The sequence below is a fragment of the Embiotoca jacksoni genome, unplaced genomic scaffold (assembly GCF_022577435.1).
Source record: "Embiotoca jacksoni isolate LCO1_2020_lvr unplaced genomic scaffold, fEmbJac1.0.p SCAF_8, whole genome shotgun sequence".
Taxonomy (NCBI): domain Eukaryota; kingdom Metazoa; phylum Chordata; class Actinopteri; family Embiotocidae; genus Embiotoca; species Embiotoca jacksoni.
In genome coordinates this window covers 9499510-9643688 of record NW_027185436.1, presented here as the reverse complement: position 1 = coordinate 9643688, position 144179 = coordinate 9499510, and the positions used below count along the sequence as shown (strand labels likewise).

At 40.7% G+C, this 144179-nt stretch overlaps 9 protein-coding genes across 14 annotated transcripts in view; 6 read left to right on the top strand and 3 right to left on the bottom strand.

Moving 5' to 3' along the window:
• Positions 1-15189, top strand: part of grid2 (glutamate receptor, ionotropic, delta 2) — a 473172-nt gene extending 457983 nt beyond the window's left edge. The window contains exons 15-17 of one of the 3 annotated variants that reach the window (XM_069178068.1): positions 2948-3188; positions 11519-11784; positions 14415-14618. In XM_069178068.1, coding sequence (XP_069034169.1) covers positions 2948-3188; positions 11519-11784; positions 14415-14520 — 613 coding nt within the window. In that variant the 3' untranslated portion in view covers positions 14521-14618. Of the gene's footprint in view, positions 1-2947; positions 3189-11518; positions 11822-14414 lie in introns of all 3 variants that reach the window. The other 2 variants (XM_069178069.1, XM_069178067.1) reach the window with 2 other exon arrangements.
• Positions 15190-21758: 6569 nt separating this feature from the next.
• Positions 21759-24154, top strand: atoh1a (atonal bHLH transcription factor 1a). The gene is made up of 2 exons (XM_069138539.1): positions 21759-22032; positions 22417-24154. The coding sequence occupies exons 1-2, from the start codon at positions 21759-21761 to the stop codon at positions 23301-23303; spliced, it is 1161 nt and encodes a 386-aa protein (XP_068994640.1). The 3' UTR covers positions 23304-24154.
• Positions 24155-54861: 30707 nt separating this feature from the next.
• On the top strand, positions 54862-70838 carry smarcad1a (SNF2 related chromatin remodeling ATPase with DExD box 1a). Its single transcript, XM_069138863.1, has 23 exons — positions 54862-55327; positions 56128-56272; positions 56362-56479; positions 56733-56802; positions 57073-57167; positions 57573-57674; positions 59001-59079; positions 59209-59945; positions 60683-60879; positions 61354-61444; positions 62916-63015; positions 64329-64388; positions 64743-64818; positions 64976-65111; positions 65199-65330; positions 65730-65825; positions 66182-66299; positions 66418-66533; positions 66754-66942; positions 67055-67173; positions 67625-67807; positions 68038-68147; positions 69545-70838. Exons 1-23 carry the CDS (start codon positions 55222-55224, stop codon positions 69604-69606), a joined length of 3237 nt encoding a protein of 1078 aa, XP_068994964.1. The 5' UTR covers positions 54862-55221; the 3' UTR covers positions 69607-70838.
• Positions 70839-71332: 494 nt separating this feature from the next.
• Positions 71333-86950, bottom strand: prf1.5 (perforin 1.5). 4 transcript variants are annotated; one of them, XM_069138861.1, is made up of 6 exons: positions 86931-86950; positions 74414-74455; positions 73819-74094; positions 73397-73668; positions 72772-72913; positions 71333-72574 (listed from the first exon to the last, which is right to left on the bottom strand). In XM_069138861.1, the coding sequence occupies exons 3-6, from the start codon at positions 74086-74088 to the stop codon at positions 71687-71689; spliced, it is 1572 nt and encodes a 523-aa protein (XP_068994962.1). In that variant the 5' UTR covers positions 74089-74094; positions 74414-74455; positions 86931-86950; the 3' UTR covers positions 71333-71686. The 4 variants fall into 4 exon arrangements, with proteins under 4 accessions (XP_068994962.1, XP_068994960.1, XP_068994961.1 ...); XM_069138859.1 differs by lacking the exon at positions 86931-86950 and having other exon boundaries at positions 73819-74193; positions 74414-74970; XM_069138860.1 differs by lacking the exon at positions 86931-86950 and having other exon boundaries at positions 74414-74970.
• On the bottom strand, positions 75586-78667 carry mpeg1.1 (macrophage expressed 1, tandem duplicate 1). Its single transcript, XM_069138857.1, has 2 exons — positions 78218-78667; positions 75586-77833 (listed from the first exon to the last, which is right to left on the bottom strand). The coding sequence occupies exons 1-2, from the start codon at positions 78665-78667 to the stop codon at positions 76142-76144; spliced, it is 2142 nt and encodes a 713-aa protein (XP_068994958.1). The 3' UTR covers positions 75586-76141.
• On the bottom strand, positions 81752-82632 carry LOC138191862 (histone H1). Its single transcript, XM_069138918.1, is given in 1 exon segment — positions 81752-82632. A coding segment is annotated over 1 exon segment (558 nt). The 5' UTR covers positions 82551-82632; the 3' UTR covers positions 81752-81992.
• On the top strand, positions 86659-119521 carry mapk4 (mitogen-activated protein kinase 4). The gene is given in 18 exon segments (XM_069138536.1): positions 86659-86874; positions 90544-90735; positions 90868-90942; positions 91064-91159; positions 91676-91828; positions 92044-92127; positions 92750-92824; positions 101894-102109; positions 102112-102173; positions 103674-103699; positions 104802-105173; positions 105929-106104; positions 111145-111289; positions 113062-113144; positions 113340-113418; positions 113716-113935; positions 115003-115168; positions 115773-119521. Coding segments are annotated over 18 exon segments (3231 nt in total). The 5' UTR covers positions 86659-86814; the 3' UTR covers positions 116724-119521.
• Positions 119522-120482: 961 nt separating this feature from the next.
• Positions 120483-134919, top strand: me2 (malic enzyme 2, NAD(+)-dependent, mitochondrial). Its single transcript, XM_069178546.1, has 15 exons — positions 120483-120687; positions 123700-123856; positions 127295-127428; positions 127588-127737; positions 127991-128066; positions 128278-128439; positions 128566-128779; positions 129320-129417; positions 129580-129693; positions 129871-129982; positions 130292-130434; positions 130531-130633; positions 130835-130905; positions 131482-131580; positions 132169-134919. Exons 2-15 carry the CDS (start codon positions 123743-123745, stop codon positions 132328-132330), a joined length of 1752 nt encoding a protein of 583 aa, XP_069034647.1. The 5' UTR covers positions 120483-120687; positions 123700-123742; the 3' UTR covers positions 132331-134919.
• Positions 134920-135264: 345 nt separating this feature from the next.
• Positions 135265-143783, top strand: elac1 (elaC ribonuclease Z 1). The gene is made up of 5 exons (XM_069178360.1): positions 135265-135495; positions 139075-139281; positions 139646-139704; positions 141203-141413; positions 143094-143783. The coding sequence occupies exons 1-5, from the start codon at positions 135339-135341 to the stop codon at positions 143570-143572; spliced, it is 1113 nt and encodes a 370-aa protein (XP_069034461.1). The 5' UTR covers positions 135265-135338; the 3' UTR covers positions 143573-143783.
• Positions 143784-144179: the final 396 nt, after the last annotated feature.

Genomic DNA, 144179 nt, shown 5'->3' with positions numbered 1-144179 from the left:
GGACCTGTGTGAAACAGAATTTGCCCCCTCAGTATTGACTCTGAAAAACTACCATTGTTAACTGGTTGCAGCAGAACTAGACACACCCAGGCCTGATTACTACCAGCTCTGTTCAATCAAATCATCACTTGTATAGACCATTTTCAAAGGCACAAATTTGGCTGAAAGGTCTCACCAACAACACAAAAGAAATTCCAAAAGTGATGATGATGAAGGTGATTGAAAAGGTGATTGAATGGTTTCCAGTCTGAGTGACAGACTAATGGAGACTTGGAACAATAGTGAGCCTTCCCACAAGTGTCCGATCTTCCAAAGTCAGCATGGTAACGACTCAGCCGGGAAGTCATCAAAGACCTCGAGGGAACTGCAGGACTCTTTCACCTCAATAAGTTTGAGTGTTTATGGCTCCACTATCCGAAAGACAGTGGGGGAAAAAGTCCCTTTAGATCAGACATAAACCCAACACAGAATGCTTGGGGTTTCTGTACGAGGGAAACTTTGCATATAGTTGATGGAAACATGAATTCTTCTCCAAGAAAATCCTCAAGGAGAACATAAGATCATTAGTCTATTGGTACGTCTCAGGCACGACTGGATTATGCAGCAAAACAGTGATCCCAACCATAAGAGCAAGTCCACCTCTGAATGGCTCAAAAGGAATAAAACTAAAGTTTTGGAGCGGCCTGGTTAAAGCCCTGACATGAACCGCATTAAGATGCTGTGGCAGGACCTGTAAAAAGCAGTTCATACTCTCAAACCTTTTAATTTAGCTGCGTTAAAACAGTTTGCAAAGAAGAGAAGGACTAAAGTCACCACAGCGATGTCAGATACTGATCTCCAGTTATCCGAAGTGTATGGCTGCAGTTGTTGCTGCTAAAGGAGGCACAACAAGCGATGAAGTTGAGGGTGACTTTTCACATTGGGGATTTCCGTAGTGGATGACCTTTTTGTTTCAAAACACATTGTTTAATACCACTATTTTGTGTTTACTCAGGTTTGCTGTCCTTTTTTTTAGGTTTAGTTTGAATATCTGACACAGTTTAGAATGAGATAAACACAAAAATAGCACAAATTAGGAGGGGGTCAAATACTTTGTATTTGTAAGTCCAGCGGCATTACTGAAACACAAAAAGAACAAATGCAGGGTTGATATGTGATGGGGGATTTCCACAATGACTACCTGGCCAGTACTGCCAGTTCACTGCTACTGCCATCAATGCACATCAGTTTGAATTAATTTGTTTTGAGTCAATATTGTGTATCATCGATCTGAAAGTGTCATCTCATCATGGTACTAATCTGCTCTGATCTGAGCCAAACAGTCCCAGAATCAAGCTGGCAGACATGATCTCTTATTAACATGACTATTGGTGATTTGCTGTTCAGATTAGTTGTTTTGTCCCCATCTTCTCCTTCTCCTTCTCCTTCTCCTTCTCCTTCTTCTTCTCCTTCTCCTCCTCCTCCTTCTTCTTCTTCTTCTTCTTCTTCTTCTTCTTCTTCTTCTTCTTCTTCTTCTTCTTCTTCTTCTTCTCCTCTTCTCTCCTCTCCTCTCCTCTCCTCTCCTCTCCTCTCCTCTCCTCTCCTCTCCTCTACTCTCCTCTCCTCTCCTCTCCTCTCCTTTCCTCTCCTCGTGATGTGGTTATAGAGTGATGAGCTGAGCCTGTTTGGCTGATTTACATTAAAATGTTTTTTTTCAAGTTATTGTGGATGAAATTATTTATGTAAACTATATGCAGGGTGCATTTGCATTTCTTGATTGATTTCAGTCTGGTCTGTGTGTTCCATATGAGGAAAACTGAAGATGAGAGATGGGCACTGTCATTCATGTTGTCATTCAAATAGCAGGAGGCGTTTGGCCCCAGGAAGTTTTGCACATTTAATTGCACACATCTGTCTCTATGGGCACATGTATAAATGCTGGTTAAATTTGTTTGGACATACATGCTGTCAAATTGGCATCTTTTTGCATGTGTGAATTTGTATCTACTTTGTTGGTATCAATCAGTGTGTGGCTTAGTTTATCTATGGAGGATTATTTGCATCTATTTGTTTTTTGTGTCAGTATTTAAGAGTCTCTGAGGGAGATACGGTACATATATGCATATTCCCAGATTGCTTTCTTCCTCTTTGTCTTTCTTTCTCTTTTCATGTTCCTCTCTCCAATCCATTCCAGATCGCCTGTTAAATATCTATACGCCTGTCTGTCTGTGTGTGTCTGCAGCTTTCCTCCAAACCAAAACGAACGACCCAGTTAAATAATAAGCTGAAGGCTAACAGAGGGACCCCATCAACCTCTGAGCTGTATCCTCTCTGAAGCCATCAATCGTGGGACTAAAGCTAGGCTGCATAATGACATTGTGGCAGTGTACTCACACTGTGCTGCAAAACATATTAATGTTGGCCATAATGAGTTTGACAGCCCAATATGGTTGTGGATCAGGGAGAATTTTGACTGTCAAACACTGCCCTCAAATGGAAGAGGGGAGTTACAGCAACTGCAGTAAAAGCTGCAGTGTTGTTGACTTGTGCGAATATTTCATTTTCCATCATTGTTTTTGAATGAACAGAAATCATTATGACTCTGTTATCATCAAAATGGTACTCAGACATCATCAATTACTTGATTACCCTTTCCCTCTAGTGTGCTGTTGGCTTACAGCTCACTCGTATGTCTGCCTTTTGATATGTACTAACTTATGTATGTGTTAATGCTTTTCAATTACCAGAGCTCTGGAGTTACACAAACAAAGCTTTTTAGGTTGTTTAAACTCAAAACAGAGATGGTATTTTAATTGACACAAACAAAGCTTTTTAGGTTGTTTAAACTCAAAACAGAGATGGTATTTTAATTTACTGATATGGCTTCTGTCATTTTGTAGCTTGTATTAGTGGGTGTTTAAGTATGAATGTTTACCATACTTGCCTGTGTCTCTTGCCTGTATCGTAGAATCTTGGAGCTCCAGCAGAACGGTGACATGGACATACTAAAACTCAAGTGGTGGCCCAAAGACAGCCCCTGTGACCTCTACAGCTCCATCCAGACACGACAGCGTGGCAATGCTCTTGATATCCACAGCTTCGCCGGAGTGTTCTGCGTCCTCGCGGCCGGCGTGGTGCTCTCTTGCCTCATCGCCATGGTGGAAAGCTGGTGGTCACGAAGGAAGGGATCCAGGGTCCCCTCCAAGGAGGTAGGGGGATGGATGGGTGATTGAAAGGAGGAGCGATGGTTCAGAAGTTGAGGGCCTAAAATAGATCCTAGCCTAAAGGGCCTAAAACTAGAGCCTAAAAGAGATCCTAGCTCCTCTTTATGTCATGAGAGGGGAAAAAAATATGTCATAGAAAGGACAAAGAGGGATGGAGGGATCAAGGTAAGAAAAATAGTGGTAAAGCAAGAGTGAACAGATATTGACAGGATGGATGATGAGCTTAGTTTCAGGTCTGGCTGCGGGGCGGAGGATATAACACAAAGTTAGGATGCCTTAATAACAGACATACGAGCAGAACCTTTGTTGTGAAGGAGGTGTGACACTGACAACATCTGGAACCAGTGAAGGCCTCACATGTTCACAGTGTCACGTCTTCTGGACTAAATTTGCACACAAGCAGCATCAGCAGTAGGACTGTATGTGTTGCTAGGGTTTTGTACAGTGTGTCAAAAATAATTTTGGAGGTCCTTTACTAGCTCTTCAGTCACATATCTGGCATTGATCTTTTGCATAGTCTTATCTACATAAAAGCTCTGGGTGTGTCGGAAGAGAACGAACGGTCAAACAGGACTTGAATATTTCCACAAGCCCTGAGAACATTGTATTTATTGCACCTTCACCCGCAATCTTAATGGGAGCATCAACTATTAAAGCATCCTGTCATGTTATTAATTCTAATTGTGTGATTAAATTCGCCATCAAATTATCAAAACGATTAACCAAAGAGACATTCTATGCCAAGAGCAAATTGAATGTGAGTGTAAACTGAATTAAGCAGCAAATTGAATTTCACTTAATTGAAGAGTGTTAGTAGAGTGTAAGAGAGTGTTGTTTTTGCTGATGTGTTAATGCCTTTTAATCCTCATCACACTATTGCCACTTTATAGTGATGCCAAGTAAGATAACTAAGTATGATATGATAATTGATGGCCTGGGTGGCATATCCACCACACATACATATCACATAACACACAGGGAGAGGTTATGGTTTGGGCATTATGAATGGTTGAAGTCGCCGCATGTCTTGCCAGGTAAATATGCAGTTCTCTAATACCATCTTTACATTACATACACAAAATCTCTGCATCTTTTTACACAGTGACAATACCCAGCCACAGACCATTCCCTCCATATAATGTAGCAGTTATTATTCTACATTTACTCTCTTTCCCCTGTACTGCGTTTCAGTATCCTCATACTGTTGGTGTCCTGCAAAATCTCACCTTTTTTTTTAAATGTCTTATTAATGCTATTTTGATGGTGTTGATTAATTTGAAATGATGCAGATACATCAGTGTCAACCACTTATTTTTCTCCAAAGTTTATGTTTTTGAGAATATGGGACGCTGGCAAAGTTAAAAGCAGAATACAAAAACAGCCTGAGGGCCTGTTGGATAGCTGGAGACCAAGGCAGAGTCAGAAACACTGACTCACAGTATTAAACGGATATTTATATCGCCGTTCTCTCCAAAACAGTGGCAACACTCCACCTTGTAAATTAGCAGCAACACCCTGTGAAATATCCAATCAGGCTCTATGCGCTTGATCACCTCAGCAGGGATATCATTTGAGGCAATCGAAATGACTCTGGCAACATTTTCCTCTGGTAGGAACCCTGCAGTCTGCTGTGATGTGGTAGCTTTGTTTGCTCCACCATAGATAAAACAGGTAACATCTTCAAAGAAAAAAACAATTGGAAGCATGTTCAGTTGCCTTTCTATTAATCAATTGTGCTTCCACGAGCTCAGGCCCTTTTCACCAGTGATAGCCATGTTGCCACCTCTCGGTTTCAGTTGCTGTTTTACCCACAAACGGTTTTGTCAAGAACCAGCTGCCAGTTCAACTTCCAACCCACCTCATAACCTCCCATGCCTACTGCTATGTTTACCAAAACACAGAGGGAGAAAGTGTTCATGTCACTTTAATCAAAACTGTGAAATTGCAGCAAAGTGTAGCAGATTTGATATGCAAAACATGCTACTGATGAACTGAAGGAAATGTAATTATGTGTGAAATAATATTTTCACTTTTGGTTTAGAGTTAATTATTTATGTGTCTGTAATAAATTAGACTGAGGCATGAGGCTGCACAGATTAGTTTTTAGCAGAAAATGTTTTTGCCATCAGGTAAATTACTTCAGCTTCAAACAGTTACTTTTCCCCTTTTTAGGACGCTGTTTTATGAAGAAAGTTTAGGTTAACTTGAGGATTATGACTGAAGAGAATTTATTCGAAATGGTTTTCTAACCTATCACAAAACACCCAGTCCTCAAAGAAATAAATTCAAAAAATCTTCTCACCTACATCTTCTCTCTTAAGCTTCTTTCTAGGGTCTACCAAAAACCAGGCTGCTTTGTGTCTGTGTCTTTAAGGCACATTGATGTCAATGACCCTCTCTTCTGATTGGCTGACTCTTTTCTGTGTGACTCACACCCAGACCAATCTCTTCAGTCTTGCAGCATGTTTGCTCTGTGATAGAACAGCTGCTCTGTGTTTTCTTCCACATCATAAAAGGTTGGACAGGGCAGACTTGACATGAGCTTGAGTTTGTGACATCACAAATTCATGGTAGTCCAAACAGCTCATTCAAATGACACAGTTGCTGAATATGGTTTGTGTGTATTTCTCTGTGGACTGAGCATTTTGACACTTTTATATTATTTATATAGCACATAGATCTGTTTAATAATAGAAAAAGGAACCTGCATATATACAATATCGGGCATTCAAAAGAGGAACAATATCAATCATTTCACTAGTTTGACTTTCTTTTTGAACATCTCTGCATGATTCTGAGTTAAGAGAAGTCTTTCCCATCTCCTTAATCTTTGATGTCATGCTAATGTAATGTTCCACCAAGAATGAATTAGAAAAGATGACAAAAAGATGGGGAATGGAAGTTGTGACTATAACTAGGATGATTTAGTGACAGATCAGGTAACTTTTCATTATAAAAAGACAAATAAGAGCAGTCATCTGAAAAGTAATTTAGAGAGAGGTTTCTGCATGAAAACTCTATCAGCCACTACTTCCAAATAATTAAATGAGCGAGCATTGGTACATCATCAAAAATGACTGTGTTTCTACATCAATACAATTTGTAAATTGTAGCAAACTCCTCATGATCATAATGATGTGACTTGAGTGGGGATGCCCGTTGACATTAAGGGCCGAAATATACGACAAGCAAAAATATCCACATATATTACTGCAGGCAAATGGGTGGGGTGATTACTGTAGTGTGCTCTGGCCTGTTGGACAAACTTCTCAAAAATGTCCACACAGCTTTGCCAAATGCAGACCAATACTGGAGTATCAACAGCAGCAAATGATTAGTTATATTTATTACATCTCCTCTGGGCTGTTTGTTCATTGATCTATTTAATTGTGTTAATCATTTGCACTCCATGATGACTCTGTCCTCTAGAAACGGAATCAGTTTAAGACAAGATTTGCTGATGATATGAGGAGCTATAAACAGGAGCTATAAGGTCATATGCACACTCCTCCCAGGTTTCTTGTCATGTGCAAGTTCCCCATGCAGTGAGAATAGAGCAACGTGTTCAACAGCAGGTTGACTGTTATCCAATCTGCTTAAGCTTAATAAAGTTTCTCCTACACTTCTGCCATAATTTAATTATCTACCATCCAATTTCGATAGTAATTCAAGTTAAACATATTGGATATCTAACCAGCATGCTAACCCTCATCATGCAGAGATCCTACGGGATGTAACTGAAACAGATAATTTATGTCTCTTAGTTGATTTAGTGCCTAAGTATTGTGCTTGAATAAGAAACACAGCTATTAATTTTGCTTCGACAACACTTGTTGGATGACAATCTATCGTTTGTAATATTTTTTCAATATGAGGTTCTAGATTATACTTTCCAACACTCGCAACAGTGTCATCTAACTGACTGCCTGTTTGTCCTTGTTTATTACGAGGCAGCATTTTTTTTCCAGTACACGCACACACAGTGACACACACAAACACACACCATATACCCCCCACCTCCAACTCCCTGCTCAGTTAGCAGCTTTAATCTGTCATTCAGACCAGTAGTCATGTCTACCACTGAGCAGCCACAAAGACACCAAACCTTAAGTTGAACCCTAAGTCATGTTAAGCACAGTGTGGTTCAGCTTCAACACAAACAAACACATCCGCCCCCTGCTATCTTCATTAGCCTCGAAGAGCAGCCAGTGGAATCAGCCCCAGACTGAGCGCAGGAGTGGAGTCATGGGAGTGAATAAGAGGGACCACAGGGATTTAAATGGTCCTAGTCTTTGATTCGCCTTGTAGATCTTGTTCAAGGTTTTGCATATCAATGCATCAAGTAGTCAGAGACACAGGAAAATCAGTATTATTGATTGAGAAGTCGCATATGGATGCACTTCATATAATGCAATTCCATTTAGTGATCTTACAATCGTTCATGTTCAGACACACAGCCTATTATATGGATGAAATAGAGCTTAAGTCCAATAGCTCAGTCAGAGTCATTAGTAGAAATATGTAATTTCCAAGTTATTTAGATTTGTATGAGGTTTGTGAGGTTTTATTTGATATAGCAATGGGAACAAAACAAATGTGATATCTAAGTGAAGTCTAAACTAATAGAGCATCACTAGAACAGCCCTTCCACTGCTTCCATGGTGAAAATGAGCTGGGCTCAGTCAGCCGTGATTGTTTTTGATTGTTGACCTCTGACATTTATTCTTCACCCTGTCACAGCATTGACCTATTGATTTGATGTTGGTATAGCTCAAGGTTTGCTCAGAGCAACCACTGAACCTAAAGGGGTCAATAAGCTTCAAACAAAATGCTTGTCGGATCATCAAACAGCATCTGAAACCGTCCACTCCACCATTTTTCCCACATTAGAGTTTGAGCTTTTCTCTCAAGCTTCCTGATTTCAGTCTACAACAACTACTGTCATCACTTTTCCCAAAGGAGTGGAGCAATATGAAATCCTTTTTGGAGAAACTGATCCCAAGTGTGCACCCCTATCTTACAATCATATGTCTCCTGTTCCTAAGACTACAAGCTTTTCATCTCACATTTGAGTGTGATAAACATTCAAATGCAGTCATCTATATTATACAAACTTGTTCATTCATACTCACCCTTAAGATTAGCCTCTTCCCTGTAGAAGCAACTACAAGATAGAGCTCGCCTTATCAAACATTTTCAGCTGAGATATATTTCTTATTTCCTATTAAAATGGCGCTGTCATTATATATGTAAAAACAGTGGGAATGCCATACCCTGAACTCAAGTCACCATCTGTGCAGAATGTTTTCAAACGGGCAACCAGCTGCAAAGATGGTTGCTGCGAACAGAACAGGAGAGAGTCAAGCTGGGATCACTGCAGCATGTCCCGACTCAGTGGAGGAAGGAAGACAAATTTAAGTCAACTTCAAAGCAGCTAATTAGATAAATTGCATATGTTGCAATTTATCGACTGGGGAAATCTCTGCCTCTGCATGCAATTTGGCCTTAGTCATGGCCAATGGAGTACGTCTAGTGTGTTTAAAGTCATCTAACTTCCTAAAGTTAAATTAATAAAGTGAGGCAAACCATAAAGCTTGTAATTAAGTCCACCAGACACTTAGCTGTCTGTCAGTTTAAATGAAGAACTCGTTGGCCTCCATCTAAACTGTCACGGTGAATATTGAAACCACTTGAGACCGTCACACTGGGCCAAGAGTATGTGGCTCTCTATCTATTTTTGCAAGCTTACATAAAATAGGAAAGCCTGGTGACCCAGTCTTTATGCGTGGGCCTCGAAAACTTGGCTTAATAAAATGCTTTGGCACCAGGAAGATGCATTGAGACTGCAGACTTGGCATGAAGACTGTATCCAATGCCCCACTCCAACACAGTGAGTTACTCTGTCCAGCAAGTCACATAAAGATATTCTGTGCAGAGAATTCAGTCTAATATCAAACATATAGTGATTCATATGGTTTTCAAGTGTACCCTTGTAAAAACAAGCATTGATGTACATCGAGTGCGATATGCGATTGGAATTTTAAATTTGGTGCCCCCTCCCACAGATGTTTGCCGGACAAGGATTATGTGAAAAAACAAGTACACTTACAGTGCTAATGATTTCTAATTAGAAAATCAAATCCAATCCTCATTTGTCTTCCTTGAAGATGACAAAACAGCTCATAGAATAATACACACTCGTGAGTTGGCCCTCACAACTGCATGCATACACATCATTACTGCCTCACATTTAGCTCGCCTCTTCCATCCTGTCAGGCTTGCATCAAAATAACGAATGCTCAAACGTTGGGTCAGATATGCCATGTCATGAAACCCATTAATGCAAGCGCCACATTTATTCACTTTGTTTTGAACATGCTTCATAAGCCCAGGCAGTTTTCCGTTCATTTTCGTTCCTCCTCTCACCAACAGCAATCAAGTATCGGGTGATCTTCCTCTCAGTGACACCTTAAGATGGATGTAATTCACTTATAATCAGCAATCACTGGCACAAACCACTACCACATTCATCCATCACATTGTGTGGCCAAAGCAATCCTGCCTTTTGCCACCTACATGCACCTATACACGCTTTCTGCGTACATGACTACCTACAATTCACTGTTTAAACTCTCATACGACTAAACTGTGTTTGTCTCTGTCTTTCTTATATATATTACAACATGCATAACTACATGTCCGTACGTGCCTTTACATTCATACTGTATGCTGCAAAGCTGTGTTTATTGCTTTTGACTGTGGCCTATCTGTTGATGTTTGTGTTTGTGCTGTGGTTCTATGTTGCGGAATGGCTGACATTGGTATCTATGAGCCCACTTCTTGCTTGTGAGTGTTTTGATCGGGCTTATATACTCACAAACAGAAATCACACTCAAACATACACACACGTGCTTCTACAGAGTTGGCTAATCGCGTAACCAATGATTAGAGCTGTATCATGAAGGACCACACCTAACAAGGATATTATGTAGGCTACACAAAATAAAGGGGAGTTGTATAACTGTGTATTAACAGTCTCCCGGCAAGTCATTCCTACTATCTTGGGATTTCTGACCATCTTTAATTTTAATCAGTAGAGCATATATTGTACAGTTGTTGCATCCAGAATTTATTTTCATTTGGTAATACATAAATATGCATTTTACCTCCAATTTTTCTTTTTAAATCAGTAATTGTCCTCTGTATTACTACATTTTTACCATCCTCAGGTGGTTGATATTGGTGGGTATGTTTGTAATAATAATACTGTACAGCTGATAAGAAATTTATCAAGGTGCCCTTAACACTACTTTGGAAGTTGGTCTTACGAATTTCGACAAGCTATTTCCAGATGAGTGTCTGAGGCCCATTTCATTCACAACAGGGCAGCTGTACTGCTTTACCCCTTTTGGCCTTTATATAAATATATATATATATATACATATATATACATATGTTCAACCAGAGGTTTATATGAAGGAGTTCTGTCAGGGACATGAATCGCATCTACAAATTCAAAACTGAGCGTAACGATGGAAATATTTCTCATTGCCAGAACTCCTCCATAATGGTAACATCTGTGGTTTTACCATGTCTGATATTTCATATGATCTATGTAGATTTAGCATGAGAAGAGCTGGCACTTCCTTGTGTATCAGGTTGTTTGGTACACGCAAAACAGTTGACCTCTTATTTTCTGAACTTTGGATGGAAGTTGCCAGTCTACTCGTTCTAACTCTACACAGTCATCTGTGTCACTGTGGCTCAAAGCTCTCATACTGCCTCTTTGTTTTGTTTTTGTAGATAAGTACTCTGTGTTGAGGGGTGTAGCGAGCGAGGGTGAGAGAGAGAGAGGGGGAGAGAGCAATACAAAATGGCATTTAAACATCTCCCCTTTCCAGGTATATAACGACTGTGTGAATGTCTCTGAGGACAACACACAGCGACCTGCTTAACTGTGTGTGCTGACTGACTGCCATGTCTTTCTTCTCGCTCACCCCCCACCCATCTGTCTCTCCAATTTACTTCTCTCTCTCTCTCCTCCACCTTACCATCCTTCCATCTGCCTGATCTTGTCTGTCACTCATACCTTCTCTTTATTCGCCTGTCTGCCGTTTGTCGTCCGTGCGTCTTTTTGGCTTCCTTTTTTTCGGGGGCTTGTTTCAATTTTCTGACTCAACTTGCATGTACACAAACACACAAAAACATACATGAATTACTCCACATCTCTCTCATCACCTCTCTCTCTCTCTCTCTCTGCCTCTGTCCTCTCAACCCTTTGGCTCACACACACGCACGTCACACACTCGCACCAGACACAGGCAGATGGTCCATCTGTCAGACAAGCTGCCGAGCCGTGCCCTCACAACCCCAACGAGCACCCTCTTGCCCTGGGCAGTCAGAACCAGAACCCTAACACCGCCAACACCAGTGCCCCCACCGTCACCCATTACCAGCCCCCAGCATGCTGCGATATTCCCTGCGCCCTGATCGTGCAGCACTCCTACGAACCCACCAACCCCTCTGAGCTCACCCCCAAAATGAGAATGACCACCTTCACCACCTCACCTCCTACCCCAAGGTTATACATACAATAGAAGATCAAAATTAAACCATTGGTTAGTAGTGCTTGAAGACAGATGCTTTTTGAAATGAATGATATTTTATGAAAAGAAATGATGGACATCAGGGGGTAGGGTTCAAACTTCGGTGTTCACATGACAGCAAAGCTCTCTGCTGGAAGCAGAAGTACCTCTTTTTTAAACATTTGTTTACCTGGCATGTTGCCAGTCGACTATATGTGCAATAATGCCTTTTTGCCATTAGAGGGTGCTGTCTCTCTATCTGTAGAAATAGAGCATCCTCTGTTCCTGACATTTAAAGTGACATGGTTTTTAATGCTATACACGCAGGCAACAGAAGCCTGCAATGAAGTATATATTTTATAAATAATATTATAAATGAAGTAATATTCCAAATGAAGCCAAAAACCATCCTGTGGTCTAAATGTGGCTTTGATTTCCAATTAATGCCTTTGCATTACAAATTAGAGATGTATATTTCAGATATTATTATTCCATTTATGTCATTATAGGTTATGATGCTTTGGGTGAATCAGTGTTGGCTTGTTTCCTCTAGTGTTACAGCAGGCACTGTAATGGAAGAAAACATTACAACTTTTACAGGAATATACTGAATAAACAGTCAGGTCCTGACACTTTCTCCAAAAGAAATCCGCCCACTTTCCCTTGCCTCAGTCCCTTTTGCTCACTCCTTCTAGCTACCCACTAGTCTCCTTTCACAGACAACAGACTGACCATATGTGATTCACTTTTCTCTTTCACCTCCCTTCATGTCCTCTGACACCAACTCTACCCTTTCAATATCCCCTCCGTGAAACATTTAGCGTGTGTATGATAGTGTCGCAACAAACATTAGCGCCCCCTCGTCCTTTCCTTCCTCCCACTGTCCCTCCTTTAGATGGTAACCAGGGGGCACCACTGCAGGTCCCCTCTGCCCGTGAGCTCCATACAGTAGGGCCAGAGCCCCCTTCAGAAACCCCAGACCCAAAGGACATGGTCAGTACATATGTCTTTACCCCCAATAATGTGACAACCATCATCATAGAACCCTGATTAACTTTCCTCAAACAAAACACTGAGGTCTGAACCACCTGTAATACCCCACACTATCCATCTTACCTCCTACAAGACCGAGAGAAGCACATTGCCAATGTAAATTGCCAATGTAAAAATGTAAAACTCTCTGCAGCACCTTCTACTGTTCCTACTGTTCCCTTGAGCTGACTCTTCTCTATCTGCTCACCTCATCCATTGCAAACTGAGCTCCCCTGCACACTCTCCACCCAACCCTACGCAGTGAAAGCATGAAACACCTCACTGAGTGTTACCATCCTTTAGACTATGTAAATAAGTTATTTATATGTGAATATAGTCATATAATGTTTGCTTTGTAATTTTTTATAAGTTTCATTTAACTTATATTGTAAGTTAGATTAAAGTTGAAGTTGAATTATGTGCTGTGTTTGTTAGGTGGAATTGCTAAGATTGTTAAAACTGTTAAATAATCTGCATTGATAGATAAGATATTCAATGAATTATGGCCTGGTACCAATTCACTTTACATGAGATGTTAATGAGGGTTTTTTTTTTTCACAATTGGCCATAATGCAATGTAGGTGACAAGAATCAGGAGAAATAGTTAAGATAAGTAAGATGTTATTGAACAAATGTCTTGCATTTAAAGTTTAGTATTAGATAATGTATGGTAATGCTTGCTGGACAATAGACCTCACACCTTGGAATCACAGAGCACACAGCATGACGGCAGTGTGTTTTCTGTGTGTATTCCAGATTATCTGCACTCCCTTAAAGACCTTGTAGAAGTGTATGTTTCTATTTCAATATCCTGACCACAGCTCAGAGTGTGCTTCTCTATCCTTCCCTCCATCTTTCCCCTCCTCTCTTATTGCTCTCCCCGCTTCCTCTCACATCCACGTTTCCCTGTGGCCATCAAACATTTATTAATTACTTTAATTTTGTGTCACTCATTTTCACACTAACTACTGCAATTACCTCAACTTTAATCTCATTTTGAATTGTGCCAAAACCTTTGTTCCACCATCTTTGCATGTTGTCCTCCCCTCATCGTTTCACCTTTTGCCTTGTCCAACATCATTCTCCTGCTTTCACTATTATTTTTACTGGTCGTTTTTACTGGTCGGATGGATGACATCCTTATTGCTGAATATGAATACACCCCATTCTCGTAAACTTTTCTCTTTTTCAAACTATACACACTCTGCACATACTTTCCTTTGTTGTTCTTCCCACCTCCTTTCTCCTCTGTTTGCATTACCTTCACACCTTTTCATTTACTCCCGTTATCTTCCTTCCTCTATTCAACTTTTCCTCATTTATCCCTTATTCATCTTCCTTCTCGTCATCTTCCCACTCCTACATTCTCATCTATCTTATCCTGTCCTACTGCCACCTTCTCCATTTCTTCTCATCCCCATCTCCCATTCTCAAACACTGTCCCGGGATCTTTCGCCAATCCTATCCCTTCTCATCCTTCCCACTACATATTCTTTCCATTTTCTTTCCCATTAACGTCTCTTCCCTTCTTCCATTTACCATCGCGGCCGCATCCTCTCTGTTATACTCCCACCCTGCCCCTCCCCACCTACAGGACGATAAGGAGATCGACCTGGAGCACCTACACCGCCGGGTTAACAGCTTGTGCACCGAGGATGAAAGCCCCCATAAGCAGTTCTCCACCTCTTCCGTCGATTTAACACCCCTTGACATGGATGCGCTGCCTGCTGCTCGCCAGGCACTTGAGCAGATCAGCGATTTCCGCAACACCCACATCACCACCACTACCTTCATCCCCGAGCAGATCCAGACCCTAAGCCGTAGCCTCTCTGCCAAAGCCGTTGCTGGATTTTCTGCTGGTTTCGGTACCGGTGGCGGCCTCCAGGACCACCGGACTGGCGGAGTTGGCCCTTTCAGGCAGAGGGCCCCCAATGGTGGCTTCTTCCGCAGCCCCATTAAAACAATGTCCTCCATTCCATACCAGCCCACAGGTCCAGGACCCAACTTTGGATATGGCAATGATCCAGACAGGGGCACCTCCATATAAGAAGTTGTTGTGGATATGGTTGGTTCGGGAGGAAGAGTAGAGGGAGGAGGAGGAGGAGGAGAAGGAGGAGGTGAGGTGGTTAGTGTCAGTCATAGGGTGGTGGAACAAATATGTTGTGGCCAAGCTAAAAAAAAAAATCATAAGATAGGGATCTGTGTAAATAGGAATCTTTGTTTTCAGTTTCTGCTTGGGTGTTTCCAAGGGTGTCCATTTTGTATGTGGAGAAGACGAATGAGGTGGAGGTCTAGTGGGGCGTTCCTTATCCTCCTGCAAACCATGCTGGTGAGGTGCAAGAAGGGAAAGGGGTGGGGGGGTGGGAAGGGAGGTAGGGTGGGTTGAATCTTTGCTTTATTGTTGTTGTTCTTGTGATTGTTTGGGGGATTACTTTGGGAGATATGTGTGAACGGGGATCTTTTTTTTATAGTTTATGTTTTATGAAATGAGGACTGTCTCATTTAATGGAAATTTGCTGAAATGACTCTGAAACCTGCTGAAACCCCTTCGGTGGGTTTAGGATATACTAAGTTGAACACCAGGAAATACTTCCATATTCTTGTCAGCTCCAGGGCCGTCATTGGTGGATGATGGGTGTTCTCTTTAGCCATGAAACAACTCCAAGGGGCTCCAACTAATAAGCAATCTTGGGGCAGTTATTATGTGAAAGCATATATAACATATAGTTTTGTCTGTAACCCTGGGAATACAGCAGCCACTTGTAGTGTTCTGAAAAGGCCCCATCTCAGTGAATACTGGAAGATTCTTCTCCTCCAGTTTTACTCTGCCTTTTCACTATGTGGGAGTCCTCGCTCAGTTTTCTCTTCTCTGGTGTTGTCTCACCGATACCTGGGGTTCGAAATCTGTAATCATCTCCGAGATGGTGTCCATGCGGTGGCCTGACTACAACTAAGACTTTACAGCTGAACACACACCGACACCTTCATGGTGCATCGGTCTGAAAACTGCTGAAATGCCATGACAGTGCAACAGTATGACACTGTAGAATCACCAGTTTGGTGCATCGATCTTAAACTACTTCTGCCATTTTGGTGCATCAGCTTGAAACTGTTTTCACCATTTTGATGCACATTAAACTCTTTGTCAATCCCACTGCACTGTACCAGTGCCCACAGACCTGTAAGTGATTGTATGTAGAAATGACCTTTTCTTTTCTCACCTGTACTGCGCTATCTGCTTTTCAAGTCGAGGTGAGATCAGACTCAAAGAGGTATAGTAAAAAGGGATGATATAAAAAGCAGCTTAAAGACTTAAAAAAAAAAACATAAAAGACAAGCTGAAAGACTTCAAAAAGCTTATGCTTATTATATGTCTTTTATTGAATTATGTTTTTGGAAAAAAAAAAATAGATTTTAATGCGTGGAATGTGTTTTGGTCAGGAAGTACAAAAAATAACATTGTTCTGAGCTGTCTACTTGTTTTATTTCTCTCAGCAAACTTTGAAAACCTGGTAAATGAGTGCTGTAGTCTCTGATTTTGCATCATTAAGTCATTCAAACTTCTGCTTTTCTGATTTTTGTTTTTCTTTGTTTGCTTAATTTTAGTGCTCCCATGGCCCGACTCTTTAAACGATAAAAGCTCATTCTGTAACATCGTCATATTCAAATTCATGAATCACTTCTTATCAGGTTCAAGTGGTGAAATGAAGATTATTTTGTGTTGAGAAGAAGCCATTGCAGCAGCATCTTCAATACAGGCCTTATATGACAACTAGCTAGCTGTACCCTCCCAACTTCCAGTATCAACAAAATATCAACAGTGTACTGGAAACATCTAAGAGCAGCAAATCAGTGGTTGTGCTGTACGTCATGGGAATGTCTTGAAGAGTCAACGGCCATCGAAACCCAATGGCTGCCTTTTATGAGACGAGTCCAAAATATAGGTCTATTTCATATCTCTCATGTTAAGGGTACTGTTTATATAACTTGTTTTTTTTTTTAAAGTGCCAATTAATTAAAATGAGACCATTAAGGTGCATTTCAGGGTGGGTAACAGGAATGGTACATTGAGAGGATTAAAGGGATATTTTGTGGATTCGGGGATGGGTTGGTAAAATGGAACCAAACGTTTTTCACTAACACTGTATTAATAATTGATAATGTTAGTTGTTTAGAACAAGTTTTCTGTTTGTTATCTTTAAGAATTAAAACTGCGAACTGTTGTGTGTAGAGAACTCAGTCAAGCCACAGTGTTTTGAAGCAAGCATTCTTAGGCATTCTTTTCTTATATTAGGCTACAGTATGGCTATTGAATGACAAATAGGACAGACATTTAAAAAAAATTATTTAGTATAAATGAAAGAGACATTATAAAAATGTATATTTTACATGTTGATGCTATTTTTGTTTAACAAAAGGAAAAGAGTATATCATGTCGAGCTTTAGTGTTGAGTTGAGCAGTCACATTGCTGCAGTTGGTTTTTCCCTTGTCCTGCCCATGATAAACATAAACACGTGTACACAAACTTTTTGCTTTTTCTCATGTCATCCTGAGTTCATTTTATTATTTGCTGGCTAAATAACAAAAAGTGGCAAGTTCACTAAAAAGAAAGCATGCACAAACTTGCTGTTAACATTTTTAATTTCATACATAGAACTACAGGATTTACTTGATAATTTTCAAAAATTTATGATGTACAGTATTTAATATAGGCCTATTTTGTTGTATGTGTTGCATATTATTCAAAAACCGAACAAACTGGGGCCTCTGTTACAAGTGGCAAAGCTTTCTGTGTATAATTTGTCTAATAAACAGGTTTTCTACAGTGGGATGCTATCTGTTGTCTTTGCTAATCTAGACAACTATGATAAGGGGGGGAAATTTCATGCAAAGTTTGATTTAACTGCAAACTTTGAAGAGTTACGGTTAGACTTTATTATTCTGTGATAAAAAAAAAAAAAAAAAAAAGGTTCACCTTTGATATGCCTGATGTCACTCCAAACATCAATGCCAATTTCCCGGAGGTTCAGTCTCTACAGAAAACACCCTAAAATATCATTGTCTGTTGATTTGGGTAAACCGAGGCACGACAACCGAATTAATACTTTGTAAATCACCAGCAGACTTCAATTCACTGTGTTCAGTTCAAGTAGATATGGCTCATCTTTATTCTTTTCCAGGATTATTACCAATTCAATACAAGTCGGGGCTTACTGGTAAGTTGATCCAGATGCTGGTAAGTAATAATGTATGTGTTATGTTGCTGTAACTACAGACTTTTTTGTGTGCAATTCTCTGTCTTATCTTTGGTTGTGATTATTTATCAACATTTATAATAAGACTACAACTGATATGCTTTTGTGATTTCAGAGAATCAACTGATATTATAAAAAATTAAAAAAAAATTTAAAAAAAAAAATCCAATGTAAAGGTTTAAACCTCTGTAAGGGACCAGCCTTTAGGGGCTTGTTAACTTACATTTTATTGTGTCATTATTGACCTTTTTAAATTTCAAAGAGTCACTTGATCCAGAACAGACAAGTAAGTAAAATTGATTGATGCAGGCAGGGAGTGATTTAATTATGGATGAAAAGTAGTTTTACCCGTTGCAGCTGCATATTATTAAACCACAATAGATATAAGGACTGGGTTGAAGTTCGGGGAGAATTCAAACACAGGCCATCCTATTTTAAATAGGTTTGGGTGATGTGGGATGATTTTATGTGTGGAGTAGATTTTAAGTTCAAGCCTGAGCTAAGCTTTTGTGTTTTTCACTTCAAATAGGCTGTCACTTCAAAGGCTCGTATACTGCTGTTAACAGCTGGATAGACGCACTGCTGCTGAGGACGACCGCTGTCAAGTTCATTGGAGCATTACACTGTAGTATCCTCTTTTTTCCAGGGAGTGGCACTATTTAGCTCTGCCAACATCTCCCAAAATCTCCCTGTCTCTGTAAGCGTGCACTTAGTTTTACTCGGTGGCCAAGATGAATCGATGAATGTCAGTAACACATTGCCACAACTACTGAAAATTAATGGATAATTAAATAATGAATTTATCAGATGGTGATGGTGCTTCAATTTCTACTGGTCAAAACTAAATGACAGTAAACTTGATGTGAAGCTGAAGTCACATGCAGGAACTGAGTGTCTTACTGTCATGATTTTCAATAGCCTGATTTTCATATCTATGGATAGAAAACCTACTCTATGAGTTTACAGAAAATGGTTTTAGATATAGCTAAACCCTGTCTGCCCTCCTTTTTTGTTGAAAAGGTTGGCCTACCTGCATTTAATATATTTGGACTGATGTGTATGACCCACAGATATGCTGTCAACTGTTACGTCCTAAGGACCATAACAAAAATAACAATAAAATAATGAAGAAATACTCCGATAGGTAATAGCCCTGCATTAAAAGGTAATTTTACCAAGGTAAAACTATTATGAGCAAAAACATAACAAACATTAAAAAAATGTAAAAAAAATTTTGGATATTGACTGCATTATTGAGGCATTAGCAATGTAGGTGGCTCAGCAGCCGACTAAAGATATAGCCTAGAATCAAAACTGATGCAGTTATATTTCCCTCTGAAGTTTAGTAGCATACTTGAGTAAACTACTTTGTTTTCCACCACTTTGCCTATGTAGTCTAATAAAATGATGATCTTGATATTTCCGGGATATGGAGGAAGGAAGCTTCCTGTTGACGCTTATCTTAGTCACAAAACACAGCAGCACCCCATCAGGAGGGGGAGGTGGGGGGGGGGACGGGGGGACAGATCTGGTTTTGGTGAATTTAGGAAAGGCTACAGTTACGTTTTTGAAATCCCTGTCCGGCTCCCCTCTCTCCAGTCTCGTGCCCGTCGCGCCCCTGTCTCCTGGGAGATGGGGATGAGAAGGGGCAGCACGCAGACTCCTCTCGCCGCATTGGAATGGGAGCCCGCCCCTCTCCCTCGAGGAGCCCCCCAGGCGTGACCAATGGAACATAGAGTCTCCATTGTGGTCGCGACACTTTAATAATCGCCAGCTACAATATCCAACCTGTCGGTAGCTTCAGGAGCCCAGCCCGGCCCGTTGGATGGGGGCCTTGTAGGTGGAGAGAGGGGGCGAACGCTCGGCGCCAGACCTCTAGCCCGCAAGACGTCCCCGTGATGAATACATGAATAAAAAATAGAAAAGATTGATGTCGGGTTATCTCTGAAATTATGGGATTTCTTTTCACGAATTGCTTTTTCCCCGCAATTTCGAGTTACCCTACATGCCTCGTCACCACAGAATATGGACAAAAAAAAAACTCATATTGCTAATCATGAGGTCAAATTTAATTCATATATTGCCTATCGTTTCTGGTTGTTTGTTTTCTTCCTATAATTTCGTGATTGGATATTGATAGAAGGCTGCTGGTTTACTGTATTTTACATATAGGCTAGTTGACAGTATGTCCTTGTAGTCCTAAATCGACAATGCCAATTACGCTAAATGGTCCATTTCCACCCAGCAATTAACCCATTGTTTCTTTGCCAGGTTAGGCCTGAAGTTTACATCTCAGTAAGCAGGGTTGCTTTGATCAGCAGACTGCACGTGGCTCCCCAAATAGCTATAATTTGTTCTATATAAGTTTATTTGTTTCCTTTCCTCTCACCTTGTGTTCAAAGAGCCTATCTGACAGTAAATTGTTAAGTAAGGTTTGGACAAAGAAGATCAATTGTAGGCTATCAAAAAGCAGTGTGTGTGTGTGTGTGCGTGCGTGCGTGCGTGCGTGCAACGTGCACATTCTCGTCCCTGCCTTTAGTTGCAACCACGCACCACTTGCAGCTCGTGTCAGTACGGAAACGGCGTTGAGCGCGAGACCCCTGCTCATGTTTCTCTTCCCTGCGAAGCCCTTTTTTTTTTTTTTTTTTTTTTTTTTTTACCGACAGGGCGTTCCGAGAGCTGGATCAAAAGGTTTTAGGCTTGCTACAAAAGAAAAATGGAAACTGGAGATGATCTTAGAATGAATGAATTGACAATGAGCGCGCGAGCTCCAGGAACCGCAAACTTTTTTTTGGGCATCTTTTTTTTTTTCAGCTGGCTTTTGGTCAAGCTTTACTCAGCCCAAAGACTTCTTAAACTTTGTTCATTTACAAACGTTTTCATGTTTTATTGCCACTGATGCCAGATGAAATGCAGTACATTTAAATAAATAAAATAAAATCGGGTATTGGGCTATTGTGAAGTCCCAGACTTATGTAGGCTACTTGTTTTCATTCAGTCTTAGTGACTGTGATGGGTCAACGCGTAAGGCACCTTCTTGTGTGTGTGTGTGTGTGTGTGTGTGTGTGTGTGTGTGTGTGTGTGTGTGTGTGTGTGTGTGTGTGTGTGTGTGTTAACCTGAATTTCGGAGTCTTGGTGTTCCTTGGTGCAACACAGATGTAGACAGGTATTCTGTCCCACACGCACCTCTTGCGCTGTCCACGCTCCTTGCCTAAAACCGTCATCGCTTGCACGTGCGTCCTGTGGGAGGTTCCCCCCCCACACACACTCAGCCCCCTCCACACATACACACACACACACACACACACACACACACACACACACACACACACTCCCCCTCCCTGCGTTAAACACTCCTTAAATCGTAACGTTATCATAAACAGTCCGGCTTCAGGGGGCCATAATCACCTCTCTCGGGCTTTTCGGAGACTTCTCATTGGACGTCAACACGCGACCAGCGCGAGGAGGGGGGCTTCCTGACGCGTGCCGCTTTTTAAACCGACGCCGCGCCTCGAGACACCAGAGAAGGAGTCCCGCACGCGACAGTCATATTCACACAGTGCGGCAGCATAGCAGCGTGTGCCTCCCGAGAACTTTTTTTTTCTAATATTTTTTTTTTTTTTTTTTTTTTTTTTTTTTTTAGAAAATAGTTGTTTGTGTTTTTGTTTGTTTTTTTTTAAACATGGATGTCCTAATTTTGGAAGACTGGAGCAAAGGCGCACGAGAGGCGGTAGCCCTCGACTCGCGGCAGCAGAGCGGCGGCAGCCCGAGAGCGGTGGAAAGGGGGGGGGGGCAGCAGTTTGAAGAGTCCCGCTACGAACCAGGACTGTCGCTCGTGGACAGCGGCAGTGACCCACGCGCCTGGCTGGCTCCGGCTTCTGGCACCTGCGCGGCACACGCCACTTCACCCGACTACCTGCGGCACTCGCCGTGCTCGAGCACCGGCTCCTACCGAGGTGAGAAACGCCACTCATAAAATCATCTCTGGACAACTTTTCAATTAACTATCACCTGCGGTGAAACTTCACATGCAGCAGGCAGCACGTGAAGTTGTTTTTTTTTAGTTTTTTTTTTTTTTTTTAGTACTGCCATGCACAAGTAATGTAACGCACTGAAAGGGAAATAGCAAGAAGGAACATTACGTTTCTTTACAGAAAGTAGTTTTTGTTTATAGTTTTAATATGAAGTTAAAAAAAAAAAAGTACAACTAAAACATTGTTGTAGACTTGATTATCAATTAAAGATAGCCATAGAAAATATGCAGTTGTTATCGGTTGTTGTTAAACCAGACCTGTAGCCCAACTAAGTTTTTGCTTTTTATTTATTTTATTTTTTTTCAGAGAGTGGCTCCCCGGAGTCCTCGGGTCATCCCAGCCCTCCCAGCTACAGAAAATCTGCCAAGAGCCCCACCTCCTCCTCCTCCTCCTCTTCGCTCAAAGTCAGGGACCTGTGCCGTCTTAAAGGCGCGATCGCGGGGCCCGAAGAGGAGGCCTCCGCGAGACAGAGAGCCCCGTCCAGCAAACCCGTGAACGGGGTCCAGAAGCAGAGGCGGGTGGCCGCCAACGCGCGCGAGAGGAGACGGATGCACGGGCTCAACCACGCGTTTGACGAGCTGCGCAGCGTCATCCCGGCGTTCGACAACGACAAGAAGCTCTCCAAATATGAAACTTTACAGATGGCGCAGATTTACATCAACGCCCTGGCCGATCTGCTCCAAGGTCCGGTCCCCTCCAAAAACAGCGATAACGATGTCACCACCACCACCAACAACAACAACAACAACAACAACAACAACAACAATTCGCCAAATCGTGACATTCTGCTTTCATCCGTCGTTGCTTTTGACGGGGCGAAGGACCGGGCTCCCCAGTCCCCCGCGAGCAGCAGGACAGCGGCGGCTGCGCCCGTCTCAGGCGGCGGCGGCGGCAGCAGCAGCAGCAGCAGCTTACCTGTTCACGTCAGCGGGATGCCTTTCTCCTCCTTCGACGAGAGTTCGTTTTCCAAAAGGGTTGAAGAAGCGATGCGTTCGCCCTCTCCTTCGTCCTCCACCCGGCCAGAAAGTTCGCAGTTCGGGAGGAAAGAGTCTCCCCGGAGCGACGGGGAGTTTTCCCCGCACTCCCACTTCAGTGACTCGGATGAAATAGCGATGGAGCTTCACTCAAGCGAAGAAGATGATCTTTCAGAACTCAAGCTATCCGCCCACCGTCACCACACTGTTACTTTCTAAATAATTAAAAAAAAAAAAAAAAAGAATATAACAAGACTACATTAAAAGTTCATTATAGCCTAACAAAATCATGTCCTTAAACCGTGTCAATCATATCTCCAGTCTATATGTTGTTGACAAAATGCATTTTTAAGAACAAAGGAATGTTTGCTTTAAAAAAAAATAAAAATAAAAAAAAAAAAATCTATTTTATCAACTTGTTACAGCGTCCAAACATTATTTTTTATGTGAGATAGGCCTAATTCGGTTCTGCCAATAAATGTGTATCCTATAATTTCCAGTCTCCATGGATACGTGGCTGGAAGACCCCTCTGCCATGTCGCGCGCAGCACTGCCATGGGTATTTCCCACGTCACTCCAACCAAAAAGCTGTCTTCCACAAAATCATACCTTTAAGGATAATTGCTTTTATTTGATAATGTAAAGACATGGGGTTTTTTTTGTAGCTGTGATATACGTTTTGTTGTGATTTATGATTTTAATTGATTTTGTTTGTATAATGTATTTTGTTTTGCAACTTCAAAAGTTCATGATGTGCACTTTAAAATATACGAGCCAGAGGCTTCAGAAAATACGACTTTTGCTTTCAAACCATAAACAACGTAGTTTTTCTTTTTTTTTTCTCGTGTAGTACTGCCAACTCCATACAAATGGCCTATTTAATGTAGCCACCATTGCTGCCTCTTTTATACTTTCTTTTGTATCTTCAGATAAGCTTGTGTGTCTTTTTTTTCTTTCTCTGGATGAGATTAATTGTTGTAAGCCTATATGTGTAATGTATTTATTACTGATGTTTTATTTGATTTGCCTTTTATAACTCCATAGTTAAAGTTGCTGAAAAAAGCAATCATTTTGCCATTCTTTGTCATTTTCATTTGATTTTGGGAATAAAAAAAAATTCAACGAAAATGTCGTGTTTATTTTTCTCTGTTAACTCACAACTTTAAACCTTAAATAACTCCAGTGAAATCTTTGATCAGTTTGTATTCTCTGACTATTGCTCTCCTAATAGTAGTACAAATAACAATAAAAATGATAGGTTATTTATGATATTGAGCAAATGAAAAAGGCTAATTTAGGAGCGGGCCTTGTCAACAAGTGAGCAGTATCACAATTTCTAACTTATTAGGTTATAGCACAATAATAATAGTCAAAGTAAAATGGTAGCAACGTTTTTAAATACCTAATTTTGGAAATGTAGTAGCGTACAACCAAACGAAATTTACATCGATAGAATCATAACCTTCATGAATACATATGTTTCCATGAATGAACGCGACCTAACTGATAAGGTTGTATGGAGTAATCATGTGCAAAAAAAAAAAGGCCTGTCAGTTTATTTTTTGACGATCAAAGTGATGTGGGGGGGGGGAACTCCTTTGGTTACCTAAAACACATAAGCAGCATCTCAATTGAATTAAAAGAGCTTTCAACACTTGATCACCTCTTATGTAAGTTATAATAAAGTAGCAGCGACGTGAAACGTGTCCAACACGTGCTCGTTCGCCATATGCCGCGGGGGCATGCGCCCCCTGGCTTACTGTCCCGTGATTGAATGTTCCGAACAACAATTTGCAGTTCGCAGCTACTTTGAGAAACGGTAGCTATTAAATCATGTTGTTTACACTTGTAACAAACTTCTCTGCACTGGCGAATTGTAAACATGTCCCCCCCCACCCACCCACCCACCCTCCTTTAACTGTTGCCATTTCGTCCATTTGGTGAATACCAGATTTGTTAATGGGGAGTGTGCATTAATTTCAGGCTATTGTTGGCAGGCTCGTGGGCCGAGGTGTTGGATGGCCTCAATGAAGCACGCGCTGTCAGCTGGTGAGCGCTCGCGGGTCCCCACCGTGTCCCCGAGGACCTGACTCGAGAGGGAACACACTTTCTCAACTAAAGAAAGGCCTCTGCACACACACACACACACACACGCGCGCGCGCGCGCACACACGCGCGCGCACACACACGCTGGTACACCTCATCCTCTCCACTTCTTTCTTTCTCTTTTATTCCTCTCTCCATCGACTCAAACAAACACACGTGGACGTGGACGCACGCACCACGCTTCACACAGGCTCTGGCTACCTGCCCCGCTGCGTGACTCAGGCTGAAATGACTTTTTTTTTTTTTTTTTTTTTTTCTACATTGTTTAAAGTCTAGGGAACAACGGTGCAACAATACTTAGAAATTATTTATGAAAGTGAACAACCTGTTTGCTACCTGTCACTGCTCTGTCTCCCACCCACTGTTTTTCCGCCAATCACAATCCGTGCCCCTTCGCTCGCCTCTTGGAAGGCATGGAATAAAGGGGAATATAATAAGGACGCCGTGTTAAATTATTAACAGAATTTGTGCAGGTAGGGCTGTATCTGAGTATGATCACACAGCCATCTGCAGCGAGTTCGTTTTGCGGTGATGGGAGATCAAGTTTCCGTAAACATGTTTAAATGGATGCGGTAGAGTCACAACCATGGGTTCTGTTGGAAATGCAATAATAATTAGCTATTTAGTAAATAACGGTTTAAGAATAGGCCATATTAAATGCGATGAGGCCACAATAAGTACCGTTTGCACTTTTTTTTTATGAGGAGTTCCAATTAACCATTTAAACTTGCCCTAATTGTCTTTGATATAAACGGAAGGCTACAATTAGGTCAAATTAACGAGATTCTGGAAACGATTTTCGTGCCTTCTGCACAAAGCGACTGCACTTTTATGAAAGTTATAGATTTCACCGAAAACTTTTTTGGTTTGTTTTTAGTCGATATATTTTAAGCATGTGTGCTATGAAAAAAAAAAGTAAACCGCCATTACAACGAGGAAATCCAGCTTTGACACGAGTTAGCCTAACAATTGCGTTTGAATTTAGCTATAGTTTCCTGCAAAAAAACAACAACATTAAACTGAATTCTATAGTACTGTGTCCTTATTTTCATATTATTATATTAATATAGCTGACACCTATCACGTTTTAAAGGACCATTTTGTATTCTGATTTAGGCCTAAGCTGCCGTTATATTTGGTCTATTTGATTGTTCTAATGGCCACTTTTCTTTTCTTTTTTTTTTTTTTTTTTTAGCCCGTGATGATATCTATAGAAACACAGCCTATCTTCAACAGGTGGGATGCTGGGCAGGTTGAGGTTTCACTGTTTCTTTCACATTAATTATTTACGCACGGACGTTATGAAAAATAACAAGAGTAGTGGAGTTAGAAAGAACCCGAGAGGCACTGACGCGTGTGGATGCTGTTGTGAGCCGAAGAAGAAAACAAAAAGGAAAAAATTCCGGCATCACGTAACTTAACTGGCCTCTGGCTACAGTTTTAACTCAAATGAAGTGTTTGCACGCTATCTTTTTTTTTTTTTTTTTTTTTTTTTTTCCTTACTGGTTGGCTATCTGTCTTTTGTTGTCTTTGTTTTTTGTACATCTGACTCTTCCTGCTCTATCCGTTCATTTAACACATTTTTTTTTATGGGAATAAATGTTCCTACTCATCAAGTGCCCGATGCTTGAGTGTCAGACACTTTATCTAGTCGTGGCATGGCTTTATTGTGTCAAACAAAATATAACATGAATAAAACAAACAAAAAATACATTACCATAAACTGCACTGACACCATGTGTTGGCTGTTCAAAGCCGGCAGGCAGCTCCAAAAGAACAATAATATAGCTAACATTAAGGTTAGTAAAATATTTTTGTCACATTAAAAACTCACAAAAAAAAACAAAGGTCAAGTGAAGTCAAGGGTTGAGTCAAGACCTTTAGTCAAGAGGTGCATTCAACACGTTTTAAGCCTGCGTGCTCATTTCAATAAATATATTCAGAAAAATGTGCATTCCCCAGCTTCCTTTTTTAATGAAAAGAAAGGCACTTGCATTTTGTATGAGATACGGGGAGCCGAGCGGTGTGCTGTCCAAAAAAGCCACTGGTCTCTCTGGGGACCCAGAACAAAAGGCAGAACTGGGCCATAGTTTCCATCTGCTGTCCCAGAGAGAGAGAGAGGGGGAGAGAGGGAGAGAGAGGGAGAGAGAGAGAGAGAGAGAGAGAGACAGGGTGAGGGTGGTGAGTGAGGACACCACGGCAGATATAGAGACAGAATAATAAGTGAGAGGGAGGGAAAGAGAGAAACAACAGCAACATGAAGAGCTATTACAGGGAATAAGAGTGAGTAGGAGATACTTGTAGACGATGTCGAGATCAGTTGATTTCCATTCACTTCAATCAACTATAAAGCAGTAACACTAACAATAACTACCCGTTTGTTTCGTCTTACCCTTAAATTAGCCGAAAGCCCTTGCCTCTCATTAGCCACACAGCCCCGTATTATCGTGTCCTGTAGCGTAACCTATAGTGATCGCACGACGCAGCTGTGACGCAAAGAGCACCTGTTGCACTGCACGTTCCAACTCAGCGATGCCTTTAATTGTTAATGAGTTTCATTGAAAGTGCTGCTACAATTACACAAACTGAAGCATTTATAACTGCAAAGTTATCTTTTGCGGGACGATACAGTCGACGAACCGGAGAAAAACGGAAACCTCATCACAAAAGCAACATATACATTGGGTAGTGGTGAGCACAGATCTCAGTGTTTGTTGTAGAGCAATCTGCAAAAGGTGATAAACTACCCTTTTTTTTGGGAAACATTTTAGGGGTGTTTGCCATAAATGTGCACAACTCAATATTTGGCCTGTAAAATCAGTGTCTTTGTAAGTCTGAGGAGCCTGTATAAATATGTTTTTAAGTCACCAATAAATCATCATTTTAAAATGTTATTGTCATTTAAAAGACGCGCGGTTTGCGGAGAGAGTGCGCAGCCTTTGCTTAGCAGACTTTGTGAGGAGTTATGCACAATAACCCATCCAGGGTTCTTTTCAAGGAGGAGTAGAGGAATGACAAAAAAGGTCTCACACTCACAAGAGAACTTAAAACAAACAGCCAGCATTTATTTAAGCGTAAACAATTAACATATCGACTCATTTTCTTAACCTGTTCTCAAAATAACCTGCACAAATTCCCTTTCGGTTCACACAGTTTGTAATAAGTTCGTTTTTTTTTTTTCATCATTTTCTTTTTTGTTTCTCCTCAATTTATTCTTTGAGTGGGGGGGAAACTACGTCCTTTGCACTTTACAACCAACTCAGGTGGAGGAGAAAATAAATAAAATCACAACAAAATCAGAGCTCTGCTCTGACAAAATAATAGTAAAGCGAAACAACCAATAGAGTGTTCATCTACCAGGGTAGATGAGTTTTATTTTTATTTTTTTCCTTTTAAATGAAAGGCGAAAGGTTGACTGAAGAGACGGACGTGAGCTGATCCACTCTGCAAACCGCAGCTCGGTGACGTAATGCTCCTCTGCTGTACGTCCACTGCTGGTCTGACGTTCACCTGCAGCAACTTGTTCAGCGAAACTGTCTCTCAGATCATCAGATGCAAAATAAATAAATACCTGCTTAAATCATTCTCTTTTCAGAAGTAATTATTACCAAATATTGGACTAAACAACATCAAACTTAAATTGAATGGACTTAAGCACCCTTCAAAAAAGCTGCACGTTCAAAACTCGTAATTGTTTTTTTGTTGTTGTTTTTTTTCCCACGAGGTTATTGCCACCTCACAAAACGTACACAAACTCAGTAAACAGCAGACCTGCATGGCATTAATGCTGAAGAAGACAATTTCTCACAGTCTGCAAGAAAATACAAAAAAAAAAAACAGTCACATTAGCGAGCCATGTGAGTTGAGCTGAGTTAGCTTGTACGGCGTGGCAAATTAAACTGGACACCCGCAGGAGAGTGAATCAAACAATCAACACGTCGCCTGCAGAGCTCCGGTACTCCCCGTGACCCACTTCGGGACAATATTTGTTCAGAAACGAACCTCTTAACTAACTATTTTTTTTTCTCCTACGTCATCACGTTTCCTTTCTGCCTTCCGCTAAAATTCCTCCGTCTCACTCTAATCTCCCTCTCTCTCTTGCTGTCGTGTTTTTTTTTTTTTTTTTTTCTGTGTGCGTCTCCGCCACTGCCCTCTGCTGGACTAAAATGGCAACAGCAAATGGGGAAAAGACAGTAAACCCACAGGGACCTTGGTTTAATTTGAGTCGGTTACACTTGTAAAACACATAATTCAAGAAAAAAAAAAACATGAACATTACCAGAAGACAAATTAGTATACATGAGGGAAAAAAAAGACATACTCAAATTACTGCCTTGTGATTGTCTGTCTCCGCCACCCAGTCAAGTTGCAGTTTACATCCATAGCTGTCCAGACTCATATAATGTAGTGAAGACTTTAAAGGAAATTGGTTAAAAAAAAAAAGGTGATTCTGATAGTACACAAAGTTGTTGCCTGAACAGTAGACAATTGGTCAAATATGGATGTTGCTGTGAAGAAGCTAAAAATTCGAAAACGTAGATGTTTTACAAAAATAACAGCACAGTTTGAAGGTGGACACCCAAGATCAGTGCCACCAATTCTTTATCCCACCAAATCTGAAATATGGTTCCAAGCTCACTTTCTGTTCTTGATTTATCATAATTAGCAAATAAAATCTTGAGTTATGATGACAAATGTGCTTCGTGAGACCACAGTGACCTTTGGCCTTTGACTTACAAGATCTGCAGTTCATCTTTGAGTCCAAGCAAACGTTTGTGCCAAATTTTAAGAAATTCCCGAAGGCGTCCATGAGGTATTGTGTCTATGAGAATGGGACCAACCGGCAACCAACCTTGACTAACTGCCGTTTTGAAGCCTCCAGTTTGGCATTTGGGCCGTGGCCACCTTGGTCTTTTGGAGTCAGAAGTGACTATATTAGGACAAGCTGGGGAGGAGAGAGTAGTGGGTCTGACTCAATATGACTGGAAGCCCAAGGACATAACATACGTCCAGCTAAACCAGAGAGGCCCCCAAATACACCACTTTTTGAAGCCTAATGTCTAAATAATTATAGAATTATTTTGAGATGGACCACCAGAACACTGATTGTAAATAAATCTAGCAAGTGACACCTGTGGAACAAATTTGTTGACTGTACGTCATGAGAGAATTTGAATGGGAGCCCACAAGCTTTTTGGAGCCAGCCCCTAGTGGCCCTCAGTGGTGTTGCATTTTAAAGCAACTTTGGCATTGGTGTCATTTTTCAAACCCAGAAGTTACATCCACTTTTGTATGCAGTCTCTGAATAGGACCGACAGATGGGATGGACATGAAGTCACAGTGACCTTTACCTTTGACCTTTGACCACTAAATCCCAATTGCTTCCCTCTTAAATTCAGATAAAAATTTGTGCCAAATTTGAAGAAAATTCTCCAGGCATTCCTGTGATAAGGCGTTCAGAAGAATGGGACAAATAAAGGGACAGACGTGAGGTCACAGTGACATTAACATTTGACTTTTGACCACCAAAACCTAATCCCATAATCTTTGACTCCAAGTGAACATTTGTGACACATTTGAAGAAATTTCCTCAAGGCATTCCCAAGATATTGCATACAAAAGCATGGGACATACTAATGGATGGATGGACGGACGGACAACCCGAAAAAAGAATGGCCTTGTTTAGACTGCCAGCCCAAAATTTTTTCATATCCAGATTGTTATCCAGTTTGATTTTTGAAAGTCTAGACTGCAAAAAAAAAACATGACTTTTGCAAAACAGATCCAAACCATATTATGAGGTGGTTTAAAATGTGATGCCAATCAAATTTCTACAGATGCCTCTCAGTCCAGAACCTTTGGTGGCTCATATCAGATGGCAACGCGACACACAATGACAACGTCATTTTCAGAGTGACAGAGTGAGCAGAATCTATGCAACCACCAGCAGAGTGCTACCAGAGTGGAGATTGTGGTGCTATGAAGGACAATTAGAACAACAGTCTGTGGACAAACACTGAAATACATTTTTGCTGCTGCGTTTGAAAGCCCGCGTCATTAGTATAGCTAAACGCAAGTTGTTACCACCACAACCTATGCAGCGAGGTTGGTGATGTCTGTACACACCAAATCTGATCCGCTCCCGTGAAAATAACAGTGTGGACAGTTTGTCCTAAAGATTGGATTTTAGGAACAAATCAAACATTCTGCAGTCTGAAAAAAGCCCATGCCACCGGCCACAGCTGTCCTCAAGCATAGGGGCATAAAAATAACAATACATTTGATAACATTTTTAATACTCTTCTGCTGCACCTTACACATACACATTGTTTTCCTGCATATTGCTGCTCACCAAATTATGTTTTATCTTTTACCACAGTTGACATGAAAATGTATAAGTTCTACATTTCTATTGAAGATCCCAGAATGCAGCACAAGTAAAAATCTTTGCAATAACACAAAGGGGCCAAGACTATTGCTGTGTAATTTTTCTTTGCGGGATAAAATGTGGAAATAAGTTAGATGCTGCAAGTGAGCCACCGAAAATAAATTATTATTGAAGAATCGGGTAAAAATAGATTATGCAACAAACAACAAGTACATTAGTATTTGTTGGAGAGTATTCCCAAATTATTACAAACCAGATATTCTCATGGTGTCACTTTTGACCATTTGTCAACAAAAAGCAAGTAAAACGCCATCAAACCAGTAGCTAAAGATATGGTTGATGCAGCAGCCAGCTGTATAGCTTTAGGTTAGGTAATGTCCTTTGAAAACTGCATTGTATAAAAAAACAATCATATTGTATTGACACAATAAAATAGATAACAAAATTATTGCAGCACAGGCTTGTTCTCTTATTTTGAAAGGGTTCCACGGCTGAGGGCTTTACATCCTCTAAAGAAGAGGTGCTAAACTATTTTGACAAAATACATCCTGTGGTTTGCACAATGACAAGTAGCCCATCCCTCAGAGCATGTCCACCTGCACATAAACACATTGACACAGTCACACACACGGTGTATACACACTGTAACAAGGAAGAAGATCATTTATCTCTGCAGTTCTCTCCATGAAAGACGTCTATGGGTGAAGCAGGGTCTCCCAGGGCTTTGTTCTGGGCAGGGTTCAGCTCTTTGTGTCCACCACCTTCAAAGCAAATGTACATGAACACGAACATGAGGCTTCTTGGGTAACCAGCCTATTGAAGAACAGCACAATGGTGCTACCAATTATCCACAGTGCTCAATGCTCGTGCGGAATCAGTTACATGGCTTTGTGTGTGTGTGTGTGTGTGTGTGTGTGTGTGTGTGTGTGTGTGTGTGTGTGTGTGTGTGTGTGTGTGTGTGTGTGTGTGTGTGTGTGTGTGATAGATTTGCATGTTTGACGATGTAACCCTTTGATGTGTGTGCATGTATCTTTCCATGCATGTTATTCTGCATGAATTTGTGCATTCACTTTATTGTATGTGTAAGAGTTCATTTGTGGATAAGAGTGTGCGGGTGGGTGTGTCTTTGGTACCATCTTTTAAATCACTTCCTAAAACTTCTTGCCGTTTTGTTACTTTTGATTCTGACTACTATTTTGCACTACTATTATGTACACACTTCTGTTCTACTTCTTATAGTGTGACGTTCTTGTCTTTTTTTTTTTATATAACAAATTTTCTTTGCCTTATTTTTAATTATTGAGTTAGATTTTTTTTAAACACTTAATTGCCCTGATGTGAAAATGCTTTGGAAAAAACAGAGCTTCAGTGTGTGTGTGTGTGTGTGTGTGTGTGTGTGTGTGTGTGTGTGTGTGTGTGCGCACGCACGTGCGTGCCCTGCTTGTGTTTCTGCGCAAGTGTCTGTAGTGTAGTTATACTTCCCAATAGGAAACACATAAACTGCAAGGCTTTTTACTCCCCTTGACACAGAATGACTTCCAGCAGGGTTGGGTTACAGAGAGTGTGAAGCCGGCCCTCCTCAGAGTCAGTCAGAGTGAAGAGGCCTTCACTCTGACTGACTCTGCACACATGAAAAGAAACCTCTCGCAGCTTCGGAAGACATTTGGCTGCAAGCACCTGCAGTCAAATGACTTCCAAAGCTCCGAGAGGTTTCTATCGTTTTCACACCTCGGAACATGAAAGGTGTGTGAGAGATTGAGAACGGAGAGAGTGAGCTTGTTCCTATACGTGTAAATGTGCGTGTGTATCCTCAGACAGATGTGAGTGTTCGTTAGTGTGTCTTCCCCATCACACCGGTCATTTTTGCCACACATAACCACCACTGGCAATCTGCCAGATTCACATGTACAGTGCAAACGTGTACGTACAAGAACATGGAGCCATACACACTGATTGTCAATTGACCAGTGTCAGGTTCATTTAACTTCACCAGGTGACCAAACTCATTTCAATCATCTTCAGTATGTATTGAAAAGGCTAATTTAAGGATGGAAAACATCGAACATGTTAAAAAAATTTTAATGTAAAATCAAACCCACTTTCTTGGGGGCTTTGGCTTTCAGAATTGGAATAGAATAGCCCAGCTCATGCAAAATTACAAGGGTAGATAAAAAAAAAAAACTTCCCAAACTCCTCCTGTTTTCTGATATACACAGATTTCCTGATTTATAAGTTGATCTCTCACAACAGATTTCCACCTGGTATTAACATACGTCCTGTATCCAGATAACTAATAAGGGAAACACATGTTATTGCCTGGCATAAATACACATAGAACACACTGGGATCAGAAGACGATACGATCGGCCAGCATGAATTGTGATTGGATCTCAGCCAGGTGTAAATGCAATCCATAGGTGTGACCACATTCTTGAGAAAAATATCAACCCAACAAGTTGAAAGCTTAACTAACTCCATCTCGTCCTGCTAACTCAAGCAAGCCCAACAAAAGCTACAGGTATTGGCCTGGCAATAGCTTTAGCTCCACAATGGAAGTAAATGGAAGCCCATACAACAGCAATCCTTTGACCTGGAATGCACCATGTTTGTTGATAAGTCAACAAGCCTCTCCTAACTGATTTGCATATTGAGATCAGATCAAATTGCAGCCACAATCAAGGTCAACAGGAATGGATTTTAACACCAGATGTAAAGACCCATGAATTGCATGTCAGAAATCCCATTTATACCTGTTGTAAATTGGCATGGGCTTCCAAGGTAAAACATAGTGGTGATGTTTCCCTGTCACGTACCATCTAATCAGCTTTGCTCCTATAAAACAGGTCCAACTTTTCTGGAAATTATAAGGGCATAAATGCAGCTGCATGCTGAACTGCAACTAATTACAGTGTCAAATAAGTACAGATTTAGCTGAACTGCAGGTAAACTGAAGCTAAACCAGGTGTCTGAGGCACTTAACGCACGTTTGTCAGAGTGCCTCATCACTGAGGCTATGTCTAAAATCCCTCCCTTGTTCACTCATTCACTCCTCACTGCTGTATAATAGACATTAAATAGTTTACTCAATAGTGGGAACAAATCAAGATTTCGGACATTAAATAATCATTGTCATTTTGCACCATCAACTGTGGTCGTTGGATGGTGATTTTCACATCTTTAAAAGGTGAAGCATTGTATTTTGGGGTTCTTAGCATGAAGTAGTGCACAAGCCACAACCACTGGTATATTTTTTTTAAATCTTTTTCAAATGTATACCTCTGTTAAATTAGGTTTATGCTCAAAAACAGTTTGACTAGGTTTAAGGACAAATTAGGGTTTTGGTTGAAATAGAGGATCTTGGTAACCATGACAACAACAAAATGATTCAAGAAAATATTTGCTTTGAAATGAAAAACAAACAGCAGCCCATCAATGTCATAGTCAAATAATAAAAAAGTGTTTAAGGTTATGGAATGGTCATGGTTAACTATAGCTCTCCTCTCCTCTCCTCTCTGATCTCCTCTCTTGTCCTTCCTGGGCCCATTGTACAGTTGCCCTTGCAGCTCTCCTTTCAGCTAGTTGCCCTACTCAGGTGAGGGATACAGTATATTGAAGGAGAGTTTTCTTGTATTTGATTCCGCTCCTTTTCAGAGAGGCTGAAAGCCTGGCCTCCGTGCTGCCCCCCCACCTCCCCCTGTCCTGTCCTGTCCAGTTCCCAGGGGACCCCCACTCTCTCCCGGGCTGGCCTGGGTGGAGCGGCCTCAGAGTGGGGCAAGTAGGGAACAGACAAGGGTATCGCTTACAGCCTCCCTCCTGCGCTCACACAGCTCTGAGAGACCAGACAGCACCAGCACACCCTCTCACCTCGCCTGTCTCCCTCTCCCAGGTGCACATAGACACACGATGGTTTTAGTGCATGCACACATGTACATGCGCATCTTTCCTCCCATCTTTCCAATTAGAGATACATGTCCTATCGTTTACACCCCCATCTTTTCAATCTGTCCATTCAGCCACCGATCCAGGAAGGAGGCAGACCACAATGGAGCTGTGGAAAGCCATATCTTTGCTCTGAAAAGCAAGCAATTGAGATTTGGTGACTAAGAATGACACATGAGTTCATATGGAGAATGGCACAAGTGCATTTACAGGGACAAAAACTTGAGTCAAAGGCGCTCTCACAAGAAGAAACACGCACACATGCACGTGCACACAATTGCATAGAAAATGAACTGCATCTGGGCTCCATTTTTGTTAACACACCATGTACTCACACACCTTTGGCCCACTGAATAAACAAGTCAGGTATATCAGATAACATTCTTGTTCAATGCTACAGAATTCAACTTTAAACAACAAATAGTATCATATTAAACTGTCTTATTTCAAATCTAGAACCAAGAAACCGAATATATATGGTTCACTGTAAGATGCTATCACAGAAGACACAGGACTTTCACTTACATTGTTCCAAAGTTTAGGTATTAACTGTTGTTTTACATTAAATAAAACCTGCCGTATAAATATTTTGACATTAATTGGATGAATCACTATAATGTGAAAAAAATTGATGGAATAATGCTTTGGGCTGACTTTTAGTTTTTAGTCAGCTTTAGTTCTGTTGGACTCATGTTTTTGTTTTGTTTTTTGCACCATTGACAATGTAAATGCTGTTTTTCTTTACAGCCGGGGTCTTTATGAAATATGTCATATTATGATATTGAATGTTAAAGGCACACAACTATATATATTAATGCTAATTCAATCCAGTTTTACTTAATTTCTGATCGAATTGGCATGTTTTAGCAATACGTACAGGTGTATTTAAATACATGAGAATGAATTAAGCACAACAAACTTTGTTGAAATATTATAGTCACCACTTTGATTTCACACTTCAATGGGTTTTATTAGCTTCCCAAACTTGGAATTATTTGAGAAAAGCTAACTACAATGTTCATTTCAAAGTATTGACTTTTGTTTTTGTTATGAAGTGTTGCTTGTGTAGCTGTGCCCTCAGCTTGTGAGATAAAGCCCACCCAACTTCGCACATCACCCACTTAATCAGAGGAGAGGTGCTATCATGTATTACTACTCGAGTGGTCTTTTTAAACACACAACAATAGATGTAGGGCATATTCAGAAACACCAAGCCCCCTGCTAGACAAAACAGCAGCACACTACTTCCCACAGTCCAGGAATTGGATTAACATTTGTCTTTTCAACTGGACAGGAAGTGTAACAGTGGGTCTGTGACCCTCAACCCTCACAAAAAAGACCTTAAATACCAACATTCAAGTTGGTTTTAGTTAAACGCTACTTTAAATCATGACTGTTAAAAATTGTATCACAAACATCTTCAAGTCATCACATCACTATTCATTATGGAGCTCTTTTGAAATGTGAATGTATACCATAAAGCATACATAGAGTTAGATGTGAACACTTCTCATACATGGTCTTACCTCCTTCCATTGCTAAGTATATTTGTTGTCTGTTGGTTGATAATGCCTCCAGGGCATCTTTAAGCGTAATAGACCCCTGCCAAGACACAAGATCCCAGCAGGATAACACAGCTAATATACCAAGACATTTCCTACCACTGTAACGGATTAGCCTGCCTCACTGCAGGGTAACATAAACACATAAACAAAGGTCATTTGACTGACTGTGAGATGAGGCTCATATTCCACCTGTTAAACTCACGGTTCCCTTTAGTGAGACAGAAATCTCCTCCTCTTGGAGCTTATGCCCAATACATGTTTCAGTGTCATTAAAAATGCAAAAATACAGTTGTTGGTTTTTTTTCTGTGAAAATACATTTTTGTTGTTGCGGGGGGAGTTTTTTGAGGGAGGGGAGAACTCCCCCTTCTAAATTCAGGCTTGAACTTTGAAATCTTTAAAGAGAATAAATTACCTCAAGGTTAAAGGTACTCGGGAAATGGGAATACATTTTTCTTGCAAACGTGAGAAATTTCTCAGTTGATTGACTTTGTTTGTTTGTAGCTGCCTTATCTTCCTCCTCCCAGATTAGTGCTCCAGTCTGCCTGTTTTCTCAGTATTAATACCAATCCACATCCTCTTCATTGGGGTGGGGTGGGGTGGGGGGGTGGGGGGGGGCGGAGGGGGAGGGGGGGCTCGAAGGGGGTGGGGGGGGCTCCCGTGGAGATCAGTGACGCCTCACTGACCACATCAATCAATCATTCTCCCTCCGACTACCTCTCTCCCGCTTCCTTTTGTCTCTCTCTGTATGTATCTGTCTCCATATCTCTCTGTCTCGCCTACACAACTTTAATATCTGTCTCATCCCTCTTTCCCACACATGACATGGGAACTGCTTATCATAAAAACAGATACATTTTGTTGTTGTTGAGGAATTCATTGATGGGGCCCATTAGAAGCATCTTTGGGTGGTGAATTATAACTATCCATAAGTATCTCATTAATGCATTTTATTATATACGATCCCTTTTCAAAAAATGACACATGAATTGTTTTTTTTTTCTAAGAAGGGTTCTTATATGTATTAGATGCAGTTTCTTTTCTCACTCTGGTAATTATCTGACATTTTTGGATATTTCTCAGGTGACTCTTCCTAAAGCAGCCATACATCTTGCAGTCTTCCAGAAAAACTCTATACTTGTCTTCATAATGAGGTCAACTACTTGAAATTTGTAGAAGTGAGGCAACAATAGAGATCAGTTGAACATGCATTCCCTGTATAGCAAAGGGTTTTTGTTCCTGCATTGCCCTCATGGGAGGTCACGTACTGTGACACAAAATGCAGGCAACATATGTGCATCCCATGTATTGTGATAATAATATAGGTATTTTCAGTGCTTTTACGCAAACTTGGTTCAGGCAAAAATCACTCTGGACGCCCACGCAATGCACGGATTACATATGTTGTTGAGAAGTTATTAAGGTTGCTATACGGGGATGAGGAATAACAAACCTTCTGTCTATTTTTTTCCCCCACTTTCCTATCTGCCTGCACAGAGAATTGTGTTCATTGATAATTCTGGTGATAACCTGTATTTTTCTGATTACCTGTCAACTAATTTAATGTAAAGACTCAAACCCACAATAAATACTATTAACAAGTATTGTGCTGCCAAATACTGATATGATTCCTATGCCATAAGCTCCATTAGAGTCCAAAAACTGAAAACACACATAAAATGTAAACATGGACGCTGTAGTTTATTTTGAGCCCATACAGCTGTTTAAGGACATTATTTTGGCTTCTCTAAATTAAAATTGTTAAAGATTTACTCCCTGAACAGAAAAAAAATTTGCTTGGGTTTGAGAGTCAGACAGAGTGGGAAAATAAGACTGTCGCATTGTTGGCTTGGGTCTTCTGGTGGATTTTGTTTGAGAAGAACAGTGCAAAATATCTCCAGCCAACCTACCTACCAATCAACACACCCTTTCCATCTTCCCTGCCATTTTGCGTACTGTTTTTGTTGTCCTGCCCTCTTCTTATCTCAGCTGTCTGTCTGCATACCAACCTGTCTGCTACTTAGTGTGCCTTTTTACCTCTCAGTCTGTATGTCTGCCAGCGAGGAAAGGTCAGTACTAAATGGGCTGAGCATAAACAATGCCCTCGGTACCCAGGGCAGGGACAGCCAGCGTCCCACAGCCGACGTCCTGCCACTGCCGCCTGTGGTGTGTGGCCAGCCCTTCCTATTCATCTTTACTATTCTCTCTCTTCATCCTCTCTGCACTTTGCTGCATTTGTCTCAGTGTTTGCCACCCTTCTCTTCTCCTCCTTTCTTGTTCTGCTTTTGGCCACTTGTCACTTCTTTCCACCGCTTTCTTTTCTCTCTCCCGCCCTCCATCTCTATGTCTGTCCTTCCCTGCACCCCCCCCCCACACACACACACACACACACACACTCCTCTCCCCATCAGTCCCCACCAGGAGGAACCTAATAGGAAATCAAAGTTTCTGGTGGAAGAATGGAGTGGGGCTTAGCATTTCTGTCCCCTGGGTCCTCCCCGCTGAAAGAGGAGTGCAGAAAAGACTCTATTGGCACTGTGGAGGGGAAGGTTAATGCAGCAGATAGTCTTTCCCTTGCTCTTTTTCCATGTCTCTTTATTTATTGTTTTTCTCTCAGACAAACACTCTTTTTTTCTATCTTTTTTTTACCTCTTTTCCCTTCTTGCTGCCTTTCATTCGCTAAAAGACACTCACATACTCTTCTTTTCCTCTCTAAGAGTGAATAGCAAAGCAGGTGTATTTATCGGCCCCTGGTTGGATAGCGTTTTGTGAGCTTGAATTTGCAACCCGCCACTGATCCAGCCGTCCTTTGGGATGCGGTGTGTTTGGTTGTGGAATGGATCGTGTGTGTGTGTGTGTGTGTGTGTGTGTGTGTGTGTGTGTGTGTGTGTGTGTGTGTGTGTGTGTGTGTGTGTGTGTGTGTGTGAGTGAGTGAGTGAGTGAGTCCCCCGGCCCGGCACAGAACGCACCCCTGCCCTTCAAAGCCCTGCCTATGTGTAGCAATTGACTCCATTGCCCCTATGAGCTCAGGTATTGCTGCCTTGTCAAGCATGTCAACAAGCATTTACAATGGCTGTCCCTGTGTCTCACTACATATGGAATGATGTTTCTTATCAGCAGCTTTAATAATCAGCTGATTATCTAATATGAATATATGAAGTAAAAGTTGTTTCAAAGCTAATGCAACCGGTGTTGAACCAAATGATAGATATTTATTTCAAGGTCAAAGCAGAATAGAATAAAGACATTATGAAATGCAACATAACTTTTTGAAAACCACATTTTGAAAATACCTTAGCATCAAAAGAGGACCCAAAAAACTGTTAAACAGCAACTCTGCTTGTTAACCTAATTGCAGGAACATTAGTAACAGTCCCTAGCCATCATTTCTTGTTAAGGATAAGGGTGTAGAATGGCTTGTGTTAGTATGTTCATAAGCCATTGTACACGCTTGTGTATGTAGGGTGTCAGACACATTAACAGACTGGCAGAAAGTGCCATGTAAAAGTGAGGGCTAAGCCAAGAATTAGTCCTGTATTAGCTGTTGAGCATCAACCGATTCTGGGCTGAGCAGTCCAGGTCCTGCTGTGTTAAGCTTCTTAAACACTAAGAGGTGGAAGAGGTGGAAGAGGTGGAAGAGCTTAAACAGCGTGAATGCTTCGAGGTACAAGGAAGCACAGGGAGCTCTGGAGGAGAGGCCAGGGGAGATAGCAGTATAGAACAGGGTGGGGCACAGCAGCCAGAGAGCAGGAGAGGGTAGAAAAAGATAAAACACACGTCATTTAGGAAGGAGTCAGGACATGAAGCCACAAAGAGAGAGGAATACTCAGACGCATGTGGGAGAAGGGAGAGAGGATGCTGTAGCTGAATTCAGATTCCTTTAAAACATGTTCCAACTCCCAAAATTTCCTCCTCTTTTCCTCTTCAACTTTCCTCCCCCTCACGCCTGCACACCACCCACCTGCCCTCTGTACTCCCCCACAGAAGAGTTCGGATTCTTGGAAGGTGTTGGGTGTCTACAGTGTCACAACTAAACAAAACCATTTGAAAACAAAGTGGGCTCGTGAATGTGCCGGCGCAATCCGACCCCTCTCCCTTTGTGGCCGTAGAGAAAAACGGCCTCTCAGAATCAAGGGGATGGAGGGCGGGCAAGGGGAGGCACACCATTTCAATCTACAGGTTACCCCTTATCCACCCACCCAGACCCGCTTTTACCGCCTCCTCTCCACCCCGCATACACCCCAGTTTTAAGTGCACCCTTCAAAGGTGAACATGCTATCTGAAACAGAGCTGTCTGTGTTACAGTACCTTCAAGAAGGAGATACTCCCTTTCTTCTGTTCTCTCTGATTTCTTTCTCTTTTAAGCCACTTTCATTTGCTCTTTTCCCACTTTAGATTTTAAATAATGTCATTTTCTTGTAAGAATCTCAATGCAGTTAGCAAGGGTCACATGAAATGTTGAATGACAACTACCAAAAATTATATCAAAATTTTGTAACCTTTTTCGATGTGGATAACACAGAGTTTAGCTGGCATCTAACAGATAATAAAGGTGACAGTTGGACAGGAAAATAAGTGTGACATTTGTACAAAAGGGTGATGACAGGGTTGTGACTCATTGTATTGCTTTCTGTCATATGAGAGCTTTGGAGATCCACACACAGAAGACAAACATAAAAGTGATGACACATATCCATATGCCTTAATAATGCATGTATTTCTGATTTGTTGTTTGGTTTGTTTGTTGAATGCCAATGACGTTCTGTTGTAGGAAAGATTGTGCATAACATGTGGGCTACTGCAGACTACATACGGAGTAAAATCATTTACCTTGTTGTATGTAGATCATTTATTCTACTTTCTTTTATTTCTTTCATTAAGACATGTTCTTTTTTATTTATCTTTATTTTGGAACACAAAGAAGCACACAGGTCATCTGTCTTGTCTGTGCTGCTGATTATGGGAAAGTGATGCCCCCAGTTTGTGTGTGTGGGTGTGTGTGTATGTATCAGTGTGATGAACTGTCTGTCAATCATAGTCTGAGTTAATTATTTTGTCACCCCGCTGGGTGTGAGTGTGTGTCAGGAACTCTGACCTGGACCTGGAGACCCAGAGTTGTGTCGCGCGCGCACACACACACACACACACACACACACACACACACACACACACACACACACACACCGCACACACACACACACACACACACACACACACACACACACACACACACACACACACACACACACACACACACACAGACAGACATTCTTTCCCCATAGAGAGTGAAGAGGTCCACCCAGGATGGTCCATCAGCCACCTGACTAACCACTTTGCTGATCAGGATGAGGAGGTACATATATATGTGTGTGTTCGTGCTTGTGTGCACAGTCTTTGCTGATTTAAACTTTAAACTTACTTCTTTTTTTTTTTTTTTCCTTTCTTGGCAGATGAATACCTGTGTATACCTTCACTGTATGTTTTAATATTTAGCACTGACTACATGAGCAGGCATTTTTAGTAATTCATAATAAACATGAGGAAAGAGTCATCCATGCAAGTCGAGCGATGTCTGATGTTTCTAGAGAGTTGTGTGTGTTTTATTGCTAAAATGTGCATGTGGCAAGTGTGATGAGTGGAGACAGAAAAGGGCAGGACCCCTGTTAGAGTAACCCAGCACAATGAACACCCCTTGTCACGATCCTTTATGTCAGACCAATGGAGGCAGGGAGCAGAAAATAACACGCCGTAACTCACTGCCATTTTTCGCTGGCTGGTTAAGTCAGCCTGTGTGCTTGTCTCCTGTCAGTCTGAGTGTCTTTCTTACTTCAACAGCAAGAGCGTTAATGAAATTATTAAATTTGACTTAGAGTGGAGATGAGACATTCCTGAATATATGTGGATATCAAATTCAATAATTATAAAAGGCTTCTGAACCGTGCAAAACACTTGCGAATTCACAGTTCATGAAACATAGGTTTTTATGCATCATCCTCACAGCTGAAGTTGTATCAGTTTAGATCAAGTTCTGGGGCCCTGTATATCTACTATAATCCAGTGTAATTACATTACATAACAATATAGGTAGGCAGGGCTTTTTGGTCCTAATCTGGTACTTCATGTTATTTTACGTCTAAAATTCTTCTGCCATTTTGTATAAATATAAATTGAAGACAACACGTGCAGAATATCATAAATTAAATGATCTTTCACCTCCAGTGACCATATGTTTTCACCGTCCAGGTAGCATTGTGCCAACAGAGTCTACAGAGTTTCTTACAATTATCTGTTTTGTCCCCAATTTTCTACAGCTTCATTCAAAATGATTTTAAAATCCTACACTGTGTTTATTGCCGTTTCTTTTCCCAGAGTGCAATGATCACAGTAGAATAGCCTGACCTTTGCCCTCTAAAAACGTCTATGCACTGACCCCACTGACAAACATCAGTTATCAAAACCAAATAATCAGCACCAAACCACTGGGCTCAGACAAATAGTCCCAGTATGATCCAATAGACACATCGTCTGTGAATAAACAATAACAGAAAGCTCCTTTTTTAATGACATCTGAACCAAAAACCCTGCACTTCATCTTCCCACAGGGGAGGAATAAAAGCCTGTACAATAACCAGCACCTACATGTGTCTCGCTCCATAAACTCCATCACCCACTGTGAACTAAATTGATGGAGAGTAACCCAAGAATTAAAATTAAAACACTGTCACCTTGTTTTTGAAGATGAAAGATGCCGAGTAAAAGAAAAGTGGGCGAGGACTTATTGGATTAGCAACCGACACAATCACATCTGTGCAGATTTGCCTCTGTGCTGTAAATGTGATTGTGGGCAATAACATGTCGATTAAGGGTCCGTGGCTGGAGTATTGGAGGCTTTATGTGAGACTGCGGAGGATGTGATTAGATTAGTGAGGGCTGGACTGAGAAGCCCATCGGGAGAGGGAGTGAATACTGATAAGAGGGTCCAGAAGTAACTGCACAACAAGTAATACTTTTTTACCACATGCAGTATTTGCTTTGTTTCATCTTCAAAACAAAAGAAAAAATAACAAAATCATGTGAGATTATTTTATATTCTAAAGTGTGCCTGTTTTCTCTGATCTTAACAATGTGAATATTCCAAGCCTTCTAGTAAGTAGGGTACTTGAGATATAGTTAGCCAGGCATGATAATTATTGTAGCTTACGTTCCACTTGTGTTTTTGGTTTCAAAAAGACAAACACAACACAACACACTCACACTTACAACCTCTTTACTGTTGCAACATGTGAAAAAAATCTGAAGCTTGACAGACCTAGCAGGCCGAAATACAGTTGCTGAGATATGACACTACAGTTACTGCAGTCCAAAAACCTTGCTTCAACTGTAGACACCAGTTTTTCTGGTTGGTCATGTTAAAATGATTTAACCCCTCTAATACATCTGCCATTTTAAATACTACTGCATATTTGCTTCATATTGCTTGTAAACTGTTCAGAGCATAGTGTCAACAACAAAAACCGCACAAAGCTATATCTTTTTTTCATTTTTCAAATGATTACTATCATTTATAGATGTCGGATAAATGTTGCATTTTTTTAGATGAATTAGTATTTCTGTTGTCAGACTCCTTCCTCCATCTGTTTTTTTCCTGATGACCAAAAAATAAAAAGGCCTCTCTGATTTCCACCTTACAAATTGACTTATCGGTCAGCGAGCCGATTGGGGCGAATGAAAACATGACCTTCTCAGACGGGGTCTCGAGCAGAGAACTCCAGCTACACTGATCAAGGCTGATAAAAGCTCAAGGAAGAGGATACTGCAAAGTCACACAGAGACTTATCTCCAGGTACACTGATCAGCAATGATAAAGTCATATGAGGATATGGGAGAGCAGTGGAGTGGCAAACAAGCACCATTAGGGTTATTCTATTCATACTTCGAGAGAGAAGGAGAGCGAGCAGCGAAGGCAGTGAAGTGGCTAACAAGACCCATTAGTACTACTCAGACTTTTAGAGTGATGGTTGGCAGACAGACCAAATGACTGACTAGCTTGCTGATTGACAGGAGTGGACGGGGGATGAAAGGGAGGGGGAGAAAAAGAAAGAAAGATGTCACATGTACGCAACTAACTCGACCAATGTGAACTCCTGGTTTACTTGATAAACTTGTATTAATGTGACTAAATGAAACAATTCTAGTTTGTTTGTTTTTTTAAACAGATACAGGAATAGTTTGCTACAGAGTTGAGAAAGTAACTCTCTTTCAGTGGGGTGAATTTTGGAGGTTGATTTTGACTTGCACTGAAAAAAATGAAGTGGCTTTTATGACTTCATCTGATTTAGTGTTGCTGTAAAGAATATTATAATGCACTGGTGAGAAAATGATTTCAGAGCAAAATAAATCCAGCTTCTTCAGTTACTTCCTCTGACACACAGATCAGTAAAATGAGGTGAAATTTGTATGATTGATGATGAAAAACAACAAGAGTGTGGAGCCGTGTCCAAAAGTCAAAGATCGCTGTTAAGTTAAGGTACATTTTCATTAGCTGTAGATACTTGCAGGTTCATTGGTCTCCCTGTTGTGAAAAGGCTGTTTGTTATATGATTTGGGTGGGACTGAAGATGGTCCATTTAATATATTTGATGATTTAAGAGCTACCCTATGTCATAAAATGTTGTTAATTTTGGATGAATGATTTCAAGAAACTTCGGCTGTGTTTCAGAAAGTTAATCATTTGTGTGGCTGATTTTATTCACAGATTAATTCAGAACATGGTACAGGACAAAGTTCTTTCTTTGTAGTGTACTGTAAGAAGTTTCATTCTCGTTTATGTTTGAGAAAAGTCTCACCAACGCTGCTGTTTTGGTTTCCTGTATGTCCATGTGGGCTGGACACTTGTATGTGTGTGACACAACTAACATTGTAACTTTCTGTAACTGTTAACCCAACATTCATCAATATTAGAACTGCTATCATTTCCTCTTTGCAACTGTGAATTGTACAACTTTACTGTTATCATATTTATGTGTTTATGTAAAGTAGGAATGGACCCCCACATATACATATTTCACTAATGCAACTCACTGCCAGATTAAATCAAACAGCATTGTGACAAAAGACGAACTTTGTCCAAAGCTACCCTTTTTTTAAAGAGTCATTTGGGTCGGCTCTGAAATGAAGACAATCATACAATTTTTGGATCAGGTGCTTTTACTGATTTTTTTTTGTTGAAGTCTAAGTATGCTTCTGTTTTTTGATAGATGTCTGTCAAAAGAAAATTGTGTTCTTATTTGTGTCTCTCTTGCGAGCTCATGTTGGCTGCATCCCTCTCGAGAGCATGATCCAGAAACTTATTAAATTAATCATAGCATTAAATGAGGAGGAATACCATAAATAAAATAATTGCAAGAATAAGAGGTTAGAGGAGTCGGGTAGTGACGAAAAGCAGGTGTAGGTGGTAGTGGGAAGAAAAAGAAGGATCAGTGGAGGGAGGAGAGTGCATGGGGATACAGTGCAAAGGGCTGGCTAAACTTTCAGATCTGTCCCATTGTCCTACATTAAAAGCACCAGCGTCCATTGTGAGGGCAGGGAGGGCAAGATTTCCCTGCAAGCTGAGGGAAGTTAGAGGATAGAGGACATTGGCAGAGAGTGACAGAAACGTAAAGTTAGAGGTCGTGTCTGGAGCACATCAAAACAAAAAGTATGATGGGGAGCAAGAGAGGGAAAAAAGAGGGGGTAAAGGTAAAACAAGTTGGGGTGTGCGCACAAAATAAATGTCCCCTCCTCTTTACAGCACGCTTGGCTGCTCCAGGATGGAGAGCGAAGGAGAGAGGGGATGAGGGAAGAATAGAGGGTCACACTAGACAGTGGGAGCTTTGTTGGCACTTATCAGACTGATGGCAAAGCACTAGACCCAGAGAGGAGAGACAGTGAATAGAGAGGGACGTAGGTGTGTGTGTTTCTGTGTGTGCGTGTTGGACTGGGGACGTGGAAGAGAATGAGGAGTGAAAGAATAGAAGGATGATGCAAATAGAGATGAGACAAGAAACCGTGAAGAGCAAAGAGGGGTAAAAGAGAATGGGGAATAATGGCGAGCCCAATGAGCAGAGGCATAGCACCCTGTAGATCACTTTACCAGCCTGAATGCACCTTCAGCAGAGACTGAGCAAGGCAGAGAGAGAGAGGGAAGAAGGGAGCACAGCACTCCAACAAAGAGCGAGAAGGTCAAGGAGAGGTATACGATATGGAGGTAGAGAAAATGGAAGGAAAGGACCGGAGACGATTGGGTTACACAGCGGGAGAGCAGAGACGTCCAGTGCGACATCCATCAAGGTGGTGTTTCACACAGAGGGTGACTCTGCCGTGAGTGTAACTATGTACCAGGACAGTGAAAGAAAACTTCTTTTTGTTGTTGTTTTTGTTGCTCACTTTCTAACTCCATCGTTCACTTCCCCACTCACACACAGAGACACACAGTCACACACAGCCACCGGCAGTTCCCAGCTCCCAGCTCCCCGCGGTGCGCCTGCTGAGAGGGGTCATGTCAGACATCAACTCCCGTCGCGTCAGCTCTTTTTCTCCCACAATTCAACACAGCTGAGGCTGTCACCACACTAACCTCCCTTCCCCCCAAAAAGGCCCAGACACTGGCCCCTAACATTCATGCAAACACAAACATATTTATGATGTACACACATAAGTCAGTGTGCGCTCACACACTCAGCCACGAGCCTTATCAAACACACACACACATCCAGATGCAGTGGCGTCCCAGAGGAGACCGACCCCCAACTGGCGTCCACCAGCAGGGGAGCTGATCTTGTGCTGACATTCCCATCTCAGTTGTTTCAACTTCCCTGCCAGTTTACAGAATAGAAAGGCCAGGACACACACACACACACACACACACACACACACACACACACACACAGAAACTCACACAGTCACAGTTGTCAAAGCGAGTCTGCCAGCAAAAAGAACAACTTAACGAGTTTTTCATTCTCTTCCTGTCCCAGCTCTCTTCTCTTTGGATAACTTTGTAAAGGAGTTTAAAAGTTTTGCTGTGCCATGAAGTGCTCATTACGTAATTCAGGTGAAGCAGTGTGAATATACCATTGTGCATTCGGCTGAATGTAAGGTTTATGTTACCTGATAAAGCCACTGAAGTTGCTGTAAAATACGTAGTGCAAGCAAATGTCAGTACAATCACTGTGACTGCAGCCAAACACAATCAAAACCCCAAAAGTAAATCTATGACAAATAGCAATCACTTGACTTTAGCAAACCAACTAAAGACAACAATGTACTTGTATTATAAGTGGCTGGTCAGCCTGCACACACTGTAGTGATTAAAGGCAATCTTGCAGGATTTCCGTTTGCTTCGATTTGATTTCAAAACACAATACAAATTTTGTAATACAGTCCACCAGTAAAATGTATGGACTTCATTTTTGTCAGAGAAGACACAAATGTTTTAGCTAAACTGTAAAAAAAAAAACACAGAAAAATGGAAAAGCAAGTAAAGTCAAAATAGGTGTCATTTTGTCTTGATTTTCCATATTTTGGGCATGATTACACTGAACAGTTCAGATAGAACACTCACTGTTGGCAAAGTAGAAAAAGTAAATAATACAGCTCACAATATTTTATGTCTAAATGACAAAGACATAACAAGCATCGTTTGATACAAACAATTGCAGACAGGACAATGCGAAGGCATGCAGCGCCAACAAAGCTCTGTCTGAACAATGTTCTGTAAGGCAGCCTGGGGATCAGTCATTGTCCCCCTGTCTTCCTGCATGTCTCCTTCTGTTTAATTAAAACACTGTGATAATGTGACAGACCTGACAAAGTTGACTGCAGCCACTGATTTCTGCTGCCATTGAAAAGAATAAGAAACAATGGAACCTTTTAGTTATACCACACTTTTTCTTTTCAGTTGTGATGGTAAATAATGATAATTATCAACAATCACAGGTAACGATTCTGCCACGACAAGACAAATTTACAGCTGTAAAATACATTTGCATGAAAGTAAGTCAAGGTGTCCCATTTATGATATAGATGCAATTAACATTGTTTGATTCAGGAGTGCAAGCAGGATGACAATACAGAGGAATGCATCGCTAACAAAGCTCGTTTGACTGATGTTCTGTAAGGCAGCCTGGAGGATCAGTCATTGTCTCTCTGTGATTGGTGTGTTGTCTCGGCTGCTCTGTGGCATTACCTCCAACAACATGGGAATTCTCCCCTGCTGCTGTTTCTCTTTCCCTGCAGAGAGAGAGAGAGAGAGAGAGAGAGAGAGAGAGAGAGAGAGAGAGAGAGAGTGGTTACATGAGTGATGACAAAACAAAAGCAGCACAAAACTTCTTTTGAAGCGATTGAGTGTCTGATACGTTTTCTGACAGCAGATCTTGAAGGGGATTTGAGTGTTTTAATGATATCAACACGGAGGTGTACAAAATATGCTGCTTCTATTAACTATTGGCCTACACACATGTTGCTGCATTCATTATACACTGTGTACACCGTCTTTGGTCTCGGTGGATACTTGCACTGTAACTTTTATGAGCATATCAAAATCCCTTTGGCCAACTCTCTTTTGTAAAAAAAAAACAAGCAACATCATGCACTTGTCAAGTTTTGTCCAATTAGCGTGTGTACTGCACAGACAATAACATAAATAATATTACAAATCATAATCATTAAAAGCAGGTATACGTTAAATCAGTACTTGTCTTCAATGCTAAAACTAAGATTATGTTCCATTATGATATTGTTTGGCCAAAGTAAAAGTACTGAAGTGAGTTAGATCAGTTAAAGTCATGCTCATATCTCAGGTCTATTATTATCAAACCCTCACCCGTGTATGTGCGAAAGTGTTGTTTCCCTCTTAGGAGAGTTGCAGTTTTGGTCAGTTACAGTCGATGACAAGTTTTCACAGAAGAAATAACAAAGTGAAATAACAGTCACCACATCAAACACCAGCAGCACTCACCTGTATGCTCAATATGTTACATGTGTTTATATTAATGTATACCCCACATCTCAGAATAGAAATTATGTTTGAACAAATGATGTTATGAGCATTGTTTTTGGCTATCACTCCCTCCTTCAATCTATTGAATCAAAATATAAACAAAACCTTTGGTGGGGCACCAGTAGGTGAACACGACACTCCTGTAGAACAGCTGGCTCTGGTACAGTATTGATGATCATACATCCTGAAAGCTGATCATCGTAGCTGATAAACAAACCAATAGAAATCAATCTAAAGTAATGATACTGTGCACAAACCATACAAATATGTCATTATACTATATGGCCTACTTTGTATAAGTTATGTGCAATAATATCTGTTTCTGCATGTGAAAATATCCTGTTTACAATTCTATAGATAAAAGGTGTATTTTGTGTGTGTGTGTGTGTGTGTGTGTGTGTGTGTGTGTGTGTGTGTGTGTGTGTGTGTGTGTGTGTGTGTACATACATAGGTCTTTTTTTTTAACCTATTTTTATTATCTTTGTATTTTTTGTATCTATCTTCTCTACCTGTACTATCTCTCTCTCTCTCTCTCTCTCCATCTATCTATCTATCTATCTATCTATCTATCTATCTATCTATCTATCTATCTATCTATCTATCTATCTATCTATCTATCTATCTATCTATCTATCTATCTATCTATCTATCTATCTATCTATCTATCTATCTGTCTGTTTTTGTCCTCATCAGTCAATTATTTTTACCATGAAATGTGTTCTCCAATCAGAATGAGCCTTTCTTTTGGGTGGTGTGTGTGTGTATGTCTCTGTGCATTTCTTGGAGCGGGGGGGGGGGGGGGGGGGGGGATTTACATCCCAGACGTGTTACCACGGTGACAAGGTGCTCACTGCCGCCGTCGGGTCTCGGCCAAGTTGGGCGCCGTGGTGACTGGGTGGTGACAGACTTTGTGACGAGACCACTGGGACACCATGGATGGGTCAGCCTTAAAAACGCACACATACGCAGACACGCACGCAATGCAGGCACTTGCACATGCACTTGACACAGGCACTAAATATTCAAAAGTCAAGCACGCATGTGGACAACTTGGGTATGCAGATGCATGCTTTTCACATTTCAAATGCATACATGGACTGTATGTACATGTACACTATGAAATGTAAACATGCATGCAGTATGGACACTGAGCTCAAACCCGTGAGGCCTGGTTTTGTGTGTGCATACTTATGTGTGTGCATGCGTGTGACTTAAATAATGCGACACCGATCATTTGTTTTCTAAAGCAACCGGACATCATATCATCTGTTTCACTTTTGCACTGGGAATGATTCCGTACTTTTATGTCAGATCTTGCAGTCAAAACATCTGTTAAGACATCAAGTACCTATTTCATTTTGTTAATGCTATCACTACGTGCGTGTGTGTGCATGTTAATGACTTGTACCAGCACTAGGACGGCGTCGTGATTTATATATCCGTGTTGTTGCATACTCGCCAGCTAGTCTGTGTGTGGATCTGTGCATTTTTACTCAAAGACGCCAATATAGTGGACAAACTCATTCAAAACAAGCCTGACAAAGCAAATCAAACAAAGAAAAAAAAACATCTATCCTAATTCAGATGTAACACACACACACACACACACACACACACACACACACACACACACACACACACACTCACACACTCACACACACACACACACAAACCTTGACCAGGAGACAGGAGAAGCAAGGAGCCACAGTTTCAGCTTCCTGCAGTGAGGGGTCATGACCCCTATCAGACTCCGTGTCAGTCTGCCTATTGTGCCATGGGTAGAGCACAAACACACACACACACACATACACACACGTTAACGCTATAACTTACATGGTCTCCATGACGATGGTGAGGCGACTGTAAGGCGGCAGGATGGCGCTGTATTGGCTGCTGAGGTATTCTGATGAAGGGACCCAACCTAATCATCATAAAACTGTATATTCACTGTACATGAGCAGGTGTAGTCTACAAGTGTAGGCACATTATATGATTAAGTGTATGTACATTTGTAAAAAGTGGGTTTGAACACCATTAGTAGATCATGCAATGAAAGTGAAATATGCAGTACGTTGATATTATATTTGGTGTTTTAAAGGACTTGTTTGACATATATTCATTAGCGGAACATTTACTGTACAGTTTAGACGGAACAAAATATGTTCTTGACATGATCCAGATCAGACATACCAGATAAAATAAAGACAGCTTCCAAAACTCAAAAAACAAATAAGGTTTATTTCACGTTTTTTTTTTTTTTTTTTTAAATCACCTCGGGTGTTTGAAGCAGCTGTGGGTGAATGTAAGTGTGTATGTATTTGAGTAAGGCTGGGAGGGGGTGGTGTTGTCTGCCACTGACTTTGACCATCAAGACCAAATGAAGATGGCTATAAGTAACACAACAACTCTCTTAAAATTGAAGTAAACTGCACAATTTGGTACAATCTTGAGTAACAGAGTGACATTAAATTTAACATATTAATATATATTTTTGTGAATATGTACACCTTTCCTCAAGCTAGACAATCTTGAGGTTTGACATATGAAATTATTTCTCAACAAACTGCTCTTTGTGTAACAAATTATGTCTGTCAAGAATTTCACTGACTGTTTCTTGTCATGTTATCCATTGAGTCAAGTCTTCATCTTAAAAGTAACTTAAGCTGTCAAATAAACGTTCAAATAAATACATGTCTCACTTCAATCAAGGTTCAAATGATCCAATATCTCATCAAAAATAAAATATTGGATGTATATGAAGTGCTTCAAACCAGCTCCACCTGCAGCAGCTTTAACGGCAACATGCTGCTTCCACACTGATGCTTCAGTGTGAATGATCTAGTTATGTCATATCAATCAGAGACAAAATAAGCACTTTTACTTCAAAACTGTAACAACAGTTGGCTGCTCTGTTTACTACAGTCCGGTTTTTTTGTGCTGCACTTTTACTTCTTGAATACTTTTACATTGCTCTATTTGTAGATTTACTTAAGTTCAGGATCCAAATATTTCTTCCACCACTGACATGTGAAAAGCTCTCGAGATCTTTTCCACATTCAGAGAGGCCAGCTTTAATTTTATATCTAATTCTGCATCTCCTTTTTTAATCGTAATCAATCACTGAAGCGCCACCAAATCTTACTCTTTGTCTTACTTCTTTTTCCATCCTGTTGGACTCTCATCCACACTAATTGTAACTTGTAATACCTCTGCGAGTTAATAGGGCTGCACCTTGTGATGGGACACTCACAAAGGGACTTAGCACGGTTAAGTTATCAGTTGAATAACGTACTATAGGGCCTTAGACACATAGTGGTAGTTGTTGTTCAGATTAATGTTTAAAACCTGCTGTGCTCCATTATTTCCCTCAGCAAAAGCAAACAAAACACACCTCACAGCTATGAAGACGCTAAAAAAGAGGAAGTTCAACAGTCCAGCAGGTAAACCTGTCACGGTCCTGTATTTTAGCTCAGAGAATGTGTATATGCTGCCCCCTTTTGATCAGTGAATGTAGGAGTGTCTTTTACACAAAAAATATGGATTCTCCTGAGTGTGGCATCTAGTGGACAGCATGCATTAACAGGTGAACTGCACTGAAAGGAGGATTAAAGCTTTGTTGCATATTAAATAACGTTATGATGAGTTTTTGAGACTTAAAACAATATTCCACTTGATTATTAAGCATTGTCATGGTGGATATTATGACTTCTAAAACACAATGTAACCTAAAAATGATGATTATTCCATTCCAGTCTTGAGCAACATGATTTTCTGACACACCGAAATGGAATCGAGCTATTGTGGTTACAGTAATTAGGCTTTTTCTTTCTCAGCTTGAACTGAACATGTAGACTACTGTGTGGCAGATACAAAAGAGATCAGTGACATCAGGGATAGTTGAAAATGTGATAGGCTACAGAGGATGTCCCATAGCCTGTTGGGTGACAAAGTTATTAAGAAATCAATGATTCAAAAAAAAAGAAAAAATGGCACTACTGTTTGATTTTCTGTCAACTTGTTTTTCTCTGCGTCCCCAGACAAACTTTGGAGGCAATTGACCTTTGTTCCAAGTTAAAACCTGCCTCTCTATCCAAAGTTGCCTTCAGATTAGTTTTTTTTCATAATACATCCATAAATTGAGATGTTGAGTTGCCCTTCAGCAATTCCCGTCCTGTTTACCCAATTTCTTCACATGGTGTATGCAGTTAAGAAATCACAATGTATTGAAGGTTGCCAGAGGCCTTTGCACCCCTGCTTACAGTTTCTAAACACATATCACTCACATAGTCTGCAGTGCGTATACATTATCTACATAATTCACAATAACCTTTAATTAGACCTTTTAACGCCCCCCCAATAGAAACAGTGACAGCATTTAAATCCTGTGGTCACTTGAACGTCACTTCTTCCATTCATACAACACACCAGACTTTTAGGAAAACAAGCTAAACGTACAAATAACGAGCCAATCAAATAATGTGGTTAGATCAGGGGGCTACCCTCAGACAATTGGGGTTTTTAAATCTGATATCACCAAATCACCGGTTTCGTAAGCGATGTTCCGATAACTGCAAGATAGTTTACCTCTTGCCCTTTTCCTGCCGGTAGAACACACCATGTACGGCAGCGGAGCGCCAGAACCGGAAGTACGCTACAGTTTACTATCTTGACTTCCTATCGAGTTCCCGCCCACGTCTTCCTCGACCAATGAGAACGCACCGGCTTCGACACCACACCGCCGACAACAAACAGCTTCCTCCAGGGCCGCCGGAGTTCGCGGGAAACCGGCTGTAGACGTAAATACAGCGAACATAATTGCGTTGGGGATTTAGTTGCCGTCCTTTGCTGGTTAAACCTGCGAGTCATGAAACGAACCGTTTTAAAAGCAACGCGGTTAAACACGGAAGCGGTGTCACCGCCTTAAACCGCCGTCTGGACGGGACCGCTTTGCCCTGACACCCCCACCCCTCCACCACCCCTCCTCCCGTGTGTGCTAACATCTGACGCTAGTTAGCTGGTTTGTCACGTTGGCGAACAGGAACGCTGCGCTTCATGCAACTGGACAAAGAGCTGCCGCTGTCAAGTCTCGGAAGAGACTCGTTGAAATGAGTCTGTTCAATTTGGACCGTTTTCGTTTCGAGAAGAAAGCGGCGAACAAAGAGCAGGGTAGCGGGTCCAACAGTCCGGAGTCGGAGAAGGAGAACAAGCCAGGTAACTCGGAGCTACATGTCAGGCTAACTTGCATTGGTGATTAGCCGGACATGTCAGACGTGCGATCTGCTCTGCCAAGAGGTGTCGAGCTATTGTTGTCGATACACATCAATATTGTTCTTAGTGAGAGCGTGACGCTGTCGTAGCTTGGTAATACCAACTCGGATAACACGACACAGTGAAGCACAGAAGTCTCAGTACCAAAACACTGTGAAGGTATTTTAGAAATAGTCATTGTAGCTTTGAGATCATTTCACTCTGCTCTTCATCCTTCAAGTCCAGACAAAGCATACAGTCAGTATTATGACGAGATCTGACATGCCAGCACTTCCCATACATATAGTCCAAATAAGTAAATATTGCATAATTGATACAGAAGCCAACCACAGTCTCTGGTCTGATTCCTGATTAAATGAGTTGTTTAATTACACTGAAATTAGTATGTAAATGTTCTGGTGTTTTTTTGTTTTTGTTTTTTTTTACTGACTTGTAAAGGTGTGACTATTGTTCTCAGGTGTCCCACTCCTTGCAGTTATCACCCCAAGCTCAGTATATACAGTTGCATTTAATTTGTAGAATAGCTGGGCCTTAAATCTGTATATCATGATGGAGGTACGATCTATTTGCCAAGCAGCAGAATATTGATAAGTACCGAGAAAGTAGCTTCAAACTTTGCGTACAAACCAGAAAGCATACGTTTACCCTCGGTTTTTGAATTGCATCCCATTTATCCTGCCTTGTGTTAAGTATTACTGACAGGAATGCATGTGACCACGTGTTTCTACCATTATGCTTTCCAGCTCAGATGAAACCTGTCAAAGCCCCACCAAAGTCTCAGTCCCATGCACGGGGAGTGGTTTTTGAGGAAGTCCTTTCCATTGATTTAGAGGATGATGATGTCATCTCTGAACCAAAGACCAAAATATCATTAACCAGGAAATCCAAGTATGTGCTCACTGAAAGGACAACGCCATTCAAGTTCATATTCATACTGATTAACACTGTTTTCAAGACCTGTTGGTTTTCTTCAATAGGAATGCATCCAAATATGTGGCATCGGATCACACCGATGATGAGGACATCGAATTGGGCGAGAAAATGACCAAACTGCTGGAGATGTTTCCTCAGATGACGAGAGAGGAGCTCCTGGACGTAAGTCTAGATTATGTTTTTGTAACGTTTCGGCATGAACTCATTATTTTGACTCCAGGGGTGCCATAAGCCAATTTGTAAGATTTGTTGTGCAGTGTCACCCACAGTTAAAACCTATCTAGATTTGTTTCACAGGTTTTGACTGCACACAAAATGTATTATGGGAAAATTATATTTTATTTGTATATTAGGCACATTGTCTAAGCTTTGGATTTTACCCTGTTCAGAGCAGCATCTTCTGTTCTCTTTTCAGGCCATTGAAAGTACGAGCACATTGGATGGAGCTGTAGCTGCCTGCCTTTTAAAGTCTGGATATAAAGAAGGTAAATAAAAAAATAAAAACACCAAGGGCACTTTAAAAAGAGAAAATAAATTTGATTTGCCTTTTTGGTGTTGATGACATATTAAACAATGTCTGGTTTATTCCCTGTACAACGAAGCAAAATCAAGATGTTATTGCTGAACGTTATGTTCAGATGTAGAAAGAAATAATACAAAAATTGTGGAAAATGTCACAGTGTTTGTTTCCACTTGGCTACTTTTGTCAGTCAGTTGGCCTCTTTTGAGATCAGTTGTTGCTTTTGTCCTCTCAGCTCCGCAGCCAAGCAGGAAGAGAAAGCATGATGGATCCAGCAGTTCTCAGGACAGTGATGAGAATCAGCTGAGAAAGAAGAGGAGACCATCAGTGGTAAGATTATTGAGTGTACCTTCATGGTTTTAAATGCTGTAACGTGGACACGTTATTCAGATCTTATCATTTTTGTGTACCTAAAGCCATTTTACATGTTCTGCTGCAGAATTTACATTCTGTACAAACTGCATAAAAACAGGTCTGTTACGGTGTCCAAAAAAATTGTCTGAAAAATACCTCTTTCTCTTTTACTCGTATAGAAATTACAATTAAATGTTTGCGACTGTTGATGTAAAAAAAAAAAAAAAAGCATATTCGCGATTGTTATTTAATGAGCACTGATGCACACAAGAAGAACTGAGACTATTTTGGGTTTCTCTTCACTGCCAAATGCTTATCTTAGCAGTGCTTTTGTGATTTGATGTGGTAAGGCATTTACCCGTCTTGTATTTTAACTTAAAGGCCTCTGATGGAGAAGAAAATGATGGGAAAGAACCGAGCTGGGAGAAGCAGGAAGCCATGGTCAGAAGACTGCAAAAAAAGTTTCCTGACCAGGACAAGGAGGTGAAAACACACACTGTAACACTTTATATTTTTTATTGACATTCATTTTATTCCACTCTGACTCTTTCCTCTCAAACTGTATGGAAGTTTTTAGGTTTATTCGTTCATTTATCTGTATGTTAATCATACATTCATAATAATTTGTCTCGATTAATTTATCATTAAATAATTAGAAGCTTATGCACTGCCATTTAAAGGCTAATGTGTATGATAAACACAAGTGTCACTTGAAACTTTGAACAAGCACTTGCATAAGAGGTTAAAGGACATAAGGAATGGTTAAAGTTCAGTTAATTTACAAACACTTATGACCACATGTATCACTACTTATCAGTCCCATCTGTATTTTGCGCCGTCTCTTTGTGAGCTTCATTGAAAACGACTTGATTTTTCCAGCAGCTTTTCTCAAAAATTGCAATGCAGTTTGGAAATCCTTTTAAATGGACCACGAGCTCAAAGTTTCAAAAAAGTCGTAAAAAGGACGTAGCTTTACGAATCAGTCTGCGACTGCAATATAGAACACATTGGCTGCATTTCAAAGTAAGGGCTTTTTAAACAAATGTAAAAAAAATCATGTAATGTAACACACTGTGTGATTAAAAGTGTGTCAGTTGGTTGCGAAATTGTCATGATAACATTTCCCGTAAACGAGGTATGGGGTTTGTTTTGATGACGTGTTTAAAGAGTTACTGACTGTAAAGTTATTTTTACAGTTATTTTAGTTGATAAAGCAAGTTTTGTTTGGAAAGGCTTATTCGATGTTGTAAGACAGCAGAGCCTCTATTGAGTCCATTTATTGCATAAAATAACAAAAGATACTTAAACAGAGTAAACAAACTTAATGAAAACTCCACAAAATGTCCCATAACTGCTCACTTTCCTGACACTGGACAAACAGCATAAAGAAGAATTTTGAAGTTGGTTTTTTTTTAGTTTTTTTTTAAGTGTGTCATCTGCAGACCCTTCCATCACAGTCTTAACTGTAAGTGACTGAATTATTGCAGGAATGAATGAATATGTGGGGAGTATTTAGTTCATGTGATTTGCTGCAAACCAAAACCAAAAAATATCACGATCATTTGTTAAATCCAGGCTTCGAGGATGAAGTCATTCATTTTAACAAGCATTGCCGATTTATCGGAATATCTGCCTCAACCTTTATAAAACCCAATGATGGTGAATTGATTGTGTGTTTATCCGATGATGACGAAGCAAAACGGTGAGAAAGGGGGGGGAAAAAATGCTGGCAGATTTTTTTTTTTATTCTGTAAATAATTGATCTTGTGTTTCAGTTCTGACGAAAGATCTGCTTTGTGTTTGGTGTAGGAGCTGCGGATGGTGCTGCAAGAGCACGACTGGAACGTTGAAGATGCTCTCCAGGTTCTACAGATGTTCTCAGACACAGGTGCAAACATAACGGCTGCCACCTGAATCTGGCTCATGCCATGTATATGTGTACTTGGAACTTTTGCATTGAATTGCTTAAGTGATTGTAATCCAGGCTGCTGTTGTTGTTGTTGTTTTCTGTTATCAGATAATACCAGTTTCAGCTCACCGGATTCAGACGGGAAAAAAAATAGCAAATCAAAGAGCAAAGACAAGTCGAGCAGGAAGCACACGGAGGTGAAGTGCCACAAAGACCGTGCAGATAGAAAAAATGGGAGAGATCAAAAGAACTCTAAAGACCCCAGAGAAATCAGTGAATCAGAGGAGGACAGTACAGATGATTCAGATGCTACAAAGGACAGTGAGGACGATTCAGACTCGGAAGACAGGAAGGATTCCAAACTCAAGGGTAGCGCTTCCACTCTGTCTTCATGGATTATGAAAAAATCAGAGTCGGCGTCATCATCATCATCATCATCATCCTCATCCTCTTCATCCTCCTCCTCCTCTGTCAAGAAGACAACTACCTTTTCTTCCCTAAAGCCATCCTCCTCTTCCTCCGTGGCCCAAACGCTGTCCAAATTTGCCAGTGTGACCAGCATAGCTAAGAAGCAGGCAGAGGAGAGAAAGAGGAAGGCGCGTGCCTCAGATGAACGTGTCAGTTCCGAAGGGGAGAATGACGATGAAGAGGAGGCAGTAAGCAGCGAGTTTGAGGACTCGGACCACGAGATGCACTCGAAAGGTACCATGACACAACTGAAGAAGGAGGTACTCGCATTCTTCCAGCAGTCGTCGATAGACGAGCTGTCGCTGATCGCCGGGTGCTCCGTTAAAAAGGCCCAGAAGATTGTGGAACTGAGACCCTTCAACCACTGGCAGAGCCTGGTGAGAACACATCTGTAAACCGCAAACAGACATCATGCAGAGGACTTATTCACGTTAAATTCAACAGTTTGCACGAGTTTTCGATGGGGAAAGTTGTGGAAACAAAAAGCTACACTGTTATCATCTTGCTGAACACCTGGCGAGGGACATTGTGACGGTTGTAATTTCAATCACACCACATTTACTTAGCGTGCACACTACATCAAGGTCCTCAGTGTAGAGACAAGACATTCCTGACAATCTATTGAACAGCAGAACTCTTCACCTCCTGACACCTTGTTCTCTCTTTCATCTGATTTTCAACAGTTTCTTTTCCCAAACATCTACCTGTCATCAGACAGTAAATATTAACACTATTAGTAATAAGTGTGACAGGATGTCATGTTGCAACAATAGGGCTGTGAAATATTTCATCTCTTTGTATAGCGGTGATAATGTAGTGTTGTTAACACCCTTTGTTAGTAGTGTTTGGGTTATATGGTGTTCTTGAAGATGACCTTGTGACCATGTGGATGTATAAAAGCTGTCGTGGCAGCATGGTTCTGTTTTTCAGTGTAGTGACAGCAGCTAGGGTGAACTCTTCAGAGAATTCAGTGACTCAAACATTTAGTCTTTATCCACTCTCGGGCCATCGACTGATTTGGCAGAATATTTACTGACAGATTGTGCAGTAATGGCCACCGTCTATATACTTGCCAAACTGTGTTAACTATAACATTTTGTTTGTTCCTCTTCAGATTGAAGTCTTTCATAAAGAAAATGGACTTTCAGAAGACTTGCTGCCGGGCTGCAGAGTCGTCCTCAGAGAGCGTAAAGTCGTCCACGGGCTCATGTCCAAATGTGAGACCATTTCTTCAAAAATGGTCAAACAGGTTACTGAGGTGATGGAGAAAGGCACGGGGGCCATGGAGCAGCCCAGTATACTTAACAGCCAGTGAGTAAAATTCACAAAAACACACACTGGCATTAATGAACGCTTCATAGAATGAAAAAAAACTTCTTCAGCAGCATCTTTGTGTTAAATCGTGGCTTGTGTTGGTGCCAACTTGCTACCAAACATGTATAGACACATGTATGCACTGATATGACCATGAAATGAGATCGAGCCTCCACTGAAACGTCTCATTTTTTGCTTGCTTTGGATGTTTGGCAGACTGTGCAGAAAGATGTCTTTATAGTTTGACTTTTCGGTTTCCAAATTGCCCTGCTTGAGGTGCGTATTTTCTTTGAGCACATTTAGTTTAAGTTGTTTACGTGCAAGCAGGATTTGTGACGTCCTAACTTAAGTTTGGAAGACGGTCCCGGCCCGGTGTACAAACTTCTAAAAGTGTGCTGTTGAAACCGGAAGCATGCATGGCACACGCATTGAGAATAGACTTTCATTGCACTCCCTGTGTCTGTCTTTCAGATTACAGCTGAAAACCTATCAGCTGATTGGTCTAAAGTGGCTGTTGCTTTTGCATGAACATGAACTGAGTGGTATCCTCGCTGATGAAATGGTAAGACAACCAGGAAAGGATCTATGGGGTTTGACGTCGGGGGAAAGGAGCAATATATGTGAGGTGTTGGATCATCAACCCAGAGTCCAAAACAAATGAAGTACTGTAAATGTTAACATGTAACCCAGGCGGCACAGCAGGCTCCTACAGCTCCATGAGTGTTACTGCGTCAGTATCAAAGAGGGTTTTGTGTAGATATGAAGCCGTCCTGCAGGTGAGTAAATAATCAGAAGGTAGGGACGAAAGTTATAAAGAGTCACATTTATCGTTTTAGCCCCAAGATGGTGAGAGAAGCGAACTTTGATTTGTGTACTTTGTTTAAGCTGCATATTTGTTGAAGTCTGTCAGCCTTTTTTGTTTGTTTTGGTCACACTGGTGGCATTTGATCTGCAACGCAGATGTTCAAATATTGTTTTGCTTTTCTTTCTTTTTTTCGTCTCAATCACTTGATCATTATGTTTCATGTCTGACTGTTGTGAATTCCTCTCATCAGAGACTGTATATGTATATAGTTCATTTTTACATGAACTGCATAACATGGTTACGTGAGCTCTGTCTCTGGTGTCCTGTCGGCCGTCTCTTTAATCCCTTAATTGATTCATTACGGGACAGTTGCCTGTGCGGAAATCGGTGATGATGCAAGTTGTCTCTGCTGTATTGAAGTTATTTTTCTGGTTAACACGGAGAGCTGCACCATTCAAAATGAGAACCCCAGTTTTCTTGTTTCGACAACAAAAAGGGAATACTTTTGTTTTGACCTTTTAAATGGAACAGCTCCACGAACCTGACACTGAACATGATAATCAACTTCAGTCAGTATTTTTTCTGTGGGTGTCTCTCGCTCGCTGCAAGTGTTTTTGTTTTTTTTCCTGACTGCTGGGTTTTGCTGCTCTGCATCTTGTGGCGTAACGCTGCGTTGTCATTTGTTTAAGGAGAATATTAGGAGGGCTTGTTTTTCTTACTGCTTATGTCCCAGATAATAAAATGCAGCAGAAATGTTGTCATTTAGAAATGAGATAACATAGAGGTGCGAGTCAAGATGCCGTTTTTATTACAGTTAATCATGCAGCCCTACTTCATGGTGTTCTGTTGTCTTCACTTTGTATAGCGTTGACGAATTTAGCTTGATGTAAAGGGCTTTTTATTCCCTTATTTTCTCTAAACGCTGTCGGTTGTTGAAAGGTTTGAGGTTAATCAGGGCTTCACATTTGAAAGTAGTAGCATTACATTGTCGGTTATGTTTCTTTATACATTTTGACATTTTAGAGGCAATTCTCACCTGTGTAGCAAACGACTGTCTGGAATCACTTTAATGTCCTCTTTCTTCTGATTAAACAAGTTCAATGTCATTTTGACACTCTGTGCTCTCTGATAGTATCTCTAACGCTCAATACAGATTATCCACCTCGTCCTGTCATGTGGAAACTCAACACGGATTGTATCTCTCCTTTTCCCTCTCTCCACCGCTCAGGGTTTGGGGAAAACTATCCAGGCTATAGCATTTCTGGCTGAGCTGTACCAGAATGGAATAGAAGGTCCTCACCTCATCATTGTGCCTTCTTCTACACTGGGTAATGTCTTTTCTCAAATCACACGCTTGGCTGCTTTGCTTCAAACAATGTAATCTAAGAACATACGCTGCTTTGAGAACTCTTGGAGTTCTTTATGATTAGGATAATTCCCAAACCCCCCCGCACATGAAGCAAGTCTCTAGGACTGCATTCTTTCGTGGCTTCAATGTTGCCCAGGCTGGGAACACCATATCCCACCGTGATGCAGGGAAATTAATCCATGCATTTGTTACTTCCAGGCTTGATGACTGTAATTCTTTGTTGTCAGGATTGCCCCGGTGGATCTCTGAAAGCCTCCAGCTGATTCAGAATGTTGCTGACAATAGAGAGAGCATATTTCCCCCCATTTTAGCTTTCCTATATTGGCTTCCTCTTAAATCATGGATAGAATTAAAAAAAAATTCCTCTGCTGACATATGAAGCCCTTAATGTTTAAGCTCTATCTTATATTCTCATTGGTCCCTGTTATCCCAACAGAATGCTTCGCTACCAAAGTGCAGGCTTGCTTACGGTCCCAAGAGTTTCCAGGAGTAGAGTGGGAGGCAGAGCTTTTAGGTATCAGGCCCCGCTCCTCTGGAGTCAGCTCCCAGTTTGAATTCAGGAGGCAAACAAACGCCCTGCTTTTAAGACTAAGCTTAAAAATGACCTTTTTGATAAAGCTTACAGTTAGTGCAGAGTAAAATGACCTTGAGCCATCCCCTCACTCTGGTCTCCATTCATCCCCATGAATTTCCCACTACTGTGTGCTGTTTTAATATTTCCTAACATTGACATTTTATTGATATTGATGTTTAACATTGCTAACTTTAGACAGTTGTTTATTATCCTTTTTTTCTGAAATTGAAAAGTGCATAACTAAGTTCCTTACTTGTATACTTTGTAGTTTTTATATTTCCTTGCTATTTTGATGTGGCTGTTCTGTTTGAACAGTGTATTGGGGCCATGTTCAATTGGGATCTTGCACTGTAAACAAAATTGAAATAGATGAGGTTTAACATAACAGTATCCCTTCTGTTGCCTGAGGCTATATATAGTTTTATGTTTGGAAAAGGCAGTTTGTGAGGGGAAAAAAGGAAAATAATTATGATGTTTCAATGAAAGCAATACTCTGTTCACCTTAGCTGTCGCCCTTGTGTATCTAAACCAATTGCTTTAATTTGACATGTATACAAACTTAGGTAAGCGGTCACTGAGACTGCAGTGTTTTAGGTTAGGTTAGGTTTTCATCCGTTTATGAAATATATTGATTATTTTATTTGCTTTGTAAAAAAAAAAAAAAAGTATTAATGCTGTCTTGACTCTCTCTGTTGTAGATAACTGGGTCAGAGAGCTGAAGCTGTGGTGTCCAAACCTCAAAATTCTAGTCTATTATGGTAAGGCTGTTCATTCATCTTGCTACATAAAAGTCTTGTCTTCCTTATGTCGACCCTTCAAGGTCCTTCAAGTGTTTACTGCAATCAAACGTGTGCAGAGATAGCTGAAGATGTAGACCAGCAGTAGCACTGCATCAAAAACCCAGCACAGAGCTGTGTTGGGCATCTATGTTGCTACAAGATAAAACATAAAGCAGAAAGCCAGGTCAGGAGCAGCCACCTGGAGGCAGATTGTTAAACTCAGAAAAAGTATGATTTGTGTTGATTGTATTGTGATATTGATGTGCAAATAAGTAGGAAAAAGATGTTTTCTCACAGTTCGAAACAAAATGAGGGTGTCCGTGTTCTGTATAGGATCTGTGGAAGACCGCCGTTACCTCAGGCACGACATCCTCAATGATGCTGTTGAGTTCAATGTCATTGTGACCACGTAAGCGCGCGCACACACACACACACACACACACACACACTCACCCTGCATGATGTTTTACTGATCATTACAGCAAACATGCTTCTGAAAGACAGAATCCGTGTGGCTGGCGCAACTTGTCAATCACACGTTTGCTTGTGTTTGATTTGTTTTCCAGCTACACTTTGGCCATAGGAAACGATAACGACCGCAGCCTTTTTCGCAAGCTGCGTCTGACGTATGCTGTGTTTGATGAAGGCCACATGCTGAAGAACATGAACACTCTGCGCTACCGACATCTTATGGCTATTAATGTTAGTTGACTTACACATTGTAATGTATTTCTACCCCATGAGATTCACCTAAAAGCCTAAAATGTCTTTGTCTCGCTTTCCTTGTAGGCTGAGCATCGGCTGCTGCTGACAGGAACTCCTTTACAGAACAACCTCTTAGAGCTGATGTCTCTCTTAAACTTCATCATGCCCTCCATGTTCTCCAACTCCACAACACAGCTCTCCAAAATGTTTTCTATGGTCAGTGTGGGTGTGTGTGTGTGTGTGGGTATTATCTTAAAATGCAAAAGCCTGTCTTCTTCCTTTTAATGTTTGAAACTGAATCCGTGTTCAGTTGCAACTGTTCCGATTTCCTGATACGAAACCATGAATTCGTTGAAATACAAAACCGAAAATGGTGCTTCATAAAATAACAGGCTTAAGAAAGACACCTTCCGCCTCTGAGCTTAAGGTTTCTCCTTACTCTTCTCTGTTCTCTTCAATTGAGTCCCTTGAGATTATTTTCAGCAAGCAAGGAATGTCAGAGATTAAATAAAAGCAAGCTATAATAATGTCCCAAAGCAGTCACAGTACAGGTAAAGTGTGGTAAGGTAGGAGACAATGAATAACCTGTGTGTTAAATGTTGCGTTCTGTATCAGAAATCCCACGAGGAGCAGAGCCGTTTTGAGAGGGATCGTATTTCTCAGGCCAAACTCATCATGAAGCCTTTTATCCTCCGAAGAATCAAGAGCGAGGTGAGTCGATCTGGGAAAGTTGCAAATTTGTGTTGCAAACTGTGCAAATATAATGTGGGTGTTTTAAGAATGTTTTAAATACAAATCTTCAAGTAAAATTATTTCAATCCCCCAGTTTTGTAAAACATTTAACTTTTAGTTTCTATTATTATAGTCTGCAGAAAAAACTTCAATAATAATTGAATCCCGTGATTTAGACAGAATTCAGTTATAATTCAGTGAAGAATCATGAAAACAAGATTTATTTCAGCAGCATCTGTTCCTTATTTCAGTATTTTGCTGAAGCACACTTGTCGGAACAGTAGAGTACTAAACACAGCGCAAGTATCGTGAATAATGTGTTTTCCTTCTCCCAGGTTCTCAAGCAACTGCCAGCAAAGGAAGAAAAGATCAAGTTCTGCCCGATGAGTGAGAAGCAGCAGGTTCTCTACCAGAATCTCTTTAACAAACTCAAGACTTCCATCAATGGCGAGAGTAAGCCTCATTTAAATGGCTGGATTTACTGCTATGTACTCTATGTTACAGCACTATTTTGTGTAAATTGCAGTATTTGTTTTTGGTTAATACTTTTTCTCATCCGTTCTTTTCTCAGAGCGCGAGTTGTGTAATGTGATGATGCAGTTGAGGAAGATGGCCAACCACCCTCTGCTTCACAGACAGTACTACACCACAGAAAAGCTCAAAGCCATGAGCAAACTCATGCTCAAGGTCAGTCCTGCTCCCTTTCGACTGTGGTGAACTACAACAATTTGAACAGGGAACATTTTCAGCCTAACGGCACAAGTGACAGCTTATGTCCACAAGAAGATGGCAAAGCATTTTTCTGTTGAAACTTAACTCTAATATCAGCGGTTTCATTTAAATTATTTGATTTAAAAAAAAAAAAAAAAAAATGTAAACACGTTAAATGTTTCCTCTTTTTCTTCAGGAGCCAACTCACTTTGATGCAGATGCTTCTCTGATCCAGGAGGACATGGAGGTGATGTCAGACTTTGAGCTGCATCGTCTGTGCCAGCAGTACTCCTCCATCGGCTCCTACCAGCTTGAAACCAATCTCCTGCTCGACTCTGGAAAATTCCACCACCTCACAGGGCTGTTGGCCTCACTTAAAAGCAAGGTAAATACAAATGTCCAGAACGATTTCTGTGCTCAAGAAGAACATGTCGTCTGTTTTGTTTTTTTTGCACAGATAAAAGACTATGCAGCGTAACTTTCCTCTCATCCAACAGGGAGACCGAGTAGTATTGTTCAGTCAGTTCACCATGATGCTCGACATTGTGGAAGTGCTGCTGAAACATCTTCACCATCGTTATGTCAGACTGGATGGATCCACACCCATAGCTGACAGGTCAGATGTATGTCAGATTCCAGCACTGCACTCAGATCAGTTGAAGGCAACAAGGCATCATCACCGAGCCTTTGATCTTATCAGTCACAAATCGTTTAAGTCATCCTTACAGCAAGCACCATCATTTCCCTATTGCACCACATTCTTTGCAGTTGGACTGTTGCATATGCTCACATTGTGATTTTGATAATAAAATGATATGTTCAAGGTTCAATGTTAATTTTGATCGCCTCCTCTTGGAGAGAATTACCTCCGATTGAAGGAGCTGCAGCAGCATCAACATCTTACTTTCCAATAAAACCACGTCAAATAAGAGCAGCAGCTATTGGTTAACCCTGAGCTGATTCAATGAGTGTTGCATCGGGGAGAAAAAAAACGATGTCAAACTGAGGAAAAAGGAAGCAATGTTTGTTATTGATCTTGTACTCACGAGGATTTCTTTGTCCTGCAGGATTGTCTTAATTGATGAGTTCAACACCGACCCTGACATATTTGTTTTCCTGTTGTCGACACGTGCTGGAGGCCTCGGTATCAACCTCACCTCAGCCAATGTTGTCATCCTACATGACATTGACTGCAATCCCTACAATGACAAACAGGCAGAGGACAGATGTCACCGCGTGGGCCAGACCAGGTGAGATGAGATCTGTATTGGCTTCTACCTGTATTCCTGTCTTATTATGGCGGAAATGGAGCCGGAACAGCTTCTGCTATATGCGTCCAGATTGTGATGGGATTCAAGTCTCGGAATAATACAGTACGTATTGCAATTATAGGACCCCGTTAGGTAAAACGTTCCTTTTTAAGAGCTGTGCTTAGTGTATTGATTTAGTGTCATGACTAATGTGCCTCCCTGTGTGTCAGGACTGTACAGGTGATGAAGCTGATCAGTAAGGACAGTATAGAGGACGGCATCCTGCAGCTGGGCCACAAGAAACTCAAGCTGGAGCAGGACATGACCGCCGCTGAAAAGGGTAAGATGATGCGTACACATACATACTGCACTCACACACTCTTACTCTGTAATAAAAACATTAAAGTGATTTAATCTTAGATCAAATTCTAAATAATTAAAACATCAAATAGCAGAAATGACTTCTTTTAGGCCAAAAGTAAAACAATATATTTTTCCCTATAAATCTACTTTTATTTGGTTGTCATAACAGCGAATATCCACCTACTCTTCACTTATAACAGACTTTTGCAAAACTTGAAAGAATCATTGATAAAGAGTAGTGCCCATGCTATTTTTGAGGGTGATGTCGATACGAATATGAGAGCTAAAATATTCCAATATTCTTTATATCTAAATTGTATATACATTGTATATAAACACCCATTTTTTTTTTTTTTTGCCATGACCCCTCAGATGTGGTTATCAATGTGGGTTGACACTCGTGACAAATTAAAGTAATGGAGGCCGGATGTTTTACATTTTATTGTCCACACGGACGTCAATGCACTGAAACGGTAAACCTCACTGGGAATGTTGTGACTATAGACAACTTTAAATATAAAAACAAATTTAAACGAACTCGGGCATCTTTTCTGCATAATCTTTTGTAAAAAAAAAAAAAAAAAGTAATCTTATGGCCGCATATGAGCCAACACATACTCCTATACTATTGGTATTGGAGTGTATGTTTGTCGAGATATATCTAAAATCGAACGGTCGGACTCTAATAAAGAGTTGATCGGCAAGGTCAGAAGTCAAGCCGTTTCTTGCACTGCGCTTCATGAGGGTCCACTGTGTTTTAACTCAATCAAGAGAAAATGTCAACAATTATTTGTTGGTGAAAGTTTCTTTAATAGTTTATCTTAAAGTTAAAAGTATATAAAAAAAAAATTAAAAAATCTGTATATATTCAAAATACTTGATCCAGCAGTTAACCTTGTAAGATCTGCTGAAAGTACCTGGGATCTTCCAGTGTAAATACAGTTTGAATTAAATCTATAAATTATTAAGATTCCTGGGTTGAATGTCGTTATGAGGAGAAAACGCTCGGGTTCGGGAGGAGAGGCGTCGCTCTTCGCACGCAATCAGTCATGCAAGGAATGCTGTGCATCCAGAACTAAGAGCGAAATAATGAAATTACACTGTGGAGAAATGGTTCACAATATCGGGTCAGTAAATTACAAACGTGTATGAAGAATGAAGGAAATTGCATGTGCTGCTCAGCGCTGGTGTCAAACTGTAGATGATGAATCTAAAACTTAAAAAGACCTGGGACTAATTGTATGCGGCTAGTTTGCCATATTTCTGGGTACACCGTGTTTGAAACGGTTGTCTTGGGTTTTCCTTAACTTTCTGTATTATTTGTGAATTTAAAAAAAAAATAAATAAATAAATAAAGCATCATTTGTTCTGTAGGTGGTGAAGGGACCATACCTGAAGATATGGCATCTCTGCTCAAAGCCTCTCTGGGACTGTGACACCCAAACACGTGCAAATTGAAACGGTAAAATCAGTATTTGATGGAGTGCCTGGGATTCTGGGCAGACTTGAGTATTGTGACTGAACACGCACTTCTGTGTCTTTAGAAGGACTGCAAACTCTACATTGCCATCAAACAAGTTCTGATCTTGAGGTCTGATTTACTGTGCAGCATGGTAACTGTGCCTAAAACACTATTTTGTACATGCACACAGTTTTTTTTTGGTCTTACTTCGACTACGAGGCCATTATGTCATCACAAATTCTGCCTTCTAAATACGGTCGTATACACTCCACAGGTTTATGTGAGGGTTCAAAGCTGTAGAAACCTGAAAGAGCATGGTGTTTGGATGTTCAGAGCTAACCTCGAGTAATGCAGCATGTTTTAGAGCACACCATCTTTGACGGAATAAAATGTATCATTTAAGTGCACATAACACGTGGGGGTCTACTATTATTTACATGAAGATGAAGGCACTGTATTCTGGTCAGGAAAAGGATGCCAGTCTTTGACGGATGAATATTTCCAAATTCTATTATCCTTACTCGCTCGAAGAGAGGGTGGAGAATAGAGAATAATGTTTGTTTGTTTTTAATTGTTTTTATAAGCTTTTATTCCATACAGTTACATCTTGCCTGTCGTTTCTGCCAGATTTAAAAACTATTTGTTGACATTAAAGCTTTTTTGGCTGCTGTGATCCGTAGCGGCATTTGAACAGCAGCAGGCAAGTTGCTATTCACAATGAACTCCTCTGCTACCATTTCTGACTGAAAATGATTTAAAAGTTGTGTCACAGTCAGCCGTGTATTTGGATTTCCTGTTGCTGTAAATGTTGTGTTGAGTTTCATCTTCCATTTTATTTTTAATGTACATTTTTCAGCGAAGGCAGACTGACCTTTTTTTTTTTTTCTTTTTTTTTTGGACCGAGGATACATGGTTGTTTGGTTGTAGTTGATGCATTTAATATACAGATATTCCAGATAACTGTAAAGGAGAATGTCTTAAAAATGTGGTGCTTGAGCTGGTTTCTTTGCTGTTTCTACTCTTTTAAATCTCTTCAGCCAAGCGAGATAGAGACGGTGGTTTAAAGAAGCAGCTGCTGCATTCACATAGTGTCAGTGGCTAATGTGTTGTAAGTGTTCAAGTGTTCCTGTTAAAGCTTTTAATAAGTCATTTGTATGTTTTTTAGGTTCCTGTTTGAACTTAGTAATAAATATTGGAATAAATATTTGTCTGGTGTTTACAGCAAATAGGCAAAAGGAGCTGCCAATAAGAAAATGATACAATAATATTTCATCTTGTATGAATTTCTCATATGTTCTGATAGAGGACTAAAACCTTTCTAACAGCAGGTTTGGGGTCCTGAGTATACATTTGGAATAGGCCACATTACTGAAATGTGATGAAATTAAAACAAAAACAAAAAAAAACATTACGTTGTTTTTTTTGTTGTTGTTTTTTTTTCCCCATGGGTAGTGGAAAATTTATGACTGGAGTTTTATATTTAAACCATCCATAGAAGTGCTGAAAATCTCACAAAATATGCTCATAAAAACAGGCTTATATAATGTCAACAAGAATGTAAAGAATTGCAAATAACTGAAAAATAGAAATTTAGAATTGCTTGATTTCTTGCTGTATATAACGCACATCTGCTGCTTGTGTAAATGTGTGCCTGGCCGTATGACCTTGTGTTTATCCAATAATTATCTATATACATCACATTATCACAATCACAATTTCTTTATTTGTGTATGTACAAAAAAATGCACAAGGACTCAGACATAGGTTAGTCAATACTGAGGCAAACACAATCACATAGAGGACAGTTGACTACTGTATGTTTTCTTCTCGGAATTCTCGAATGGAATTTTTGGGAGTTTTATAAAAAAAAAAATATAATGGTTGAAAAAAGGTAAACAAGTTTCGTTGATGTCCGAAATGTAGACAAATGTTCCTAACAAATATGTAAAGAAAATGACAGTTTGCTAGTTCTTGATAATACAAAAGAAAGAAGCTTAACATCATGAAGTAAGAAAAGTCCTGAAATCGACAATAAGACTCATTAGTCTGACAAGCTACTCGGCATTGGGGGAGTATCGTCCACACCTGAACCCCGTCAGATGAGCGTCACATGTGGCGGTGTAGGTAAAATAAAGAACTCCTTTGCGCAGCTGACAGCTTAATGAATGAGACCCTCTCTCCGGAAAGACGAGACATCGCCCTGCTACGTCATTGTACAGCACGTCCCTATCCCAGACTTCAAACCTCAACTCCCGACCCATTTCCACAGAGCCAAAGTCATAAGTGGCATTCCACACTGGGTCGTTGTCGTCCATCACCGTCTCGGTCTCCTCGTACATGCCGTTGTAGAAGATCTTCACGTAGGCGTCGGTTTTCGTGAAGGTGTCGGCCCTCAGTCCTGCGGCTCTGTGGATCTCCAGTGTGAGAGTTCCTCTGCCGGCCCTTAAAGGACAGCAGTTATGGTCCGTATTGGGAGTTGGGGAGCAGTTCTTGAAACCATGCTTGTCCTCCTGCAGCTGGTTCTCCTTGATGTACTCCGTGACGGTGTGTCTCAAATTATCGCTGATATTCAAGTCCTCCACCAGATGGTGCAGCGGGAAGATGGCATAAGAAACCACATCAGGGTTGTCATGGAGGCTGTTCATCCAGCTGTGGTACGCCTTAGAGGGGTCCTGCTGGTAGAGGATGTCAGGGAAGTACCTCTCTCCTCCAATAACCTCAATTTTATTGGTAATGAAGCCTTGGTAAAAGCCCATGCTCATATTGCCTTTCAGGAGGTTCTCGCACTTGTTGGAGAAGGATGCGTTGGCAGGGAGGAAACCCAGAGCCAATCGGAGTTCAACATTCAGGCAGGTTTTGATGTCTGACTCCGAGAAGCCCTTCAGTGTGGCCAGGCAGGTCCTGAAGGCCGTGATTTGCCTCACCTTACCACCAAGCTGGACCTAACCAACACAAACAAATACTGGAGGTGAGGGCCAAGAACTTCCTTTTTCGCTGATCAGTAACAGTCCATCATCATTTTTTTTTTTTCAGCGTTATTTAGCTCTGGTTAAAAAAAAAAAAAAAAATTAAAAAAAAAACGACTACAACATAAAAGGCAGGAAAAGAGGAGCCCGTGTATCCAACAAGTTTCTCTGACCTGGTGTATGTAATGTGTTCCGTAGGTGTCGATCAGCCGCCTGTATAGGGCCTTGCTCTGGCTCGTACTTAAACTCCGTGGTAGTCTCTTCAAATGCTTTGTGAACGCTGCACTCAGCTGGGGATGATCAGCCAGCCTGTAGCTACAAAAACAAAAGGCAGGCGGAGTTCAACCATAACACGATGACAACATAACCGTGACTGTCCTGTAACAAAGATAATAAACAGCCGAGTTCACTGTAAGATCTCAATCTGCGCCCTTAAACTTGTCACAAAAAAATTGTTAAAAGGTGTATATATATTTTTTTTTTTTTTTTTTTTAATTTTTATTATTATTATTTGCATGCTGTATTCCAAGTCATCTTTCAAATTGTATCCCCTGTCATACCGAGATCCATATGTGCTAACGGTACGTCTGCCTCCGAGCCACTGTTGGGTATTAAACTACAACCTTACTGTTCTGGGCTTTTTATGCCACAATACCGAATTGCCAAAACATTCGCGGGAGCACATTTTTGGTTATCGATTTCTGTCGGCTCGTGAGTTAATGACGCTCCATCAGTCAACGCGTTACGTACACTTATACCCACATTTTTTTTTTTTTTTTGACCAACCCTACTCTTTACCTGTAGTAGGTGCAACTGATTTCATGGATGGCGAACGTGGCTTTGTCCACGCTGTGCTGTGAACGAGCAAACTTCGCCAAATCCGAGCGGCTTCCTCCCAGCACGGCCTCGCCGACATCGTCGAGGCTCAGGCCCAAACCCCAGTTGCTGTTGACCAGCGCGTTGGAGCTGCGCAGCAGGGAGTCCACGGAGTGGTAGAGGGCGCTGGACAGCTGCTTGCTGCAGCGGCTGAAAGGACGCCAGTCGAGCACGGCTGCCGGGAGCCTCTGAACCTAAAAGAGGAGGAGGGAGGAAGGGCAAGGATGTGGAGAGGGACGCAGGTGTTGGAAAGAAAAATATATAGGAAGTGCCAGAATAGTACGCGGTGGGGGGGAGGGGGGAGGGGATTACAGGTTTGATTTGAAAATTTTTTACCGTCTCACCTGTCTGTTTTGGAAGCGGTTTGGACACAGTGTGCAGGTGTGGTTGTCAGCCAGATGAGCTTTGATGTTAATGACGTAGGCTCCCGTTCGCCGCATCCGCACCACGTCAAAACCCTCCCCCGCCAGGTTGTGGCCCGGGACAAAAGGAGCTTTCTCACACTCTGACCCTGCGCCAGTCCGGCAGCCCTGGACTCTGTGGACGTCCGACATAACTTGCGCAGCCAAGATAAACGGGACAAGGTTCCTCCATCGCTTTCCTCCTGCTTGCATGGTTGCCTGAATGTAACGGAGCGCAACGTGGATGAGAAAGTGGTCGGTGGTGTTTCGGTTCTCGTGGTGACTTTGCGTCGGGACATTTTTGCTTTTAAGCCCATCCTATGGAACATGTAAGCAGTGTCTCAGATTGATTATTGCTCCAATTGCCCGTAAATTCATGCAAGCATGAACTATGACAAGCTATGTTTAAATGCAGATGAGCCTCTAATCCTCTCTGCTGCATGCCACATAAACTGCGGTAATCCTGCCGCAGATGTCATGTCAACACCAAAAACATGCACAACAAAATCATGCACCATAAGAGGACATGCACTCTTACCTTGGACTTGATTTTTTTTTTTTTTTTTTTTTTTTTTTTTTTGTCGTTTGGTTTGTGTCTTTTTCTTAGTTGCCAAGCAGTAGCTTTCTACTCCTCCCAAAACACCTCTCTTGATGTGAACTGGTCTTCTTCTTTCTCTATCCCCATCGATGGCACATGCACGCTTGCAAATGATGAACTGCGACTTGGGTCTCGATCCAGCTGGAAATGAAATCACGGCTGAGAGAGCTTTAGCTTTGCTGGCAGGCTGTTCTGAAAGCCTGCTGGGTGAACTCTTTAGTCTGTCCTCCGCCTTTTCAAAAACACCAAGAAGGGAGTGCCCCCTTCTTCAGGGCTGTGCGTCTGCCGCTCTCTCACTCTTCCTCTCTTCCTCTCTCTTCCTCTCTTCCTCCCTCTTCCTCCGGGCCATACCAATTTCCTCAGCATGAGTGGGTTTGTTTTCATGTTCGAGACCCAGTTCTGTGAATCGCTCTCTGCCCTTTGTGCACATGCATGTGTGGGAGAGGAGGGAGATTTTTGTGTAGTCCGGAGAGAAAAAGATGAACATTGGTCTGGGCACTCTTTACAGGAAATGGGTGTGTGTTTGTGTGTATGTGCATGCATTGTGAGTGTACAGTACATGGGTGTGTGTGTGTGTTTTGGACTGAATCCGTGTCTTTGTCTATAAAACGTCTGAGCTGGCCTGTCTTGTGTAATAATAACCTCGTCCAAACCATGAGATCAGCTTTGCCATTGTCTATGCGTGGATGTGGGAGGAATGTCGGTGGTTTTCGCTGTAAGTTCAAGGTAAATAAGTGTCTTTCTGCAAGAGGTTTCATTTAACAGGAGACAGAGAAAGATTGTCTATAAATAAGATTATATTCAGAGAAGCGGTGGTGCCACGTTTACAAAATAATACACGCTTTCCTTGAGTGAGTTACCCTCAATTGTGACTTTTGTATTTTATACCATAATAATAAAATATAAAAATGCAACTAAATGTGCTTCCAATTAGCTCAAAGATTTAGCATATCATTTGTTTAAAAAGAAAAAAACAGCACTTCATGTAGTTTGACTGCTTCGTGTAAGTGACCGCCGACTGAGCACTGTAGGTATTTTAGAGAGTTTTTAGTTGTAGATGACCAGAGACACACCATCCATGAATCCAGTATATAAATGAAAACAAATTCATGAATAGTTTCCTGTTCTTTTATTAAGGGCACTTCAGAAAAGTTCTGTCATGTTAGTTTCAGCATGAAAGTAAAAACAGTATTACATTTTTCATCTCGTACTTTCCATTCGTATATAAAAAATAAATAAGCACAAGATGCTCATCAGGTATCTATTTAACCACATGTTTCATACATGGTAGGTCCCAACAAACCCATAAAGCATGCAAAGTTCTGAAATGGGTATAAGAATGTTTATACATTACATGTCATTGTGCATCTTGGCCTCATGGGGGCAGTATTGGTTCATTTCGACTCTGAAAGTCACTTTTGCTTTAAAAGCACATATGGGAATTTCAAAAGCGAATTGCTCCAAAGTCGTATGTCTAGTTTAACAAAATACATTATTACATTTAAAAAGCTTGTGATTGGAAAATGCAAAGTATAATGTTTTCGACCACTAATGCAAAGACTGATTTAAAATAGAAGCCCTTAAACATGACAATATTTCCCACACCAGTAAGAAGCATTACGGACATTTCTGAGGTAATAATCAACAAGTTAAAAGCACAGTCTGTCACTACAGATCAGGCACCCCAGAGACAGAAGCTGTGTGTTCTTCATGCTCATTACGCTGTGCCTCTCCGCGTATTTCCTCATAGCCTCTAGTCGTCCTAACCCCAGACAGCCGCCTCCTTCTCTTCACCAGGATCACTGCCACTATGACCAGCAGCATCATCCCCATCACCCCAAAGGCTACACCTGCCTTTTCTCCATCAGACATCTGATTCAATTCTGGGTTAAGCTTTTGCACAATTTCCTTGATTTCCTCTGGACTGGCAAGTTTCCACGCCTTGGTCTGCCCCACTCTGACCCAGTTATGTTCCCCCTCCGTCATCACCATCACTGTGTTGGTGGCTCGCATGCTGACAAGCGGGCTTTTGGTGAATGGAGGCAGTCGGACAGGTTGCAGCTGCCCACCTGTGAACAATCCAGACTGGACGCAGTAAAGAATTTCACAGCCGTCGCTGACCGATGCAAGGTGCTGACTGAATTTGGGAGGGCACCTACGTTGATTTCTTGCCAGTGGGTTGCTTGACTGACAGCTGAAGAGGCCTCCGAATGGTACGGAGTATCTGGTTGCAGTCTCATAATCATTACTCACGCAGATCACTTGGCCATCTGAGAGAAACTTTACTGGGATGAAGTTTGGGGGGCAGCTTTTGGCTTTGGTGAGGGGGTTCAGGAGGGAGGGGCTGTACAGGCCTCCAAAGAGATACCCTGAGTTGCCCGGGGCCTGTCCGTTTGCAGAGCACCAGTAGGTGTTGACGCGAGCAATGCGAACATGGTTGTTGTCCTGACACTGCAATTTGTGACAATGGAACAGATGAAATAATCCACAGGAATACCTTTTATTGTGACAATCATACGTGCTGTAACTTTGCTGTCTCACTTCCGATCTCAGTAAAGTCGGGGAGTAAGGCGGACGGCAGGAGAAGTCTCCTGTTTCTGGGTTTTTCTGAGCCAGGGCATTACAAAGTGGACCTGCATCTGAGCTGACCTGTGTACACTCTTGGTAGACGCCACCAAAGCTAAGGTTTGTAGCGGGGCCTTCGCAGGATTTATCATCAATGTTGGCCTGGAAGTTGAAGTTCTTGGAGTTGATGTCGACACACCCAGGGCGGGTGTTGACCTTGTAGTAGCGCTCTATGGCCTGACTCAATGAGTGAGCCACTTTGCCAACTGTAGGCTGTGGCAAATCAGGGATACTGTTGGTGTTGATAAAGTAGTGTAAGGGAAATCCCGAACGGTCGATAGCAACCAGGTTGTTTCTGGTACTTTCCTGCCACTTCTGCAGAGTGATGCCAGGATAAAAAGGTATGCCGCCTCCTTGGCTTTGAATGAGGGAGTACTGAATGTTGGACTGGTATGTCTGAAGCGATGAGCTCTGCTTGGTGTTTTGACTGCTGATATCAAACTTGAGTTTGTCAAAAAAGTTTAGACCAGCCAGTGCTTTGACGGTCGATCTCTCTGACACACTGTCCGACACATACGAAGAGCTGAGGTAGTCCTCCTGCATCAAAGTCGCCCCAGCATCAACACCAGTGATGACATGAGTGCCGTAGTCCAGAACCATCTTCTCCGAGAGATAGTCGCTGTACCTCGTCTGGTTGTTCTCGATTGCATCAGCTATTTCTTTGGCTTGTTGAGCAAAGCGTGTATCCAGAGTGAAGTCTGGATAAGCCTTGACTGTGTAGATGAAGTTACGAACCTTTAAAGGAAAGGATTATAACATCATTACATTTTAAGGTTATTGTTTTGAACATTTTATTTTGTATTCTTTCTTTTTATTTGCTTAAATTAAAATGACTATGTAACATCTGTCCAGGGACTGCAGTTAAAGCATAGCCTTTTAAGTCGAGCACATTTAGTGCAACATTTGTAATACACACTGCATTAAATAAAGAAAAGAAAATACTTCAGGTCAGACAGCATTTTTCATCAACCACATTTCAAGCAATCAATGACAGAGTAGTTTTTGTGGACAAATATGTACTAAATCATTTTAGCTCTTGGTCAAGAAACACCGCAATTATGTGTTTGCATTTTTGTAATACATCTAAAAATAAATTTAAAAATTAAAAAAAAAACTCACCTGGACTCTAGCTGTAGTTGAGGAGTCTCTGACCTGATGTGTTTTCATCCTCATGTTCTCAGTGGAATATTTACCATTCAGCACTGAGAAGAAGGATATGTCTGCATTTATGCTGTGAGACGTGGAGCTTTTCTGCTCCAGCCATGAGCTGATGATCTCCGAGTTGGTCTCCACACCCGTCTCTTTGTGGGGGATGACAAACACTTCATCTGGGATGAGGTAGATCCCATCCTCAGTGGTCTGGCACTGGAAGTAGCTGAGGTTCATGACTCGGCCCATGTCCATGTTGCGGAGGTTGTCCCAGCCTCCACCTGGCAGCACCTCCAGTGCTGTGATGGAGGTGTTGGTGGAGGCCCGACATTGTCTGAGCCAGTTAGTCGGGCGACTTACAGGGACTGAAGAGCAGACATGAAGGAAAGAGAGAGCCAGGAGGGTCACTGCTGTTTTCATGATGTCAGTGTCAGATGTGAGGACTGACAGCCGAGTTTAAACTATGTTCCTCCTCCTCCTCTGATTAAAATCATCACATGACTAACAGGAATATCTTGCTTCACAATTTACAGCGCACGGTTAGGCTTTACTTTCACTTCTGGAAAGTCACGAGAAGACAAAAACTTGAATGAAATTAAAAAAAAGTTAAGCTATTGAAAGATTGAGGGGGGCTGGCAAGATATGAAAAGCTATTTATTTGCTAATTTAATTAAATTTGTTAACTAATTAATTGATTAATTAAAAGAAGTTTAAATTATCTATTTGAAGAAACTTTCAGGGGATCCAGAATTCAAACTAAAGGCAATAAATACCGGCTTTAATACATCAGCTAAAAAGGGACTGGTTAGATACCAAACAGTTTTATAGAAGCGTGCAAATAAAAAACGATTTAAAAAGTAAAAGGACAAAAACACAGAATACAGAATAGGCATCCTCTTTTGAAATATGGCATGTACAATTACAATGAAAATTTCCAAAATACTGGGTTGGTTATGACTAGTAATGATGAAGCTTATTCTCACAAGCATAACACAGTATAATATAACCATATTAAAGTCCTTATCAGAAAACCTACAGGCATTTAAAGAAGTTACAGTGAATTATCGTATCTAATAGTTTAAGTAATTTAAAGTTATGATTTTTCTCAATGTATGACATGAAATGAACTCTAACATGAAAGTAGGAGGCAGAAGCCATGACGGTGTCTAAATTTGTACATACATGGTCATGTGACCTTCAAGTAGTGTAGAGGAATAACATTTGTTTTTTATTGTACTCTAACAACAGAAAAGATTTGATTTATTTCAGGTGTAATTTATATTTGATTTATTTCAGGTGCAATCTATATTTGTGAAAGACATAACAGAGCTGGAGTTCCCAGAAATTCAAGAATTTGGACTTCCTCCACAGCGCAATGTAAATCTGTTCAGTTTTTATCTTATTAAAGAGAACAGAAAACAGGTATGAAAATGAGATCTACTAAAAGGAAGTTGCAGTGTTTTAAATGTCAGGAGAGATAAGTATGCTCAGTGTGAGTTTCCCAAGAATTTCCTGAGTCCCCCCCCCCCCATCCCCCAACAATCAAGCCTGAGCTTGAATATTTAAACAAGATTAAAAAAAAAACCAAAAAAACCTGTGTATAGTAATAAACTGCAGACTTGCAACATATATTTCAAACAATACAGTAAACACCGTCAAATGTCTTGTTTTATGTCACACATGGGGAAGTCCCCATTATTTTCCATTGTTTATTTTGGGTTAATTTTTGACATCAGTATGTTCACACTTATCGGACTTTCCCAAACTCCATGTCTGAAAAACAAGTTCAAACACGCAAGATCACATGATGAGACTAAAAAACAGTTATGTACTGCATATTTAGACTTCCTCTTCATGTAACCCGAGAGTGATTCTGTGACGCTGACATCAGGAGTCTGCGGGGGCCACAGGCTACCGCCCAAAGGGGCCCTTGTTCCTCTTGCAGAGGATTGTTCCTTATAGAAGTTTGTTGAAACATTTCTCACCTTTGTCTAAAAATGTAAGAACTTCTGTTTTCATAAACAGCAGATTATTTTGGTTTGCAATGCAGGGTGCCAAATTAATGCAGAATAACACTGCGCAAGGGTCAACTGACTCAGTCTCTGCCAAACATCTCACTAACTAACACTATGCAGGCTATGTTAATATACCAACGTAGAAACCACCTATAACAAAGCGTTGGCAACCCAGCGAGAGTGTGCAGTATCTCCCTGGGGTTATCAAGTGGTCACCTCCCTTCACCGGTGTTTCGTCAAGTTAGGCCCACCACACCTCGGGAAGGCTCACCTGCAGTCCTGGCGTCCCAGGACTACTCCCCTCAATACTCACACCCACCACCCCTGCTCTACCTGTTTAACATCCAATCTAGTGTGACCTGTGCCTACATACTTTGGCAGCATTATCGTTGCTCAAAGCCACAAGGTCATAGGCCAACATGCTACACACGACCACCACAACCATTCTTCCTCCACTAACTCCTGAGACTTTAAATTAATTTAGCAATATGTACTTTTTTCCGATTTATATTTGGGCTAGTTGATTTTATCAAATACCTCCGCGGTTTTCAAAGTCCACAACTTGTTACAGTAAAAGGCAACCCGGTGTCAACTGACCTGGGATGAACCCTCCCGGTCCTAAGGACTGCAGTTGCGTCTTCTGGCCAGCAGATGACAGTATGAAACCATACGCCACAGCAGATGAACGGTACAGCCAATTAACATCACCTCAGAGTATAGTATCAAAAGAAATTAAGGAATGTAGATCACGGGAACTTTTCAATGTTTTTTTTTAACCGCTATATCATCTGCTACCTAAATTCCTGAATGGTAGACTACAAGCTATCATCAATAGGGCATATAACTATTGGTTCCTGTGTTCCCTGCTGGAACTCTGACATGTTTGTTTTATCAGCTGTTGAGAAGAGGAACTGTTGTCACGCCCACCAAGCCTCACTGTTGTCACAGATGTTTAGCTGTTTTTTGCAAGCAGCTATAAGAAGTGTCACCAGCGCTGTTTTATGACCACCCTGGCCTTGTCCCACTTGCCTATCAGTCGTGATTTGACGCAAGCAAAACAAACAAAAGCATCCAAAAGTACCCAAGTGACAGGTAAGAAGGGATCAAATTTGCATAAGAAGTACACGGGTCTGGTCGGCCTGCGCGTAAAGGGTGCGTAAAAGCGCGTCTCCAAATTGTCCTGCGCGACCTGATCAAATAAATCCAGTTTTAAGCCAGCACTCACCAAAATATTTTTAGCTGTTTCACAAAGACATATTCAACAAGCCAACGGTAAAAAAAAATCTCTGTGGCTAAGACCACAGAAGAAGTTTTCTGAAATACAACTCAGTTGCGCTGAATGGCACTACATAATGTAAACATGGGCAGAAACATGACGTGTACCTCACAACTGTACAGGCTCAGTAGAAGTTTTCATTTTATCCGTTTGATGTTTACAGCACACTGTGTTCAGAGTAGTAATTTTGACAAAAAGCCACACATCACGGTCTATAAATTAAAATAATTTTATTATTTCCAATAATTGCAGATCAGTCCATTACAGACCTGACAGAAGGCGAGAAGAAAAGAGATGTAAACACAGAAAGTTCATTATTTTCTGTTATAGAAAAACTGAAATAGGTAGGTAAAGCAAACTCAGGATCTTAAATTGAAAGCAACTTAGTCCACACAAGAGTCAAATGCCGGCAGAAACACCTTTGGGCAGCATTTAGTGTTCCGTAGGAGAATTTTCACTTCTGAGCAGCACCCCTGGTCTTAGGAGCCTTGGCAACCTTGCGTTTGGCCTTCTTCGGGCTCTTTGGCTTCTTGGTGCTCTTGGTTGCAGCAGGTCACTTGGCTTTCTTAGGACTCTTTACCTTCTTTTTCTTCGTTGACTTCTTGGCTGCTCTTCCTGCTGCTTTCTTGACACTGACCTTCTTGACCTTTTTCACCTTTGGCTTCTTCTTCTTCTTCACCACCTTCATCTTGCGAGGTTTTGTGGGCTTTTTGTTGAGCTTGAAGGAGCCCGAGGCCCCGCTGCCCTTCAACTGGATCAGAGCTTTCTTAGTCAGCAAGCGCTTGATGGCTGTGACGATCCTGGCTTTGTTCTTCCCCACGTTATATCCTGCGGCCTTCAAAGCCTTCCTCAGGGCTGGCAGGGACACACCGCTGGGCGATGGGGATGCAGACACAGCCTTCAGTATCAAGATTGACACTGACGGAGCTGTTTTCTTCCTCGGAGTCTTGGCTTTCCTTTGGGCAGGTTTGGCCGGACCTGCCGGTGTCAGAACAATCACAGCAGAAGACATTGTAATAGCTCGAATACCAGGATCAAGTTGGGGAGGTTCACAGACAGTACAAGACAGAGTGTTATCTGCGCTTGTGCTCTTGGCGGATCCAGGCTTTATCAAGCCTCTATGAGAACCGTGTAGAGTCAGCCCTGCAACCACAGTGCACCTCTTCTCCCCCTCTTATTTGATCATGTTTGTGTTTTCTTCGTCTGAATTAACCTTTAGAATACCTGTGTAAAATGTTTTATATCCATATAAAAGTCACCTCATAAAAAACATCACAATTTGAACTGCCTATATGGATATTTTCTATTCAAGAATTGATTACATACATTATAGTTTGTTGTGTAATTGCAAGCTGGCAGGTGTCAAATGTAATTTGAGATGTGCATTTTGAACATTTTAACAAGATTATATCCTCTAAATAATCAGGTACGTAGTTATATGATTAAGTACACTTAAGTACAGTGATGTGTGTGATATGTTGGCCCCAAAAATTGGTTTCATTTCAGCTATTTTTTTCTAAATAAATGAATTTAAAGATGACCAAAGAAACACAGTTGCCTTATATGTATGCTGAGGTCACTACAGAGTGGCTTCAACATGGAGGCAAGAGTGTTTTTTAGTGACAGGATGTGGTGAGCAAGGTTCAATAACAAATAATTACGTTTTTTTGGAATTAGTGAATATAAAGGCTCCTATATGAGATGGACACTAGTATCAATAAGAGTTATCAGCTGAGGAGGGGCAGCCAGAGGAACGAATTTAAGATTATTTCCCCACGTTTCTTCTTTCTTTTTGTTTTTTTTACTCGGTTTAAAATAATCAGGGGTGTATTTAAACCAGTTTATTTCTTATTTAAGCATCAATCTATGGTTTTATGGCCTTCTTTTTCAGTTTAACAAGAATATGGTGCCTTGAAGTGCTTCATTTTCACATGAGCATTTAATACACTCTGTCGTACGCCTTTACATACATTAATTAAATCAAATGCAAAGGGGCCAATTAAGTGCTGGCATCATACAGCACTATTTTGTCTTTCTTCTATAAAGTACGCTCATGTACTGTTCAGGCTAGAAGACTTTATGAGATATTAACATCAGCCGGATACCATTATCATCTTATTTTTAAACATGAAATAATATTTACTTTATATCATTAGTAATTGTTTGTGTTCATTAACATGTTTTTGTGCCATCAGCAAAATCAAACATAATTTCAGCTACATTTACATATTTCATATGGTATAGTAGAACACATTTGTAGCTAAAATTGTTTATTTGTTTCAAAATGAAGAAGACTGGCAGACACATGGACTGGAGTGTCAATAAATCGTAACTATTCCACTTGAAAAAACACTCAAACTGCTCAAACCACTGAGAATTTCTCTCTGTCTGTCTTTCATTCTCTCTCCCACTATTTCTTTTCTTTATTAATATTGAGTGTTTACTTAACCATGTGTGAAGGGGAAGATTAGCAAATCTTGCCTTCTGTAGTGCACTGATAGTGCCTACTCCAATTGCAGGCAAATGCACAAACACACACACAGTGTTGCAGCAGAGTGAGTATGTTTCGTTTCAGTGAAAATGCAGTTCTATTTTCGGCCTGTCAGAGCGAGTCATAGTTTTTGTAAGCAAACCTACATTTTAAAGTGGCCATCGCAAGGTCATAGTTCTGTTTGGCGCTCCAAAAATGAATATGGATAACATTTTAATTGTAGATGAGCAGAAACTTTCAAATTCACCATAATGATGGACTCCAGTAGAGAAGACAGGATGAAGCAGATATACTTTTTTGTCAATATTTACTTGACAGGGACTTTTACTTACTCAAAGAGGAAGGAATTTAGTACTGCAATGACTTCTTTTAGTTTGTGTCCAGTTGTGGTGTGAACAGTTTAAGTCTTAAACTGTGACACATGCAGTCAGAAAAGCAACTGAAACCTTCTGTTGTGCTACCTCAGACTCCCACAGTGGGTAAATGTGTCAGTGGATTGAATCTCCAGCATTCAGCTTGTCTGACTACCACTGTAATACAACTGAGGCATACACTTCAGCAGATAAAAGGGCTCCAACCATCCTATTGACGCACTCTTAATACAACCATTGTTTTGTGACAGTTATTTTTCAGCTCGGTCACTTTTCTAGCCCTCTATTGAGCTGCCAAAGGAGACCAAAGAGCATGAAGGGGCACTGTCACTCAAATAATGTTTTGATTGAAACCACAGATTCATGACACACACACACACACACACACACACACACACACACACACACACACACACACACACACACACACACACACACACACACACACTTCCGGTGAAAAGTCATCCATGATAAACACAAGTGAGGAACATGAACAGGTTTGTTGTGTCATGAATAACTGCTGAAAAGATAAAATGCCCCCCAGTGGTGGAAAGTAACTATATTTAGTTAAGTACTGTACTTAAGTAAGATTTTGAGTTACTTGTTCTTCCCTTGAGTATTTTTCATACTTCCCAATACAACACTTGAGAGGGAAATATTGCACTTTCTACTCTACAACATTTATTTGACAGCTTGATATTTTAAAGGACAGATTTGACACAATGGATGATAAGCTTTAAGAATACAACACATTATTATAATTAAAATATGTTGTAGAAGGGCATTCAGAAAACAAAGACCTCCATTAAGGCCACTCGTCTGCTCTTCTATGACATGCAACCAGTATGTCTGGATATACTGGCAATTGTGGAAATGGGACGATTGTCATGGTTCTGGTTATTCCCTATGAAACCACTAACGACAGCTTACTGTATTTAGTTTGGGCAAATAAATGAGTATTCCAGAGGATTATTGATTCCCCTTGAATATGGATTGTGATATGGGATCATGGTATTTCTAGAATGGCCTATGTTTTGTCACAATTGGACTTTACTACCATCTACTGGATTTTCAGATGTACGGCATGTACCAGAACAATGTGTCCTTCTTTGGCCCATGCTACACTGTTCCACCAAGTTTTATGAAAATTGGGCTGGTAGTTTTGTTTTTAATCCTGTTGATAAACCAAAAAACATAACTACCAGGGGTTTCCAAACTTTCTGGCCTCTGACGTCTTAGAAGGAACATATTTCAGATGTCTCTGGTGTGAATAGCCCCATCAAATAGGGATTTTTTTTTTCCCTCTAGACTTCTCACATGGTTTAACTTCAATAAAAAAAAGCAAGTAATCCACTATCTCACCAAAATATAAAAGATTAGAGAAAAAGTCCAACAACTGAAAAAAATATGTATTTTATACAAGAACTCTGTTTCTGTTCTTCTTCCAGTAGGCCCCTCACATTCATCTGGTGACCCTTTAGAGTGGCCTGACCCTGAGGTTGGGAACCACTGGATTAAACTAGCTAACCGTAGGCTACATAAAGTAGTTCAGACCAGCTCCAACTGCAGCAGCTAAAACAGTAGCATGCAGCTTAACACACTGATGCTTCAGTATTAATAATCTAACGGTGTCTCATATAATAATATCAATCGGAGGGTCCAAACCACTACTTTAATAATACTTTAATTACTTTGACAACACTTTGCTGTTCATACTCCTGTACTTTTAGTTAAGCGGGACTTAAGCAGGTAACCTGACCTGAGGTGCATGTTTTTGGATGATGGGAGGAAGCCGGAGAACCCGGAGAGAACCCACGCAAGCACAGGGAGAACATGCAAACTCCGCACAGAAAGGCCCAGGACCGGATTCGAACCCGGAACCTTTTCTGCTGTGAGGTGACAGTGCTAACCACTGCGCCGCCCTTTTGAGTATTTGTCTTACATTGCTGTAGGCTGTGTGTACTTTTACAGGCTTCTTCCATTATTGAATGCGTCCCTTTGAAGTCATCAGAGAGAGAGAGAGGACGCAAGTGTAGTTTTACCTTTTAAAATTTGACAAACAGAACTGGCTTTTACGCTAAAGGCGGAGGTAAGGCATGTTAAAAGAAATAAAAAATAAATTAAAAAAAAAAAAAAAATGCATTGCTCGGTATTATAATGTTTTATCCCCCCCAAAAACCCCTCTGTCGAAGCCTGGGAGACCTGTTCACTTGGGTTGCTCTCCTCCCAGAAGCATGTGACCAAGTGATCACAGTCACTGCAGTCAGGCAGACGGAGGAAACTTGTGATCGAGGCGGTAGGAAGAGAAGCTCCCCCCCCACCCACCTCCACCCACATCCCGCTCCGTGAGACCACAACTGGAACCGCACCGACTGCACAGCCTTCCTTCGGTCTCTTCAGCTCCGTCACACAACATGGACTGCGGAATCATCACGTCCAAGACCATCCTCCTCTTCCTCAGTTTGATATTTTGGGTAAGTTCGCTGTGTTATTTCACCAGCCGCAGAGACTGGATTTCACAGTGACGGCTTTTTTTTTTTTTTTTTTTTTTTTTTTTTTTTTTTTTTTTTAGAAAGAACGAAGGAAGCATGGCTCGACAGCAGCACTTCCGTTCCTTTTTTTTTTTTTTTTTTTTTTTTTTGTCTGAAATAATTCGCTTATTGTTATTATTTCGTTGTCGGCGCGTCCTCGTGCGTTAAGGATTATAAATCAGAGTGAGAACTTGATAAACATCATTGTGGATTGCTCCACTTTTCTGGCCTACGCGTTCGCATCTTTACTTCCTTATTTTTTTTTTTTTTTTTTTAATTTTTTTTAAACTCCTCTCCAGTTTAAATATGCGTAGCTATTATTTCAAAGCCAGAAAAAAAAAGACCGTGAGTTACATTTGCCAATAATATGAACTTCAGTCCGACTGAATTCCGGGTAAACAACTGCCCAACTATCTGTCCTGCTCTGAGTCCTGAAGAGCGAAGTGCTTTTTGAAGCAATGGAGTAGAAACATCTGTCTGTCTGTGACTCATGTAATTAGATTACTGAGATACAACTGGCGCGCGTGTGTGTATATTTGAATATCTACTTTCGTACTTCCTTAATTTCATTCTTCTTCCAAATGTAACGGGGTTTTTTTGTTTTTTGTTTTTTTTTAGCCTCCCACGTGATATTTTCTCATCTCCAACAGGTCTGGGTTTGATGAGCTAATAGGCTTCGTTGCATTTCTCTGCCTTTCACTATCAATTGTTTCCAGTCAATATATCCCTACCATAGCAAAAAAATAAAAAAGACTGATGGCATGGTAGGTTTCTAGTTGCAAAGCATTACAAATTCAATACTTTCACCTCACGTTTAAACCGCATAAGTAAAAAAAAAAAAAAAAGATCCCCACACGTGGATTGATCCTGTTTATTCAAACAGCTTCAGCTCAGTTGTTGTAGTTGCTCAGGTCTGCTGACTGCCGATGAGGAATATTGTTTAGCCAACAGTCTACGATTTATCAAGCTAAGCCAGTGTATTAGAATTAAATATTGAGCAACCATCTTTGATTATTTTTTTTTTTAACACTAATTTATAAGATCTTGAGTCTTACATTTCTATAGAAATAAAGTTATGCTTACATAGCTGTGAGAGGTAAATTGCCACATTGTTTAGAAATGATCCTTATGTTTCTTCATTACTTTTTGGGGAGTTGTTTTGCTGTTGTTGTAGATTTTTTTTATTTTTTTTATTTTTTTTTATCTCTCTCTGGTTGTCATCATTATTGAATTTTTTTGACATGTTAAGCTTCTCAAAGATTTCAAAGAATAGTGTTGGTTATATTCTAAAAGAAACTGCCCAGATTAACTTGGCTGCAGTCACGTGTCCTGATTCATCCAGAATATTAAACTGACCTTTCAAACAGTCTCACCCACAAAGCCTCTCTGGCATTATATTGAGCGAAACATTGTAAGTACAAACCCTAAAAAGTTTATTTAACGTTTTGTTTTTTTTGAAGATCCCAAAGTTCCAGTCACATCTCGGTGAATTCTAGGAAAATCTTAACAATTACAATATTTCCATTTGCTTTCATTTTGATGTGTAATTATGAAATTGAGTCAGGGTATATGTATCTTATCGTGTGTGTGTGTGTGTGTGTGTGTTTGTAACAAATTGAGCGATTTAAGGATGAAAATCAAGAGTTAAGAGGTTAATGCGCTCTGGAAGCACATGAGCAAATACGTCATGGCCTCTTTCGTTACTTTTTTTGTTGTTGTTGCACAACTTGCATCCTTTCTGTCTCTGAAACCTGGTCCAATGTACAGTAATAGTCCTGCAGGGGACCCACTAAAATCATCCCCACAGATCAAGAAACATTTCCTCAGGGGTTTCTCACATTCCAGAGAGGTGGCACCGTGTGCAGACGCTATACGTTATGTAAGCCTCTTTGTGCTGCTTCTTAGACACAAGATCAGAGTTTCTGGAAAGATTAGGGGTGAGTGGTGGAGGGGGGTGTAGAGTAGCTGCCCCACAGGGATCCCGTGACTGCGGAGTGATTAAGAGAATCGAGTCATGTGGCTGAACTGCAGGATGAATGATTGTTAGGCCACACAAAACACACATACTCCCATATAAAAAAAAAACACCAGGCACACAATATAACTTCTGTAATTAAATGGAAAATAATACTCAAAAATTACACTAATTCGCAGACACAGACGAAGGAGGATTTCTGCCCAGTAGTAAAGGATAGTTGCATACTCTCTTATGAAAAGGAAAATTCATCTGATCACACATTATCATATTCTCGTATTCCCACTGTGACATCAGCATTTAAAACAGGGCGAGATTTACATAAACTGCTTGTTTTACTGTATCTCAATCACAGTAGTTTCATAAGTTTTATAGATCATCAGTTAATTTTCCTTTTAGCTCTTTCCCCCACATTATCAGGCTTCTTTTTTTTTTTTTTATCAAAGACTGGTTCAAATCAAATGTGATAGAGTGCGTTTCAAAGGGCTCAGGGAAGTCAGGAGTGCTGCTTATACGATAATACTTCAGAGTTATTGTAATCTTAACATTTGTTACTGTTGTTGAGCTTTAGTTATTACATTCCGGACTTGTGACATTTTCAATGAAATGAGAAATAATTTCTTGAATTGTCCAAGTCATTTTATTCTGGAGTGTGTATGCACAAAATTGACCCAGTATACGCGCAGTCTTGTGATTGGTGATCTCACTCACGAAGTATGACTCGTAGAAAAGTCGTGACGTCGGTGTGACTTGATGCAGAATCTACGTCCGACTCCACCAGGACAGACAGTCGGTGACCTTCACAGCCTGGGTTAATCACATGAGGTCAGATAACAAACGGAGAACAAATCTCTTTTGAGCTTTGTCTATTTGTGTTTTTAACAGCCAGCTTTGTTCTCACTTTATAATTATTGGTAGTCATGGCTAAAGTTAGTGTTTCTCCTATTGTTTGTACCTTTAGAAAAAGAAGACTTATAAAACAGTATAGTTTTCATGTTGACAGACCAAAAACCAAATGGCCAACTGAAATATTTATTAATGCAAAGTTTTAAAAAAAACATTTCTGACTTCGGTTGTTGGCCACTTCAGCTACCGAATTTGATCCAGATGCTTTCAGCTACAGCGCAGAGAGGAAAAACACAGATCGTGTGACGAAGCCCTTCAGTTGTATCGTGTTTGCTTCTGCAGTAAATTGCGGTGTGAAATGCAGAGTCCATGCACGATGACATTTTTAAAAACTAAAGATTCACTGCTTCACGTCAGTTGATCTTTTTGGCACGGGCGTAAAAAGGCCTTAATAAATTTGGAATGAACAGAAATTGAATTTGCCTCAACGTAGCACAAGTGATGTCAGCAGATGAGATGTGTACATTTAAACCCGCGTTCATTTCAGTGGGATCTTTACTTTTTAACTTTTATCCAGGTCAGGAAGATGAGCGAACGTGTGTCTCGTGATGATACTTTTGCTTTACATTTACCCTCAACTCTTTGCCGATTTAGAAATGTAATAATAAAAAGATTTTGATCTGTGCGCACATGTTCGATAGTTAGTCTCACTAAAACCGTGTTGCTAAATTGTTTACTGTAAATAAACACTTTGATGACATGTAACGTCATTATTTTTCTCCTCCCCGCAGGCTGCAGGAGCAACGTTGGCCTACGTTGGTTCCTACGTGATCAGGAGCTATGACAGCTTTAGCAGCTTCATTCAGGACTGGAACGCGCTGATCCCAGCAGCTACGATCATCTGTGTCAGCGTGGTGATGTTCTTTTTCGGTCTGGTGGGATGCTGCGCCACACTCCGCGAGTCCAAATTTGGCCTCAGCTTCGTAAGTGTGTGTGTGTGTGTGTGTGTGTGTGTGTGTGTGTGTTTGTTTTCCATTACCTTTTGTTTACCCATTCACTGTATTCATTTTCTCTTTTATTCTCTGAAATGAAATTCTATTATTTTCTTTCTCCAGTTCTTTCTTTTCATCTTGGCAATCTTTGTAGCTGAATTGGCTGCCTTGGGATTTAGCTTCATCTATCAGGGCAAGGTGAGTCACAGATTTGAACGTATTATCATCAGTTTTAAATATGCTATGACAAATTTGGGTACTCTGTTAGAGCTCACTGTTAAAGTACCTGAGTATAATTTTTTTTCTTGTGTCTTTCCAGATAAATGGACTCGTAAATGGCTCTATGGACAACGTCTTCAAAAAGTATGGTTTAGAAGCTGCTGAGACTAAAGCTGTGGACTTACTGCAAATTAAGGTTGGTGTTGTATTCTCCAGTGTATAAATAGATTTGTTTTCTCATTTGTACTTTCGGTCTGTTCGACCTCTTCTGCTTTGCTTGCGTTCTCTCCCACCTGCTTGGTTTTATTTCCTCTTATTGTTCTTTGAATTTGCTCTATAGTCTGGCTTCTTTAAGAAAATAAAATCTTCAAACGGCAGCAGCTACAGTGAGATCCATAAACGACCACCATGTTCTCCACCTACATGCCCAAAATGCTCTAAAATTACTCCTCAGTCAAAAGTAATTCTGGGAAATGTAGTGGAGGAATACAAAGATGAAGTAGAAAGATAGTGTGCAGGTCAAACACTAAAGAGGACTTCACATGTGCCAAAATAAGCTCCGTACTGTAACTGATATGCAGACTGATGATGGTGTTAGTAGGTGTATGTTTCCCATAACTCTCTCTCATGTAGTGTCTAACTTTGCTGCTCTTCTTGACATAATTTGTTAATCAGCCTCCTTTCTTATCACCTGTCCACTTTCTCTGTGCAGTTGCAGTGCTGTGGTGTGCACAACTACACCAGCTGGTTCAACACTTCCTGGTTCAGCAGCAGCAACAACAACTCGGTGCCTGCAACGTGCTGTAAAAACAGCAGCTCATCGTGCACCGGCAATCTGAGTCAACTTGACCCGCTTAACTTGAAGGTAAATCCCACAGAGGAACACCGAGGCCCCTGTTGACATAAAAACAGTGTCAGTGTGCACGTGGTTACATGTGTGTACTGTGTCATGGTTGCTTGAAGAAGACTTTGAAACAGGCATTCTCTTAAGTTGACTGACTTTTCCTGTTCTTGAAATGCTTTGATGACTGCGAGAATAAAGTCCGCAAAAATTTCACTGTACTTGTGTATGTATTTCAGGGTTGTGAGGGCATCCTGCAACACTTCCTACAGGACGTGTTGAGTTATGCCATGCTGGTAACTCTTGGCTTTGCCTTGATCAAGGTAAGATCATCACCCACAGTTTAGCAATTGAATGAGCATTGCTCTACCTCCTGCTCTCTGTTAACGTAATGCAGTGAGATACCCACTAGTCAGTGCAACAGATGACATGTCTCCTTGTAGAAATAGCCTACATATTACAGTGAATTCTCAAACCTAGCACTTATTGCAGCTTGTCAAAAGTGGAAAACTAATGCCTGGAATCACGCAGATAGAAAAGTACTTGTCTTGACGTCTACTCAAGTCAATGTACAATGACAGCTCTGTTGAAAGGATTTGAAACAGAAAAGGGTCAGGGTCAGCCATTTCAGCATTTATACACTTCAGCTATGCCTGTCAGAAAGATTTAATCTAAGAAAGCTGAACTCAGATAGCCTTACGAGGTAAAAAAAACAACAACAAAGCAATCTCATTGAAATGTCCTCATGATCGTCCTGTAGACTACTTTGTAATTCTTATACTTCTACAGAGATTAGAGTACAGTACTTGATTCTAGCCTTCGTAGCATTTAGCGTACTTGTAACCTTTACTTTCCCCTAAAAGCCAATGTGTTCACAAATCATTTGCTGCTTCATAAAATATATTTTAAGCTCGTTTCTGATGGCTTTTATTTTTCCTGTTGCAGTTCTTTGGGATGACGAGCGTGTGTGTGATAACCTGTAGAACTGGCAACCGGAGGAGTGGCTACCAGCCTCTCTATGCCTGAACCACTTCCTGCAGCCACCCACTGTAGCACCTCCTCATTTTGCTCTACTGTAGGTTTTCTGACTGCTTACTCTATGTTGTACACATTCATTGCAGAGTTATTTTGAAATCAAAACTTGGAAAACCGTGTCTCAGTCTAAAGGGGGGTCTTACCAGACCATTCCTTCTCAGAATATAATCATTTTATTAAATGTGGATACAGCTTTCAATTTTCTAAATTGTCTAGATTTGTGTCATTGGGTATTTTTTTAATCATACAGTTTCCATATGGTAAAGCAGCCCAAACTTTTCTGTCGTGACTCAGCCCAACTATGGCCAGTCATTGGGATAACAATTCATTTTAAAAGTAATTAAACAGTCACAAATGTTGATTCCCGTTGCACAGCTTTGGATTTTGTTTCCTGGAAGCCTTATTCTTCTGACGCATCATTTTCATTTCTAACATAGTCTGTAGTGCAGCAGCAGCCATGACATCAAAGGACAGAAAAGATCACAGAGAAGAAAAATCTATTTTGGACATTAAGGCTTCTACTCGTAAATCTTGCTGAGCCTTCTTAATCAGTTGAGATCATGTAGATATTATTTTACAGGACATTATACTTTGGAATGTACTTTAATGAATGACTTCAAACTATATTTTAAGCTTTTTTTCTGATTGTGAACAAAATAACAGCAGTTTAATGCCTTACTTAGCGTTGCAATATTTATGGCCAGCTGAACGGATGAATATGGACATATGTCATTTTGGGGTGTATCAACTGTATTGAATGGAATTGTAGCTTTACTTCTAGTTTGACGCTGGTTGTGTTTATTATATTTCTAAATTAAAAAGGTGAATGTTTCACAATAATTTGGAGTTCGGTGCAATTATATATCCCTTGCTTGAATGGCCTACTCTTCTATACTTTCTAACAACCTCTTGTAATTTACAATATTAAAAATATTTATTGTGCAATATACATTCAACAAAAATATGAACGCAACGCTTTTATTTTTGCTCGAATTTCTCGAGTTTAATTAAAAGATGCAAGGCTTCTTTTATGCGTGAATAGGCTCATTTATTTTCAATTTTCTTCACAAATATGTTAAATTTATGTTAGTGAGCACTTCACCTTCGCCAAAATATTTCATCCACCTGACCGGTGTGACACACAAGATGCTGATTAGACAGCGTGTGCCTTGGACTGTTCATAATAAAATGCCCCTCTAAAATGTGTAGTTTAATCAAGCGACACAATGCCACAGATGTCACAAGTTTTGAAAGAGCGTGCAGTTGGTATGCTGAATGTAGGAATGAGCTGTTGCCTGAGAAATTGAATGTTCATTTCACTACCATGAGCCTTTTCCAACGTCGTTTCTGAGAGTTTGGCAGGCATCATCTGCAAGATCATCCTGAGACGAGCCACCTAGACAGCTGGTGAAACAACCGTTTTGCACAACTGAAGAACTTCTCACAAACTGTCATGAACCGTCTTAGGGAGTCACCCGAGTGCTCCTCATTCTCATCGAGGTTTTAACCTTACGTGACCGACGTGTGTCGTCGTAACCGAGTCAAGTTGGCAAATGCCATATGTAACTGCACAATTAGAGTGGCCTTTAATTGTGACCAGTCCAAGGCACACCTGTGCAACAATCATGCTGTTTAATCAGCATCTTGGTGGATGGATTCATACTTTAAGGGAGAGATAACCCTTTTGTGTGCATAGAAGAAGTCTTATATCTTTTACTTCAACACATGAAAAATGGAAGTGAACACAAAAGTGTTGCGTTTATATTTTTGTTGAGCATACATAAGTTATTATAAATATATAAATTATTATAACATCCTTAATTATTAAGTCTTTATAGCTAGGACACACTGACAGTCACACACATAATATCGTGTCATTGTAATGAAATGAGGGCATAGGGGAGTAAAACGTTATGTTGAATCATCTGTTCATTTTGGTGCCAAAACGCCTTCCTATCTTCTTTTCAAGAAAGCAGACCACTGTGGCAGAGTGTACATTCATACATCCCATTAAACATGACCCACGGTGGTTATCTGTCACCTCCTGACTGCTGATAAAGAGGCCCCTGGTGTAGCACATACAGAAAATAGAAGTATTCATCTTACATAAGCCCTGTCACTGTTGAAAAAGATACATAAGAATATAAACTCATGTCCAGGGGGAGTCGCTGTCATCAATCATCACTGAGCACAGAGAAAACAGATATGTCACCCACTGATGAGGCATAAATACAACTGATTGTAGCCATTTTTTAAAAATCCAAAGTTAAATAATATTTTTTTTAATTAATGTGGTGCGTCAACCTAATTTGTCGCCCCGATTGCCCGTCCTAATACCTACGTAAACAAATTTAGATTGCTTTTTACACCTGCAGATGAAACATTAGATCGCGCAACATGTTTGTTGTTGTATGTTTAGTTGCAGTAACCAAGAAAATCCTGTATGTGGAGCCAAAGAACCTGCTCTAAGTTTAAAGACGAAAACAAGTTGTGGTGCTGAAAGGGGCCCAGAAAAACACTCACAATGCACTTGCTACAGCAGAAGATATACGAGTTCATACTTTGTCGGTTAATAGGTATTATATACATATATAAGTACAATTAGATATAAGTACATTTTGTACGTAAGTACGTGCGTTCTTTGTGTTGGAGTTTCAATTAGTGGCTCTTTGCGTGATTGAGATCTCTGTGTGTGTGTGTGTGTGTGTGCGACTGTATTTATGATGTAAATGACCGTGCCGACCCGTCTCAGTCCGTGTCCCTCTCATATCTCTCGACTGCATATCTTATTCGGGGCACATCCCCCGCTGCCCCAGGCTGTGTTGACATTTAGACAGGTCGTTGTTTTTTTTAGACACAACTGTTGGCACAGGCACAGCCACATAACTTTGTCAACTCTGAGACCCGCTTCCCTCCCTTGTTCCTTAAACTGTCTTGTTTTTTCCCGTCTCTCGTTCGCTTTCATGTCAGTTTATTCCTGTGTGTTCATGTCAGTTCTTTGGCTTCACCTTTTCTCTCGTCACATATCTTTCTTTATTTGTTTCTGTTTTTTTTTTTGTTTTTTTTTTTATGTTTGAGGTGTATTTGCATCTCTATCTCCTCCCTAGACCACACGTCTGTTTTCTGTTCTGTCTTCTTGGTTTTTTTTTTTGTTTTTTTTTTTTTTAACTTCTCTGGCCCTGTAGTATCCCAAGTGTTCACCCTGGATATCAAGTGGTGCAGCAGATATGATAGTGCTCTTTCTCACTCACTCATGCTGCATACTGGGAATACTACAAATCAGTCTGAGCACAGCAGCTGTCCTTGAAAAGTAATATAGTAAATTAAAACCCAAACCAAGAAGATGTTTTATTTTCGTTAAAAAGATTTAAAAAAAAAAAAGATAAAAGCCTAAACATTTGCTGCCATAGACCAGACTGTGAAGTGAAGTATTCTTTTAAGGCTTTTACAATAAAAGATCCATCTTAGGCATCCCACTGTAAACATTGTAACTTGTGTGTGTGGCTCAGATGCCCTCCTGCAGAGTGCTCTGCTAGGATCTGCACTGCCTGCAACCATGTTATCGCTGCAGTCTGCGCCAAAATGTCTGCATTCATTTGTCAAAACTTGGTTAAAACATTGTTTTAACAATGTTTTCATCTCATATTTATGTGGTGAAATCTCTTCTCGTTGAACTCTCTTGTGAAGCTCCAAAAACACTGGTTCCAACATGTACCATAATGCACCTGGATATTAGTCTTAATTAGCTTCTCCTTGCCTCAGTAGCCTCTTCTTTCAAAATCAACACCTAAAGTTTATAATGCAACCGTTTTGATTGAAAAAATAAGTCGTTTTAGGTCCAGTGAAACTTTAGGTGAAGTCAGTTGACTTCATCAGAGTATAAAAACAATGGTACGCTCCTTTAAACTTGAATAGCATGAACTTTTAATAAGGTTGTATTTCTTGTTCTATAACAGGCATCATGTTCAGCCTCTTTCCATCACCTTAAAGACAAAAACAAAGAAAGTTTTTAATTCACCAGGGGAAGAGTTGCTGTGCGTAGAATTTGGCACGGAAGTATTTTCTTTCATCTTTGCACACCTACAGATGTGGCTCCTTTCTCTTTCTCTCTCCATTTTGGGCCATTAACCTGATGGAAAAAACATTCATCACAAACACGCACAGAGCGAGCCGACTCAGCCAGATACCATCACAAGGAAATTTCAGCCTGACCTCTAATTTATTTATTTCCTTTCCTTACTTACACAGGGATCCTTTGAAAGGAGGTAATCTGAGGAGCACACACATGCAGTGCTGTGGCTCACTCTGTGTTGAAGGTAGATAGACAAAAGGACCGGAAGGCAGTTTTAGTGTGTCTTTGTAGAAGTCCGAGGACTCTTCTCCAGAAAATTTCTTCATGACACAAGTAGCTATTCTATTACTAAATGACTTTTCTGGATTCATTTCATAACTACTGGTTTTGTTACATATCTGTCAGCTTTAACATCAAACAAAAAAACCTGCTCAGCACAAACAGTGAAGGTGAGATGAATCACACGGCAGATTGTAGGGCTTGTGTGCTTTCTTATAGGGTAGGACAAGAACAAAAGGGGTTTTAGAGTCCTTTTTTATTATTAAAAAAAAAGAACAATACAAACAAATAGGGAAACTGTGCAATGTCAGGGTTTATTTGGATTTCTCTCTTTCAACTTTCTTTTCAGGAATGATGCCTAAATAATTTGTCAGGACCAGGAGCAAGTTATACTGACAACATGCCTGTGTGTGTATGCGTGTGTGCTTCTGTAAATAGCCACCCACGACCGACACTGTGATGTCTCCATTTGTCAGATGCTATCAGTGTTAATAAGAAGAGGGCAGCCAGAAATAAGGAACAGAAATACAGCACAGACAGTGAGAACAAAGACTGAAATGGGCCACATGAGCCACAGCAATATCACAGTATTATCTATAATTTTAATCTTCACAGTATACGTTGCTACAAGGGGTATTAATGCCATCTCATTTCTTTGCCCCTTTACTTGTTTTTTCACTTTATCTCTTTCTCCTGTTTCTTTAATGTGTTGTCATTTAACAGCTTTTGGGGGATTTATCTATTTTTTGGCCCACCTCCAGTGACCAATAACTTTTCATATACCTCCAACTACAATTTCTTTTGAAATACTAAAAAAAAAAATTGTTTTGCTAAATACTGTATCTGGAAATAGCCACAGAACATCAATAAGAAAATACTAACAAGAAGTTATTTATGTGACTTTCACCTCAGTAATATATCAACACTTTTTATTTCTGCCATCTCAGCATGTGTTATAAATAAAAGCAGATTGTGATGTTGCAGTTTTTCAGAAGCTGCATCACTAGTTGTGTCTGTCAGGGGACACCAGAAAGTGTTGTTTCATGCCTTTGTGGGCAGATAAACTTTTGAACTGCACCACTGCTTGTCACTGGTCACGATGGGAAAATAGGACAACATCAAAGAGCTTTTACTAAATGATTTAAGATTTAGATTTAGATTTTGCATACAAAACCAAATATCAACCTTTAAAATATTAGTTTTTTTGAAGAATGGCCATGAATGGGGACAAATCACAACATCAAAACAGCATTCAAAGTTTTTTTTTTGTTTTTTTTTGCTTGTTAAATTTATTTGATTAAGTCATCTGTTTTTTTTCCATTATGAATCAGTAGATAAGAATTTTGTGAAGCATTGGATCAATCAAAATACACTTCCTAATAATAATTGAAAGGAAAAAAATTGATAACATCTTTCATTAAAAACTGGCCTGTGCCATTATTTCTGACAGTTCTCCTGCTACTGAATAAAAGCATCTGGAAAAAAAAAAACTTTGCTCCATCTGCAACAAAAGCCTTTGACAATTTTCTCACTACATTACATTTGTATGCCTAAGTTATCTCACCGACACGCAGGACATAGAGGAGATACACACCTGAAAAATGTAAATTCTAAAAGACTCTTTCAATCCCACAAGCTTCACTTTAGATACCGCAGGGGTACAGGACGTCCACAGCTGCTGTTTGAAAGGGCTGAACCTTTGTTTGTCTCTACATTTTCCCAGCAGCATCACAACCCCCCCCCCCCCCCCCCCCCCATCATCACACAGACACCACTGATCCATCACTTGCTGACTTGTGTTTAGCAACTTCTTCATCAGATTATCCTATAAAATACAAAGAAAAGGTATCAAATGAGCAACAAATGTACATTTTTACTTATATATGTCATATACTGGTGCAGGAATACAAATCCATGTCTATCCTTGTAACTGTCCTCTGTTCTTCTCATCGACAGAGCCAGAACATCATAACAACATCACACCCAGTTCATTATATAAGGTGACCTGTGGGTCTGTTCTACGGCAGCCTCACTTCACATTATGAACCCCTTCTCTGCATGATCATTATTACACTCACCATGACCTGGCCTCTCTTCCTTCTTCTCTCTCCCACTGCGTTGACTCTCATAAGAACGCTAGCCGCTCTCTACTCACCACAGGCGATGACACTGCAAACACTGGAGAAACTTTACTCTTTTGCTGTGCTTCTCTCCATCTTCATGAGGCCCTCAATCCCACACAGTGTAATAAGTTCACACAGCTTTCTGCACTTTGCATAGATGGCTCTGGAAAAGTAAGAAATCAGAAACTACTTTAAACACTTACAGTGGAGGAAATAATTATTTGATCCCTTGCCGATTTTATAAGTTTGCCCAGTGACGAAGAAATGAACGGTCTATAATTGTAATGGTAGGTTTATTTTAACAGTGAGAGACAGAATATCAAAATAAAATCCGGAAAATCACATCATATTAAAGTTATGAATTGATTTGTATTTGATTGTGTGAAATAAGTATATGATCCCCTAGCAAAACATGACTCAGTACTCGGTGGAGAAACCGTTGTTGGAAGCACAGAGGTCAGACGTTTATTGTAGTTGGTCACCAGGTTTGAACACATCTCAGGAGGGATTTTGGTCCCCTCCTCTTTGCAGATCCTCTCCAAATCCTTAAGGTTTCGAGGCTTTCGCTTGGAAACTCGAAGCTTCAGCTCCCTCAACAGATTTTCTATGGGATTAAGGTCCGGAGCCTGGCTCGGCCACTCCATGACCTTAATGTGCTTCTTCTTGAGCCACTCCTTTGTTGCCTTGGCCGTATGTTTTGGGTCAATGTCGTGCTGGAAGACCCATCCACGACCCATTTTCAGTGTCCTGGCTGAGGGAAGGAGGTTGTCGCCCAAGATTTCACGGTACATGGCCCCGTCCATCCTCCCCTCGATGCGGTGAAGTCTTCCTGTCCCCTTAGCAGAGAAACACCCCCGAAGCATAATGTTTCCAACTCCATGCTTAACGGTAGGGACGGTCTTCTTGTGGTTATAGTCAGCATTTCTCTTCCTCCAAACACAGCGAGTCGAGTTGATGCCAAAGAGCTGGATTTTGGTCTCATCTGACCACATCACCTTCTCCCAAGCCTTCTCTGAATCATTCAGGTGTTCATTGGCAAACTTTAGACGGGCCTGTCCATGTGCCTTCTTGAGCAGGGGGACCTCGCGGGCGCTGCAGGATTTTGATCCATTACGGCGTCGTGTGTTACCAATGGTTTTCTTGGTGACTGTGGTCCCAGCTGTCTTGAGATCATTAACAAGTTCCTCCCGTGTAGTTCTGGGCTGATCCCTCACCTTTCTCATGATCATCGATACCCCACTAGGCAAGATCTTGCGTGGAGTCCGAGACTGAGGGCGATTGATGGTCATTTTGTGTTTCTTCCATTTCCGAAAAATCGCACCAACAGTTATCTCCTTCTCACTGAGCTGCTTGCCGATGGTCTTGTAGCCCATGCTAGCCTTGTGCAGGTCTACAATCTTGTCCCTTATGTCCTTAGACAGGTCTTTGGTCTTACCCATGGTGGAGAGGTTGGAATCTGATTGATTGATTCTGTGGGCAGGTGTCTTTTACAAAGGTAACGAGTTGAGATTCGGAGTACTTTCTTAAAGCGAGAGGACTAATCTAACCCGGTCTGTGGGAGCCAAAATTCTTGCTGGTTGGTGGAGGATCAAATATTTATTTCACACAATCAAATGCAAATCAATTTATAACTTTTATATGATGTGATTTCCTGGATTTTTTTTCCTTGATATTCTGTCTCTCACTGTTAAAATAAACCTACCATTACAATTATAGACTGTTCATTTCTTTGTCAGTGGGCAAACTTACTAAATCGGCAAGGGATCAAATGATTATATCCCCCACTGTATATAGAATAATACAAACCAATGATAAATCCAATTTTAAGAGTACATTTTATTTTTAATATATTCTGGACTGTTTTCTTTATGGGGTTTTATGGAACAGCGTGGTTTAACTGATTGATAAAATTGTTTAATTTCATAATGAATACACAAGAAATTATCTCAGACAATGTAAATCTTTTTTTTAATTTTTTAATCATAAAACAGGCATATTTTACCTCATAAACAGCAATTTTCTGTGAAACCAGGCTCCTGTTTTCAAGTATCTCACCTCTTCTTTATTTCATATCCATTCCCGTTATGATCTCCCTACAATGTGAGCTATACTTTCCCCAGAAGTCTGGTACAAACTGTTGTTTCTTTTGGAAGTCCTTGACATGTCATAGCATCCTCTGTAAAGATATTCATTCACACTCAACAGAGGCTCCTCTCTCCAGCTTCCTCTCTTGGGAACACAGATATCTTGCGCCTGTCAGGATGATAGATGACCAGGGTAATCATGAAGCTATAATAATCAGGCTGGAATGAGATAGAGGCGAGTTCAGCCCATCTTCAAATACATTGAAAATGACAGGTTATATTCATGTTCTTTGATCCTTAGTCTTCAGTGGGTTTGGACACTCCTGCAAAACCGTGGTCCAGTTTTAACTCAGTTCAGGGAGCTCCAGGGAGTCCAGAGTCAGAGAAGTAGAGGATATAAGGGAGGGAGAGAGGGAGAGAGATCATGTGTGGTGCAGTGTGAGGCCACTCAGGTCTGATAGATGCGCGTGAATCGGGGTGATCCCTTCCGCTCCTTCTTCACTCCTCTCGAAGCGCTGACAGAGAGCGGACAGTCGCCCACAATAACCGACTTTATAACAGCCTCTGGCTTATCTCATCTCGGCGGATCGCCCCCGGTACCGACCCGTACCGACTGTTCTCCCCTGTAGCATCTAAATCTCACTCACAAGGGAAGAGAAGAAAGATAGATTTGCAATCGTGTTTCACTTTCTTTGCTTCCAAAGGACCCGTATCTTTCCTATCTTTCCCCCGGATCTTTGTTTCTGGACGGCAGGCTGCGGCTGCGTAAAGCCCTGGTGAGTATTGATGGTTGCTGCTGTCATGTTTGCTTGTATTTCTTTCTTCTTCCTCTTGTTATTGGCCACCGAACAGATGCTTAGATAAGATAAGATATCGTGTCGCTGATCTGAGAGGGAAACGGAGCACAGGACTGTTTGTGGTTGGTACACTTTTTCTTGGAAACGGGGCTGTATTGTTTTTATTTCATTCACTCAATTTGACTGTTTTTGTTCTGTCAGAGGGGCGTAACTAGAGTGTATGAAGATACACAAAGGCAGCTGCATTAAGCCAGTGTGCAGAGAGGATGCAGCGTTTCCCATCTGTAGTAAAAACTGCCTTAACGCTTGTTGGAAAGTAAATCGAGTCAAAAAAAGAAAGAAAACACAGCCAGAGAGGGTCCTGGGGGACAAAGAGGCAGCAGCACAAAGCCCGAGTACAACAGATGTGCCCTTGTTTGCTCATATCTGCTATCACCTACAAATTTGGTAACATCAAAGCTACTGGCTCACTCCAAGTGCAGAGAACAGTTTAATTTTTTTTCTTCCCTTTTCTGAACATAAATTAAAGGCTATTTAAAGCCAGTGTGATATTCTGAAACCTTTTGACTCTGGGCTTAAATATAACGAACTTAGAGTTTATTCACTGCATCCAGAAACAGCAAATGATTCTTATTTATTATGTATATTGTCATTGCATAACCTGAAGAAATATGCAGAATAAATGCTCAGAGAGAGCACCAACCGCCATCTCTAGTGGTTATGCATTATTTATAAAGTTACCCCAGTGCTGCACCTCCCAACCAGCACCACTGTCAATCTCCCTCTCTTTTAGTCTCTGTTCTCACCTTACACTCTTGCAGTCTCTGACAGTCCGCCTGACATGAGTGTTTGTAAGTATTATTTGTGTTTGTAAGGCTGTTAAAGAGCAGCCGTAGTTGTGGGTCTGTGCCCAGGTCTGTGCCCGGTTTCGAGAAAGAAACTGAGAGTGGGAGAGTTAATTCTCAAATGTGCCCTCAGGCCTGTGATTGCAAAGAGACTTGTATTATGGATTGATGGATCGTTTGAGCTCACACAGCTCAAGGGTGCTGTAGGGGCGAGAGGAAATCAAAGCTTTTGTTTTCTACCACTGTGTGACCTTTCTAAGGGCAGAAATAAGAAGTGAAATCTCAGGTATGGCAGGACGTGCAATGGTAAACAAATAAAGGAAGAAGAAGTAGACTTTCAATTCGATGTCTCCATGTTAATCTGTTCCAAGCTTTGAAAATGTCTCTTTGCTCTGAAAGCCTTTACAGCTTCATATAGATATTAAAGCATCATTGAACTGGCATGATTATCCTCTCTAAGCACATAAAGTTGCTTGTGTAGATTCGATTACAGTGCCATTCAGTGTTATGTAATAGCAACTCCCCTGCAACACAGACCCTGTTAACACCCAGGCTCTGTTGCTGTGTAACTTTCATCTTTATCCTACTCGTCTCTCGGCTCTCTGTTCACCCTTTTTCCTCTTTTTCTCCCCAGCAGCAGCAGCAGCAGCAGCAGCACATGTGAGAAACACTGCTAATAGCACTATCATCCCACAGTGGCCACAGCCTCATGCTGAAATCCCTACATTCATGAGAAGGCAACAGGAAGCAGATTACTGAGGGATTAAACTCATGCACATGTATGCGCATGCACACACAGAGGACACCGTGCTTCCAGGATTTGACGGCCATCCAGCTGGGCATCTCACACTGAATGAACTTGTGTGACTGACTGAGACACTCTCTGGTATCATGGAAGAAGAGGAGGAGCCAACAGAGACTCATTGAATTTAAAACCCACGATCTCACCTCCTGTACTCTGCCTCACCATCGAAGGCTTTATGACTTGTAACAAACAGCAGAGCATGCAGAAAGAGAGAGGAGTGCAGAGCCAACCGTCCGCCTGCTGCTGTCCCATGATGCGTCGGCACTTGTAAGAGCAGAATCTGCCACACAGAGGGCTGTTTCTATGGATACCCCTGCCCTGGGAAGTATTAATAAAACTCACTGACAATCTGACTATCTGCTCATGAAGAATATACAGAGAGAGATTAGAAGTGCATCCTTGCAGCATAAAAAAAAAAAAAACATGAGTAGAGCAGAGAAAGACATCATCAAGTATATTTAAACATGAGGCCACAAGATCACTGACTAAACCAAACATTAGATTTATTTTCACTTGGTTTCATATATTGTGATCCTGTATGATTTTCTTGCATCAAAGATCATCAAAAATGTCACATGAAGTATGTTCTCAGTTCAGGGCAACATGAGCAGAAGATGTTTCAGAAAAAGTTTGATTTCATAAGAGATGCCCCACACAGGACTAAATGCAGAAGTGCAATGATGCACAAACAAACTTGCAATACTGAGTATCGCACCAAATTCAGCACAGGCTTCATGTAATCAGCCCATTTCAATTTTTGTGGGCCCTTAGAAATACCACCTCTTTCTGCAAGACAAATAGTAATAGTTGGGTCTTGTCTACTACAAAACAGACATCTACATGCAGCAGCTACCTATAGAAAAATCAGCTCTGTACTCACCAGCAAGATGTCACACTATTAATCTAGAGATTAAATCCATCACCTGCAATTTATCTATCGTTCATCTCTCAATTGAGCTGTGATGGCCAGACAGGACACTCCTCTCTTCCTCCACGGCTTTGACCTCAGTGGTCACTTCGTTGACCCTCGACCTCTTGGCACAGGTGTCACTGGCCTGGTGCTGTCGGCTGTGGACCAACGCACTGGACAGCGTGTAGCAATTAAAAAGCTGGTGATGCGAGACGCCGTGACCGTGAAACACGCCCTGCGGGAGGTGAAAATCACCCGACGACTGCACCATGAGAATGTGGTGCGGGTCCACGACGTCTTAGCACCGTATGGACGACCGCTGCCCAGAGACCCGACCCAGCTCAGCGCTCTGTACATCATTCAGGAGTGCATGGAGACTGATCTGGCTCGGCTGCTCGAGCAAGGACCTCTGCCCACAGGTATGAGGGAAAAGAAATAGAAAAATCACCCTATAAATTAAAATAAACCAATAAATAAATAAATACAAAATATTTTTCTGTGAATTTGAACAATTTTAAAAATCCAGTTGACCAAACAATCTCCACCCGAGGTCCTACACTCTACAGTTACTGTATCAGTGTGATGTGAACAAAAGCTACTAAATAGACCACGAAGAGAGACTTTTTTGTACACTGTTGTTTCCAAGAATATATTTCAAACCTCAAAGTCAGTATTACCCACTGCTGATATGATGATTCCTATTGGTACTATAATTTCACTGCTGGCTGTGTTTACATTGTGATTTATTAGATTTAGTATGAATTCATTTTCTGCCATATTAGTTAACACTGTGACCCAAAAAAATCCTGTCATATTTTAAAATAACACGTTTGAAACTGACTCACAATTTTACTCTATTTGAATTCATTCATTCACTGTTTTTCATGAGCATACTGTATGCTGTAAAGTATTAGAGTGAAACAGATTTAAGATTTTCTATATCAACAAGTCACATGTCCAAAAGGGAAGTCAGAATTATACGTGAAATGTGCTTGTTCATTTATATGTCAGTGGTTTGATTATTTGAATAACACATTATTTTAACCTGGGGATGTAAAATGTAGAAAAAGTAGTTCATTTACAAAGTATTAGTATGTAATGCGTGCACATTGTAGCTGTAAATATGTGAGTGCATTAGAGTGTGTGCTGATATGGGATTTTTGCCCTTGAACAGGTCATGCTACTCTGCTGTTCTACCAGCTGCTGAGGGGACTCAAGTTCATCCACTCAGCCAACGTGCTCCACAGAGACCTGAAGCCTGCCAACATATTTATCAATACGGACCAACTGCTGCTCAAGATCGGAGACTTCGGGCTGGCCAGAATAGTTGACCCTCATTATTCTCATAAGGTGAGTGTGAGACACACAAGGACCCCCCACATACACACAGACACACACACAACACACACAAACACAAACACTGGAAGGACATTCATATATACAGAGTATTAACTCTCAGCAGCCTCAGAGCGCTCTTACAGTGTGTTTACATGCAGTCTTTTCAGTCTTCACTATCAACAGTAATCTAATTATGAATATGATACTTGGACTGTATATACTACTGGTGAGTTGATGTCTTTTTCTAGTGCTCATCTGCAAGAAAAATTGTTTAGTGAAGGCTAAACCTGGCATGTCAGCATGGACCTTTGCACATGTACAAACATTCCAAACCTAATTCCTCTTACTAATCTTTTTGAGGGCATGTCAATGTAGTCAAAGAGCCAAGTTTTGTTTGACCAAAGGCCATTAAATGCCTGTGATCATATTTTAAATCCTAAACGTTCATACTGGTCTGTCCACTGAAGATTGTGATCTTTATAGTTTAATTTTGTCTTCTTTAAAAATAGTAATTTTAAGACATACAAAAATCTTGTATAAATTTTAGATTTTTCACTCTTCTCATTGCTCTGATGCACAGTGCGCTGCTATGCTGCTGATGGATGAATCTCAGGATAGTATTCTAATATTAAACATTATCGCTGTTATCAAGGAGGAGACAGCAGCTCCTCAAGCCCCAGCCCGATGTGGTTATTAGACAGCAATGCACAAATCCTTGGCCTTGTGTAGAAATGGATACACTGTATGTAGTATACTGTTACGGAAGAATCCTCTGATAGAAAAGCAGTAGGGTGCACACATAGACACAATTGACAATGCAGAATAATCTTTCTTTTAGGTATCTTTTCAGTGTGCTTAGGTGGCGTCTTAGGCGTCACTCGTCAGATTTTGCTGATTTTGCTGATAGTTTGCTGATAGTTTGCTGGTCAAACAGAGCCATTTTCAAACTCTCACATTTTGAAAAGAGTCTAACCACCTCTTTCTGAGTGTTTCAACTGCAGTACAGCTAAGTTTTTTTTTCTTTTATTATTATTATTAATGGCTTCTCTAATTACACTGCCCCATGTCTGATGTTACCGAATGTGTCTTACACAATGGGCTTCCTCTCCAGCCCAAACCGTGCTATTAAAGCCTTCTTCCCAGACCTGGTATCAAGTTTTGCACTAATCAAACACTGTGATTAGCCTGTCCATTGTAGATGACAGCTTCTGAGAGATTATTGTGACAGTTCACTGCTCCCGTGTTCTGCTTTATTATGCGCAAAGATCCCACAGCAATGCTGTAACTCTAGCAGGGCTGGATGTGTGTGCGTGTTTGTATGTTTGTGTGTTTTTCGGTTCCGCGCATGTGAAGAGGAGCCTCTTGTGAAAGGCGATCTTTGTCAGCTCCGAACACAGGACTGGGGATCAGCTGGGTGCAGACACAGGGGGTTCGTTTGGAGGGAAGGAAGGAGGTGGAGGGGAAGAGGAGGAGGAAGGGAAAGAACAGATGAGTTGCAAGGGTGGGAAATATTGAGCCATGGGAGGATGAGAGGAAGAGAGGTGAGAAGGGCGAAGGCAGAGGCAGGCAGAAAAAAGGATTGTGAGTACAATAAAAGTACAAGGAATAGTACAAAGAATAGAAACAAGGAAAGGAGGTGGAGGCGCAAACAAATGATCAAGACAGACAGACAGACAGACAGATAGATAGATAGATAGATAGATAGATAGATAGATAGATAGATAGATAGATAGATAGATAGATAGATAGATAGATAGATAGATAGATAGATAGATAGATAGATAGATAGATACACATACAGACAGACAGACAGACGATTCATCTGTTACCCAGCATAACATCAATTCGTCTTTCGCATGTAATGTGTGTGCGAGATGAAGCTGCTGTATTTGTGATGCTGTTTTGACACCAAAGCGGATGCCTGCACTGAATGTGATAGTATCCTCTCTCTTATTTAATAATGCAAAGCAAAAGCCCTGCTTTTTCTAACAGTTAGTGTTAATGGACGTGAGTAGTATTGACTTCAGCTATGATGGAAATTCACAAATACTATTAACTGTTATTTTGTGCCGTTAAACAAGACTTCTGGAACTTTTTTATACATCATTTATAGTGCTTTCAGATGGGTTCCTTGCACCACAGTTGACCATGATCAGATTTTATAATGTGTCATACTTGACAGCAAGATTGGCAGGTTAAGAGTTCAAGTTCTCACCATTGAAGGATGATACCTCTTTTCATTTATCTGTAATTGCTTTAAATAACTCCCTCCTACATTTTCTTACTAAGTCCTCATGTCTCACATGGTCCGTGTGGTCTGACAATGGCTTTATCAGACTACCGTGACTCTGCAGCGCATTGAAATGAGGTTGTTTGGCGAGCTGTCTAGAACTGTGCTTCTGACTACACAGACAAACATTTACTCAGGCGAAGAGAGATGACAGAGGGGTGGAGAGAAGAGGTGAGGAAAACAGAGGCCATAAAACCCCGCCATTATTTGTGATGTTGTTTACAGTCTACACCGGTGCTTCTGTGAGTGTGTATGTGTGAACGTCACCTGCTGAGGCAGCGCTGGATCCGGCCAGAAATTATTCATGACCAGGCTGAAGGACAGACAAATAAGGAGAGGACGAGTGAATAAGAACAGAGCATTTAAAAGTAACCGAGCAAGAAGAGAAGGAGGGAAGAAAGAGGTGAGAAAGGAGGTGAGGGAAGCAGGGTGGTAAAGAACAGTGAGATGGGGTGAAGTGTGAAGAAACAGTCATAGATCATGATGACACAGAGAAACACTAAAGTATGTGTGTGTGTGTGTGTGTGTGGAGTGAACAGATAGAGAGAGAAGTGGGAGGTGAAGACAGGAAGAAGAAGGTCACGGGAAAAGATGAGGCTGCAAAGAATGAAGGCACCGAATAAGCCTTTTTAATTGGTAAAAACCTGAACGGTGCAGAAATAGTTACATAATAAAACCTGAGACCATGTCTATGCATTTTCTTTCTAAAACTAAGACCTATATACTTATTTTTCCCTTTAAAACAGTTATTTAATGATCAACTTTCATCATCAAATACTATTTCATCCTGAAACAAGGACACTCTCTAAAATTCTCCGTCAAATACTTGGCAGGCAGGAGAGCTTAGATATAGTGATCAGCAAATAGGGGAGAGAAGGACCTACAGATAGACGACTTACTATATGTATATGTTCGTCAGAGCATCGCTGAGCACTAAGCATCAGTTTAAGCTCTGTTATCTGCTGCCACACAGACGAGAGCAGGCGGTGATGAGGGAGGGCATGAAGAGGAAGGAGAGGCTGCGGGTGAGGGAGAGACAGGAAATAGAGATAAAATAATAAAATAATTAGATAAGAAACGTGATGCAGAGGTAAAGACAATAGGAACGAGAGAAAAGGAAAGTAGCACAAGAGGAGCAGGTGCAAAAAGAGTAGACTGAAGAGAAACACTGAAGGCTGAGGAGAGCTGTCCACTTAAGGTTGTTCTCAGCTCTCAGGTCTTCCCAGCTACTCAGCAGTGCTGTGCAACTGGCCAAGTCACTTGATATGTTGTATTGTAGAAGTAATATAACTTCTGAGAGAGCTGGCACCCAAAAAAAAATAATTTTGACACGTAAAACCATCTCAGCCGGGCTGATTCTTCGTAGGGCCACAATGCTGGGAGTGATGTTTAAGCGGGAACATTGCCGTGGGTGGCCCACAATGAATAAACGCTCTGAGTCACGCCAAAAACCTGCTGATCAAGAAGGAATCCACTATTTTTTTTTTTTTTTTTGCCAGCTTCAAAGATGAAGAAGGCACTTGCTTTTCAGCTGTCGAGTAAAATACAAAGCCACTCAGCAATAGACCTAAAACATAATCTTGACCCTACTTGATGTAATGTTATGCAGCTCGAGATAATTTAATTGGTGTGAAAAGCTCGCGGAGCAGTTTCTGACATCCATTTTGATAACTCATCCACAAGAAATACAAGATGAAGAGGGAGGTGAATGGTGAGGGGGGAAATGGAAATCGTAGACTTCAGGAGAGGGGTGATGTGAGGGCACAAGGGAAGAGGAGCAGCGGGGATAGAGGAGGGAGGGCTAAAGAGATGAAAGGCAGGATATGAGAAGAGTGCTTAGAGGCACATTAGACACTTCAACCAATGTCTCATTCTGGGAAGACTGAACAAAACTATGCCAGTCAATGAAAAAGCAGAATGTGTAATGTCTGCCATCATGAAACACTTCAAAGCAGTTTTATTGAAAAATATTGAAGAAAAACTGGGCCATCAGCTGCCAACAAATATACAAATGTGTGAGACTTATAAGTGTATTTTGTTGTGCAGCTTATAGTCTTGTAATACCAGAAGTGTCAAGAAGCTTAAGAGCCTGGGGCGCAACATTTTATTTTATTTTTTTAATCACGAGAGATGTAATGAAAACAACATAAATTTAATGTAAAATGCAAGTATTTGGAGATTTTGTAAGGTCGGAGAATGAAGAGTGGAGTGATACACAAGAGGTTAATGATAGCAGCAGGTAAAAACATCTCATTATTACATTTGGTTTGTATGTAAATACGCTCGTCAGTGGTCCATCTTCATGCTCAACATCATCGTTATTCACAAAGTGAACATTGACAAAGGTAAAGGCTGAAAGGAGCCTTGTCGGAGGAGCCCTGAGGAGAGCAGTCATGTCTTCACACAGCAGAGCATCAAAGGCTTGGTGAAACTCAGGAACTCCAGGAGGAGATTGAGGGGAATGTTTTCTATTGCAGTGTCTCCAGAAGCCAGTTTCTATCATGTAGTGACATAAAGCTGAAGTCTGTGTGCGTGTAAATCAAAATATCCCTTGTGAGCTCAAGTCTCCTTTTTTTTTAGCTGACAGTACCAACTTCACAATGCTTCCACTCCAACAAAAATAACTACTGCTAGCTGGATTGCACTGAAACTGAGTAACTTGAACACCTTATAGACATGCAAGTGCATGCAGACTTACAAGTACAACTGGTGTGTTGCGTGCTCATCACTAATATAACTTCATTAATCCCTCATGTCCACAGGGCTATCTGTCCGAGGGTTTGGTAACTAAGTGGTATTGTTCCCCCCGTCTGCTCCTCTCCCCCAACAATTACACCAAGGCCATAGACATGTGGGCTGCTGGCTGCATATTGGCCGAGATGCTCACCGGACGCATGCTGTTTGCAGGTACCTCTACTGTTTGTCATGCAGTCTCAATGAAACCTTCCCTGAACTCAATGTCCTGCAGAAACGTTATGATCATTGATGTGATAAAAAACAAATAAGATAAGCTCTTCTCATTAGTATTCAGAGGAGATATCATAGAAGTCTGGCTAGATCTTTCCTGGGAGAAGTGTTTCTTGTAGCTGGGATTATTTCCAATTAATATTTTGGTATTTTTGGTATTTCACATGTTTGGTTATGTTTTGGCTCCTGTGTGGAACAGACGATTGAGATAGAAATTCAGTGACATTTTATTTGCACACTCTTTTCTTGTTACGTGAAAATAAAGATATACATACAAAGTTTTCAAGGGAAAATTGAGCACATTCTGTCAATATCTGCATATTAGAATTCAAAGTATGAGAAAGTGACACCAGACTGTCAGCAACAGCAAACACCAGTCTTGTGTAGTTAAGTCAACACAGTAATCAGTTTAAATCACTTGTACTCAAACACGTCTTTTGTTCCCTTATGTAAAGTTTTTACTTGCAGAGATGCAAAAAAGGAGCTTAAAGACTGCATCACAGTGTTGGTGATGTCCAGTCAGTGCAAAGAAGAGTTTGTCATTCCAGAGTGTCCTCCACCAAAGACACTTTACTCTCCTTCTGCAGGCTACTTCTTTGCCTGACCAGAATAACAATGATGACAGAAATTTTCACTGTCTGACGTAGTTCCCTCACTGACTGGCTGAGTTGACCTCCACCAGCCCTCTCTACAACACAGGGCTGACATCATAAACTAGATAGCATCATCCGGCTCCCTGGTGTTCCTGCGTGCTAGATTTTTATACATCAGGTGTTAGAGATGTTTTTGCCCTGTCTTTCACTTACCAAACAGAAAAAGGGTATATTTTTGTTTACCAAAGGGGAAACAATGTACTCTTATCCAAACAAACCACCATGGCTTGCTTATTTCTTAGAGGGATAAATGTGTTCATATAGCACCACCTGCTGGTGTCCATTATTTCGATGAAAACTTTTAAAGAGCAAATTCATACTTTGTCACATAGGTGGAAAAATGCTGCTGTCCTGCTCTCTATTAGCAGAGAACTTGCGTGCAACACAAACATGTTACACTTCTGGTTACACTGCAGTCAGTGACTTCAAAGTATTTGTTTTCCATCCGCTGCCAGAGATAAAATGTACTATATGGACTTTTTCAGAGTTGGCCAGTATCAGATTCCTCCCAGTTTGTGTGCGACTAAAACTCATTGAGATGTTTAAAGTTACAAAGGTTTAACATTAGGGTCTGGGGCCTTGTTTGGGTACATCTCTACCACTATAAGAGGGATGCAGGGATGTCTTTAACATTACAAAGGTGAAGGTGACCAGAAAAAGAATACGCTTGGAATTTCAACATTCACTGTAGCGGTATTTGATTAATTTTTAACAGATCAATAATCTGAGGAAGAGAGAAAAATGAAGCTGCAAGTCGTGACATTTTAAAAAAAAAATCAGTTTAAGCAATGTAATTCAAATTGAAGTGGATGTTATAATATTTGAGTTTTAGAATAGTAATTTCTCACATTGTTTTTAATTGGAAACTGTTTTAATAGTTGACTGCGGAGCATTTCAGCCTATCTGCATAATTTTAACTGAATATCCTTTCCACTTCTTTCACTTGACAGCTCACACCTCCCAGTTCTTCCTGTTTGACTCTTACTGGTCTAATTTCTTTGCTTATGTAACTGATGCTCCGTCTCTGCTCGTCTCTGATTGGTCGGTTCTCTCTCCCAGGAGCTCATGAGCTGGAGCAGATGCAGCTGATTCTCAACACAGTGCCCGTGTTGAGAGAGGAAGACAGGCAGGATCTGCTACAGGTGATGTCTCCATGGCTGCTGCAGGTCATATGTCTGCAGCCTCAGGGTGTCGTGCTATGTTTGCAGCTCTACACGACTATTTACAAATATTTAGGCACCTTTTAATGTGTACACAGGTTTTGGAGTACTTGAATAGACTAAATAAATGTACAAAAACCAGAACAAGTATGTGATATTTTAACCTTGCTTTCCCAGGTGATGCCTTCATATGTCCGTCATGGATGGAGAGTCAAGAAACCCTTTTCTGAATTGCTGCCTGAAGTGGATGCTCAGGGTGAGCAGAGGGAATTGAGTGGTGGGAGGAAAGGGGGAGGTCAAGCAGTAGAGTGTAGACAAATAAGAGTGATGGAGGTGTGAGAAGGAACAAAGACTCAGAAAACCACAGCTCTTCTGGCATGTGACTGATGAAGAGATGATTAAGTAGGGTGTTGAAGTGTAGAGGTCTATATGATTTAGTCTTGAGAAAGGATGATGAATGAGAATGGGTATCTGAAGAAGAACACACTTCATGGAGACTACATTGTCCTTCTCTTCCTCCCTCACTTACCCCTTCTTCTTCTTCTCCTCCCAGCTGTGGACTTCCTTGAGCGTATCTTAACATTTAACCCCATGGATCGCCTGACAGCCGAAGCAACGCTGTCCCACCCTTTCCTTCAGCAGTACTCCTGTCCGGAGGATGAGCCCACTTCATCGCATCCCTTCCGTATCGAGGATGAACTGGAGGATAGCCTCATCACCGAGCAAAGCCTCAGCAACAGCAACAGTCAGGCCTCTAGCATCCACTGGGACAGGTGTGCAGACTCAGTACTCTTTCATACACTGGTGAAGTTTTAATATTAAATGTCTAATTAACAAACCTCTGTTTCACAGTGAGATCATCAACAAACAAAGAGAGATTATCTATTTTGTTAATTATTTTGTTGATTTCGCATCAAAATTAACAAGTGACCACTTGTATTTAAAGGCAGAAGTTTCTGGTTACTCAAGACTCAGCTGTACCTTTGAAGTTATAATATATGCTATAACTACACAACTATTTATATGTTGAATCACAAAGTAATTATTTCTAATTCAGGCTAATCCACAATCGTTTTGGAGATGTTGTCACACAATATTGGGTGTTACAGTAGATATTTCTATCGCTGTAGTCCTGCTAAACTGGACTGGGACTGTGATCAGATGGTAGAGTGGGTTACCCATTAATTGGAATGTTGGTGGTTCGATCCTGGCTCATCCTGTCCACATGCCTAAGTGTCCTTGAGCAAGAACCCCAAGTTGTTCCTGATGGCGTACCATCGTATGTATGTGTGACCTTGCATGGAAGCTCAGTGTCATTAGTGTGAATGTATGGGTGAATGGAAAACCATGTAAAAGCGCTTCGAGATCCTAAGGTGGTAAAGCGCGTTTTCAAGTGCAGACCATTTGCCATTTAACTGCATGTCATCAAAGGATTTAGGTTACTAACATAACTACGACATCTATCCATTAGCTGTGACTGCTTGTCCTTAAGATAGCTGACACTGGGCAAGACACAACCATTCATACTCACATTCCCAACAATTGTTGTCTATTAACCAACCTACATGTCTTTGAACCGAGCCTTCAAATTTTACTGAATGCTACCATAATTTGACCCAGTCTAAAGTGATTTTAAATCATAAGAAATGTATTTACATAGTTTGTCTATTTTATGGATTAAATCAAAATGTAAGTGTAAATTGTGAGTTATGTTTGGCAAAACATAATGAGATTTGTGTATAGCTCAACTGTGCATCAGCTTTTCCTCTACCCTATTGGGACTGAACATATAATACTGAATAACAAGGTTCAAATGAATTTCATTTCTGCTTTTCTGCAGGTATGAAAATAGTTTATCAACAGATATGTGCTGGCAGCAGTCAGGAGGAAGGTGTCGCTGCATGCCCTCCAGCTGCATCGCCTCTGACCTGGGGGACACAACAGAGGATGAGGAGGTGCAGAGGGACCCCCGAGCCAGCTCCAGCTCACTGCTAGAGGAGGCTCAGGTTGAATATGCTTTGTCCTTTTGACCCATACTGACTGATTGATAAATTTGTACTTTATTAGAAACATTATCCTGTTTTAATGATATGCAAAGATCGAGAGCAAGCTGGTATAGCTGATTAGGTTAAACATGCATAAATTAGCTCCTGGCTGAGGGATTGTGTGGCCTCAATTTTACAGCAGGGATATTGTAAAGTTACAGTGTATTTACGACATGACTGCATTTCCTCCGGCTCCGTTGTTTCCTGTCACAAAGACATCACTCCTCTAAAGACAAATTCAAGTTGCACACAGAGGCATTTTATGTCTTTTGCCACCAGCTATTTGGCAAAATGAAATTTTCATCAGATAGATTATTATTTGTGGTGTAGGAACTTTCTTTATTCCTGATTTTCCTTTTAGGTAGTCCTGCACTTTTCATGCAAGTGCAGTCTTTTGGTAAACACTGTAGAAACGTCATATTGTTTGATATTATTAGTGTTACAGTTCTAATACTTACTGTACAGTATATGTTCTACCAAATTAGAATGAGTCAAAACAGTTAACACACAGTACAATGGTCATTTGTCATTTGTCACCTTCTCTCTCCCCATCTGTCTCGTACAGGTTGACCCACGCAAATATTCCCACAGCAGCTCAGCTGAACGTTTCCTGGAAAACTCGCACTCCTCTCTGGAGCGGGCCTGTGGTTTGGGGTACGGTGACCTCGACTGTGGCCACTCATGTGACTACAAAGTGGGCTCTCCTTCATATCTGGATAAAATTGCCTGGAGGGAGGGGAAGCCTCAACACTACTCAGAGCCTAAGCTGATCCTGGATCTGTCTCACTGGAAGCGCAACATTAACAGCCTTCCTGTGCCTGTCGAACCTGTTGGTGGCAGCATGGAGGACCTGGGAGAAATGAAGGAAGAGGAAGCAGAGGAGGAAGAAGAGGAGGAGGAGACCGTGGATTTATTTCAGGAAATCTCTCGCTGGGTGGAGAGCACCCAATCTCGTCTGCACTCACCAAGTCCCAGTCCTTCTTTGGAGCAGCAGTCACCCTCCTGCTACACCTCCTCCCCGCCTCTCCCTCTCTCTCCTACTGACCTCCCAGCTCCAGTCTTCCACTACACGGACGTTGTGCGGCAACGATCAGCTGAATATGACGAAGACAGACGAAGCCCGCTTCCCCCTTTCAGATCCTCCTCTAATACCCTTCCCTCACTTCTCCCTTCATCTCCCACTGCTCTACTTCCACCACTGTCACCTCAAACAGTGTCACCCCCCACCACGCTACTTTTGCCTCCCCTGCGGTCTCAACCCCTTTCCTCTACTTCTCAGCCAGTAAATGCTGACTCAATGGAGTCACTTTCTGTCAAGCAAAAAGACCGTCTGTTTGACCTGGATGTGTTCATATCCCGAGCGCTGAAACTGTGCAGGCAGAATAAGGAGAAAGCAAACGGGAGGAAAGGAAAAGAGGGAGGGTGGATGGAAGAAAGCAAACAGCCAAACATTAACCGAAAGGTATCCAGGTTTCCAGAGCACAGGACTCCACCACCGCAGACCCCCAACTCCTGATGTTGAATTTCAACTTCAGGTTCACCACAGTATAGCATCATCACGGGTAGCACTCCCAAATGCTCATAGTGCTTTTTGTAGTGAGGGATGCCCATGATTGAATATGCTGCTTAAAATTAGACCTTAGTGTTGGCAGCTTTTGTCTTTTCGGTACTACTGCAATGAAAAAAAAAAAAAAAAAAATCACTTGAAGAATCAATCTTGCAGCTTTGTCATGAGATGTTCTCAGGCAATAAAAGGTCAGAAATCATATGGGTTCAACATAAGTAACCATGCTTAGCATCACAAATATCAAAGATTTGTTCCACTCAAGCATATTTAGAAATAGTCAGCTAATAATGATTGTGGTATTTGCAGTTTCCTTTGTCAGACAAGACAAGATCAGACAAGACTTGACAGTGACTGATTCTGTGACACCCATACTTCCATACTTGCAAATGACAAAGAGGGAGCAGTCAGCTGTGGATATCTAGGCTACTGATGACAGAAACTGAAGAGAGATCCCTTAGCGTGTTTTAAGATTGCTTTAAATAGGTTTTTCTATACAGGATCCTGCACTGTGTCAGTCAGTCAGTACATTTTCAAAATGTCAGACAGTCTTCCAAAGGTGATGTTCACCAAATAATTATAGTGATACGGGAAATTCTTTTTCCTGGTGTCTCTGAATGTATTAGCTGAAAAATAATAAGTCAAATTATGATACATGGTGATCTATGAAGATTATATTTGTTTCTGTTAACACTCCCACACTGACTTCTTCATGAATTTTGTCACCGTTGCAAAAGGCCTGTAAACTTGTACAAAATTGTTGTCTTATTTAATTATACCGTATATTTCTCAAAACTTTGAATAATATTCCTGTGTCTAAAATACTCTTGTATTCTTTGTTGAATGCTAGGTTGAACGCACACGTTCATGTTAACTAGGAGTGAGTTGCGTTTTGTTTGAATGTGGAATGCTCTATATGGTAGTATTTATGATTATTCAGCCAATTTTGCTCCAATTTGATCATAAACAGTTTCTCGTCTGCCCGATGATCTCAACAAGGTCAACATCTTTTCTACACTTTAAATCCTTTCTGTACTAGACAGATAAACATCTACTACCATTTTGCTAACTTCAGTGTTAGCCACAGAAAGCTTTAATGCAAACAACAGTAGCCTATATTTTGGAGAGTGTAGATCCTTTACAACCTTTATAGGAAATAATTTGTACTCAAAACCTCTCAGTGCTGCCCAGAAACCATATTAATATATGGAACAGTAAATAAATAAAACTTATATTTGTATGTCCAGCATGTTAAGCAGTAGACACTAACAGGTTTTTTTTGACAGTATTTTGTCATTTGATGTCTCCTAATCAAGAGAACTAGACCGGGTAAAAGATACAGTTTGGTGTAGTAAGCTATTACCAATGCAGGCTGTTGGCTTGTGCCTCATAGTCGCTCAAACAAATGCATTTGACATCCACTTCAATCATGTTTCAATCATATGGCTATTAGTGAGCATAGGGAAATGGCATTAAAGATATTTGGCAGAGCTAGTGACAAAAATAAATACAGTTAAATAAATGTTATCTATATTCTGTAGCCAAATCGCACCAGCCCCGCTTACACTGCTTGAAATGTAACTCTCATCTCTGAGTTGACCACTGACTGTATGCAGTCTGTTTGCTGTATATGCACAGGAGTCCATCAATAGGGAGTGGCAGAGGCACAATACTGATAAAACACACTGCCAGCACCACCACAAAATATGAATGTTTTATCATCTTTAATTCCAGGATCTAAAACTTATTCTGACTGTATAAATCACTCAGTTGGCAACAAATCATGTCATGCCCTAAGATATTAATTTGAATCCTTCCATACAATCAAGCAGCAAACAGATCAAAGTTCTCCTTTCAAATCCTTTGCAACTCTTAATTGCTGTGCACATCTAAAGTTGCTCTAAAAAGTTGACTTTCACGCCCGCTGCAGCCAACACAGGCAGGTTGTAAGCAGATCTTTACTTGCACAACATAGTGTGACTTCCAAAGAATCGAGCCATTCATGAGCACTGCTAACAGTACAAGCTTTGAGACAGCAAAGCCAGGTATATTTGTTTGTATTCACAATGAAGCACATGTAGCACATTCAGAAAGACAAGATTTCCTCAACAACAATGGGAACATTACCACCTTCTATGTTCATTATTGTCACCTTTTTAGCAATTGACCATACCTATTGCTGGACTCAATGAAAGAAGTTGTTCAAGTAAAGAGAAACTGTCAGTTTTATGATCATAGTGTTTAATCTATTTACAGAAACAGAGAAACGCTGTGCTGCAGTCCAAATAATTACAATGTAAAATATATTTAGTATTTAATTAATACAGGTCTAATGATCACATTTTGTATTTTACAGTTTCTTCTGCAGGTAACCTAAGCCAGCAATAACATCATTGAACACAAACACTACTGTAACACGTGGTTACTGAGCCGAAGTCAATTATTTTAGGTGTGTAAAGCAATGTAGAAAATGTGCCTCAGTACACCTCAATTCTTCCAGCTTACTGAATGTAACAAATGCCCTCCCTTCTGCATGGCTATTCAAACAGGTTAAACGTTGTTAGTTTTATTATGTGTCAGTTTGTGAAACAGTCAGATTCCAGTGGTCTCTTATTTCTTTTGTACTCACGGTGCAAAGAGGCCTCAGCTTTTCATTTGAGAAAATCTGTGAGGTCTTTAATGTTCAATATTGACTGATTTTGGAGTTTCTGTTTTTGCTGGAAAATTAATAAAACAAAACTAATATTTGATCTTGTGCTTTTAAGTGTTTTGGCAGAATACCAGGTAAAGATGACATGGTTTTTTTTTTGCTTTAATTAGTCATTCAGGGGTGTTTCACGTTTGATTGGTGTTTTATTTTGTAGTGACAAAATTCAAAGCATTTATAGGAAATGTAGATTGTAATGTTCATACCCACTTAGGCCTTTATACACACATCCATGAACACAAGAGTTATTCCTCTTTAAAAACTATTTAAGTTTTAGTTTACAGGTGCAATATGTAGTTATTGTACCGTTTTTTCTTCTTCTTTTTTTTTTTTTTTTAATTTATCTTAAATGGTGATAGTGAGTCGCTGTGGCGTCCAGTCTGCCTTCAATCCAGCTCTGAGTTTCAGCAGATTGGTCAAATGTTTTGTTTTGTTGCCCTGCCCTGTTTTGTTTGCGACATAAAATTGCCTTAGAGAGCTGGACGATGAGCTATTTGAGGACATCCCATAGGATTACAACAGCAGACATATTAAAACGGTCATAATATAACTACCTACCTTTAATAACTGTTTGCAACATGTCCAACCAACCATATATGTTGACTGTGTTTCTTGGTTTGTTTGTATATAATATATACAGATATATAATGTACTGTATACACTGTGCATTTTATATTTTATATTTTTTACTGCTATGTACTGCTATTTTATTGCTTTTCTATTATTCTATCCTATTATTTTATTCAATTATTTCTATTATTATCTTATTGCTTCTGTATGCTGCTGTAGCGAAAAAAAAAAAAAAAAAATTCCCCTCGGGGATTAACAAAGTAAATACCTACCTACCTACCTACATAAACTGGTAGGACCTTTACGGTAATTTATGGACTTCTCACCAACAAATCGTGCGCATCTTGCGGATCTTTACGGTAAACGAAGAAGGAAATCCCACCATGTGATTGGATGAGCGGCCAAGCTCTTCCCGGCGGAGTCTCCTCACCTCACCCCACCTCACCTCACCTCTCCTCCACCACTCCTCCACCTCCACATCTCCTCCACCTCTCCGCTGCATCTGCGGCTGCAAACGGGGCTCAGACCAAGTAGTCGAAAGTAAAGCGCTTATACACCGCGACTCTCGGAGGAAATATGCCTCACAATCAGTGACCCGTTCAACGGAAGGAGCGGCTGCGTTGCGTTAACTTAAAGCAGGTAAACGATGTCTTTGTTCTCTAAACAATAGAAAGTCGGTGGCGTCTTAAGAACTAAGAATAACGTACAAAAAGGTTTTTTTTTTTTTTTTTTAATGAATGACAGCGACGTCGCCGGGGTAGAAGGTGTTTCCCCCGGTTTGACTGGTTTGATTTAAGAGTTACAAACATGTCGTCTGTTCATCAAATACCGACACACGCCGTCTTCATTTCCGAGCTAGCTAAACGTTTGCTAGTAGCGGTTGTTAGCAGCGTGAGGTTATTTATCACGACGTCTCGGTCCGGTGGACAATTACACTTTTGTTTTTGTTTTGTTTTGTTTTGTTTTTGTTTTACATGTCCGCCTGATTTTTCTGCGCAAACGTAGTCGTGACGTGTTCACAGCAGCCCGTCCTGTCCGTCCTTCACCTCCCGACTCCTCACCGAGGATGGAAGTGACGAGTTCATAAATGTCGCTTTCGTTTTTATAAGTTACGTATTAAAACACGAATAAGAACATAAAACTGTAGGAGACCGGGAGGTTTTACGGTCCTCACGATGGTTATTACCACATTTACACAGGCCAGTATAAACTACAGTTGTCTTGCGTATTCAGTGGCCAGACGCACTTTTACTATTTAAGACTAAATGGAGAATAAAAGGAGAATAAAAACGCCTTTCAGCAGAGCCACACCTCGCTGATGACCGATGTCTGTTTGCTATTTAATACTCTGTAATATGGACCCATGAGCAGTACAATGTTTACCTCCGTGTGTGTGCTTTGCTGCTTGTTTCAGAGTGTGCGCAGGAGGCCACTGCGTTTCTGTCAGTAAGGAAACCTTTTTTTGTTATTACACCACGTCTGTTGAAGTCAATACAGTTATTGTATTGCACAGACTACTTGCAGACCCGGTAATGCACAATTTATTACTACCCTGGGTAGATTGTACAATCTGTGGTGTTTGCTAGATGGCAATATTTCCCGGAGCTGAGCGGGAGAGAAATTGAAGCTCTGTGTGCTCAAGAAACAGGCGGGAGTATGAAATACACAGATCATTAACACTTCTGATGATTGTTGGTGCTCATATTTCAGTTTACTGCTTCCTTCCTCCCCCCTGCTTCAAAGCAGCTTCCTGGGTGTGTAGTTGCCAGCTGGCAGCTTGTCATTTCTTTCATCAGATTTTGTGGTGAATGAGAAGGCCGCATGATCCGGTGAATACTACTTCCTTTGAGTCTACAGCAAATGCAGGCTAATGGAAAAATCCCACCGAGTGTTTGCTCAGAAGTTTTTAAGCTCACTTGTGATTTATAAACTGGCTGACCTGCTCATCAGAAGTGAGCCAGCTAAATTAAACACGTGGATTGTCATTAAAATACGGTTCTAGGCCATGAAATCAATCAAAATGTGCTCTTTTTTTTTTTTTTGGAAGAAGACATCGCTAACCCGTTTTTGTGACTGATGACTGCAGTTGACTGTAGTTTCCTCATGCGTCGTGCATTTCAAAACAAGAATTGTTTTACAGATAAGCAACCCTTGGTAACTAAAATATAAGGAACTAGAATAGAAACTGCATCGTTGTTTCCTATTTAACTTGCTTACAGGTTCAGTTTCATTTCCTCTGGGTAATTACTTACTTATTACTTAATAAAGGGAGGCCAACAAGATGTTTTCTAGATCCTAAAATGACTAAAAACATGAAAACATTTTTTAACATAGTAAAAGTTACAGAGTACAGTATACCAGGTGGGTTAAGAAGTTGTTTTGGCGACATCTTGTTTTGTTGTCTGCTTCACTTTTTCTGTAACAGTGATATTTGTGCAATCTTCCCTTGTTGACATTATTATTTAAAATACAAGGTAGCATTATATCAGCATCACATAGGGCTTTTTAAAGTTGTCCATTCAGTCCCTTTGCTTTGTCTCACGGGAAGGCTGCATTTATTTTTGTGGTTTCATAGTCAACGTTGGTTTATTTGTATACAACTTAGAAAGAGGATAACGGTGTAGCTTTAACTGGCCTCTTTCTGCATCCGGCACAACACAGCACAACACAATCTAGCAGTGAATCCCAGGTCACGTGCATGACAGCTCTCACAACATAGATACTATTCAGGCCACCAACAGGAACTGAAAGTCTGACCCTCGTGTCAAATAACGTGGCATCATTTTAGGAAACCCTGCCATCGGTTACTGTTTTATGGTTTTACTTATGATCTTGGTTTTTTTTTTCTCCTTTACTCCCAAAAATGTCTATCTCATTCATTCCTTCAGGTTTACTCTCTCAATAGCGCAAAAGAGTTCTGTGGTCAGCAGTCGGAGTCTTGCTTCCAGCATGTGATGCGTGTTATCCGCCTGTCTTTCATGCGGATCCTCTGCTGGTTGATGTCACCACCATTTATTTTGTTCTCTGTCTTCATGTTGAGCTCATTGCAAAAGGGATTACGACAATCTTTCAAGGCTTTTTTCTCAGATCACACACTAAATCACTTCTGACCACATGCAGATTAATGACAGCCACTGCTCTCAGTATTTTTAATCCTCAGCTGTATGACTGTCCCTGCACACCAAGTGCATCCTTCAGCTTCTGTGAATTGTTGTGTGCCAGTAGGCTGAGATTCCTCACTATTGAGCTTTATGTCATGTCAAGATGCGATCGGGTGTGATGTTGTCATGTATTTAAATGTTGTGAATGGAGTCAGAAGCCAAAATAGCTCAACATTAAAGTGGTGACTCTTCCTGTTGACAATAAGGAAGCCAAAAAAAATAATACTTTTTTTCTTTGTGCTTGCATGTAATGCATCTTGGATACAAGTTAGGCTTAACAACAGGCAAAAAAAAACTTAAGAATTGGTGTTTGTCCATGTTGATGAACTATTGCACTGTACTTAATTACTTTTGTCAGGAGACATACTCATAATATTCAGGATCCGAGCAGAACAATTTACAACAGGCAGCTTTGGTGAATTAGTTGTACATTTCCCAAGCAGGAAAATTAAGATGGAAATAGTCAACTTTGTCTTCTCCTCCTCCTCAGAAACTCTCCACCAGTGCACCATCCATCCCAGTGACTGTCTACCATGTTGTTCCGGTTGAGGACAACCTGGTCCCTGAGGCCCTGTGTCTCTGCTTGCAGATGGGCACACACCAAAGAAAAGGGCAAGCCCCTCATGCTCAGCCCTCGCACCAACAAAGTAAGCAGATTACTGACATTCTGTTTGAAGAGAAATGGCTTCATGAACATGTTGTGCAGCGTTTCAGACCATTTGGTCTTAAGATCCGTACGTTGTTTTGTTTGCCCGGGCAGAAGATAATGATTGTCTTATTTCTGCACTGCAAAGACATCAAAGATGTGCAATAACTTTCAATTATTTCTTCTTTTATGTCTTAATTTAATTTTGATTTGATTTACAACATCTCTGTCTTTGAAACGTAAGGTTATGTCTTGTGTTGATATACACATCCGACTTCAGTCGACAGCGGTGTCACATCTGCATCGCTGCAGCAAAGACGCGGCTGACAAAATACTGAAGAACTTTCAGCTGATGAAAATTGCTCTGCAACCTCTATTTAATACCTATTGCAGACATGCATCACATTGTTTGGTGTTTTGTAGTTGACTTTGGCTTGTAGGAGTTTCTTATCAAGTTTTTCAAAGTGTTTAAGGTTACAAATGACATTTGTAACATGAGGCTCAAAGTGACATGGTCTCACTCTGCAAGTTATGATAAACTTAGCACAGACTCGACATGTTGTTGCGCTAAATATAGATATCCCAAGCCACATGTAAACTGGTCACAGGCCAGCTGCTCAATGGTCCAAAAGACTGTATATGTAGATGGAGTTAGCGCGTCTACAATTGTGCCTGTTTGAAGCCCCGATTTTCAGTTTATGATTAAGATGGCTACGTGGCTAGTCTCCAATAGACTGAACTTACAAGTAAAATTGATAAAAGGTTCATAAAACTATAAATATATAACCAAATCTGTAGTTGAGGTTGTAGAGTTGCTTCCCCTTCCCTTCCCCTTCCCCCTCTAACTGATGACACTACACGCAATCACAATTTAAGTAAAACAGCCTGGCATCTATTTTTCTGATTGGCCAGCATCTTGGCACACTGTAACCCTCTGTTAAAATCATGGAGAAAATAAGTGAGCCTGCAAGCAAACTGGAAATTGCACATAGGGCAGTTTTGTTGAGAGTAAGCGAAACCTTGAGTGAGTATGTTTGTATGATTCTTGTTGTTCTCGGTTTTGTACCCTCATGGTTGAAATGCACTTATTGTAAGTCGCTTTGGATAAAACCGTCAGCTAAATGAAATGTAATGAAATTTAATGTAAAGTAACTAAGGGTTTGAAACTGGGTGGAAGATCTTAAGTGGATAATGGGAAACACAGTGAGGTATTGAATAATTTTCATTTGCTCAAATTCAATTTATTGGGGAAATACGATTTATGTGCTTGCATAACATGTTTGCACACTCAGGAATGGGGCACAAATATAAATACATAGTAGAGCTGCCTAGTTGGAATTTCTCATTAAATAACAGCTCAACTCTAGCATTAATAGTCACTGAGTTCATCTAAACACACTTAAAACTGCATTTAGCCAGATTAAATACAAAAGATTCTGGTTATTCAGTGACTGTATTTACCAGAGCAGATTTGACTTGCATTATACCTCAATAATAATAGTGTTGCAGGAATGCATTTTTATTACATCAGACTGTTCTGTGATTTCATGTTCCTCTACCTCAATTTTATATATCAGCTATGCACCTCAAATGTTCACCGTGCAGGACAGTTCCATCTGTTTTGGCCAATTTAATATTCTTAAACTAAAAAAAAGATAACTTAAACTCATGAATTCCTGTCCAGTTTGTACTTAAAAAAGTCTTAAAACGGTTTACTTTTTTATAAATCCGTGCCAATTTTATGCACTTTTGTTTCGAAAATTTAAAGTGTTTCAAACCACATTCAACATTGACAAATCATAGGATACAAAGGTAAATATATTAAAGACATGCCTCCACAAACAACAAGACTAGTGCAAATGAAGCATTATTTTACATTTTATAGATTATACTACTTTTTGAATCACTCAAAGCACTCAAATGAAATGCCAGACAGAAAAACAGGAAAGGGAAAAAAAAGAAAAGTTTAAATGTTCTGTTACAAGTAAAAAGATGAAACCTACATATCAGAGGTTTGTAGCATGTTGCATTAGGCTGAGAGCGACTGAGTGCTAGAACTGAGAGAAGTAAAATGCTCCATCAGCATGACTCAGCATTTTTTTTCCAGGGGAGCCCTCGACATTCATCACTCTCAGAAAATAATCAGCCCCCACCCTGGCCCCAGACCCGAAGGCTTTTATGTGTGTTATGTGTGATATGACATTCAGTGATGGGGCTGCAACTCTGCGTGCACACATGCTCACATACACTGCAGGGGCATGAAAACACTTTGTAGCTACCGCTTACCTCCCCCATCCTCTCTTTTACCAAAGGGGGTGTTTTAGCCTACAGTGTTCTTCATTGGCTTCTTTGAGGCTACTTCCCCTCTCTTACCCCATTTTCCATCTCCTTCGCCCTGCTTTTCGTCTTGGTTTTCCCTCCTTTCACTCAACTCAAATTTTCTCTAGTAGAGTCTATAGGTCAACCCCACCAAAGGGCTCATAGGTAAGGTAGTGTGCCCTCTGGTGACAAAACTACATCACAGTACGTGAACATTTTCTGCAGCAGGTACTCACAAAGTTAATAAAAAAAATAATTCACGAGGGATATTTAATTAACTATAAATGCTTGTTTTTGTTTTAAAACTTAAACACGGCACATGTTTGCAGCAGAATTTGTTGCAGCAGACAGGAGATATTTAAACTTGAATTCTCAGAAACATGTAAAATGACATCTACAAACTGAACATATTATCCTCCTTTTTTTTTTTTTTTTTTTACATTTCCAGATAGTCTGTAAGTATTTCATAAATAAGTCTGGGTCAAAATATTTAACATTTCTATCCAATCCAGTCCAATCAATCATGCAGTACTCTTGGTGTGTGTGTTCTGGTGTATTTGCATCTGCGTGTGACATACTGCATGTTGGCTGTAGTTTGATTGTCAATGTATACGGATGTATAGTATATTGTGTGAATGTGGAGAGACTTTGTGCTCCTACGTCACCCGTGGTCTCTTCAATGCTCAAGACAAAGTTCTTCTCATGGAGACAATAACGGCCAATTTAATCTAATATAATGTAATTTAATCCAATGTAATATAATGCAATCGAATCCAATTGAATATAAAAAATTTGGACAGTGCAAGTTTGGCCAGACGTCTGGAGTAAAACGAGTCTTGATTAGAAATAATAGCACACTTGTCATATTAGAAGAGGAAACTAGAAGAGTTCAGTAGTTCATTACGTCTTTACACTGTTTTCATATCAATGCTTCCTGAACTAAAACCAAGTGAACTTGACTCTGAAATTATTCTCTAGCAATGAATAGAGGTACAGCAGATCTCAACATTTCTATTGTCTCCTTACTAACTCTTCTGTGTGTGTGTGTGTGTGTGTGTGTGTGTGTGTGTGTGTGTGTGTGTGTGTGTGTGTGTGTGTGTGTGTGTGTATTTTTACCCAGGGTATGGCCTTCTCCCTACAAGAGCGACAGATTTTGGGGATACATGGTTTGTTGCCTCCTAAAGTGGAGACTCAGGACATGCAGGCCATGCGCTTTCAGAATAATCTAAAGAAGATGACTGACCCCCTGGAGAAGTAAGGAATTATTTTCTTTAAAATACTAGAAAGTGAAGTTATGGAAAGAAAAAAAAACTTCTCAGAGCATTAGCTAAATAATAAAAACAATATATTTGTCTTCCTGTATGCAGCTTTAGTTTGTTTTTTCCTCTTATTTTTCTCTCCTTTTCCCCACAGATACATCTACCTGATGGGCATCCAGGAGAGGAATGAGAGGCTTTTCTATCGGGTGTTGATGGAAGACATCGATGAACTGATGCCAATTGTCTACACTCCCACTGTAGGCCTGGCCTGCACGCAGTACGGACACATATTCAGAAGACCCAAGTAAGCGTTGAGCAAAGCTATCAAAAAGGAAGAAAAAAAAGACACCTTTAATGTAGCTTTTTTCTTTTGGTCCAGACATACTATGTCTATCAAACCCCCAGGAATTAGTATCTAAAATACAGAAGAAAAACGTTTTCTTAATGAATATTAACTCCCACAGAGATGCATTTCCTTTTCTTCATTTGTACTAGAGAGTCTTACAAGACTCTGTTGCTAGAATAGCTAAACTGATTTTTTTTTTTTATCTCCCCAGAGGCTTGTTCATCTCCATTCGGGACAGCGGACATGTCCGCTCCATCCTGGACAACTGGCCAGAGACTGACGTTGCAGTGAGTATCCAAAAACCTTATCGCAGAAATACCTGTTCAGCTGTCATCTCCTCTGTATTACAGTGTAAAAAGACACTCCTAGAGCTTTTTATCCTCTTAAACCCACATACTAGAGAATTGATATGTTAAATGTGAATGCAGGGATGATCACTGTTGCCATTTTCTAAACTAATGTTCTTATTTTCCACCTCCTCTCTCTCTCATACTGTAGGCAGTAGTAGTGACTGATGGAGAGCGTATTTTAGGATTAGGGGACCTAGGTGTTTATGGGATGGGCATACCTGTCGGAAAACTCTGCCTGTACACCGCCTGTGCTGGCATCAGACCTGAGAAATGTCTACCTGTGGTGATAGATGTTGGCACGGACAATGAGGTAGGAAAAGGCTATTTGTGTTTCCTGTTCACTGTATGTGTGTAAGTGGTTTAGTGAAAAGTGGTTAGTGGTTTAAATAGAAAAAATTGTTTATCCTCCTGGTGCTTGTTCTTGTCCTCCCATCAGACTCTCTTGAGGGACCCACTGTACATGGGCCTGTACCAGAAGCGAGACCGCTCTCAAGCCTACGATGATCTGATTGATGAGTTCATGGGAGCTGTGGTGGAAAAGTATGGGCAGGACACACTGATCCAGTTTGAGGACTTTGGGAACCACAATGCATTCCGCTTCCTCAGGAAGTACAGGGAGAAGTACTGCACCTTCAACGATGATATCCAAGGTTCATATATACCCCTAACACAGCACAAGGGACTTCAACTGTGAAATACATTATACATCTAATGCATAATTCATATAGATAATTATACCCTGTTACACGATTCTATCCGTGTAATTACCTCACTTAGAAATGCATAACCAGTTGTACCATATAAAATATTTAATTTACAGATTTGTGTATCTGTCCTGCTTTGTGAAGTCTATTTTACATATTCAGTTATATTTATATATTTATATTTATATAGTTTAGCTCAGTTCAGTTGGTGTTGCTTCTCAAAGTATTCAGGAAGTTACTGTACAAATTGCATTCTATTTTAATTTGTTAAATACTAGAAGTTTTTAAAAGCGTAACTACAACACTATATTCTATTTTACTGTAAAGATCATATCACAGGCCTGAAACGTGCTTGAAAATAAGTAACCCATGACAGAGAACATACAGTATTGTGACCTTTAGGTTACATTTCAGCTGCAATTTTTGCTTGGACCATTTTGAAAAGACAGCTATAATTTTAGACTTTGTTCTTCTACATGTTTCCAGGCACTGCATCAATGGCCCTTGCTGGTCTGCTAGCAGCTCAGAGAGTCATTGGAAAACCCATTACTGAACACCGGGTGCTTTTCCTGGGAGCAGGAGAGGTAAGAAAGCTCATGTTTATCCATTAATCCATCAATCCAAGTTCTCTAGGTTTCTCAATTATCTCCATTTTGGAATGCGAACAATACCAAATATCAAAATATGAAAAAAAAAAATGAAGATTTGCTCAGTTGGCTTATGTTTTCTAAATACTTTCTTTACAGGCTGCCCTTGGTATCGCCAATCTGATAGTAATGGCCATGGTGGAGACAGGGATGACCCACACTGAGGCCAGACAGAAAATCTGGATGTACGACAAACACGGCTTACTTGTAAAGGTTAGTTTGTGTGACACAGACTGTAATGACCAGAAGATACAGTACAGATGTCTGCGTGGCTTCCTGTCTGCGTTGCTTCCTCGCTCACTGTTTGAACACTGTCTGCCAGTGGTTTTGTTGTATTGCTATTGATTTATAATAATATAATTTCCACCGATGAACCATATGTAACTCCAGGGCAGACCGCAGGACACGGACACTAACCAGGAGGCTTTTGTCCATGACAGTCCAGGAGATGTACAGAGTTTCCTCGATGCTGTCAACACCATCAAACCAACAGCTATCATTGGTAACAATTTTTTTTTATTATTCACGTAATCATAACTTAGTAGTACGGTTTGGAATATGCATTTTTAGGTTTAATCAAAAGAGTCTGAATTAAATAATTATTTTGCTGTCATTTGTAATGTTGTTTTTATCATTTAATTTGAACCCAAGAAGGATATCCCTTCAGTTCAACAAATCCCTTAAGTTTTTTATTTACTCAATTAAATTTTTTATTTCATCAATCAAGACCAAAATTATCTTAATTTGTTCTGTCAAAGGTCAGTGCAGTCGCAAGCATATGATGACCAACTTTTCTCTTTCCTTCTTTCAGGTGTGGCAGGAGCTGGACCTCTGTTTACCCATGATGTCATCAAGGCCATAGGTTCCTTTAATGAACGACCAATCATCTTTGCTCTGAGTAACCCAACCACTAAAGCAGAGTGCACTGCAGAGGACGCCTACAAACTGACTGATGTACACATTTTTTTTATTTTTTTTATGAACTTTGAAATTAAGCGTATTATCACCCCCTGACCCCCATCACATGTCATTTGTTTCTGCGTCTCACAGGGCAGATGTCTTTTTGCCAGCGGCAGTCCATTCAGTCCTGTGACTCTGAGTGATGGCCGCGTCATAACGCCGGGACAAGGCAACAACGCTTACATCTTTCCAGGTGAAAGAAATAAAACGGAATATTTATAATATACATTAACAACCAGCACAGAGGAATAATTATGTGCATGTTCCCTGAACATGGCTAATGTTAAAAAAGTAACAAAAACCTGGTATTTGCCCAGTGTTTAAACAATTGGGGAAAATCTATGGATGCAGAAAGAAAATGCAGAGGGTAACACATGCTATTTGTACTTTTCAGGTGTGGCCCTGGCTGTGATCTTGAGTGGAGTGAGACACATCAGTGACACCGTATTCCTAGAGGCTGCCAAGGTCTGAAGGCATCACTAAGCATTGCTCCATATCTTCTTTAAACTTGCCAAAAGGCCATGTTTCCTCGCCCACACCCCATCCTGCATTTTTTTCTCGCTGACTCTGTCTCGCATGCATTCGTCCCATATGCTCATCTAAACCCTCTTTAACCCTTTGATGTCTCCTCTTCCCTCTCTTTCTAGACTCTGGCATAACAGCTAACAGAGGAAGAGCTTTTAAAAGGCTGATACTGCTTTGTACTTTTTCCATCTATGTTCTTCGTTCTTTTTCTGAGCTGCTTTTGACGTCGTAACACTGATCAGTGCAATTGATGATCACACAATGCTTTCTTAATAGTTCTCGTAGGTTAATATTGAAAACACTGTCATTTGTATGGTGGTAATATTAGTTAAGGGTAGTTTGATCTGTCATTTGACCCTTAATTTGTCTTTTTCTCAGTCAAAAGCACATTATATTTATGAATGCACATTTGTGTACGTGGCAAACAACAGAAGTATGTTACAGGCAAATAATAGTTTTTATGTCTGTTATTTGAGCCCTAAAAATGAAGCCTAAACATTTGTATACTCCTTGCAGACCCTTGTAGAGCAGCTGACAGATAAAGAGCTTGAAGAAGGAAGACTCTATCCTCCTCTCGCCAACATCAGAGAGGTCTCTGTCCAGATGGCTGTCAAGGTAAGTGTTCTGAAAATAAGAGGCCCTGTTCGCAATGTTCAATGTGGGTGAACGGATCACAAGTGGGCAGCTCGAACAAGTACGGCAGTTCACACTTGTCATTTCATACATCTCTACATTCCTCTTGAGTGACTACTTTGATCGGATGTCACTTCCCTGCTCGATATTTAAATGAACATGTACATCATGTCAATATACACGTAAACAAGCACATGCACACATACAGAAACGGGACGAGAGGAGTCGAAGTAACAGGCATTAAAACAGACATCGTTGCTCTCTAAACCTTAATTTTAATGCAAAGCCTCTTAAAAATGTATGACATATTACAGTTGTGGATGTGTGAACACTGTTCAGTAAGTTTGTAATTCACAACCTGAACCGTCAGGACCTGATTGGTTCGAGTGAGATTATTATTTAATTATTCCAGCGGGTTTGACAAGGTCGGATTCTGCACCGGTGCATCAATGAACTGTGCGAGGGCCGGAGGGCTCTCACAGCTGTGGGTCTTGCTGTTCGTCTGCAGTATGTCTGTCCTTGTGTCCTACTGGTATTTATCAGTGCATAACTGTCTCTTCTTCAATACAGGTGATGGAGTACGTCTATGCTAAAGGCATGGCGTTCCGCTACCCTGAGCCTGTGGACAAGAACAGCTTCATACGTGCTACTGTCTGGAACACCAACTACGACTCCTTCGTGCCAGACATCTATGACTGGCCCGGTGTCAGCTTCATCCCAAAGACTAACTAGAAGTAGAACAGACCCTCACTGTGCCCCATGTCATAATAACGCTCCCTTCCTCTGTTTTACACTTGACTCTTAATCACAGATTTTTTAGGATCATCGTTACTTTAGTGCAAACACATGCTTCTGGAAAAAAAAAAAGCTTGCAGTGATGCTTCCATGTAGCTGCATTTGTACTAAACCAGTCTTACGGGATCTGTGAAAAGTTAGAGTGGAAAGTGTCACTTGAAAGAGAAGGACATCTGAACAAGAGTACCCATTATCTCTTCACATTACAGTCTCTTTTTCTCTGCATCACATGTAGACCTGCACAGGACCGGAGGGCCACCTGGTGGTGGAAAAGGGCAGTGTGGAACTCTGGTTTCAATGCTGATGCATTTAAACCGTTTATTCTCTGCTTTTAATAGAATTCAATTATTATTAGAGTCAATTATTCATAGAAAGTTTATTTAAGAAAACCCCAGCTCTACACTTGCAGCAAAAAAATTTGAATTAGATTATGCAGCATCATCAAGCAAACTCGATAGGAACAATTGTGTCTCCTCTGAAGGTGAACATTTGTTTTTACAAAATAGAGATGACTGATTTGTTTTGTGTTCATGTCATTATACATTATTTTTTTTAGTTATGTATAACCTAAGAATAAGTCGGCCCTGTGAACAATTAGCGTGTATTATTTTATTATTATTGCCTCTATTTGAGGATGTAGATTTTACTATATTTTAAAGTAATGGCTGACTATAATTTGATGTAAAGTGTGCTGTGTGCACTCCTGATACACAACAGTCTTTGGTTAGCACAGACGACCTCCATTATTTAGTTTTAATCCACGTATTACTATGCTGACTACATCTAGCTACCTAGACATGACCTAACCTCATAAACATGTATTAATGTGAAGTATCGATTTCTACATTGCCTTTTTCCACATCAAGTGGAGCTCTGGTGGCTTCCTTGATCCAACCAACGGCCAGTGTGAGATGCAGCAGAGCAGAGGGTAGAAGAGCTTTGCCTTTGTGTGCAAACCAGGAGAGATAAAGAAAAAAGCAATGTACTTCAGGGGAGAAATAAAGTGATGAGACTTCTTAACAGAAACGGATACAAATTTCATAGAGGGATATCAAACAAAATATTTATCTAAAAACATTCAAGATATGCAGCTAGAGAACACTCGGACGTCCACTCCAGCATTTAGTTTGTTCGAATGCTTTTTTTTTTAACACTGTATTTATTTCTTTGAATTTATTTTTTTATTTGTTTTTAGGTGTTTCACAAAGCCTCACATCAGCACTTCTTTAATGAATCATAATATAAAGAATCTACTCCTAAAAATGAACCCTTAAGTGTTATATAAATTTAAATATAAACTATATTTTAAATATTTAAGGAGTATCAAATGATCGGATGAACATAATTTTATATTTTGTTTTGTTAACGGTGTATGCACTTTTGGTAACAGACAGGGCTCTTTGGCTTCAATTCACTGTTGTGAACTACCATGAAGTTATAAAGGTCATAAACATTTAAATGAAAATGTTGACCTTTTGATATGGTTTTCATCCTAACTACCCACTGAAATAAAAGGTTTCTGCAATTGCTCATTTCCAAAATAGATCCTATTACATATTCCAGTTATTTTCTTTTTCAAATAGTTCACAAACCCTCTCTCAATTTAAAGCACTGCATTAATATCAGTGAGACAACTGCTGACAGTTTTCAGTTTTTGCTCTGTGCACTGACCGATTGCTGCAGTATAGTATGGTGTTTAAGCAAAAGATATAACATGTAAAATGTTAGATAATGTCATCAAAATTTCATTTCATTTAAAATGCAAGAATGGAAATTTAATTTGAGACCACATACACACAGACACGGTTAGCTAACTGATGACAATTAACTACTTATTAGTTTATTTCATCTGTAGATTCTTATCTGGGGCATTAGCTGTACTGTGCATCAGTCTTCTGATATGTTAAAAATATATAATAGCCCGCTGTGGCGATTTTAACCTCAGGACATCGTATTAGGACCTTCTAACCACCTGCACTGTAGTGCCAGCGTGATGTTCAATGAAGTAATTCAAGCTCCATCGTGTAGACCTCCACAACATACTGCACACGGAGCTGAGAAACCACTGAACAGCACTATGAATATAAACAGCTCTTTATTTTGTACACAACGATGTAACTTTGTAGTATTCAACATGCAGTGTTTTCACATCACATTGATTGTATTGTTTCGGGCAGAGTTTTTTTTTTTTTTTTTACTAATCATAATGTTTTCAATAGTTTTATTTGAAGGAAGCTGCTTGTAAACAGTTAATTGTGTGTACGTGTGTCTATCCATTCTTCACTGCAATTGTCCAATATGAGTTTTTACTGTTTGTCAGGCGAATGGTTTGTTCATGTGATTCCTGTCGACCCAATTGACGGTTATTCATTGGGATATGCGTTTATATAGTGCTGTGCCCTTCCAGTCCGTTTCTGAAGTTTATATTTGGTACACGGTGATGTTATTGCCTTAGTGTTTGTGTGCAGAGAGCAGCATGTTTTTTTGCTGCATCATACTGCAAAATAAAACTTATTTTACATCGGCTCCCTTGTGTCCTGGTTTTCAAAAAATTAAAAACGTTTTCCCTGACAGATTCATACTGTTATAAATAGGCAGTGCCATTTTCAAGCCATAATTAATAAATCTGTCTGTAATGACGATAAAAGGACAATTGGATTTGTGCCCCTATTCAACTGAGAGGAGGAAATGACCACGATTTCAACAGGATTTTACGTCTAATTACAAACAGTCTAGGGTTCAACAAAAAAAATTAAATAATTGTAGTCTTCATAATTACAACGAATCAGGCCGAAAACGTAAACTTCCAGCCGTCGCTCCTCCTACGTCATCAGCGTGCGACAGTGTTTATAATGAGAGGGGGGAGCATCACGTTCTTGCGGTAGCGTGGTAGTAAAGAGACCGTGTCGTTGTTGGTTTACCAATTTCCCAGTAACTTTGGGAGGATGTCCATGGATATGACTTTCCTCGGGACCGGCTCGGCTTACCCGTCTCCTCACCGCGGTGCCTCGGCTCTGGTGCTGCGGACGGACGGGGAGAGCTGGTTGTTTGACTGCGGAGAGGGAACCCAGACCCAGCTGATGAAGAGCCAACTGAGAGCCGGTGAGTCGATGCAACTCCTTCTCCTGCTCCTGTCTTGCCTTTAAATGATTCGTGGGGGGAGTATAACAATTTCCATCAATGAACTTTGGATAACATTTCTTCACTTCAATAGACGGCGGATAAAGACATGAATTGAATTGCTGCTGGAAGCTGTGGTCAAATCTTTGCGGAAGTACAGTAATTACGTGCAGGGGTCATTTTTTTTTTTTTTTTTTTCTTTTTTTTTTTCGGTTTACTCGATCATAGCACATATGTTCCCGACAACTGTTTTCAGCAGCTCATCAATTCATGACTTTATCTTTATTCACACGTTTTCTTGTTTCCGTGACCTATCAACCTCCCCGTATCAAACTACTTGATATATTTGGGACAATCCTCCTTCCGGTGTTGTCCTATCTTCCTCAGCCAGTCTCTATACCACCTCTGCAATAATTGCATATCAGTTGGCCATCTATCCGCAAATATAATGGGAGAATTATTTCAACAGGTGATTTTATTTTTTATTTTTTTCTACCACCCACTCCAACTATCCGGCCACAGCCAGCATGTCCACATCTTAAATATCACAACAACAACAATTAAAAGTTGACAAGAACCTGAGTGGATTCCTGTTTAGGATGACACCGACCATGAACCTGTTTATTATCAGGTACTAAGGAAAGTTTGTGGCAAAGTTCACTTTAATATTAAATATTATTTTTTAAAAAACATCTTGAATAGGTGATGAGAAACTTTGAGTGGATTCCTATTGAATATGACCATAATTAATATCAATTGATTTTAGTGTCCCGTTACTGATACATTTCAAGGCAAAGTGATGGAAAGAAAAGATTTGTCTCTTCCTCTTGTTTGCATTGTGGCTCCGGAAAGTCTCTTTGGGTTTCTGTCTTATTTGCAAGTGATTCCTTTTTGTTTTACTTTCCGCATCTAATTGACGACTCCCCTGTGTCCTTACACTCCGAAAGGTTTCTTTTGTTTTACTCTTATTTGCAAGTGACTCCTGGAAAGTTCCTTTTGTTTTACTTTCAGCATCTAACTGACAGGACTCCCTTGTGTCCTTATCTTGTGACCTACAACCAACTCAGTATTACCATACGAAAGGGGACACAAAGGGAATGGGGGTGATTGTCAACTGTTTGTCACACTATAAAAGCTGCCCTACGGAGGAGTGACCTTTTGTGGGCCTTTTGCTGGACACCTCCCTTTGAGGGTGCATGTATTTGCTCCTTCTTGCAAGAATAAATGTCCGACATGTTTGATTTTGAACCAAGCCTCTTGAGTAATTTTTCTAACACAAAGTTGACTCTTTTCACATTTTAACACAATCGAGTGTGTCCACATAAATAGTAAATAAATATAAAAAAGAGTGACCCTTGCCTTTGAATTTCTCAGTAACCCTGCAGTAAAGTCACTTGATATTAAGAAAGGACACAGGCTGTGGCATTTTAAACCTGAATCCACTGAACGTTTCTTGTCACCTGTTTTTGATGTGGACATTTTAATGTGTTATAATGTGAAAAGAGTGAACTTTGTCTTTAAATTCCTCACTAATAGTACAGTATAATTACTTGATAGTAATTAGGGTCATAGTCTGGGTCATCCTGAACAGGAATCCACTCAAAATGTCTCGTCACCCATTAACAATTTTTTTTTAAATTAATTATAAGATATGGACATTTAAATGTGTTATCATGTAAAAAGAGTGAACTTTATTTTTAAATTTCTCGGTAACTCTACAGTATAATCAATTGATTTTAATTAGGGTCATGGTCTGGATCATCCTGAATAGGAATCCACTCACAGTTTCTCATCACCTGTCAAGGATTTCTTTTAATTAATATTTAATTTTGGACATTCTGACAGTTACAGTGTGAAAAGAGTGAACTTTGCCTTTGGCTTTCTCAGTAACCGTACACTAAAATCACTTGATATTAAACTGGGTTATGGTAGGGATTATCCAGAACAGAAATCCACTGAAAGTGTCTAAATATTAAGGATTATTTTCTGTAATATTTAACACAAGGACATGTCTTATGATGTGAAATCAGAGTATAAAATACTGTACAACCTTTAGGTTTTTACGGTTTTATTCATATTAAATTAAATTTCATATAATGTGCAATATTATGCTGTTTTTACTTGTTATAGGTCGATTGCATGAGAACCATTTGGTGAATCGGGTGTTTCGTCGGTGTTTTCGCTCCGGGTACCAGTACCGTAATACCACAGATAGTCGCGCACCTACAATCCCAGGGGGCGGCTGGTTTGACCGTGTTTTAAAAGATGACGGCTCACTTGACCGCAGTAATTTTAACCGATAAGGCCGACAATTCAAGTGAAAGTGGTATAACACTAGAGTAATTTGCGTCGTTGTGAAATTGATTTTGCTATCATAACCCCCCCCTGCAGCTGTCGCGTAAAAGACAGTGCGGAATAGACAGGAAATCGGTGATTTATCAAACCTAATCCAGGTTCAATGAGGAGATTGGTTAATAGGTTACTCGTCTGACTGCCGCACTGACAAAAGAAATATCCACCCCGAATAACACGAACAGCAACAGGTTTAATTTCAACACAATGCATTAAACAATAACAGAACAAATTGACATTTTCACACATCAAAAAGTGTCCGAGCAGGTAACAACGAAAATCAAAACCTCTGAGATCTCAGGAATTAACGAAACTGAGCTGAAAATGACAAAAGAAAGAGTTCAAGTTCTCAGATGTCGTACTGTGCACAAACCGATGTCCAGCGAAATGAACTCCAGGTGAACTGTGATGTCAGTTTGAGATGAAGGTTCCCTCGGGTGAAGGTAGACGGTGAGCTGAATGAAGATAGGGGGCATGGGGAGGGGGGGGGACGGCAGGCAGGACGCTGGATGGACGACACCTCGGGTTCCAACAAAGAAGCGATATAAAAAAATAAATAAATAAATAAAAAGTGCAGGACAATACAGTTCTACAATTCATTACCAATTCAACTTGCTCAAAATTAAATTAAAAGTAACCGATGGCTATAAACATCACGCACGATATTAACACCTAGTTAGCGACAGTACATAACTCAAAGGGCACTCAAATATAAGTATTACATCTTTCTATCCCCGTCAGATTTTATCCTGACTGGTTTTTAGTAGAATACACAATTTACTAATTAAAAATATCAGCGAGCATTCCTGCTAATAAAACTTGCATGCAACGGGTAAAAGCATTGAACTTCAACGAGCTCATCAAGATATTAAATGTTCAAACTTGTAAGTATCTCAATCACCCGTCGTTCAGCATTCAATTTCAAGTTATGAACTTTCCTCTACCGGGGTCTGACTTATCTTTTCCTCCTCACAACTCCTACCGGACCGAAGCACAGACGAGGGAAGGAAAACAAAGATGCGCTATTAAGACACGGATTATCACTCCTATCGATCTCTGTGCATGGAGTAGCAAAGATTGAATATTAGTCCTAATATAAATGTGGCTATGACATCGCAGAATCAATAAATGTCTGATGTAATGACTACAAGGGATTTTAACCTTTTGTGTACCTCCAGTGTGTAACAATATGCTATGTTTCCTGCGCAGGCCGAATCACCAAGGTCTTCATCTCCCATTTGCATGGAGATCATTTGTTCGGTCTGCCCGGTCTCCTTTGCACTGTGAGTCTCAACACCAACGCCGACCCCCAGCAGACTCTGAATTGCGTGGACATCTACGGGCCCCGGGGCCTCCGGCACTTTCTCAGGGTCACACTCGGCCTCACAGGATCACAGCTGCTCTTCCCCTATGCAGGCAGGTCTAAAGTGCACAGGCCTTTCTCCATGCCACTGCAAGCCTGAAAACGCTGCAGACGGTGTGTCGCGCATTCGCTTTTAAATAAAGGTTTCTAGAAACAAAAAAGATTGCCCAGAGATGCCTCTACGCCATCCTACATATCTTAGAGAAGCATGAAGTCTCTCGCATAAATGGGAAGTTTTTTTCAAACCCTCGGGTTTAGAACGTCTTTTACGAGACAATTAAGCTTTTTTTTTTTTTCATTTGCTCTATTTTACCCAACTATCACCATGTACTGCCTGATTTGGTTCCGTTTCTCTACCGGTAGTTTTTATTGTCCTTAATTCCATGCACTCTGCTGTGTGTGTGTGTGTTGCTGTAGTGCATGAGCTGGAGCCCACACCTGACCAGAGTCCGGAAGACGGACAGCTCAGCTTGGAGGTAGGAGGTTGATTTTGGTGTTCCTGTGCAGTAGGAGGTCCCACTTACTGTTGGGTACCTGAAGGTAAACATGCCAGTGCAAAGAGACCGATGTACAATACTTCTAAAACATTCCCGTATTAGTCCCAGGTCATTCTTTAAGGCGCCCGATAAAAGTTGTCGCTGACTCGGTTATAGTTTTGTGAAGCTGAAAGCTCAGGCCCAACGCGACACGCTGTCACTACTACGCATTACACGCTGTGGTTCATTGCTTTGAGGTCGGCGTGTTCCTCTGCATCCATGTTGTTACATTAGCAACAGCTTTGCAGAAACAAACAAAAATATCCAACACATTTTAATGGAGGTGATGGCCATCGACGGAGGCATTATGGTTTCAGGTTGTCCGTCCGTCCGTCCGTCCGTCCTGTTCTCTTGAATGCAATATCTCAAGAACGCCTCGAGGTCATCTCTTTCAACTTTGCAAAAGCATTCACTCGAAGCGAAGGATGAACTGATTCGATTTCTACACTTTCACATGAAAGCGATATCTGAGGATCGTCCGGATGGAATTTCGGGGTACGTTCAACGATGACATGTTTCGAATTTTGTGATCAAATGTCCAAAATACGACATCACGTCCGTCCTTATCTGCCCCGTTGCATTCTCGTGAATGCAATATCTCGTAAACGTCTCGAGGGAATCTATCGACATGTGGCACAAACACGAGGATGAGCTGATACACATTTTGATGGTCAAAGGTCAAGGTCACCGCGTTCACACCCATTTCCCTTTTTTGAATGCGAACACCTAGAATGCCAAATTTGGCACAAATATTCATGTAGACTGAATGATAAACTGATTACATTTTGGGTTTTAAAGGTCCAGATCACTGTCCCTTACATCGACCCGTGCTCGTGAGCACATCTGGGGAACGCCTAGAGGACATTTCTTGAAATTTGCCACAAACATTCACTTGGACTCAAAGATGAAGTGAGTAGATTTTGGTAATCAGAGGTCAAGGGCAATATGACCTCACATCCTTCCTATCCATTTGTCCTATTCTTGTGAATACGATATGTTAAGAACACCTTGAGGGAATACCTTAAAAAAATGTAGCACTGACATTTACTTGGACTGAAGGATGAACTGATTGCAATTTGGTTGTCAAAGGTAAGTCTGACCTCACGAAACATTACTGTGGCCATAGCTTAATAATTCAAATATCTGACAGGATAAAATGATTATTTTCTGTCTATTATTCAAAACCGGGGCGGTCCATTTAGAAATTACTATGATTCTATGATATCTTCTGTGCTGTCAGGATTGCAGTTGTGTGTGAACCATCCATGTTTTAGAATTGATAGCCTCCTTTCAGCAATATCTACTGTATATGGGTTTGGACACATATGTAACTACAACTTCAGTGGTTAGCAGAGATATACAACTGCTAAATGGCAAATCTATTTTTTTTTTTTTTTTTGTGGGAGTGGTACTAATATAGATCTCTCGCTCTTCTTAGATGACAGCAGAGTGCGGTCCTCTCCATTCCCAGGAGCAGCCTGGCAGGACGATCTCCCTGGATGTCTCAAGTGACTGTTACCACCTCTTTGAAGACGAGAAGTTTATGGTTAAGGCCTTCAGGTTGTTCCACCGTATCCCTTCCTTTGGCTTTTGCATTCGGGAGCATGATCGACCTGGAAAACTGAAAACTCATCTCCTGAAGGCGCTGGGTAAAATGAACTTTCTGTATTATTTAATACACTGCGCCAAAAAATAAAGGGAACACTTAAACAACACAATGTAACTCCCAAGTCAATCACACTTCTGGGAAATCAACCTGTCCAGTTAGGAAGCAACACTGATTGTGAATCAACTTCACCTGCTGTTGTGTAAATGGAACAGACAACAGGTGGAAATGAGGCAATTATCAAGACAACCCCTATAAAGGAATGGTTCTGCAGGCGGTGTCTACAACCCACAGAAGTTGCTCAGGTAGTGCAGCTCATCCAGGATGGCACATCAATGCACGCTGTGGCAAGAAGGTTCGCTGTGTCTGTCAGCACAGTGTCAAGAGCACAGAGGAGATACCAGGAGACGTGGAGGGGGCCGTAGGAGGACAACAACCCAGCAGCGGGACCGCTATCTGCTCCTTTGTGCAAGGAGGAACAGGAGGAGCACTGCAAGAGCCCTACAAAATGACCTCCAGCAGGCCACTAATGTGCATGTTCCTGCTCAAACTGTCAGAAACAGACTCCATGAGGGTGTTACGAGGGCCCGACGTCCACAAGTGGGGCCTGTGCTTACAGCCCAACACCGTGCAGGGCGATTGGACTTTGCCAGAGAACACCAAGATTGGCAGCTTCTCCATCGGCGCCCTGTGCTCTTCACGGATGAGAGCAGGTTCACACTGAGCACATGTGACAGACGTGACAGAGTCTGGAGACGCCGTGGAGAACGTTCTGCTGCCTGCAACATCCTCCAGCGTGACCGGTTTGGCGGTGGGTCAGCGATGGTCTGGGGAGGCATTTCTTTGGAGGACCGCACAGCCCTCCGTGTGCTAGCCAGAGGTACCCTGACTGCCATTAGGTACCGGGATGAGATCCTCAGACCCATTGGAAGACCATATGCTGGTGCAGTGGGCCCTGGGTTCCTTCTGATGCATGACAATGCTAAGCCTCATGTTGCTGGAGTGTCAGCAGTTCCTGCATGATGAAGGCATCGATGCTATGGACCGGCCTGCCCGTTCCCCAGACCTGAATCCAATCCAGCACATCTGGGACATCGTGTCTCGTTCCGTCCACCGATGCCACGCGCACCACAGACTGTCCAGGAGTTGACTGATGCTTTGATCCAGGTCTGGGAGGAGATCCCAGACCATGGTGGAAACAAAATATAAATTCAAATCATTTTTGCCCTGGTTGCATATTGCAGGCGGTTTGTTGTCCGTAGTCCAGTGATCGGACATGGTAATCAGAATCAACGTTTCTTTTATCAATTTACAAATGTTGAACATTTTCCATAAGAATAAAAAAAGGATACTTTTTTATTTTAAACATATTTGATATATTTATAATATTCAGTTTTTGAAAACAAACGTTATATTACAAGAGGGGCAGAAATGCTTCTGAAGTAACTGATGACACAGATTTGAAGTTTTTGCATTAAATCGTTAAAAAATACACACGGATGTAAAGTGGAGGAGAAAAAAAACTGTCTAAAATACATAAATTGTTAATTATCAGTGAAGTACATAGATGGTTAATCGTTAATTCAAATTTTGTTGGGAAATGATTTGAAGATCTTGTATTTCTGAAGTTATATTTTGTCGCGCAATTATGCGGCGCTGTAAACCATTTCAGAAAAGTGCACGTGAATTACAATTAACTGCTCTCATCTCGTGTCCCCGCCAGGCGTGAAACCGGGGCCTCTCTACGGGCGTCTCAAAGCCGGAGAGTCCATAACTCTTGAAAGCGGGCGCGTCATGCTGCCCAGCGAGGTGCTGGGAGAGGCTATCCCCGGGAGGAAAGTCTGCATTTTCGGAGACTGCAGCTCAGTGCTTGGGGAAGGACCGCTGAGGTTGTGCAACGGAGCGGACGTTCTGGTTCACGAGGCCACCCTCGGGAACGAGCATCGGGAGAAGGCGGTGGGGCACGGTCACAGCACGCCCGAGATGGCAGCGGCGGTGGCCCGGGCTTGCTGCGCGCGGAGGCTGGTGCTGTACCACTTCAGTCAGAGGTATAAACCCAGCTCACTGCAGAAGGAAGGGGACGAGGACAACGTCTCGGAGCTCAAGAAACAGGCTGAAGAAGCTCTACGGGACAATGGCGTAGAAGTGACTGTCGCTGAAGACTTCCTGACTCTACCGATCCCTCTCGTAAGACCAAGGTAACGGCTTCAGTTTAGGTATCGTAAAGCTGGTCGTGGATCTGATTTAAAAAAACAAAACAAAAAAAAAAAAAAACAGGGCAGCTGTCAGTTTACTGTCATATGGTGTAAAATGAACCGAGTACTTACTATTGGCCCTCGTCAACCGATTTACTGATTTGGTTTTCCTCTCCACGTTGTTCCAGTTTGGCTGTTTTTTTTTTTTTTTGGGGGGGGGGGGGGGGGGGGGGGGGGGTTTATCCTACTCAGCATTTTTGTATCAGTAAATCCTGAATTAGTCAAATAACAAAAGTGAAGTTGTCAAAATAAATCTCAGCTCAAGGTTCCATTATTATTCTGGATTTATGACCATGTTGCACAACAACCAATCTATCAGTAAATGGAGTTTTCTGAGAGATTTGAAATGACTGACGTTTAATGTTTCCATTTTTTTTTTTTTTTTTTGGCTACTGTTTAGGACTTGGGCATACATTTTGGCTTTTACTTTGAGCCTCATAACTGCTGTTCACAAAAGTGCCTCCGAGTCTTCAGTTTTTAAGTCCAACAGCTGCTTAAAACATCTGAACTGTCAGTTGAAAGCCCCAGAACAAGCAAATGAACCTGAACACCGA

Bases quoted from the DNA above. Each gene is read 5' to 3' on its own strand.
- elac1 (XM_069178360.1), top strand. From the start codon at position 135,339: ATGTCCATGGATATGACTTTCCTCGGGACCGGCTCGGCTTACCCGTCT. The intron at 135,496-139,074 runs GTGAGTCGATGC...TTTCCTGCGCAG, and splicing joins GAAGAGCCAACTGAGAGCCG to GCCGAATCACCAAGGTCTTC. The intron at 139,282-139,645 runs GCAGGTCTAAAG...GTGTTGCTGTAG, and splicing joins GCTGCTCTTCCCCTATGCAG to TGCATGAGCTGGAGCCCACA.
- me2 (XM_069178546.1), top strand. From the start codon at position 123,743: ATGTTGTTCCGGTTGAGGACAACCTGGTCCCTGAGGCCCTGTGTCTCT. The intron at 128,780-129,319 runs GTTCATATATAC...ACATGTTTCCAG, and splicing joins CTTCAACGATGATATCCAAG to GCACTGCATCAATGGCCCTT. The intron at 129,418-129,579 runs GTAAGAAAGCTC...CTTTCTTTACAG, and splicing joins TTTTCCTGGGAGCAGGAGAG to GCTGCCCTTGGTATCGCCAA.
- prf1.5 (XM_069138861.1), bottom strand. From the start codon at position 74,088: ATGCAAGCAGGAGGAAAGCGATGGAGGAACCTTGTCCCGTTTATCTTG. The intron at 73,669-73,818 runs GTGAGACGGTAA...CTCCTCTTTTAG, and splicing joins ACCGCTTCCAAAACAGACAG to GTTCAGAGGCTCCCGGCAGC. The intron at 72,575-72,771 runs GTCAGAGAAACT...TGTGTTGGTTAG, and splicing joins GAACACATTACATACACCAG to GTCCAGCTTGGTGGTAAGGT.
- mpeg1.1 (XM_069138857.1), bottom strand. From the start codon at position 78,667: ATGAAAACAGCAGTGACCCTCCTGGCTCTCTCTTTCCTTCATGTCTGC. The intron at 77,834-78,217 runs GTGAGTTTTTTT...TTTCCTTTAAAG, and splicing joins CAACTACAGCTAGAGTCCAG to GTTCGTAACTTCATCTACAC.
- smarcad1a (XM_069138863.1), top strand. From the start codon at position 55,222: ATGAGTCTGTTCAATTTGGACCGTTTTCGTTTCGAGAAGAAAGCGGCG. The intron at 64,819-64,975 runs GTAAGCGCGCGC...TTTGTTTTCCAG, and splicing joins TTCAATGTCATTGTGACCAC to CTACACTTTGGCCATAGGAA. The intron at 66,534-66,753 runs GTCAGTCCTGCT...CTTTTTCTTCAG, and splicing joins TGAGCAAACTCATGCTCAAG to GAGCCAACTCACTTTGATGC.
- atoh1a (XM_069138539.1), top strand. From the start codon at position 21,759: ATGGATGTCCTAATTTTGGAAGACTGGAGCAAAGGCGCACGAGAGGCG. The intron at 22,033-22,416 runs GTGAGAAACGCC...ATTTTTTTTCAG, and splicing joins GAGCACCGGCTCCTACCGAG to AGAGTGGCTCCCCGGAGTCC.